This window comes from Triturus cristatus, chromosome 6, assembly GCF_964204655.1.
Source record: "Triturus cristatus chromosome 6, aTriCri1.1, whole genome shotgun sequence".
In the NCBI taxonomy this organism is placed as follows: Eukaryota; Metazoa; Chordata; class Amphibia; order Caudata; family Salamandridae; genus Triturus; species Triturus cristatus.
The window spans coordinates 1,011,740,912-1,011,885,090 of NC_140589.1; positions in this window are offsets into that span (position 1 = coordinate 1,011,740,912).

Below are 144,179 nucleotides of genomic sequence, written 5' to 3' on the forward strand. Positions count from 1 at the left end.
TCCAAGAACTCCGCCCAGGCCTACTCCGAGCTTCCACTCTCATTCAAAGTGCCATTGACAACCTTCAGCCATTTGTCTAATTCCTGAACGCTAAAATTTGATGGCATTCCAGAGGCTTTAGGGGTTCTACTGGGGAACAACCTTTACAACGCAACTTTTACAACGCACTACCATTACAACGCATTTTTTACAACGCATAATCCATTACAACGCATGATATTACAACGCATGACACTACAACGCATTTTTAAAAACTACCTTTACAACACATTCCATTACAACGCATACTACCATTACAACGCATACCATTACAACGCATAATATTACACTATACTATCCAACACTTACCCTACTGATGCACCCCCTGGAGTTAGAATAGTAATTTTTACCCCTATACTATCCAACACTTACCCTACTGATGCACCCCCTGGAGTTAGAATAGTAATTTTTACCCCTATACTATCCAACACTTACCCTACTGATGCACCCCCTGGAGTTAGAATAGTAATTTTTACCCCTATACTATCCAACACTTACCCTACTGATGCACCCCCTGGAGTTAGAATAGTAATTTTTACCCCTATACTATCCAACACTTACCCTACTGATGCACCCCCTGGAGTTAGAATAGTAATTTTTACCCCTATACTATCCAACACTTACCCTACTGATGCACCCCCTGGAGTTAGAATAGTAATTTTTACCCCTATACTATCCAACACTTACCCTACTGATGCACCCCCTGGAGTTAGAATAGTAATTTTTACCCCTATACTATCCAACACTTTCCCTACTGATGCACCCCCTGGAGTTAGAATAGTAATGTTTACCCCTATACTATCCAACACTTACCCTACTGATGCACCCCCTGGAGTTAGAATAGTAATTTTTACCCCTATACTATCCAACACTTTCCCTACTGTTGCACCCCCTGGAGTTAGAATAGTAATTTTTACCCCTACACTATCCAACACTTACCCTACTGTTGCACCCCCTGGAGTTAGAATAGTAATTTTTACCCCTACACTATCCAACACTTACCCTACTGTTGCACCCCCTGGAGTTAGAATAGTAATTTTTACCCCTACACTATCCAACACTTACCCTACTGTTGCACCCCCTGGAGTTAGAATAGTAATTTTTACCCCTATACTATCTAATACTTACCTTAAATGTAATTTAATATTATGCGTTGTAATGGTATGCGTTGTAAAGGTAGTATGCGTTGTAATGGTAGTGCGTTGTAAAGGTATTTTTTAAAAATGCGTTGTAGTGTCATGCGTTGTAATGTCATGCGTTGTAATGGATTATGCGTTGTAAAAAATGCGTTGTAAGTGCATGCGTTGTAATAGTGTGCGTTGTAACGTCATACATCCGTTCTACTGTGTGCTTTTTGAAGGTGGTTTCCAGGTAAGGGTACCTGGATCTGGCAATCCCATGAATGACCTCAAAGGTCAAAATTCCGTCTAGTTAATCACCGAAACTGCACTCACACCACAAGCAGTACTCACAGTTTTTGGGACTAAAGGGATAAACTTCCCCACATTTGAAATTTGTCGAGCCCTCTGTGGGGCTTTTGACTTGGCAAGAACAGCCAAATTATGTCCTATATTCCCTGTGGAACTGGGAGTATATATAGGAACAACAGGACAAATGGTAACTGGGACTATGAGAGCATCTGGGACGTTAGGAGCAGTGAAAGTACCACAGACAGAAATCCCTGGATTTCCTCCTGGGTGGGTTTGATCCATATTTATAGGGATACTAGAGTTCACAGTTATGGGTGGGGTAGCCACTCCTGAGTTTCCATTTACATTAGAGCTTCCACCTCCCATTCTATCGGTCTCATTATACAGAGGTAGGCATTCTGACGACAGCACGTTTAGAAGACTGTCACTAGAATCAGAGACACTATTTTCGTCTCTCTCATCTTCTTCCTTTAACTTTTCCTCTCTTTTTTTGTTCTTTCTTTCCCTTCTCAAATTCATCACCCGTCAGTGCAGGGTACAAACTTAGCTCCTTCTATCATATCCGTTCTCCACCTCCTCTGTTCTGCATCCCACCTCACATCAGCATAAGTACATACTGCCTTTTTAGCTCTCACCTGATACATCTCATTCTCTTGGGCATACGCTGCATGCTCCCAAGCATTGAGTGCTTCAAACTACGTAGGTCTAGTCTGTGGTTTCATCTCATATAATATTTTCCTTAACTTTTCAATAATCCTCACACTGAATGTTCTCTAGCATGTAAATGCCAGTGCACCTTCTTTTTCAGTGATCTTATACCATTGTTTAAGCCAAATGCAGGTGAGGCGCCCAACGCTTATCACCATAAATTGACCTGCAGTGCACTCGGGTGGTACCTATTTCCCTTCCCTAATAGACATCGTAACATCTCTCCTACTAAAATCTAGAATGACTTTAAAACGTTTCATTTTCAGGTAAGAATGTCAACAATCACAATTAGATTTTCATGTTAGAGCTGGAACTAATAGTTTACTTACAGTTCTCGTTCTAAATCAACAACCAATACCAGCATAGGACTCCGTGACATATGCAACCAATAACAGCAAGGCGTTACACCAACCAACCAATCTCAGCACAGCACACAATGACTTCCATCTCACTTACTGCAGCAGCTCACCCTCCTTTACAATTTTTCACGAACACACTCGCTTCAGCAATACACATACAAACAAATACAAAGCAATTGTAACAAATAACTTTGTCTTCTCCACTAAAGAAATCAACAGTATTCAATCATACAAGAAATTATTTGAAATAACACTTCCAAACACACTCAAATGAGACCTCGACCTGCAGGGACTCACGCCAATTAGTATAGCTTCCCCCTGTGCAAAGGGTCCACCACACTAATTATTCCTCACTTTCGCACACACAGATAAATGTCCATATCACAAATGTCCTGTCAATGATGTCTGACGACAGTCACCACAAACCTTTAGCAGGCAATTACAGTCCACATCTTTCTACTTTTTTTAATATCATCCCAGGATCTTAGGCCATGTTGAACCAGATACCAATGTCAGCTTCTCCACGTTAAACACCACCTCGCACATGCATGAATATTGGCTGTTGCGATTCCTTAATTGCGATTTTTAAGGAATCGCAATTAAGGAATCGCAAAAGCCTATGCATGTAGAAATCGCTTGAAAAATAGCGATTTCTAAACATTCCTTAATTTCGACTCACAAATTGCGAGTCGCAATTAAGGAATACCTCCCCATTCATTCCTATGGGGCAAGAGGCCCATAGGAATCAATGGGAAGACATTCTCAATTTGCGATTCTCAATTAGAGAATCGCAAATCGAGAATACAATTTCAAGGGTGAAAGGGTGTCAAGACGACACCCCGTTGCACCCCTGAAATCGATCTGTGCACAAATATTGCGTACACACATGTCCAAAGGACATGTGTGTGTGTAACCTATGACTTTGAGTTTCCTCAATTTACCATGTGGTATGATTCCACGGTAAATAGCGGGCCCAAATAGCGAAATCGCTATTTTTAAAGGCATCTTGCATTGCAGTTAAGGAATCGCAATTTACGATTCCTTAAATGCAATCACAATTTAAGAAATCACAAGAATTTGCGATTTCTTAAATTGCGAGTGGCAATTTGTTTCGTGCATCACAAAAGCTATTTTTGCGATCGCAAACGGACGATTTTTGCGAATCGCTCCGTTTGCGATCGCAAAAATCTTTGATGCATGTGCCTGCACATTCACATGACATTCAAAACATCTCTTCCAAACATCACACAAGCTACATATTCACTGCAAGCTAAACAAATTCCCTATTAATAATCACATCTCCGCTGTTACAACTCATTCTCAAACTGCTGAAACTCCCCTGTTCCAGGAACTAACCGTCCTTGTTTTGCTACCATCTGCTAGAGCACCGAGCCCTCGGTCCAAATTTCCCTGCAACAGACCTTTTTAGGTGCCTAAAGAATAAAAGGGAGTTAACATCATCCACAAGTTCAATTTACAGTGTAACCAATTCAGTCACACAGGGCCTCTGGTCATTAAATGAGAGTAAGTATGGCTTTATTACAAATTCAAAGCCAGACTGATATAAACAAGTCTGAAGAGTATATTGTAAAAGTACAGAATCTCTAGTGGCAGGCTAAATCATCTAACAGATTGTAGCCTCAATAACATGAAACATACAAGGAATATGGTGATAGAAAAGCAAACAATAAGGAATAAAATGTAATGATCAGTATAAGATTTACAGTCCTCTTCCTTTACTACACATGAGGATATCTAAGTTTCCCAAAGTGAGCCTGAATTCAAATCACTGATTGGGTAAACCCTAATCAGATCCAATAAAGTAGGAAGGTGTCAGCACAGCGACACATCTGCAGAAGTTCTCCAGAATAAAGAGTATTGTATAGCATAAAGCTAGACAACAGAGATATCGTCAAGAGGTGTATATCTCTCTGAGGCTAAAAGGAATCTAACTGAAGCTGAAGTGTAATCACCAATTAAAACTCCACAAAACAACATTCAAGAATCCCATATCATGTGTCTCATTACTTTCCACCTTCACACAGTAAAACTTGGCAACTAGATTTGGAACTTCTTTTCTTTGGTCTGCACATCAGAACTTCCTTGGATTCTTCCCGTCTCCCAGTGCCGCATGGACAATAGAACTCCCTTTGTTCATTAAGGCTTCTTGTCCTTGCCAAAAGTACTCCTCCTGAACCGCACAATCTCTCACACATGATGTGCCTTTCTCTATTAGAGAGATCGTACGACTGCACATGAAAATTTTAATCCACACCAGCTTTCTAGTTGAAGGTTAAACATTAAGAAATCCAGATGCTTAGGACATTTGGTCAATTTAACGTGGCAAACAATTCAGTACACGTTTAAATACCCAGTTATAGATATAGTACTAGTCGAATTAATACATGATTATATGAGTTAACAACATTATTCAAACCACACAAATGCAGATATATATGGGAACTGCAATTTGATGCTACTGTAAGGAAAACATTAGAGTACACAATGCACTTTCTGTAGCTGTTCAGTGCACCACATCACATTAATGATATTAATTCACACAAATACATGAGGCCATGTGTAAATATGTATGTGGCCTGGTCAAACATAAAAGTGTAGAGCCAAAATTACGCTGCTCCTACGTGAACCACAGACCCAATATTTAGTGCTATATTTAGTGTGCGGGGGGGTCCTGGAGACCATTGTGCACTGAAAGGTAACACTAAATCACATATAACATGAATAACAGCTGCTCATGTTCAATTTGTTCATGTTGTTCCAATGTTCCTACAATAGCATTTTTCCCTGTATGGATAGAAAATTACCCGATGGGGCATAAAGCATTTAGCATAACAAGCAAAACATGAAATAGCAGTAATTATGTGAGATTATGCCAGCGTAATGAAGGTTTTGCTCAAGCCTTTTAGTTGTCCCAATCAGTCACATTGCTTACTGCCTCAGCACCCCTAGCATTGCCTAGCTATTTTCCTGTAGGATATCTTCAGGGATCCAGTGAATTTGGTAAATACATTTTGATAAATATGTTTGTAGCAAATATAGTTTGATGAAAATGGTTGAATTATATTTTTGGAAGAATTCTATAAATCTTTTTTTTTCCTTCGAGGAACTTCATTTAAAACAAGAGAAATGCAAACATGACACACGATCAGGTCAAATAAACGTGAATGGTATTTTTTGGTCTGTTGATGATCTGCCTACTTTATGGTTTAAATCCTTTTATTGAGTTTAGGCGGAAGGTACAACAATCTTCCCACTAGAACCTCTGGTCAGTGAGGAATAATGAACAAACTATAACAAGAAAAACAATCAAATGGAAACTTGGAGAGAAAGAGTCTGATGGGGGATGGTCCATACGGGTAGTATAGGGAATTACATCCATCGTAGAGTGATGGACACCATCACAAAAGGAGGAGGGGGAAGAAGAGAACAAGGGGTATCCAGTTGCACGGTGGGTCAGCCAGGCATATGGTTGGGTGTGTCAGGCAAAGGACACGCAGATACGTTGGACAGGTCAATTCTTTTAATTTGTCTGATAGATATCCCATGCATGATCTTCTAACTGAGGTAGTCACGACCGCCGTCAGTTTCTCCATACCCATTAGTTCCCACAGTTTATGCAGCCAATCAAGTCTTGTTGTGATTTTGTCTGAGCCCCATCAAGAGAGCTGATGTTGCTTGGTGGCTCCAAGCATCAATGTGATGGTGCATTCCATTGCAGATTTTAGGGGGTATGTCAGGGGGTTTGGATGGTCCAGTAGGATATACCTCAAGAATCTAGGGATATTGTATCATATATTTTGGCACCTGCCGCGAGGACCTCTGTCCAGAAATATCTTATTTTGGGGCAATGCAAAAGGAGGTGCGTAAGAGTACCAATTTCACCGCAGCATCCATTGTCACTACCCCTCTACCATTTGACGACCCTGGCTGGTTTACAGTAGCAATAGTGTGTAGTTTTAAGAAACATTTATTTGCTAGAGGTGCTGTGGGCAGAGGAATCACTCTACCCTCGTCGTAAATGCAGGTGATATAAAGGGTGCTTGGGACATGTTAAGAAATGCGTAAATGTCAGAGAGTAAGCGTTTGTCAGAAGAGCACGTGAGAAGCCATTTTTCAAAGTGCATAAGATGCCTACTGTATGGGGGTGGGCCTGAGAGTCGGAGACCCAGTGTCAGATAGCAGTAGAACTGTCAGTCAGAGGTGGGCGGGAGACTATATGCATATTGGATTTGAGAAAAGTCTATGAGGCCTTCATGTGGACGCCCAGCCATGCAACACACGTGGGAAATCTGGGTTCCCTATAATAGGAGTCTGTGGTGAAATGGAGGTAGACAGTTTCCGTTGGACTTGCACCTTGTCCAAAACTCCCATCGTAGCTCAGAGTACTCGTGACACATAAACCTTTACTGGTCGGTGGTGTTTTGGAAGCCAGGACACCTCCAAATATGGATGCCGGACAGTACACCGCCCGGTCAATGAAATGCCAGTTCTTTTGGGTGCTATGTCTAGAATATTCCACCACGCATGACTAGGTCAAATAAGCCTGCTTCTTTGTATTAGACTGTCACTGGCTGATTCCTCAGGAGCAGTACCCTCAATATGCCCACCTTCCGACAGCACCGATTCTTCACTTGCAAACAGAATGTCGGAGTGGCCAGATGAGAGGAAGGGTTTTGGGGAGGGTACTGCGGGGGGGGGGGGGAGACCTGAAACATGACAGTGTGCAATTAAATCCTAATGCCAAAATTATTGCTGCACAAGTTAAGTATCCATTAATAAGAACCTGTCCTTTACCTGTCCGAAAAAAATAAAATAAACTTCATTAGCTAGTAACATTGGGGAGTCTCCTCTTATGTGTAAACAATGATGAAATTACTCTTCTTTCATTTATTGATACAGTTGTACTTCGATTTTTAAGTCTTGGCAATCACAGGTTATAGTTTTTGTTTTGCAGGCCATTGCAATAGTGTTCTAAACATTCCAAACACAAACGTGCCAAATAGTATCACTAATTACTCTTGTTTCTTTTAGTACTACACTTATACTTCGGTTTTAAATCTTGGAAATCACTGTCTATTCATAGTTTCAGTTATCAATGTACTTAGTCTCTACAATAATTATAAATGGCCTTATATGATTTAATAGTGCTCTCATGTGTCCATTTCGATAATTACACAAATATATTCTTCGCTCTGTTTTTAGGTCTCACCTACCGACGCAGCGCATGCGCTACCCGCTTTGGCGAGATCTATTGTTGTCGATTTAGCTTCCCAAGGGGGACAGGAGATGTGCACGCACCCGGAAAGGCAATGTGCACTTGTACAGCTCGTGGCGTGCAGGAGATGTGCATGCGTATGGTGTGCGGGCATGGCGCGCTTCCACTTGTTTTTTGTTGCATTGCATTGCCGAGTCCCACAGCCGTCTCTTTTAATTAACAGCATCAGTAACTAACTTCCATCATGTAAAAGACCTGTGATAAGAGGAAAGAACACAATTTGCCCAGGATCACTCTGTCTCGGGTCAGAAGCTGTGCTTTAGTTATTTTATTTCACTCTTTATGATGCCACCAAACCTCATTCTTTTGGGTCAATTTAAGCTTGCCTTTCTCTAGAAACGTGGCTGTATAATTAAAGCACATTAGTCTAAATGTATTTTACACAATGTAGATTTCGTACATGCCTTTAGTATTTGGCGAGAAATCGGGTGGAGGAGAGTGTGTAATTCGCTCCCGCTTTGTTTTTGATGGCAGCAATGGAACAAGTGCGTGCTTGTGTGATTTTACTATCATCAAGATGAAAACATGATGTGAGTTTGCGCTATCACCTCGTGATGCTTGAGCAATAAACACCTCACGGTGTGCGTCCATCCCAGCACCGGTATGTCAGGTTTTTACTGAGCAAGAAAGGGAAGTGTAAAGAGTGCTCTCTGCTCGCCCTGCCTTGTTCTCTACTTTCGGTTGCAACTAGGCTCTCTTGTGAGGTAACCTTTTGAGGGGCGGGAAGAGCCTACGTGCGTACAGGGCCAGCCTGTCAGGCTATTCATATGCAAATTCGGCGGGGATAACCGGGTAAAGACAGGGGTCCCTGAGCCTCACGTAAAACGGTTCATTATTTTTCAAACAAAATGCTTCCAGCCAGACTGCGGCCATTGCTTGTCTGATTCTGGCGGGAACGGTGCTGCCTGCGCAGGTGTTCATTGTCATTCGACACCATCAGTGTCAGGCTGCGAGGAGGATGCCAACATGCGCGCTTGTTGCGACATTACCACATTCAGAAATATAACTGATAATGGGTTCAGCGGCGTTAGTTACCTAGTCAAAAAGAAAAACAAGCTTTTGCAATGCACTAGGTCTCGCATTTGCGAGAGTTTAAGCTATTGGCCTTGTAAATAACAATGCCTTTTATTTATGTTTTTAAAATCAACACATAAATAAAAGGCAAGGCCATTTACAATGGCAATAGCTCAAACTCGCGTAAATGCGAGACCTATTGCATTGCAAATGCTTGTTTTTTTACTTATGTCTGATCTAAACTCCAGACTCAAAGTAACAGTTGAATACTGTTTAACCCTCGAAAGGTCGAGAGGCATTTGCAACATCCAAATTGAAGAGAAGACGTCCCCTACCTGACACTCTGAGTTCCGTATCTCTAAGAAGAACTCGGAGAGTAGAAATCCTGACTGTTCCACATCTAGGATACACAGGAGGGGATCATAGCTGCACCGTCACTAAACTGACATCTCCAATAATGAGCAAGATGTCTGCTGTGATTCCATTGTGTTCTTTGACCTTCAATGGAGCGTCTTGCTTGCCTGATTATGCAAAATAAACCTAGCTAACACCTTATAATAAAACAAAGCAAATATAACCATGTTCAAACAAGATGGACTTTTAACTGCTTGTGAATACTCCAAATGTCTGGATGATTTACAGGATACAAGATATACATAAACACCCATGAAGTGCATAACAGCAACAAGACGTGCATGACAACGGCCATGACATAGACACCTTCTTTCCATCCCAGATAAAGTCTTCAAGGAGGCATTGTAACTTATCGAGTACATGTGGTGTGAGTTGGAGTGACAACATTTTCATAATGTAAAGGATCTTTTGTTAGAGTGTCACTTTAACGGTGGCTAGGCACCCCAGCCAGAAAAGGGACTGTCCCTTCTACTTGGAGCAGTTAGAGCAGGAAGTTGGAATCAAGGCCATGTCATTGAGTTCAGAGGTATGCCCAGGTGTTTGGTAGAGTTGTACGCTCAGGTACCCTATCCCTTGCGAGGCTCAGACAAATGGGAAGCAACTTTCAAGCAGCTCTTCATCGGCCTTCAGTATGGTGAGGTTTAGTGCAGAGAATTTCTGTAGATTTCTTTTAAATCCAGAGGCCAACCCGAAAGCAGCTAATTCTCGCATCACCGTGGGCAAAGAGACGTGCGTGTTTGATGGAGCACGATTTTTGCAAATAAATCTTCACAGGAAATTCACCCATGAGTTTGTTTAAATAAATTACTAACATGAGTGAAAAACCAAAATTACTAAACGTGTGAATTTTAGAAGTACGACAGAGAAATGTGCAAAATGTGCACGTATTTGAAAGTCAGAATAAATACAAGTAGTGGAGTTAACATAAAGGGAAAATTAAATTTAATTAAAGAATGAGATAGAAATTACTATCCTGTCTGTCTAATTGAAATGTTTTTATATTTCCTGAACTGCAGGAATAAGTAACTGCAAACACGAGAAAAAACTAGGCCTGGGCGAAGCACTACGCTACGCTCGCGTAGTTTGCGAAGTTCGCGCTACTTCGCACTACGCGAACTGCACGTAGCACAGTGCGAACACGCGTAGCGTAGTGTTGCGTAGTGCTGCGGTCATTTTTTGCTTGCTCGCGGTCCTCAACGTCAAGTTGGCGACCGCGAGCAAGCAAAATGACATCCCGGCGAGACTTTTTCCTTGTTCGTGATCAGCAACTGCAAGTTGGCGATCGCGAGCATGGGAAATAAACCTCCCGGCGAGATTCCCAACGCGAGGAGGTCAGGTTTCTCATTGCGAGTGGTCGCGTGTGCTCGCGACCGCTCGCGATGATAAACTACCAGTTCGCGTTGAGAAAGCTGAAGCTCGAGTAAAAATCTACTCGAGCAGCAGAAAACTACAGCTCGCACTGTGCAAGATGCCATTTTCAATGATTGCACAGTGCCAGTTGCTTGTCCGCACTGTGCAATCATTGAAAACAACATCTTGCACAGTGAGAACATGTTACTACGCAGTTCGCGAAGTGCTACGCGTAGCTCGCGTAGTGCGAACTTCACTTTGCGTAGCTTCGTGAAGTGCTACTTCGCGAACTACGCCCACCCTTAGAAAAAACGTATTCTTCGTGAAAGCTTTGTAGGCCATACAAAATGATTTTTCTCTCTCCTCTTTCTTTTGCTAGAAAAGGTAGGCCTCGCAAATGTATTTGTTAGGGGATGTGCCAATGTGCTCCTTTCTGATGTCCTTGTAAAAATTACAAATGCTTCCTTAGAATGTAGAAAACAGTATTATTTGTTCCTGTCTAGGCCAGGTTTGGAGGAAGTTAGAAATGAAACAGTTGCAAGAAGTTTGTCAAATTTAAACTGTCGTTTTTCCTCTTCCTCTCTAGGAAGGTGTATAACTTTAGACAAAGACTGTTTAGAGAAAATTGTAGAAAGTCATCATCAGGAGGTTTTTACCTCCCTGTAGTACTGACCAATAGAAAGGCTTGAAGAGGGTTACAACAGAAACATTTTAGAAGGAACAAAGTAGCAAGACTACTATAAAGATGTTGCATGCCATGCTGATTCCTGAAATACTCTGGCTGGTGTAATTGATTGAAACCTGAGAAAAACATTCCTAGAGACTTTCCACATCATCAGCTGATGGTGCTGCCCATGCTACATCCTTACAGTCGTGGGGTTAGCTTTCAAACTAATGCAAGCTGTATGTTCGTTTTTTCCTCATCTTGGTGAGAAAACTGTATTTACTGAATGTTTTCTTACTCTCCCTCTCCCTCTTCCATACCTAATTTGTTCGATGAATTAGAATCATTTATCTTGTAATGTTTGTGGTGATTTAATCTTTAACAGAGAACTAAATGATGATTTACAGTTTGTACTTGTGATTGACCATTCATATTACTAAAATAACAAAGAGAAATAATAGAAACAATAGTGTGTGTCATCATTTCAGGTATTATGGTTTATTTCTGATAAATATATGATGTATATTTTTATATAACTGTTTGTTCATTACAGGTCCTCATGAGGGAATGGCTCTCCAAATTTTTATTACTTAGTCCCTTTTACCTCTACCAAAGATCCGTCAAAGAACCTTCGATATTGCTATAAGAAATAAAAATGACTTATGGGCCCATCATTAGAGTTACATTTCCATTAGTATTGTAAGGTTGGTGTGGGTCATAAAGTAATAATAAACACCCCACCGCTTCCGCTGCTACAGGTTCAACAAGATCAGTGAGACGTCATCAGTGCTCAAAGCTGCGTTATGTTCCCTGCCGCCCATAGGCATGCCCGTGATGTCCTGATTGCCATGTATTATATCAGGAAAGGGTTCCATATACAAGGTAAGGAGTAATGGGGATTAGGGCAGCCTTGGTGAGTGCCTCTGGAGATGTTAAAGGGCTGTGACAGGATCCCATTGACTCTCACCATTACTCTAGGAGATGTATAACTACATTGGATCCCATGTCGGAACCGTGGGCCAAGGCAAAATCTGCCAAACACCAGGCGCAGATACAGCCAATGGTCCCTATCAAAGGCCTTCTCTGCATCAATGGAGAGGAGAGGAGAAGAGCCTGAATATGGGAGCACTAAGCCTTATCCAAACGACGAGAAAACATTTTTTTGCTGTCCCTACAGCATATTTCAGGTATAAACCTGGTCTGGTCAGGTCCACTAGTCTTTGAATATAGGGGCTTAGACAATATACTAAAACCCCAGTGAAGATCTTGGTGTCTACGTTCAGTAATAAATTGGGCAGTAGGAGGAGCCCTGTGCTGGGTCCTTGCCAGGCTTGGTAATTGCCATTATGGTTGCTAGTTGCATTGACTCTATAAGGGTACCTATAGACCTAAAGGAGTTATAAAGGCACACCAGCATGGGAGCTAGTAAAGGCCTACAGGCTTTTACAGAAGTCCGCAGTGTAGCCATCATGCCAGGGTGCTTTGCCTGGCTGTATGGCCATGAGGAATTTGGTAGGGAATATATCTCCATCTAATTTGGATGCATGTCCCTGGGGGATATGGGCCAAGGGGACCGGTGCAAGGTAGGAAACTACATTCCCCGAGTCCAGCCCCTCCGCTGCATAAAGGGCAGCATAAAAGAGATAAAACCCCTTGATGATTGGCACGTCTTGATGGGTTGTGCTACAGTCAGACCCATCAGTGTCTCCACCCTTTGCTGCACAGCTTGGGAGTGAAGACAGTGGGCCAATCCCCTCCCTGTCTTGTTCCCACCAGCACAGTATGTCTGTTTCGTGCTCAGCAAGGCATATTCCACCTTATCCATATTTAGAGCCTTAAGTTGTTTGCGGGCCACCGTAAGTTGGCACCGCATTGCAAAGAAACCAGACTGTTTGTGTGATTCCTCTAGGCCCCTTATGCTGGCCTCCAACTTAGCACAGGTATCACATGAATCTTTATTGAGGCAAACAGCTATTGCAATAAACTGGTCCTGTATCACCACCTTAAGTGTGTTCCACAGTAAGGCTATAGGTTTGTCTGGAGTGTCATTGATAGCTAAAAAGGAATTGATAGTGGTTGTGATGTCAGTTACCGTCTTTCCGTAGGTAAGAGGTTTGTGATTGAGGCACCATGGACGAGGGGGAGGCATGAAGTTAGGAAAGGCACTCACCAGGGCAATGGGAGAATGGTCAGAGAGGGCAGCCACCCTGATATCCACTGCCAAAGTTGTGGTAGTGATGCATGGGGAAGTTAGGGAGAGATCAATTCTGGCATAGGTCTGATGGGCAGCAAAAAAAAAGATATAGTCCTTCACAGTCGGGAGCTGGTATTGCCACACTTCCACTAATCCTACATCCTCTAACAACTGTCTGCATTGAGGTAAGAGCTCCGGTTTGTCCCACTCTCTTAGTGGATCTGTCTGTTTGGGCATCAGGCACTATATTAATGTCTACTCCTACACTGATATCTGTGTCTGGGGTGGCAAGAACACGGCCTATGGCGTTCTTAATAAAGGCTTCTCAATGGTCATTTGGGGCATAGAGGTTAGCCAGTGTAAATGTGTGGCCATTTAGATCTACACAGCGAGAGGAACCTATCAGGTAGCTCTATTTATTCCCTGATAAATGTGTAGCTAAAAGAATCGCCACCCCACCCTCTTTCCCTGCCTCGAGAAAGGTATTGACTGTCAAACCATAGAAAACCGAGGTATCACCAGTCAGCCTTAAGGAGGTGGGCTTCTTGGATAAGGGAAACACCGCACTTAGTATCCCTAAGGAAGGATAGGAGTACCAGGAGTTTTTAGTGGGGCATTGAGGTTCCGAACGTTCAAGCTAAGTATTCTAATCACAGGTAGGCATGTATCAGGGAGCCATAAAAATCAGGGGTGACCTGGCAGCAAATATGTATACCCCAGAGGTTTATCTTAATGGTGGTGCCCAAGGAGTATGTACATTGGTGTAGGATGTCAGGTGGGGGGAGGAAGAGCAGTAAACAATGCAACAGATGAGTTACCAGCCTGGGAATATGACATACCAAAAACTGAGAGTCCATGTTGTTGCCAACAAACAGTGGCAGTCCTCCAATTTGTTGCAGCATGGGAGCTCTGCTGCCAAAAAGCTCCAACAACAGATGAGTCGGGCCGGTCCCTGAGCCGCTGCAGGCATCAAACTACCGGGGCCTTGAATTTCTGAACAATAGGAATTCAACGGTTTCTGACACTTTGGCACATGAGCGTATGAAAAAGTCCCAAAAAGTCAGTTTCGCTGTCAGGATTTAATTTACTATCGTGGTGCTACTCTTTCCTTTCAGCTTTCTTTTTCCGTAGGTTTATGAACCAGCTTCTTTGATGGGCAAGAAGATAGATGCATTACCGTGGGAGAGGGTGTGGGTCATTGCAATGGCAATTGAGTGGGGCCTTCCCTTAGGAGGGCAGCCATATCCATTAGGCAACTGGCCTCATCTAGGGTCCAGATACTCCTAGTCTCATTGTCCCAGACAAATTGGACCGGAAGGGGTGCCCCCACTTTTACTTGATCCCTTTGCCACAGAGAAAATCGGTCAGAGGGCGATGGGATCGACCACGCTGGGGCATTATTGGGGAACGATGCTGGTAGAGCCAGACCTTAGTGCCTTCAAAGTCGATGGCATTCCTGTCCCATACAGCAGACATAATGGCTTCCTTCCGTCTGTAGTAGCGAAGACAGCTGAGGCTATCTTGTTGTTGTCCTAAAGAATGGGCAGGGTGCCCTGCTCTATGGTTATGGGCAAGGATAATCGTCTGGTCTTGGGGGCCACATGACAAAACAGGCAAGTTAGATAGTCTTCCAGATTCAACCTGTAATGCAACTCCTCTAATGCAAAAGGTGGAATGTCTGGATCCGTTTTCAAGATCTTCTAGTTGGTAGTGGAACTCCAAGTTCTTTTCTCGCAGTTCCAGGGGCGTAACACAGGCCCCCACAGCCCCCGCGGTGCGGGGGGCCCCCACGCTCCAGGGGCCCACTCACTCTCAGCAGCAGGAGACGGCTGCGCCTGCAAGCAAGCCTCTTCAGTCTTGCAAATAAAGTGGAGCTCCTGCGCACGGCCTCCCCAAGTCCCCATAAATTAAACTGTGTGCGCTCGCCACGGTGACGGCCTCTAAGCCTCCGAGTCTTCCCTCTCTTTATGTTTCGCTCCTCAGTTAGTGAAAACTGAGACTTCAAGAAACGGGTATTACCCTCTTTCCTCCTTTCGTTTATTTGCTCCCCTGTGAAATGGATCCAAAAAAGAAAAACATTTTTGCTGGAAACGTTGTCTTTTTCTGACACAAGTGCAGCCTCAGGGTGGAGAGAAATAAAACATTCCAAATGTGACAAATAACTAATTAAAGCAAGACAGGGTGGTTGCAAGGTGGCCAGAGTGATTTATTTACACCTAAACACATTAGCGCCACTTTACAGTGTTTGCCAGTGAAGTGATACTTTTGTTTTCTCCTCTCTTTTTGAGCAACATTGTTTTCCCAGTGTGGGAAAGTGCACCTTGCCTGGAGATACTGAAATACCTGCTTGATGGGTGAATTGGAAAACAAAATATGTACAGCGACTGTGTGTTTACAAATGTGGTCTTTTTAAACCATACTGCCTATGTTTTGAAAGGATATAAGCAATGGGCACTGAAACGGGTCCCTTCTGGGCCCTGTAGTCATGGCCTTACCTTTTCATGCAAAAGCACTCACTAATTTCAGAATAATGAGTGTAAAAGGAAAAAGGTAACCATGTTGTTCCTGCTTACATTCCATGCTTTACTTAATCTTGCATTCCCTATGAGTGTTTGCTTTTTCTAGGATGTTGTTAATATTTTTTAGGCAGCATATTGCTCTTGTCTAGTGCGTAATTTGAATTGAGTCACATCTAGGTGTTTATAGCGGGTCAGTGCAGTGCAAGTTTCTCTAAGTGGGGCAGTATGATGTTCAGTGGGGGAGAGGATGTGGCGCTATGGTCAAAGCTGCTGAAGTGGAATTGGTGAACCAGGTTCAGCCTTAATGACGAGGCTCCCAGGCCACTCTCCTGAGGGAGCACATTCCTGTGCTACACCTTGGAAGGTGCTGCAAGATCTTAAAAGCCCTGGTGTCTTAGCACCAGCAGGTGAACCCTAGCGGTGGCAAGTGTGGATTAACCTTGAAGGCCTGACCACCACTATCCATGAAGTTCACCTCCAGTCTTGGGGACAGACCTATGAAGCAGCACACCATAGAGTGGCAGTAACCCTGTCACTGAGGTCACAGGACCCTTGAGCATTGTGGCTCTAGGGCAGTGCGACCGCACCGGGCACTAACTTCAGGTGGGGGTGTCGTGTTTATAAGTATAATATGGTTTGGTTTTAAAAGCACTTGCTGCCTCCTTCCTGGCCTCCAACATTTTTGGGCAACAATAAAAATGTCTTGATAACTCCAGCGATTAATGTTCTTAGTAGAGAGAGATGGTGTTTTGTCTAGTGGAAGGTTTGACTCATGAAAAGGAATGGCAGAGGTGTAATGTGTATGCTGCTAAGAATATGTGCCATGCAGATCACAAAGTGCACATAATGTGAATAGGTCAGTGGGTTACTGCTTTTGTCAGAGAGACCCTATTGTTACTTGCAGTTAATAAGTTAAAATCCTAACATAGAACAGTGAGCTATTAACGGACATGTAAGAGCTGCATGCAAACTCCAAGGTATAAATAAGAGCGTTATGTTTTTTTCCCAGTCTTCGATTATCCTAATGTTGCAAAAAAGGGTTCATTTGGGTAGAAATCAATTCGGGTTATTAAAGAGAACCCCCAACCATGGTATTATGTTTTTAATTCTGAGTTTGTGTTTCTGCAGACCAATCACTATTAAACTATGCTGCCTACTAGTATGGTTGTCTGACTCCTACATGTAGTCCTTTGTCTTATGTAACATTTCCTACACAGTGATTTACACACATATGAATGATTGTCTGTGTAATATGTGTGATGTAAAGTGCTCTGACACCCTACACTGGTTTTAGTGGTGCTGTAAATTTTCTGCTACTTTATTATTTTGACATTTTTACACATGCTAACAGTCTCTGCAAATATTTTTCCTTATTAGTACTAGTGGAACATACAACTGCAGCAATGAGAAAGGTGACCAGTCAACCTTTGCAAAGGGCTCTCCACTTCACAGCAGCACAAGTCACATTTTTTAGTAACTTTTGATGTGTTTGAGCTATAAACAATTTATTAGTTAAAATCATCAGATTATGCAGCAGATGATGTATTATGTGGCAAATATGGCAAAGCCATAGTTATGTGGAAAACATTTGCAAACTAGGATATTTTGCCATTCATGTTTGAACTGCTCTTGTGGAAAAAGGGAGAAGTGCTGATGACAGGAACTCCATGGCTGGGAGACAAATGGCTTGCGATTCCACTTTTAAGGATATTTGGGACATTCTGTGATTGGAAACGTATCCCACTTTGTGAATGTATTTTAATGTCAATAACACATATTTAACCTTAACCCCTTCAGTGCCCATGACGAGCTGGACTCGTCATGGGCTGCGGTGGCGCTGTGCCCATGACGAGTCCAGCTCGTCATGAACTCCGCCCGCTAATGCAAGGCGCGGCACTGGGCGGGGAAAGGGGCGGGCATGCAAGGGGTTAAATAAACATGTGTATCTATTGGTTAAATTAAATAATGTAATAAGCTGCAACCGGTTAGTGAAATGGGAAACAAATACTTAAAAATTGGGATATTTTGCTCTTTCTGCCACACCTCTCACTCCTCCCACTGACCCAATCCATTGGTTATTCCCGAACTCTGATTCTCCTCCCACAATTCCCCACATTTTTTCCCACACTCCGACCACAGCCTGGCACTAACATGCATTAGAGACAACTGTGGGTTTTTACCACTGGGTCTCTTAGAGAATGACACCTCAGGTCCATACACGAGGGCTAAACACAGCACGTTTCTGGGTTCTCCGCACAACGTGTTTGCTATTTGACCCCAGACTTCTGCAGCTTGTGTTGAGGAAATTAAACATCCCCTTGTGTTTGTATAAAACATAGCTGCCAAGTGTCATTGGCACCATGTTGTGTCCATTCATAGCTTTTATCCAACAACACTTTGCATGCTGTAATCTTTAACCCCTTACTTAGATGGTCACAGCACAACTCCCAGAATGCAAGGCGCTGTTGGCTTAAAATCCAGGCCTGGCTGGTGGTGTCACACATGACGATAGAGCCATCTGAAGGCAATCGTGAATCTGTAATTTAGCAGGCGTGTCTATACTCTTAGTAAATTGTAAATACCGCCAGTGTTGATACACTGAGGTCTGAGGCCTCTGTTTGTTATGAAGTAAGGCCCAGTCTGGTGGTTCAGGTCAGTCCTTGTGAGGGAAGCTGCTGGACTTGTTTTTACCATGCACGTTGAAAGTATTTTTACCTTGATGCAAGAAGGAAGTTGGATTGTTTTACAAAACATGCTTGATTTTTGTATATTGCTGGACTGGTGATTGCTTTATTTTGCACGTTGAAAGTATTTGCACTTTTTTTTTTGCTTTACCAACTACAGTTTGTATAGATTGTCATTAGGTACTTGCTGATATGGTTTGTTTTTATTCTACATGCAGTGTTATTTATGGTGTTGCTTGCACTTGTAAGCAATATGTGTACCTTAAATCTTGTATTTAGCATTGTTTACCCTACAGAAATGATGCATTAAAACAGACAAACATCTGCCTCAATGTTCTGAAGCATCCAAACAGTTTTCTTCCTCAGCCTTGTTTGCCTGCCTGTTTTGCAGTGCTTACTAATAAAGACATTATGATTGAAATTGCTTCCTCAGTTCACGTTATTATCATGCACAACCCTTGACAGTCGCTAGTGTGTGGCATGCAGATAATTCACCAGTCTATTTCTTTTGACTTGTGCAGGATACTGAGTTATAGCTTGTGTACTTCTCATGTATATTGTCAGTCGTGTTTTTATGGAATTGCAGGTTTGGGTTGGTCTTTCAAAGTTTCAAGGTATTGTCAATTCTATTTCAGACCCTTCATAGTTCTTTGTTCTTCAGCCATAGGCAGTTCCTGAGACAATAGGATCGCTCCTTGGCATTGTTCTGATTGCTGCCTCAGTTAAATAATCTGCTTTTGACAGTATTGTTACAAATGGCATAGCTTGTATGTTAAGAGTGTTTCCCACTTTCTCATCAGAACTTAGAGAAAGACAATATAGAGGCATTTCATTTAAATGTTGGAAGTTTCAAATCAAAATATGCTAGATTTTTGGGTGGTAGGGCAAAGTGGTAGATGGTGGGCCGCGCCGCCGGGGGAGGGGGGCCCACTCCATGTGCTTTGCAGGGGGGCCCCCTCAAGTTTCGTTACGCCACTGCACACTTCAATCAGTTCTCGTATGTGGCCATCCAGTTCTTCCTCATGGGAGTTGGTTGTTTGTTCCAAGGAGCCTATTTCTTGGCCCAGTTCACCTATGTCCCATCTCATATCCTTCACGTCTACCAATATGTCTTTCTAGAGTGCCGCAATGTCGTCCCTGAAAATCCAGAAGAGGTTCTCCAGGAGTGCCTATGTGACCAGTGCGTCTTCACTTTGGGAGCTTGTTACAGCCATATCTATGGTTGGGGGCACGGTTCATTGATAGGGTTTGATGAACAAACCTTTAGGAATGGTGTCCTTTTTCATGTCGCGCTGAAACAACATGTCTGCATCGTGAGGCAACTCCGGCTGCAGCAGAGAAAGGGTGTAGCAAAATCTGTAGGTTGACTGCTAGGTCAGCATGGATGGTTAGATACTATAATAGGTTGCGTCCTCCACAAAAGTCTCGAGTGACAGGGCCCTGTGTCAGAGGTGGAGGGTCAGAGGTGACCACTCCAGGACAAGGGACCACTGTTAGAACCACCCATACAGTGTTGTCTGCTTTGGAATGCTACGGCAGAAATGTAGCAGTGTGAAGGGTCTGGTGATATCATCGGGGTGCATTACTGTGGAGGGCCAGTCACCCCGCAGGTACACTGGGTGAATACTTCCGTCAGCAGGGTGAAGTATGCACAAGGAGGCCAAAGAAACCAGAGTCAAAGTGGCCCCAAGTAGTGCAGGACAGGCAGCAAGGATAGCGTGCTGTCAGAAAATGAGAGGCCCCTATGTGCAGTAGGGCACCCTTGATTGTGCCCGCAAAGCTTACAAGTGTCCTTGAAATGGCCAGGTCTCTGGGTCCGCTCTTGGTGCTCACAGAGTATCTGGTGGAGAAAATGAGACTTTTCCATTGGGAGGAGTGCTGTCCATATCAGTAGCACCCCTAATAGGTAGGACTGCTGAGGCGTAGTGGCCGTCAGGGAGTTGCACTGGGTTGCGCTGCATCTTCCACCTATCTACTGCCTCATAGGCAGTGCTTTAAAAGGGGGCGGTACTCACCTGTACAGAGTACCTGCACTTTTTCATTTTTCCCTCTTGAGTACCAGCACCTTTTCTAGAATGAAGAGAGTACCGGTACTCCTGGGACCTGACTTTAACCCAGGCAGCACTCCCTTCAACACTCAACTGATACCTCGGCAGCACCTTTAGCAAGTACAGCACGGAATTAATCCCAGGAGCTCTTGTCACCAGGACACAGTGTGAGCTACTTTGGAAGTCATCAAAGCAGGGGTGTGTCTGCAAAGTGATTTGCTTATCTATTGATCTTTCGCAGTGGGGCTGAGTGGGGGCTGTAAAATCGAATGGGTGGTGGTAGAACGCACTGTTTAGGATAGAGCAAAAGAACGTTTGCTAATGCTTTCACGATTGCCACACATCAGAATTGCCTACTTGCATGTGTAAATAAGAAGGGATCTTGTTGCCAAACTCGCTGATCCCTATTTTGTCGACCTTGGACAGACTGTAAATCTGTCTGAAAATGTGAAATGCCCTTTAAACAGAGATGTTTGCAGCCAGGGTTAAACCACCTCGGCCTACATGCCACATGGATGTACCCGGCTTTGTTTGTATCAAAAGCCAGTAAATGTGTTGCAGGCTAGGGGTGTGCGTGTTATTCACACTCATGGTTGCAATTTATTACACACTGTCACCGAATGCCAAAAGCAGGAAAACATACATTTGTCCTTTATTTAGCGCTCCCTGGTGGTCTTCTGAACAAGTTGCATGGTACAAGCACAGAAAACATATTTATTTTTGTAATAAGCCCCATCTCCTAATCAGCACTTCATGTCATTGGTCATTTTTCGATTCAGAAAGACCATCTTGCCATTCATAATGTGACTTGAAAGCCTATTCATTTTCTTTTTAATATTTATTTCATCGACAATTGCAAATGCAAGAATGCATTTGACATTTTGTATAGTAAGTAATAAGGCATATCATATCAATTATTAGCTGAATTAACATGTGGGATCATGGTGTGTAATTTTATTATACATAGTGCAGCCAGATCAGCCCAGTACATACTTTATTCTTTCTGATATCACATCTGCAGCGTGTTTACTCCTTCCATCACTCCTTTTCTACCACGTAAAACAGAATGTTGAAAGGCTGAGCCACCAACAGCAATATCGCTATTGTCAGTGTGTCAGCATTTCTCATCCAGTGGCTGAGAGAGCAAGAGAGAATATGCTGCTCACTAAAGTTATACAAAGTATGTCTCTACGAAAGCAACTCTAGTTTCCAGGTTTGACAGAATACGTGGTTTGAATGAAAAGAGTGCCTGATGAATTCCTCGCTTTTTGCAGTTACACATTCACCTTCCCATAAATAAGTTAGCTTGGAGCATCATAAGTAGGGCTCCCAGTTTTGTGGTGTTTCTTTTTTTTAACATTTCTGTCTGTATTTATTCATATTTATTTTTGGGCCATTTTATTTCTATTTATCCATATTTATTTTGTCCTTTGCCTATAAATGAAATGATTAAACTGTACATTCCCATATTTATTTAACTGGTGGACGCACACTCATACTTTGATGATTGTTGTGTATTAGCTATTTAAACTGCCAAATATTACATAACAATGTATCCACTGCTAAATACTAGCATTATACCACAAATGTATATTGACACCTGCCTTTATTTAAAGAAACTTCATACTGTTTTTTTTTTTAATTTCTCATGCTGCCCATCTGTTGGGCTATAATTCATGAAAGACAGCATGGAGAGTCACTTAAAAGCAGCACAATTGTCTATATTCACCCACTTTTAAAAATAAATGCAGACATAAAACACATTGTTTTCTGTCTGTAATTATCTGTAAAACTCCATAAAAACGAAAAACAGGGAACCTTAATCATAAGTAACAATAAAGTGGATATCTCTGGAGGTTAATGCACTTGCTGGAAAGATCTGTGTACATTCTAATGAAAGGTTCAACTCACTATAAAATTGCATAGAGGATCAATGTGTCTGCTGGAAAGCACAGCATGCATCATGTAAATCACAGATTAGTTTTTTGTATGTAGATAGCTTAGTTGGTTACTGTTTTTGTTGCATAGAGCATTGTGTTACCTGCAGGTCAAAAGTTAACATACCTGTATTATAGCTAAGTGAATTATGAACCTTCCCCAAGGTCCTGCCTGCAAACAAAAAGGCATATATTTAGAACCTCGCTGTTTTTCCTCACTCTTTTCCTATTTTAAAGTTGCTAAAACAAAAGGTTACTTTGGGTAGTAATAAACACTTAATAGTAAGTGCCATAAATATAGTTATTAGTGAGTTAACTAATGGACAGATACATCCAACATTCTAACAATGCATGCAGAATTTGTGCATACAATCTTGGCAAGGTTAAAAAGCTAACTCCGCCCCTTGCTCCGCCTTAGCACTGCCTTGCGCCTGTCCTAAACTCTGCCCACTGCTCCTTTTTGGTGAGTACCTGGACGTATTATTGTCCATTTAAAGCACTGCTCGTGGGCCCACCTTCAAAAGCATGTTCAGTCCCGGGGTACAGTGTGTTGTGAACTGCAGTGGTCTGGCAGTCAGTCAGCAGAGAGAGCGGTGAAAGGTAGCAAGGGTCCACTTAGCAGCCCGTCCTGGGCCAGGCAGAGCAGTAGTAGGTGTTGGACCCAGGCAGGAGCACGAACATCTCTTAACATTCTGGGCGCAGCCCAGGCTCTGGCCCCAATCCAGCGTCGGCGTGGGGCTGTTCAGGGTCGGATTGGGAAGGCAGGCAGTCGGGCATTGGCTGATGGGCTGGCACTCAAGTGTCACCCTTGGGCCATTTTTTAAAGCCCTCTGTCACTCGGCACACAGAACCTTGCTATCTTCGCCAACTCCCAGCCAGGCCACTGTATTGTAAGGCAGGCTGTAGCCCTGGGAGGCTGTACAGACAAAGCAGTGTTCCTTCTCCCCTGCTGGGCTGTCAAACAGAGATGGCACAGGAAGAGTAAAGCAGCCTCACTAGGGGTTGTGTCAGGTGACAGCGGATGGCCCATCTTCATGATCCAGTGCAAGGCTAATACCTGATCAGGGATCAATACTCAATAATTTCACAGAAAAATGGCCCATACACATTCACCCAAATCTCTGATGCGCTGGGGTCAATTTATATACATTTAATTATTTTCCTTCTGGTATTCATGTGTGATATCCCAAAATACTCATCTAGCTTATACATCAGCTTTCCTTCTACTTGGTCGATGAACCAAGTAGTTGAATAGTTGATGGTAATAGTTGATGGTAATGATAATACTATCTAACTAACTTTTCAGTCAGCTAAATAATCACAGACACTCAGTGTAGTTAATAAAGCTTTATCTCAAATTAAATGATAAAAATGCTCAATGCATACAGTCACAAGTGCAAACAATGAATTCACAAAGGGAGAGAAAACATCAGCAATTTCAGAATAGAGACAAGCTCATCAATCAAATAATGACATTATGCATGAATGAGTGGATAGATTAAGAGACATCAGTTTCCGCAAAATCAAAGGCGAAACAAAATACATCTAACAGAGGGAATAGATGAAGAGACAATAGGTTCATCTAAATAATACCTTTCAATGCACCTATGACGGAGTGGACAGGTGAAGGGACAAAAGTTTCAGAGACAAAAATATACATTTGCAGGTAATCATACAAGAACGAGTCAGAATAATACAAACCCAAAGGATCTGTAGGAAAAACCACCTCTCTGGCCAAAGTGAAAGTGGGGGTCCCCTGAAATAGAGTCAGGGGACAAAGATTACAGGGACAGGAACAGGACAGGAAAGGAACAGTTAGGCCTCTCTGCAAACCGACGAACAGCGACGTATCATCCTTCTCAAACAGCTATCTGGAAAACACACTCTAACCACACCCCTAAAGGCACCCCAGTTATACCCTAAAACCTACTTGTCATTCCCACATCAGCTGAAACATTTGACTAAACTCGACAGCTGATTGGTGGATTTAGGAGGTGGTGTGTCACACCACTGTGATATCATTAAAAGTTTGGGCTTATTTATTGTTCTACATCCATTCCCATGATTTCATTATTGTTCCATTCACACGTTTTTATTCATGTTACAATTGCACTTAATTTCAAGCAATGTCCGTGGAAAGAGTCTTTTTGTCCCGCGGTCAGTCACATCCCTTGGCAAGCGATCATCACATTGGCCTTCAACCACTGAGCCTCTTCTGCTGTGCTCAGCGCTTCAATGTGTCTTTGACAGACCATTTTACTCATTTGTCCTGCCCCTCCTTTATTTGGCTAAGTTAAGGGAAAATTATTTCTCATCCAGCTCACTATAGCAAATGGAAAATGAACATTCCTTAATTATGTGATAATGTAGTTTTTACTGTTTACCACCCACCCTTGCATTATTCCCTGTTAGCATTTTGCATAGCATAGCTTTCAGCAAAAACAGCGTTATTTGTTATTTCAAAGCAAAATGCACCATGCAAACTACGAAATGCTCATGCGGCCTAGTCATGCATTATTTCTCGCTTCTTTCAAAGCACAATGTAAATATGTTTTAGTTCTTTCATATATTATTTCACGTTAGTGCACACATGCGCAAAGCAAATTCCTTCATGTTTATGTAAGGTGCACGTTAGTTTTCTATTACTACTCACTGTTAGTATGTATTATGGGGGTATTCATTTGAGCAGGTTTCTTTTTGCGAAATCCTGCTCCATCATTCACCTCCGGCCTCATTGGCCCCCCGTTCCGAGGCCTGCCCAGAAGCTTTATTCCTTGCTTCCTTCCACATCTATCAGGCCATAACCCTGAGTCTATAGTGGGCTGGGGAGAGGGTGAGTGGGAACCGGCCTGCCTGGGGGCCAGTTGTTGCTCTGGCTGTAGGGTCATTCACACCTCACCCGCTTGGGTTCGACCCAGCCCAAAAGCACTGTTTTTCCCTGGCCCCTCCAATGGGCCATCACATCATACCCAGGCGTTGGTGGACGGGGAGAGAGAAAGTATTCAAGGACTTTGATAGGGGCCAGGTGTTGTCATCTTAGCCCCCAGTGTCTTTCTGAACTGAGGGTAAAGTGTGGTGGGCACCAGTGTGTTTGCATAGACCTAGCTGTGAGGCTACCTTGACCAGAGAGGCCAACTTTAGAACCCGAGACCTATGTTGGAGTCCTGGCGTTAGCTCAATATCCTGTCATTCTGGGGAAGTCACTTAATGTCCTGAGGCTAAAAAATAAAAACAAATGTGATCTCCTCTAACGCAACTGGTCCTCATGCACGTAGATCCAATGCCTGTGGGACCAGTTCACACTATATAGAACTACAATTTCTTTTTTTTTTTAAACGGCCATTGTTCATGTTATAAAATGCTGCAAAAGCCAGAGAATGATAATTAAAGATAAATATTTATATATAATAAAAACCTTCTTACGTTTTAACGTGGCTTTTCTGCTTTTGTTAATTTGACGGTCATTCACAGGTCATTAAGGCAAGTTTAGAAATCAATATAAAGTGCATTTACCTTACATTTACTGTTTAAAATACATACTGATTAGGTGAAAAAATACCGGATTCGAATGATTGGCATTTTCGTACAGGCCAAGATATTAAAATACCCATCAGATGAGGTGTTGTCGCCCTTGGACCATTGTATTTACCTTGCCCACCAGGCCAAAATCATAGCTTCTAGGTTTTTACCCATGTTACTGGCTCTATATGCTATAAAATCCTAAGATTACCAAACATTTCTATAAACATGTGCCCAATGAGACTAATCAATTCGTTTTTAATGAAAGGGCATGATCCGGGAATGTGGGCCACTTTTTTAAAGAGCGCCCTGGCCTAATTGTGATCCCAATCAGAACCTGGGGCTGATGAGCAGTGGAAGGGCTCCGCCACCTGGAGAGAGGCGATCAGGTCCCACTCGTTTCCCCTCATAAGGCATCCCACAGGACTGGGAGGACAAATACAGGCTGGGAGTCTGTAAAACATGGCTCACTGCAAAGGCCAGGTTCAGAACTCTGCCAGGGCTGCCAGCTGAGTCGCGCACCCATTCAGTCAGCTCACCTCTTATCAGGCTCTAGGGTGGACTCTCTGGGCAAAACAGTATTAAGCTTTGCCCTTGATGATGAGGAGCACCTCCAGGTATGATGTCACTCACCGTTGGGCCCAGGGGAGCCTGGCAACTGCCTCCATGCGGTGCTCATGCAGCACGGCTGTTAGGGAAGGATCTACACAGGCACCATCTTGGACACGCCACGATCTGGCTAATTTAAACTGATATTTCAAACCCGAAATTTTCCGGCACAGGGAGAAGATGTGGCCTTGCAACCAGAGCTGCTTCTTGGGAAATGGGTAACCAGACTTGACTCCCGGTGTCAGCTCGACATTCTGTGATTCTGGGCAAATCATCTAATCTCCCAGCCCCTTTAAAAATAGAATCTGACCATGTGTAATGTAATCTGGTGCTCATGTAAAATGCTCCAATGCCTTTAGACCTTGTTTTTACCTTGGGCCATGCAAGGTGGCACTTGGCATGGCATCCGGTGTTGAGGGTGAAGAGGATGCTAGCATAGTATCGGTGGAAGGTCAGAGGACCAGGGTACATGGTGCTGGTCATGGTCCAGGCGCTGACGGGCACAGAGGGGCTGCCATTAAGTAGTGTGCGGAGTGAGCTGGACAGCTGGGAGGTGGGAAAAGCGGGGAGTGAGAAGTGGCACTGGAGGGGGCAGAGGATCGCATCAGCAGGGGCAAAGGACAGCAAAAGGGCACAAGGAGAAAAGAGGAAAAAGTGCCAAAAGCATGAAAGGAACAGAAAGAAAAGCCAGAAAAGGGAGAGAAAATAGAGACGTAGGGCAGTCCAGCAGCAGCGCAGTGACGCTCTACCACAAGACCACTAGGGATGAGGGACAAAAGCAGAAAGGGAAAAAAGGAGAAAAAGCAGCGAGAAAGGCAGAAGGAAGAAGACAAAATAGAGAAAGAGGGCACATGACTGATTTAGTATGCATCATCAAAGGAAGTACCAGATCCAGCAACCTTTTAGGTCATGGAACCGTATTCTGGCGGCGACTGGAGCACCTAGTACCCCTAGAAGGGGCCCATGTGTAGGTAAGAGCAATATTTATGTGGATTACCTCAGCACCTCCTGGTTTGTCTTATTCTGTAGTTATGTTCAGGTAATTTGTTGCAATTAAAACTACTGTGTCAAGTTTTACATGCAACCCTTGAGAGTAATTTGCTGTCCTATTTTTGGTCTTGTTCCCCATTTCCTGGGCACCTGGTACTGTTGCCTGAAGAATTTGCCTAACGCCTTCCCTACACAATGTTTTAAACTTTAGGGAGCAGTTTTTGTTCAAGCGGTACCTTTCTTGCCAATTTCTTCATTGTCCTTCAAGTTCAGATGACAGTGCAACTGGAAAAGCATACTACATCACATCGCCCTCCAATAATTTGTCTAGGAACCCCTTCTCCAACTACAGTGACTTGGATGGTTTGGAGGTTAGACAGGTATGTTTGCAGCTGAGACATCTCTCCCATGAACCTTCAGTTGTGACAAGGGAGAAACAGATGCCTAATAATGTTAGTGGGACACTTCTCAAAACAGAAGCATCTTTAAATGGTTTTTACACACGTAAATAGAGCTAGGCAAACTTGAGGGTGCATGGTCAAGCGACATAGGACATCACTAAACTGATGTTATCATCCTCAACATTATAGTGGGCTAAAGGGTCAAGCCATCCTTAAAGATAAATGTGAGAGGATGTGGTCTCACGGCTAGACTGCCGACTTTGGAGCTGGGAAACCAAAGTTTGAGCCTGAGGTCGACTCCGCATTCTGTGATTCTGAGCAAATCTCGTAATCTCCCAGTGCCTACCAAAAACAAAATAAAAAATAATAATGTGTCCTTGTGTAACGTAACTGGTGCTCATGTAAAGCGCTCCAATACCTTCGGGTCGAGTTTGCGCTATATAAATCTGCAAAAAAATAAATAAATGCAAAACTAGGTTCAAAAGCTGTGGTGATTCCAGTTCCATGTAATAAGTTCATAACAATTTGCAAAACAGTAAACGCTCAAGGACACATTTCAAGTCACCTACATTGATTTTGAAGGGGCAATAATTTTTGCATTCCATCATATGTTGCGGCTTCTATCTACCGGAATTAAAATAGAGGAAGGGGACCACTTTGACCGACCCCGCTTAAGCCCAGCTCCAAAGTTTACTCGGTGGACAGCATAGTGGCAAATACCTGGAGACAAAGACTAGCAGGACGGCGTTGCCAGCTGAAAGAGAGTCGAGTAAGTAAAGCAAAAGCCTTAATCGTATCAAAAATGCCCTTTTTTTTCAATAGATTTTTATTGTTTGTTTTTTTACAGCATATGACATTTAACATATAATATGTACTCTGCATCGCTTTTTGTTACAGGGCAGCCCAAATTGGCTGGGTTAGTTGTAGTACAGTTCCGGTAGATTGACTGCCCCCCATCCACTGTCCTAGTATGGGCAAGAGAAAGAATGGGAGGGACAAGGATAGGGATTGGAATAGAGAAAGAAAAGAGATATAGCATGCCAGGAGTTTTGTTTGTTCGCTATTGTCTTATGAGGGTTGCTTTTCGGGTAGTTCTACTAGACCTATTCAGGGCGGCTCATATAGGTCTAGGTACTTGTCCAGGGATGCCCACATCTGCCTGCAGGGCTGTCTCCAAGGTGAGTCACGTAGGGCCACTGTGTCCGCTCCTATGAGATAAGTCACCCAATTAAGCCATCCCTTGAACGTTGCCTACCTTACACCCCCCTGCTACAAAGATCATCAAGTGCTTAATTTCTTTCTTATAAAAAAAATGAAAAACGCATTATTGCTGGTGCCCAATATTTTCCCTAGAAAGTTAATGCCCACCACCACTCGAGCTTCCCCATTCCGTCGCTGGCGTGGGTATGAAAAAGAGGATTCTTGATATCACTATGCAGTGTCGACGAAGTCCTAAAATGGCCGTTGTCCCAGCCAACACTACCAACAAAGGCCGCCATAGTCGTCCGATTCATAATGTGTGCTTCTTTCAAGTCGAACCTGATGACAGGATGCGCCATGCCTAAAATCTATTTCCGTCACCTCCGTGACTTTCTAGGAAGATACGTTTTTTTTCTTCTATATATTTTTTGCAAGTCTTTTTCTTTAGACAGTTTCATCAAGTATGTTTCTTTGACATGTGTCTACTGTGTGCTGGAGAAAACAACTCGCAGTTCCTGTTTCTCCCCGGCACACCTATGCAGAGCTTGGCCTCTCCTTCATCCCACTTCTGGCTGTGTATGGCTGCTTACATTTATTTCGGGGTCGCTCTCCATGTAACTGGTAATTGGTCTATACGAGTGATTGTCAAAGTACCCTGGTTAACACCTATACCCATCTGCTGTTTACTCAGCTATGAACTGTCATGCATTTATTTATAGGTTTACCAAAGTAAAAGAAAAGCAGGTGTCCTGCACCACATAACTTTAGGACCACCTTTGTTTTTGAAGAAATCTTTCAGCAAAAATTTAAAAAAATACGATAAAATGTCTTCAAACTGTCAAAAGTGTATTTCATTAACATCTGAGCCCTTCACCTTAGCATAGCAGTGCATTGGGAAGTATTTTTTTCAGAATGTTTTCAAATTGATTTTAGAAGCATGCATGCCCACCCACACACACAGAACAAGGTCAATAGTGAATTAAAAAGTAAATCAGGTGTTTTGTGCACCCTTTGAGTGGCCTCGATTTCTATTATACTTACATAACACTATAGTATATTAAATAAAAGATAGGAGTAGGTTTTGTACAGCGTGCATCCTGAAGTCATGCATTTTGAGGTTCTCTTATGTTATAATGATGAAAAAGGAGAAAAAGAGAAATAAAACAACTGCCTGGTATCACACAATTGGAGTAACTGGAGTTGCAGGGATTGATGCATGTTTTCTGGTTTCACATTATGCAATTCAGTCACTAGATGTACACGCTTTGGGTCACTTACATCCACCTTACCGCCCTCGAACGCCAACTTGCTGGCATTAATGTGGCCCTGGCCTCGTCACATCACAGACAAACCTTGTGGCCCAAAGGAAAATGTTTGCGAGTACCTATGGTCTATCAAAAAACAGGTGAGGTAATCTGCTAGGTTGTAGTTCAAAAACTAAACAGAGGACCCCATTTACACAGATTTTGTTGTGACATACTCATGGCTGACTCGTGAAATGCAGAAGTAAACCAGGAGTACAGCAAGCGTAAATCAAACAAATTCAGACAGCGATCTTTGTGAATTGAGCCCAGAGCTCCTTTGCAGAGCTTTAAGCAACGAGGCCTAAACCTGAGGAATAAAGTGTTATTATCAGCTTGAAAGCAGGCATGTCACTTCCTGCATGTTGCAGTGGTAACAAACAATCTGTCCCACGAGGCGCTTCCTGCTTCGTTTATTGCTATTTACTGAATGGTGGCAGTGGGACTCTATTTATAGTCAAAGAAAGGAAAAAAGCTTCACTGGAGGCAGGAAAACTATGTTGGGAAAGAATAGGAGGAAATGTGCCTGCTACTGAGTCCAGCAATCCGGAACAGCGTTAAGCTGGAAAACGACGCCGCGCGCCGCAGCTGGCATCACAGGGAGGCGCGAGGAGGACCACTCGTCTTGGGTGTCCATCTTGATAAACAAAATATACATTGGATGGGTGAAGGGGAAAGAAGCAGGCACATATCCATGGCCCTGTTGATGGTTGCCAAGGATATGACGTAAGGCTGGCGGCTTGTACGGAGAGCGGGAGGCTCAGTTCCAAGGCCAGGTAAGTGCAGCTACCTTCTCCAAGTTGTTACCACCCGCTCCTTCGAGAAACATCGCCTGATTCAAAAAGATTTTGCTGTCACTTAAAGTTTTAGTACAACTTCCTTGCTCCTGGAATTCAGAAGTAACCCAGAAATATTACAAGAGTAAGTCACTTCTATTCACAGCAAAATGTTTGTGACTCAAACCCACAATGTTCCAGCCCTGGGGCTTCATTTGTTTTACAAAACTGTAGAATTTATTTAAACTCTACATTTGCTTTAATTGTTTGTTCAGTATCAGATTACGAGGTTTTGGGACAAAAAGTGTCCATTAATGGAAATTTAGTATCACGTTGTTGCGGACTTGTGTTGTAAATCTACAGGAGAAATCAGTTTCTGTTTAAAATGGAACCTCTGTCGGTGCGAAACTGTGCTTTTCCACTTGGAGACAGCTACTGCACACTTAAAAGTAGAGTTTACCTACTTCATCAGTTAAACTACAGACATGCATACGGCCACTGCATGTGGCTCTGCTGCACAGCAGCGAGAGACTTTGACCCAGATTCATTAAGATTTTGCTTCGGGGTTGCGTTACTTATTTGATGCAAAATCCATTTTGGTATTTAAAAAGCCATTTAAATCCTAATTTGTGTGGCTCTGTAAATAAACAAAGTAATGCAACGCAGAGCATAGTGCTGCCTTGTGTTACTTTGCATCGGGTAGGCGTTACATGGGTGCTGCTTGTAAGCATAGGTGTCTGCCAAAATTCTACACTTACCCGAGAATGGCATAATGAGGAGAAATATCTATATTTCGTTATTTCCTCTTGCAGCACACATGCAAAGAGGAAATAGCCTCAAAGGTTTATATATCATGACCACAAGTCTGGCACCCTTGCACTGTGAGCAAGGATTGCTGCATTGGTGCTAGGCAACCACATGTGCGCCAGCACGAGAGCAGAACTGCGCCATATCTTTGAAAAAATGGCGCTGTTCTGCTCTCCAGCTCCTTCACACAATACAGAGAAGCGACTGCACTTGCTGCGCCGCATTGGGTGAAATGTTCATAAATATGTGGCTTTGTTTTGCGTGGTACATCGTCCTTCATTGTGTTCACATCATCAACACTCTTATAAGTGCAAGAAAGTCTGTGAGGTTTTGGAAGTTGCTGTAACTCTCCAGCCATGGAAAGTTCCATGTATTGAACTTGGGTGATTTTTGCTTTTCAGTTATTGGCACTTGGGAAATGCGTTGTTCCAATTGGTTCTTTGTGATCATTGGTCATGTAAGGAACTGTAACTCCAACATTTCAGATCAACTGAACGTTGCACTTGAAGTATTAGTCATTCTCGTCTATGTATCTATACATTTAGTATAGCGCATACTGCATGTCTTCTAGGCGCTAGCAGGAGATCAAGAGGTTAAGGCATTCTCTTGGAGGAGAATTTTGCTTTCTAAATACTAGGAGGTTGTTGGAGTTGTGTACATGTTATTCCGCAGGCGTGGTCCACACACAGAAAAGCTCCTGTCTCCACGGGACATGTAGTCCATTTTATGAAATGCAAGGAAGTTAAAGATGTTGAGCAGAGGGGCCTGATCCTTGCAGTTCATTCCATTCAGAGACTTGCAAGCTAGAAGATGCAGCACATTACACACGTCATACTGTATGTTGCACTGAGTGCAGTGGAGTAAAGCAAAATGAGTCCAGTCCATTGCAAAATGTGGTGCGAGTTTCCTTAGATACTTTTAACATGGGAAAAGTGACGCAAAAGTGGCGCAAGGGGCTTGTAAATCTGCCCCAGAATCTTTATCGCAGAGTGTGACTTAGTGGCTAGGGTGGCTGACTTTGAAGCTGGGGAACCAGGTTCGAGTCTGGTGGGAGGCGCAAACATCCTGTGATTCTGGGTAAATCACTTCATCTCCCCATGATTAAAAATGAATGTGTCCTTGTGCGATGCAACTGGTGCTCATGTAAAGCACTCTGATACCTTTGGGCCGAGTTCATGTTATATACAATGAAAAAAATATATATACACTGTTCCTACTCCGATCAAGCAGCCAGGGAACTGTAGAGGTCACTTGCACTGCAGGGACCAATGTTGCACCTCTGAGGGATTGTGTCATTTTGTAGACTTGTATTGCTGACGTTAATAAGATTTACAATGAACAAGCCCAGTATAAAGGTGGCTTGAGCCTCAAGGCTATGTTATGTCTTTTACATGGAATGTACATTTATCGTACCACAGTAACCACATATTACATTTCACATTAAAAAATTCAACAATGGCTTCCTCTAGGGTGCTTCTGCTGATGTCGCGCCTCTTGCAAGATAAAAAATGTTGGAGAAAAATGTTGTGAATTGTTTATGCTGGTTTAATAGAAAGTACCAGAGATGGATCGTTGTGAATATGAATAATGTCAGCCGGTGCAGGTAAGAGTGGTGGGGTGGGGGGAGAGGGAGTCGACAGATAACAGAATAGGGAAAATAAAAAAAATAAAAAAGAAACCCACCTCCCTTGCACTCGCCGCATTGCTGACTCGGCGATGCGGCGAACGCAAGCAAAGTGGTTTTATTTATTTATTTCTTTTATTTCCGCTCTTACCTGCATCGCCCGCGCCTGAATAGTGTGCTCCTGATTATGTGTCTTTGGGAAAGTTTTATGAGAAAATCTAGTATGACAACTGAATATCATTGAAAATTTAAATTCTTTTTGAATTGATGACCAGACACCCTCGTAAATTCTCTACTTTCCATCTCCGCTGCTCTTATCCCTGGTGTGCCTCTCTTTCTCTTCACCCCTTTTATGAAACACCTGATGCCCTGCTTGACAGTTTCCAACACCTGTGCTGTTTTATGACTGATCTGTGCAAAGAACCCGCTGGCTATTTCCTATTCCAATATTTGTCATGTTATGAAATCTTATAGAATGTTTCTTGGCGCTGTAACAACCAGAAGAGAGTGGAGAGAGGCCTCAGGCTAATCAAACCTTCGCTTAAAGGCCTTCAAAAGCTTCCTAACCTCAGGAAGTTAGGTTCCAGCCTGATGGAGGAAGGGAGAGAGTGCCAGGACATGGGGCCCAGGAGAGAGAAGCTCCTGCCCTTTGCCTTCTGCCGCTTGATGATTCAATGCAAGCCGTTGTTTATTGTACACAGGGCCGGACTGGCTACCGGGCGTTTTGGTATGCTGTCGAGCTGGGGGCTGATGTCACTGCGGTGGGGGCTATTTTCGTTGATGGAAACCTGCGTGTGCTTCGAAATAAACAAAGCAAAACAAATTTTGTTTAGCACACGCAGGTCCCCAACAACGAAATCAGCCCCCAGCTCGGCAGCATGCCAAAACGCCCGGTAGCCAGTCCGGCCCTGATTATACAGCATGAAAGACATTGGTGTTGGCGGGACCAGTTCTGTGCTTCTGGCGCCCGCAGCTTGTTCTGCTTTTTCTTACTTTCCCAGTGTGGTTTCACTATCCCTCGTCATCGGTCTTAGCATGACTGTCTTCGTTCAATATTGAGTTCCTTGCACATTATTTTGTCTAGTAAGGAAGTATTCTTTCACACAGGATTTTCTTCATGAATATGAGATGTTATTTCGCATGCCATTACTTCGCATGATACTACTACGCGGTTATTACTTAGCAATAACCGTTACTGCGCATGTTTTTACTTCGCATACCATTACATTGAAAGCGTTAATGTATGTGAAGTAAAAACTTGCCAATTAATTTAAAATGGTATGCGGAATAACATGTCATATTTAAAAAAGATGTTTATAACACAACACTATATAAAATACACTACCCTACACATCTAAAAGACTAAAACACTACTAAAACACTAAAACACTACACTACCCTACACTACTGAAACACCACTACACTACCCTGAACCCTAAATCACTACCCCCTGCACTAACATACACATTCCCCTACTCCGCTCCCTACACTCATTCACTACCCATCACAATCCCCGACACTACACTAAACACTTAAACAGTAAACTACACTACACTAACACTACAACACTACCCTAAACCCTAAAACACTACCCCCAGCACGACCCTGCCCCTAGCCCCAGTCCTTTCCCTACTCCCAAACACTACCCCGCACAACCCCCGACTTCCCTAAATCCTAAAACACTACACTACACTAACCCCACAACACTACCCCTAACCCTAAAACACTACCCCAGCACGACCCTGCTCCTAGCCCTACACTGACACAAGTACACAACCCACAACTCTACACTACACTAACACAAGTACGACCCTACACAGCCCCTGCGCGACCCTACACAGCCCCACTTACCTCTTACCATGCGTGGGTTCCTTCTTCTCTCCCTTCTGGCTTCCTCCGTCGTGGGCAGGCAGGATATAAAGCTGATAGGGGGCTGGAGGGCAGGCGCAGAGAGTGGCACCTGGAAAAGCAGCAGCATACCCCTCACTGGAGCAAATAGCCGCCGTGACGAGCTCCAAGAGTGGCGCCTGCCCCCTACGCATGCGGCGTTACTATGCATGCGATGTAACAGCACGTGTACTAAAGGCAGTGGTTGCTACATCGAATGCATAGTAACGCTTGCGAAGTAATGGCATGCGTACAAACAGCCGCGCACTAATGGCTGTTCACCTTTCTTCATGAGCGTTTTTGTCATAGGGGATTTCTTTGTTGTGGATTTATTAGGGTGCAGTAATCACCAACTTCCAACTGGTAGTACTCCTTTCAGGAAATAATACTACGACAGGCTTCCTACAGGACACAAGGGTCAGCTGTAGTAAAACTCTGTGCCTGTGCAAAACAGGCAGAGTGGAAAGCTGCTGACTATCAGTGCCGTCTTAATGCATGGGCATGCTGAGCTGCTGCCCGGTGAATCGGGGGTGGGGGCGGCCCCGAGCATAGGGGCCCCATGCAGACCAGAATTTAACACTAATTTTCCGTTAAACATTTTTATTCCTGTGAGTGGTTGTGTAGGCAGGCCCCAGTGCACTGCTTTGCCGGGGGGCCTCTAATGCACTAAGAGGGCCCTGCTGACTTTGCCCAGATGCGAAGCAGTAGGCAGGGGCCAGGCACATAGCTCCTTTCACAGACATCAAGTTCTTTTGGGATGTACAGCACCAGAGCTGACTCCAGGATGCTGGATCAGGGATGGCCATGAAGGAGCAAGGGTGGGCGATGAAGATGCTCTAGGAGATGAATGTCAAAAACGCACATGGGATTTGGGGAGACCTCCTTTTTTAGAAACAGTGAAAATCTGTTTAGTAAGTGAAAATGTGAACTTTGATAATGTTGGTTTTGTATTTTGTAAATTTATATTTATTAGAAAATACTCATAATACATTCAGGTTCATACCCTATGATTAGGCATTTGCATGCTACCAAATATAAAGTATCATCTCCTATGGCTATACAAGCCTAAGGAATAGGCTTTTGGTAGTTTTATTACCATACGAATTAAAAACAAACAAAAACAAAAAAAAAACAAGACCAAGAGGATTGCGAATACATGAAAATCGTGGCACACTAATGTCACGGACACAGTATTGAGGGGCAATATATATTGCAATGTAAGTTTGCAGTGGGAAATGTAGATTTATTATTCTTAACTCCACACCTGTCTAGCTTGAAGATTGAAATATCTTGAAGTTACATACATGTGGCGTTAGGTATAGAAATGTATGCATTGTTAACTTTTGGTGTTTTGATCCTTGGTGTTTTGTTCACCATATTAGTGTCCCACAATATCCTGGATCGATATTTAGGAGATACAACAGCAAGAGAGAATAAGGAATTGGGAGAAAAGGTGATGAGATATATTGTGTGTCTCAGTTTACAGTCACATTTAAAACAAGTTGACTCATGCTGAATTAAACGTATTCATACAGTTACAAAAATTAATTCAAAATTACATAACCCATGAGCCCCGCTGCCACAACAAGGATTTCTATAAAACGGCTAGCTTAAGTCTTGGATCTAGTCTTTGATATACATTATTATAGCTGATTACCTATTCTTAAAATCACTCTTTTGACCTCCAACTCTTGTAAATTGTTTATGAGCCCAGTTATGAGTTGCCCTTTAATTATGATGGGGTAGTAACAAGAGTTAATGACACTGTTGTAATTATATGGTTTATGAATTTATAGAAGGCCTGGCAAATGTTATCTGGGGATTCCGGCGATGGAGGAGAAATGAAGGGACATGGGGGGTAATGACAAGTTACAGGAGAAGTCGGACTGCGTCTTACAAATTCCCCCATAGTTCATTATTTCTGAGGGAAACCTCAGGGTACAGCCTGTGATATCACAACCTAATCTGGGGCACTTGTAATAGGGCCCTTGGTATTCCCCATGAAATTTAATTAAGTTGTCAACCTGTAGCAGGGTAACCAAGTTTTAATTTTCAAATTTTAGATCAATTATCAACTTAATTTTGTCAAAAACCTCAGACCAAACCGATGATGGACTGTTGAACAGATAAGAGGAATGGACATTCTTATGCTATTGACATTTAGAGATAAAGTTGGTGGTCCTCACTGGAATCATTGGTTTAATCTCATCTCCCCTTGACTCAATCCAGTCCCATCTGCTGCTGTAATCTTTGTTCCTCTAAGGAACAATGAGGGTTAATGTTGGACATAGGACTGCTGTCCCATACAAGTCACTGGTCCTGGAGTGATAAAGTCACAGAGTGAGGTTCGAGACTTGAAAGGATATGTTTGAAGGAATCGTATGCTAATACCCAAGACTCAGCTCCTACAGAGTGATGCGGTTCTTAGAAGTAGGAGATCAAAGCGAACACTTTGGATTGCATTAACCCAAGGACTGAGAAGCAGATGAAAACAAGGTAACATAGCAATTAAGCCAGAGGAATATTAAAGGAGGAAACACTGGAGGAACATGCCAACCAAATAGATTTGGAGCCTAACTGATATGGTTAGATAGCTGTTCAAGGAGCAAGGAAGCATAGGCGCTGGAAGTTTGGGGTGCTTGGTGCTGCAGCACCCCCCCAAAACAACCATGCTAGAGTTCGGAAGGTGAATTAGCAATGAAGATGCCTTGAAATTTTGTCTTTCAATTGTTAAATTTGCTGTGTGTTCAAAGCCAGATTTCAAATTTCAGGCTATGTCCTCTTAGAAATTGCTGCTTTTTTGTTTAATATGGAGATTGGCGCTTAACTTTCGTTATCGGACTGCAGATGAAAGGATTTTGTAAAGTGAACTATGCAGCAATCTTGCTTGAGTACAAGGAGTGTGAAAAGGAAGGCTGTAGGATGTCACTTTTTTTCTAACACAATAAAATGTACATCATGTACATTTATTGTACAAATATTTCGAAATATACCAGCAGTTAAGAAACCACCAATGGAGTACTATTTTTGAAATAGTATCAAAACAAATCAAGACAATTTACTGAAAGTCAATTTCCACATGCTGTTGGTGCACTATATATTTTTATCAGAAAAATGCTGCATGTCTGTGACAATGATGCAATGGCCATTTCATTGGAAAATGTGCCGTCTCTAAATGACAATGCAGTACCAAACTATGCTATGTGATTATAATACATGGGATTCTGTAATCCCTCTACACACGGCAGTCACTAATTTCTTTATAATCGGTGACTTGTTACGCACCAAGTCGCCGATTATAAAGAAAAAAGCCATCAGAACTCGACTATTATAAGGCTATTACAGTCGAGTTCTGACATCACAATACCTGTTGCTAGAGCCAGCAGCTGAGGTGAAAGTGTTGCAGGGATTCAGCAAAATCACAGAACTATGCTTGGGACCATAGGACCTTAGTAGGCATGGACTGAGTTATCCTACCTCCACAGTACCCATGAGCCCAGGACCGACTTGCTGTAGTGTCTCACTGGCCCTCCTACTCACTCCCAGAGGAACAAGTGATTAGACACCCCAGAACACAACACCCCTGACCCTCTGAGGAATCTCAGTGACAGAACACACCCTTTTGCTCTCACACTCGTACTTGTCCAAAATAAGATCTGACAGAGACACAAGAAAAATGTAAAATATTTATTTTTACTATCTTGCTCTAGTATACAGCATAGGTGCCACAGTAAGTAAGAAAATTCCTAAAACAAATACGGTCAGCATTATAAGAAATGCATAAATTAGAAAAGGTGCTGTCATATAATGTGTGTGATACTACTAAGTGAAAGTCTGCCTCATGATGTAACAGCAAACTTGTTAATAAAAAGAATTACAACAAAAAAAGGAGCTGTCATGACATTAGACAGGGTAAGCTAACCCACTCCCCTTCTAAAGAAGCAAGGTGATTATGTATCGGAAGATCTCTGGGTGTTTACAGCAGACCCCATACCTAAGCATGCACAGATGAAAGTTCTACATCTGAGGTGTAGTCGCTATCTCTTCCATGTAAAATCTCTCAAAAGTTTGTGTTTGCATGTCTGTGCATACCTATATGACAAAGAGTACGTGTTCACAAACAACAGCTGCATTTGTGTGTTTTGTCTAGGTGCTAGAGCCTGGCCAAAACAGAATAACAGGGGACATTGTTATTTGACCTTGTCTACGGTGTTCAGACTAAATCCCAGGAAAGAACAGAATCAAAAACAACAGGAGTGTCAGTGTGAAAGTTCAGAGCGGCACAAAGCAAAACATGTTTATTTAGTAACGTGTGCAAAGCAGAGAGCAACCTGCATCGTGTTCATGCTCACATAGGGGAAACGACAAATGGGCCTGCACTGGACATATGACAAAAGTCAGGACAGGTCACACGGCATAATTAAAGCAGCTGTTTAAAGCAACAAACAGAACATTACTTTGCTTTCTTCAGCTCTATTTTAATGGTTTACACTGACAAGCAGAGAGAATATATTTATTTTTTGCACTCCTTAAATAGACAAAATCTAGAATCTTTCTGCATGTTTCTACATGTTCTGTTCTCTTGCAGCTTTTTGTTTTTAAACTGGCTTGTTCTTAGCTGTTTCTAATATCTGTTTTCAACAAAAGACTAACACGTTTTTGATGTGTTTAATTTGCACTAGAAATTTTAGTTTCATTCCTCATGGTTGGAAACAGGCTCTCTCTTTAATATGAAAGAGCTACGCACCAAGGTTTAAAATGGTTTGTGCGGAAAGTGATTGTGCAACCATGCATTATATAGGATAAAGTACCCCCCTGATGTACATGATTAGTATATTGCAAGTCACCTTCGGCCTTATTCCTCTATATGGTTATGGAACTCCACAGTTACTCGCAATATCCTTATAATGTACAGCAGGGAGTACTTTACCCCTAATGTATTTGAAACAATGTGTTCCAAAATACTCCACCAGCGACATACCACACCGTTACCACTCTCCTGCTGAATGCATGTGGCTCATTTGGCGTATTTGTTCTTTGTGAGATGGTTAGATTTTTCACAGTCCCGATGACTTCAGTGCTGTAATCCTGACAGCAGCACCCCCACTCTGATAATTGTTCCAGCACCATTGTGAGGAAGCCAAGTAAAGTAGACACTGCAGAGTGTGGAAACAAGGAAGGCAAATAGGAAAACAACAATGCAAACAAGCAGCAAATGGTGGGCAATAAATATAAGTTGGAGAACCATACAGCCAGGCATTTATGAGGCAATTTACCACTGTTTTCAATATTTCTTGACCTCGAAGGCTTGCCTGTTACCGTTGTTCCACAGCCACCAATGATCAACCCTTACAATCCTTCAATCTCGCTTCTCGCTATTGTTTCCGATGCATGCCTGTCTCCTGCTCTTGTTGATCTTTAGCCGCCTAGTACCCCTATCATGGCACATAGCCCACCTCATTATTATTGAGATGGGGGTTGTGACGCTCACTCTACGAAGTCGAAGTTCATCAAAATGCCAGGTCAGAGTATCTACAAAAATCATACTGGTCACAGCTCAAGAAAATCCCGTGTTTAGCTGCACCCGAAACCACTAGCACGTATTTATAGATTATATTAAAGTTGCACCACTTTCCAATTATATACAATCATTAAGTCCATATTAAGTCCATCTGGTGATTACATTTCCTTCTTTTTAAGTTTGAAAGAAAAATTTATTGATAAAAGCGAAGGTATCATTACAAAAGTCATAACAATGAATTCATGTCAAAACATTACAAAAAAATTCACGTCAAAACACTGTGATAAAATCATGTCAAAACAATGTAATAAACTGCACTGCACATTGAAAACGGACTTATGAGCAAAAAAAAAAGAGAAATGAATAAATAAACCATTAATGCATAACGATTCAATCATATAAATGCTGGAGTTATGAAGAGATCTGGGAACGCACACGGGATTCAAGGGGGCTTCAGAACCTCTTGCTGGGATGGTTTTGGCTGAGAACCTTTTTTGGCACATCTGTCAAGGTAAAGTGTAACAGGGGACCACAAGTCCAAACGCTTCGCCGCCATCTGAATAGGATAGACAAAGGAGGTGTCCAGCCTATGGTTGTGGCAAACAACGTACCACCATGCCTTATAAGAAATCTTTGTGGAGTCCTTCCAGTTAACAGTGATCTGCTGATATGCAGCTGCTAACAGCAAATCAATAATTTTAGTATTGGCTGTAACATTCTCCCAGCACGGTGAAAGACTTCCTAAGAAAACGTGGGAGATAGAAAAGGAAAATGTAGTGTTGAATATGAGATTAATTTGATACCAGACTAGTTTCCAAAAACTGTCTACCAATGGGCATGAAAATAACATATGAAAGATGTCAGCTTTGGGAGAGGAACATGACCAGCAGCTATCCGAAGTATTTGCAAATCTACTACTCATAACACTTGGAGTAAATAAAAGTCGGTTGTACACAAAGAACAACGTTTGTGTTAGGTTAGCTGCCCTGGAAGACTTGCGCAATTTAAGCCATATCTTATTCCAGAGAGATACTGGCCACGAGAGTTGAAGTTCTCGTTCCCAAGCTTCCTCTATTTTAGATTTCTGCCTGGCGACATCCCTTCCTTGTAAAAATCTGTATACACTAGAGGCTGAGGATTTAGTGTGAAGTAGAGTAGACAACTGTGAAGGAGGAACCTGGGAGTTAGAAGCACAGAGCGTAGCTGACAGTTGGTTAAACCTATCCATCACAGCCTCCTTGAGTAGATTATATTTATGTATGAACGAAGCAGGTAGGCCGAAACATTGCCTGAGTGAGTGAAAAGGTAAAAAACTGGAATCGGCGAATAACTGGTGTATCCAAATTAAGCCTTTCCGTCGCCAAGTCTTCCAATAAATTGGTTTATTACGAATAACTAGATCTTTATTATGCCATATTGTCGAATTTAGGAAAGCGTCAGTATTGGTAGGGGGTGGAGAGAGGGTAGGAGCCAGAAGTTTAGAAGTGAGTTTAATTATGGGAGTAGACACCGCCTGTGGTTTGCGCGAAAAAGAAAGAAACTCAGAGAAAGAAAAAGGAGACAAGAAAAAGCGCTCAATTGTAGTCCATAACGGACAATCCTCCAAAGAGGCAAGCAGCCAGTGTGATGCTTGACGCAAAAGAAAAGCCTTTTGATAAACCTGAAAGTCGGGAAAATTGACTCCCCCCTCTGTTTTAGGACGCGTTAATTTAACTAGGGACATTCGAGGCCTTTTCGAGTTCCATAGGAAAGAAGAGAGGGTGGAGTTAATTTTTTTAAAAAACTTGGCAGGGATGGGAACTGGAATATTGGAAATGGTGTACAGCACAATAGGTGACAGCATCATTTTTATAGTATCCAAGCGCCCCCAACATTCCTAGATATTTAATATGGGTGGGATTCCATGTGAAATTTGATGCACTAAAATCTACACTGAAAGTGTACTTGGTCAATGGGAGAATCTCGCATTTGTCATTGTTTAACTTGTAACCAGAAATATTAGAGTAAGCCTGTACCTCCGCCAAAAAGGCAGGAATGGAAACACTAGGATTAGACATAAAAAGCAAGATGTCATCGGCGTAAGCAGCCAACTTAAGGTGGACGTTTGCGGACTGGAAACCGAATAAATTTGGATTTTGACGTAGCCTAGACAAAAAGGGTTCTAAAGCTAAATTAAAAAGGAAAGGAGAAAGAGGACAACCCTGACGGACTCCCCTACCTAAATCAAAGAACGAGGAGATCAAGCCATTGGCACACACAGCCGCACGTGGATTGGAGTACAAAAGAGAGATCAAGGATATAAACTTAGGACCAAAACCCATCCAATTAAGAGTGTGAAACAGATAGGACCATTCAACCCTGTCGAAAGCTTTCTCAGCATCAAGTGCAATTGCCGCAAGGGAATGTTTTAAGTATGGAGATTTAGACAAGACATTAAAGAGGAGTCTTGTGTTATCCGTTATATACCTGCCCTTGACAAATCCAGATTGTTCTTTACCTAATAGATCAGGTAGGTAAGAATCGAGACGTATCGCTAAGGCTTTGGAAAAGATTTTGTAGTCAATGTTTACCAAGGAAATGGGTCTGTAATTCTTACAGTACCTATGGTCCTTTCCCTCCTTCGGTATAAGACAAATATGTGCCTCAGAGAAGGAGCCTGAGGAGCTACCCGATGTGATAAAGAAAGTTACTAAAGAATGTAGCTTGGGCAACATGAGCTTGGAAAAATGCTGATAAAATTCTACGGTAAAGCCATCAGGCCCAGGTGCTTTATCCTTCTTAAGTTGCTGGAGAGCCCCAAATAATTCCTGCTGCGACACGCCCAACTCCAAGGGAGTCAAGTCCAGCGAGGAGTGGGAAGGTTGGTGAAGGTTCGTGAAAAAACGAGACAAAGAGTGAGCAGTGGGCTGAGATTCCGAAGCGTAGAGGGACTTATAGAAAAGAGAAAATTCATTCAAGATCTCAGCATCTTTGAATTTTAAATCAGAATGGTCGTCGTAAATAGATTCAATGTTAAGCTTATTATGTTTAACTTTTAAGTAATTGGCCAATATTTTCCCCGCCTTGTTTTTGCCTCCATAAAATTTGGCGCTAGATTTTAGCAAGTATAATGAAGCATCCTCCGTTGATTTCGTATTAAATTCCAATTTAGCGTAAATGAGAGCCGTGAGGGTTTGTTTTGAGTGTGAGGTATAAAAAGAGTGTTCCATTTTTTTGATATCCTGTAAGAGGTCTCTGGTAAATTTACGTGAAATATTCCGTTTCTTAGAAACAAAGCCAATAATGAAGTCCCTCGCTGACGCTTTGAAAGCATCCCAAATAATTGATAGGGGAATGGATTGATTTTGATTGAACATAAAGAACTCATCAAAAAAAGTGGTAAAAGAGGTAGTAAATTTCGGGTCTAGGAGAAGGGCATTATTGAAGCGCCATCGTTTAGGACCGGTAGATTTAGGCAGAATCTCGAGACCGATTGAAACAGGGGCATGGTCTGACAGTAGAATAGGGCCGATTTCCGCATGTGTGAGTGTTTGTGAAATGGAATGGGAAACAAAAACATAATCAATTCTGGACTGGGTTTGATGCGAGGGGGAGTAAAAAGTGTACTCTCGTGTGGTCGGGTTACAGAGACACCATGCGTCCAAAAGCTTGTGCTGGGATACAGCTCTCACAAATGATTTCTGAGGTCTATTTGGAACATAAGTGACCCTGGAGTTTCTATCTATAAACGGATCAAAGACCTGGTTGCAGTCGCCAGCCAAGATGAAATTGTCCTCCACACAGAGAGCAACCTGTCCACTCAGAGCAGACCAGAAAGAAGGCTCTCCACATGTAGGGGCATAAACATTGAAAAGAGAGACAGGAACACCCTTCAGAGACAATTTAACATTCAGCCACCTACCATTATCATCCGAAGCCTGAGCCAGCAATGAAAGCGGAAGGGATTTACGACAAAGAATCGCCACCCCATTCCGCTTACCATCACCAGGAGAGGAATAAACTTCACCCACCCAACCCCTCTTCAGCTTTGATGATTCAACATCGGAAAGGTGGGTCTCCTGCAGAAAAACAATGTCTGCGTCTAACTTGGCCAGATGAGTCAGGACTCTTTGCCGCTTAATGGGAGAGTTTAAACCCTTAACGTTCCATGTAACTAGTTTCAGTGGCATGGATGTTTAAAGATAACAAAGAATACAATCCAAAAGCAAAAAACCAATGCAATACAGTCTACATTAGAACAAATAATAGTAATTCCACTAAACCATGAACGAATAATGCAGTGAGCAATTGTAAAACTGACATGAATAAATGAATGAAGATACAGAACCAAGCTATCGAGCAAAGGAAGGAGGAAAGAGGTGAGGGCAGAAAGAAGGAAAAGAAAAGAATACAGCCAAATACGTGAACTGGTAAGGAAGAACAAGAGCAAATGTTTGTTAAGAAAGCATACTTTACAGAACATAAAAAGTATTAAAAACAACCTTCCTTTAAATGGAACTGATGGAATCATGCGTAAAATGGAAAAGTGAAATGCAATAAATAAGAGACTAAGCAATACACAGAGTAGGGGGAGGGCATAGAGAAGAGAAAGGATTGGGAAGAAGAAAAGAATAGGGACAGAGGAGAAGACAAACAATGATAACATACCTACACAAAAAGGTACCATAGGATCACGGGGGGAGAGGGAGGGACCACACGGAATGGGTGGCATATCCAGGGATCTACCAACACACAGCCAGGAGGATATCAGGGAGCACTAAGGGAACACCTGCGGAAATAAGATAGAGACAACATTAGGATAAACATAGCCGGTAAGGTGTAAATGATGAAAAGAAGGATGAGGATAAAAGAGGAGAGCGGACAAATAAAGAAGAGAACAATAAAATGTTAGCAATATTAAATTCAGAAACTCTAACCCTTCAAGAGGGTTCAATTTGCAAAGTAACAAGAGATATCATAAGTAACATCGACCACAATAGCAAATACAATAAAGTATCGCATCAAGTTATAGAGGAGGATGTAGAAGGGCCAGAAGAATCCATAGCAATCGGTCTACATGAATTGATATAGCTCTGCAGCCGCACAGGATCTTCATATGTAACTGTGCTGTTGTTGTGTGTAACCTTGAAGAGACAGGGATGGAAAAGGCCAAATCTGGCTCCTATGGATCGAAGATCAGCCCGCATGTTTAGAAAGACCTTGCGGCGATTTGCAGTAGCTTTAGCGTAGTCCTGTGCGAAGAACAAAGATGAGCCAGACCATGTAATTCTTGGTGACGCTCGTGCAGCCGAAAGGACCTTTAACAAATCCGTATATTCCAGAAAATACAGAATAACACCTCTCGGTCTTGTCACGGGTGCAGCCTGTGAAGGAACTCTACCCAATCGATGAGCTTGCTGGATGTTCAGGATCGTTCCATCCGACAAGTGGAGCAGTTTAGGAAGGAAAGACTTGAAGAATGAAACAGAGTCCTGCCCCTCAAGGCCCTCACCAAGGCCATAAATGCGGAGGTTGTTTCTTCTATTACGATTCTCCAAATCCTCCACCTGCCTCTGAAGAGCAGATACTTGAGAGGTAAGATGAGATACCTTGACTGACGTGTCTTTGAATGAGGAAACATTTTGTTCAACAGACAGGACCCTCGTTTCCAGCTGAGACCAATTATCTGTTAAAGCTTGTAACTTGATGTTAGTTTCTTCCATAAAGGGCCGAAGAGCCCTTATCTCCTCCAAGAGTAGCTCCAACGACACAGGCGAGAGTGGTTTGGGTGGAGATGGAGGATCTTTTTTGAGCCGTTTGGTGTTTGATTTCCCATGAGCTGTGGGCGGGGGCTCCATTGTAGAATTTAGGTCTTGAGAAGGAGAGTCCGAAAGGTCTGAAAGGTCTGTTAGCTTGGCAAAAGCAGAAAATATTTTCGAGTTCTTGACAAAAATATGTTTGGGCTTGGAAGATGTAGAAAGTGGTATTTGCGTTCTGCCCATAAGCTCACTCAGCAAGAACCACAATACTGCAAGTTATGAGATAAATGAGTGTAGAAAGATTATGGAATGTCAAGCTGGAGAGCGTAGAGCTGCCCAAAAAATGAGGAGGGTCTCAGAGTGAGATAGACCAAAATACAGCAAGTCTGATATATTGAAAGAAGGAAAAGCAACCAGCAAAAGGCCCCGTCAGCCCAGGATTCACTAGTAGATTCCAATTGAATTCTCCCGTCAGCTCAAGGAAAGAAATGAAGAAAGGTGATATAACAGGGACGGAGCAGCTAACAAGGACCTCCAAGAACAGGTAAGCCACAACACTGCCAATGAGGAAATGCAGTAAAATGGTCATAAGTCGATGTTCATCACATCATATTAGCAGGCCAGTGAGGGTACCTACATCATAGTTGATTAACTGTGCTGTTCAAAAAAAAAAAAAAAAAAAAAAAAACTTGGCCAGAAATGGATAAGGCAGCAATAGTAGCCTATAAATTCATTAGCAGAGATGCAGAAGAACTCGCCGCTTCAAGCGTATAAAAGTTTCATATGTTCCTGAGGTAACGCGCATTGCGCGCGAAAGCACAAGATGGCGGCCGTGCTCCAGAGAGAGCCGCTGCGGGACACTCACTTTTGCGAAGGGCGCGCTCGAAGAGCGAAACGGTGTCTCCAAGCTCTTCCCAGCACGCAGCACTGCTTCGGAGCCCTCCACATGTCCTCAGACTGCCGGCTGAGTCCCTCAGTGAAACCAAATCCCCCGGGCTGAGCGGGAGCTTCACCTAGCCGCCGCCATTCCGATCGGGCGCCAAGCCACGCCCCCCATTACATTTCCTTCTTTATTGTTTATTTATATTCTTCTTTTTAAATGAACCACAGCCAACGCGTTTCGTTCTGTAAGCAGAACTAGCACGTATGATCTAGGCTCAAGTAATTTATGAATAGAAATAGTATTTGCAGCATGCAAAAAGAACCTGAAAACGTGACCAAAAAGGACCTTTTTGTGAGGGAAAGAACAAAAGAGCAGCTGAATGATAGAATATGGTGAAACCATAGGTGCTTCATTCACTGAAGCTTTTCACTTCACCCAAATTCCCCATGCTGCATATATGATGTATCTCTTGCACATCGTTGTAGGGCAGGCCATGGTGTGAAATAGCTGCTGGATGGATGCTCCTGATGTAACTGATTTTTCATTAACAAACAAATGTAGAATCGAGGTTGTACAGTAGTGCAATGGATATTTCACAAGACATTGACTGCATTGAGTGCCCCCTGGACACATAGATAGCAACTGTCAGTCGGGGGGGGGGGGGGGTTGCGCTCTAGCCTGCATCTTTGGAGACTCTGTCCTATTAACTTATACAGACTTTGTTTTATTAAAGCAATGACACCAAATAAGCTATTGCATTTTCTTTGAAACGAGTTTGGGTCTATAATATGTGTTTACTTGTGTTTTCATGTGTATACATGTGTTAAATATAAAGATCCTCTCAGATTGTTGTTCAGGTCTGGGTTGTATTGTGTTTAACTTTTATCAGAGGCAATAAAAAGTACCATTTTCACCAGCACTTAAATTAAGTCTGTGTGCTTGTTACAAACAGTAAGATATCCACTGATTTATGGCTGACACTGGGACATGTTCATGTATGTTTATTCGTGGTCTCATCCCCAGCCGTCCTGAATGGGCCAGACCCTTGGATTTGTCCTATTATTTTTTCAAACTTTGTGACGTTGCAAGCTTTTTATTTTTTATTTTTTTAAGTGTAATGTTATGCGGCATATGACTTCACACATTTGCACTCCCCTACTTGTTATGAGTTGCCATAGCAATAATCTAAGGATGGGCTTTTAACTAGCTTTGCATTTTCTTTAAATTCTTTATATACACCTGTACTCTACTTTTGTTGTAATCCTTTGGCATATGCAATGTTTCTATGTCATGGGGTACCCCTTACCACCGCCAGGGCGTTTATTCAACAAATCAGTGTATTCTGGGAGTTGTTATCATTTAGCTGAAGTGAACCAATTCAACTAATAATGGTTTGCAAAAAAGAAACATGAGGACTGAAAAAGCTGTTTCAAGGTGACATTTGATGATCCTATGTATGTGCCTTGCTATTACACTTTTTTGAGTATAAGACAGTTGTACCATTTTTCAAATTAACTACCAGAACTTTCAGATTGAGAGCAGTGCGAAAACGTGTGTGCCTACTGGTTAGGGAAAGTGGGCAATTGCCCAGGGCCCCCACCTTCCAAGTAGGCCCTGGGGAAATGATATCCTTTTTCTTCATCTCGCTTGTGTCTATCTCTTTGTCTCAACTACTCTCCTCTCTGCCTATTTCTGACTCTCACTAACTTTCTCTCTACCCAGTGTAATCCTAAAGATGTGCGAGACACTGGGCAAGACATATTTCAGCTGTTTTGTGTGATAATTTTCTGAACGTTTGAGTGTAATTCAATACTGCTTGCCACCATGCAGGATTGATGTGGCAGAAAATGTCTATTACAATGCGAAGTTGTTTTGAAGAGGGTGCCACATAATGTCTTGGCGGGGTCTCTAAAATCATTAAGATGACACCGCTCAAGCGTGGCAAAGAAGTTCACAATTTCTGGTCATTCCCTCATTCACTTCACTCCTTGACATCTTAACAAGAACTGCATGCCAATGCGGCAATTAATACATACCAGCTGTAAACTGCATCATCTTCTGCCACATAGTGAATATGTCTTACAAGGGCATTTTTTTAATGACAAACCTACATTGGTCACTTGGTGCCGGGGCATGTATGAAGTAATTTTAAGTGTCCACAGGTCTCACAGTCTATGCACTTCCAGGGCACTTTCAATAGAGACTTTTCAAGGCATGGGCAAAGTGGGTAATTGACAGAGACACTCCTTTATAAAGTGATTGCTCTCTCTCACTTCTGTTGCTCTATCTCAACCTCTCCTGCTCTTTTCTAACCACTACTTCTGACTCTGTCGCTCTATTACACTCTGTTCCTACCTGCACCCGCCCCCTTCTCTCTGTCTTTCTAGCTACTGCTCTTTCTCGCCTCCGCCATCTCTTGCTGTCTTATCTCTTTCATTTTACCTGAGCTCACTCCTTTTTATGTACTTCGTTACTCCTTTATTTATCTCCCTCTCCCTACTCTTCACCTCATCTTCGTCATAAATCCTGCATCTCTCTCTCGTTCTCTTTTCCTTTCTCTTTACCTTCTCTTTCTACATCGCCTTTCTCTGCTTCAACTCTCTCTATTTTTCTACTCAGTTGCAACTCATCTCTCTTTCTGTCACAAATCCCTAAATCCCACCCGTCTTTCTACGTCACTTCTCAATCTATTTATCTCTTTCTCTCGCTAAACAAATAAATGTCACCTCTCTCTCTGCTAGCCTTTCCCTCTTTCTCTACCTCAGCTATCTTTCTTCCTTATGTCTCTCTCTGTCTTTCTTCTCATCTCTCTATGTTTCCCTTTGTAGCTATCTCTTCATCTATTTGCCTACATTCTCTCTTGGCCTCAACTCTCTCTACCTCACCCTTCCTAACTCACTGTTCTCTCTAGCTATCTTGTATGACCTCATCTTTCGTCTACCACTCTCTGTACCTACCTTGCCATCTATACCTCTTTATACCATCTCTCTCTCTCTCTCTCTCTCTCTCTCTCTCTCTCCATGTTGTTAGCCCGATATTTCTATCTCATCTTCCAGTCTCATTCCTTCGTCTATTTCACCTCTCGTTCAACCTCATCTTTGTATTTGCTCATCTATCTATATATTGATCCCCTTCTCTACAACTCACTTCTCTCTATGTTTATCTCAGCACTATCTGTGCCTCATCACTCTCTTCCATGTCGTTCTCTCTCCACCTTAATTCTCTCTACCCAGATCCCCCACCTCATCTTTTTCTACCCCACTTCTCGATCTCACATCCTAATTTTTTGATTTACCTCACCATTAATTTGTTACAATTCCTCTCCACTTCCCCTCACTTCCTATCGCTGTTTAGTCTACTTCACCTCTTCCACTACTCAACCTTATTCCTTTCTTGGTACCTCTTTTTTTCTAGCTTTTTCCTCTTTTATAAACTGTCATTTTCTCCTTTCCCTCTCCCTCTCGCTCTCTGTCTGTCTCTGTACATTTCCCTACCTCACTCTGCCTTATTTCTATGTCTCTAGCTCAGCCCTGTCTCTCTACCTCACACTCTCTACCATTATAATAGCCACCCATATCTTTCTCCACATCTCTATATTATACCACTTTTTCTCTCTGTTCTACTCTCCACCCCTCTCAGTAGAACCTTCTCTCTATCTCACTATTCTCTTTCCCTGACCTGTCTTTCTAAACCTCGTTTCTCATTACGCTCCTTTCCTCTCCTTAAGTCTCTTCTCTCTTTCTACATTTCTCTATACTTGTCTGACCACCTCTCTTCTCTGCCTCTTGCTCCCTCTAACTGACCTCTTTTTCTACATTACCTCTTTCTACATTTCTTTATTCCTTTTATTCCTTTCTCTAGTTCTTTCTGCTTCTCTACTTCACTCTAAAACCTTCCCTATCCCTCTACCTTACATTTTTCATGTACCGTTATCTCTTTCTATCACTTAGCTTTCTGTCAGGCTATGGTACCTTTATGGTATGTCACTCCCTACCTTAGATACCTTATACCTCATCCATTCCCTACCTCTGCCTCCCTTTTCCCTCTGCTCAGGGTGGACAGGTTTTTTACTCCACCAGGCAGTTCTCCGGTGTGCTGTAGCTCACGGAGGCTGCTTTTTCGGGAAGGGAGCTGCTCCTGGTGCCTCTGTCACTTCCCCCAGCTCTCTGAGGTTAATTACAGCAGGCGGGGTGCTTCAAGAGAGAGAGAGAGAGAGAAGGAGGGAGTAGAAAGGTATAGAGAAGGGGATCTGAGAGGGAGAAGAGAAGGCCAGACAGTGGCGTAGCTAGCCCCCTAGCTGCCCCTGGTGGTCCCTTTGTTTGCTGCCATGCGGCGGCCGCAGTGAAGAGCGGTGGGGGGGTACTGGAGAGAGATTTCTCAGTAAACGCATTAAGGAACGGGGGTGCTATTGCCGCCAGAGACGTTAGGTATGAGTGGGGGAGGCCACCGCCCCAAAACTCGTACCGCCCGGGGCAGACCGCCCCCCCCCCCTTAGCTACGCCACTAGGGTGAGAGAATGGATGGAAAGAGAGAGTCTGCACAGGAAAAAAAGGGAGCATGGCGGGTTTGAACATGTTAGCTAGGGCTGCTTCGGTTCCCCAGCCTCACATCTCTCGCATGGCCATCCTCTTTACCTGTCAGAGGTCACTGTCCAGAAAGAGAAGTTTACAGTTAGACAGAGGAGAGAGAGAAAAGACAAGATATGGAAAGAGAATTGACAAGTTAATTACCAGATTTCACACAGTGGAGTGGTGAAATAGTTCAGAGCACTGTTTTAATTTTCTCTGAAAAAGAACTCAAAAGAGTTGATGAGTGGACGGCTTGTATTCACCTCAACCAGTGGAAATCACTCTAGGCTGCACTCCACTCCATTGTTTCCACCACTGAAGCAAGAATGTCAGTTGTGGAAGAGAATTTATTAATCTTTACGAATATCCAGTGATTGAAGCTGCAAGTTCAAGAGCTGTGTGCACATGTTTCATTTTAATAGCATCCCAGTTCACTGGACAGCCGTCCAGCGACCCTCCCTCTGCCTTTCTGACTATGGGAGGAAGAGGTTGATTTGACACTGAGTTCCAAGACAAAAGAAATTGGATCAGCACGTTAAACTCTGTTTAAGTACTGTTTGGTTGATGGGTGCTGATCCACTTGAAAATTGAACATATATTTCAAAAGTGTTTAGCATCATGAGGGCTTGTGTGAGCTGAATATGGGTAAAACTTTTTTCTGTACAAGGGGACCCAAAATATGGTCTTGCCTGGGTCACAAAAGATCTTTAAGATGGCTCTGCCTCCATAACGTATCCTCTGGTAACGGCTTACTTGTGTTGGATAAAACATTATTGGTGATGAATAGATACATCTACAGGTGACCAATTTGAGTATTCGCTGTGTTAAAATGTATGTGAGGCAATCTGTCTCCACAGTATACTATTTTTCTGTTTTGCTTATCTTTATCCAGGTATGGCGGGGTCATTTGGGTATACCCCTGCAGTATGATACTTGTGTTGGACTAGCCGTGGTAACCTGTAGGTGAAAGACTCTCTTCTTAGCTGCTAAGACTTCCATTTCCTTCACCATACTTACACTAATGCAGAACAAGGGAGCAAACAACTTGGATTATAGGGAATATGTAAAAAAAAAAAACTGTGTTCTGGAGCAGCATGACTTATTTAAGCTTGCTTAGACCCTCATCAGTGAATTACTGATGTATTGAATTACTGATGTTTTGGCTCTTTCCTTGGCAATACAATCATATCCTTTTTCATAAAGAGTCGACTGGAAATGATTCATGCTATTATTTTTGTATAATAACCATCAGAACAATTACACGTCCTCTTACTGTAATAATACCGCTGGTGAGATAATTGCTGGAAATGCAATTGGGGGAAGTAAGCATGTTGTTGTGTTGCAATGAATAGAGCCAGGGACATAAAGAGTCTGTGTTTGGTACGAGATTACAAATTGAAAAACTTGTCCAAGACAATTCTGAATCAACATTGGCAATGAGAGGCCACTGCAAAAAAATAACATTTGAACCCACTAACCTGTGCAAAAATGACATATGGAATATAGTACATCACAACGCGATGCAATACATCGCGTGCTTTTACAACGCAGCCGTTACAACAACCATGTTGTTAGCACGTGATGCATTTACATCGCAAGTCATTACAAGGTCTTGCAGTAGGGAGTGCGCTGGACTTCGGAATAGTATCATTTACTATTCCTACTCCAGTTTGCGCAACAGTAGGGAAGGTGTTGGAATTAATTTCCAATACCTCAGCGCCCCCTACAGCAAGTCATTGTAATGACTTGCGATGTAAATGCATCACGTTGTAACGACTGTGTTGTAATAGTACTACGTTGTAATTATAGCGTTGTAAACGATTTTTCCTTCATAGGACTTAATAAATATGTGCCTTGCTTAACCATCTCTTGTCACAAAATGTTAGAGACAACCTGCTAAAGACAAGAAAAAGGACACGCTACTGATTGGAACAATGTGCTGCATGCATCACCTGTTAAAATGGCATGTAATTGAGAAGCTGTCATTCTAGCAATTTCAAATAATTTTCATGAACCCTTGACCTATAATCACCAAACTGATCCTTCGCTTCTTGCTGTTAGTAGTGGTTTTTCATAATTAAAAATGCTGCTTCAATATCGACAATAACATGTCCACATGTAAACAGTGGTGCAGCAAGGGTGCCATGGGCAGGGTGCAAGCAAGGTAAGTGGCCTATTTGACTAGTTAATGCAATAAACATGGTTCAGAGGGCCTCTAAGGCCACTGGGCCCTAGTGTTACTGCACCTGCTGCACTAGTGATAGCTACGCCCCTGCATGCAGATGTATGTACTGTGTGTCTTTCACGTTTGAATTAACCATATCCAATGTAGGCCTCATTTTAAAATGGCCACAGTATAGTTGCCATTTCTTCCATGCCCTGTATCTATCTCTATTTCAGGAAAAGCTGAACCAACAACTTGGAATGTTGAATCTTTCAGTTGTATCTTTTCTCATGTGAAAATGTTTTCTTTATACAATCCTTGTAGAGTGTATGAACGAGCTGTTGTGATGCGCCTGCACAGTGCAAACTAAGAAAGAGTTTCTCATTGTGTTACAGAAAACTGAAAGTTTGAAAGACGCTCGGAGAGACTTCATTCTGCCTTGGCTTAGAACAATAATTAATTTGCTTTATCTGGCCTATTTTAACCTGCCTGGTTTCCTTCATGGTCATAATGGGAAGGATGTAGCCTTAAAGGCTAGAGTGGTTGACCTCAAAGCTGAAAACCCGGGTTCGAGTCTCGGCAACAACGCTCAACATTCTGTGATTCTGGGCAAATCACGTAATCTCCCCGTGCCCAACCAAATGGATGTGTCCATCTGTAACGCAATTGGTGCTCATGGAAAGCGCTCTGATACCTGATATCTTCGGGTCTAGTTTGCGCTATATAAAACTCTACAAACAAAATAATATTGTGTAGGTGTAGCGAAATGTTAGAAAATGTGTGATTTAAGCTATTGCAATTTAGACAAGAGTCCAGCTGTCTCCTCTGATGCTACTAGAAGCTTTTGGCCCGTCTCTGAGGGAGAGCTCCCATTGATTGTGAGCAGATGCCTATGACTGCCACTCAGAAGGTCTCTGCCAGAATTCTTTGTCCTGACTTCTAACCAACTTCTCTGTCTTTCCCATACAGTGTACGGTGATCTCTTTATGAGAGAACTGGTTTGCTATATTCTGTTTGAGACACCTTTATAACAGTTAGTCTTTGCTCTTGTGATTTTTAATTTCTTTGAGCATATTGATTAGTGTATTCATGTATTAGCTGCAGAATTACACGTAATGGTGATGATTTGAGTTTGTAACTTTGTAAACCCTTTAATAAGCTTTCATGGTTTTAGAACTTAACCCTTCTCTGTCTTCCTTGTGGAACCAAATGTGCTTCACGTTATTCAAATGTACTGACGTTTATGTCTAGTCTCAGTCTGAACTAAAGATTTATTGGAGGGCGCAGTTTGAATCTGAATTTGCACCAGTATAATGCACAGAGCAAAGTGCCTTATCATTCAAAAAACATGGCCTTTAAACTACTCTGTCCTGACCATACCGTCTCCATCTTTGATTCATGCAACGTTAACAACATTGGTTTTGTAGCTGGTCTGTCTTGCCCTCCTCAAGAGTTTGGAAGAGGTGGTGGCCCTCAGCTTCAGAATGATGTGAAGGAATAGGGTATCCTACACTACTGGTTCCAGGACCTATGCCAACCAAGAGGGTCTTCATGGCTAACACCTATTATGTCCTGGCACAGGCAGCTGATTGTGGTATGTCACTACTGACTGCAGATTATGTCGTCCATTTGGATCACCTCATCTTAGTCACACAGGCAACTGAATTTTCCTTAAAATGGCCCCACTTTTTTTGGTAGGGTGAGCACAGTAGACATAAATGAAGGGTGCCTTTTTTCTCCTCATTGCACAAGTTCATCAAGGTTCCCTGTTTTCTTTTTATTCATCAATATCTCTGTCAGACCACATCAGAGGGTGCTCAGGGCCCAAGCATTGCAGGCACTGCAGTTCCAAACTTGTGCTGAGCACATACCAAATCATCTGTGTGATGATGAGATTCAGCAGTGGCTTTTACATAATGTCCTAGGCTTTTGAATAGGTAACTAGATGAATAGGCAAAAGACATGCTCATTCTCTGAAAATACACCTAAGATCTGGAACTCACTCCCTAGAGATATCTGCTGAAACCCCTCCTTTTCCTGCTTCAAACAGGACCTTAAATACCTACTGCTCAACGGGAAACAGCCTTTACCACGAAGGATTTTCTACGCGATACGTTTACAACGGTACACTTACCTCGTAAACGTCTTCACAACGCGTATTGCTTCAACGACGTCTTTAGCACGCAAGCAACGTCATCACGGAAAAACGTCTTCCCGGTCGGAAAAAAAAGCGTCAGTCCTTCATTAGTGTCGGCGAAGACCTAAGAAAAAGGAATAAAAAAGAAGAAAGGGGGCTTGGGGGGGTCTCCCCCCCCCAAAAACGAAAAAGCGGGGTAAAGGCAAGATCGAAGTAAGGGCAATGCGAAGAAAAAAAATTTCGTTGTAACGCATGCGTGGTAAAGGCATGCGTTGCAACGGAATGCGTAGTAACGACATATATTCCTGCTCAACAAATACTTTAACAAGCCCAAAAAGTGAGCTATGTTCCCAAAGCTCACACCCAATCCGACTAGACCCGTTGTGGTGGTCGATTGATTTTTTTCAGCTGTCTACTATGTCACTTACTCCCTTAATTTATGCTGTCTTGATGTCTGTATATTGTTACTACCTTGACTGCCTAATGATTTTCTCTGTCTGTATATATGTATGTACTTCAATCAAACGATCTGATACCTTCGGGTCTAGCTAGCGCAATATTAAACCTATAAATAAATAAGTGGGCTTTATTCAAAGAGCCAAAACTGAAATGCGAGATGTTATTACGGTGAGCTCCCTAGCCCAGATGCCATTTACCTCAGTTCTGATTTTTCAAGTATCTTCTTTGATCAGTGATCGAAAGGCTTGGAGCCATAAGAAGCAGTGAGAGGAGCATGTTCTCATGGTACCAGCCATGGAAAAGAAAGCTTTTTTTTAGATGCCACAATTGCGGCATGTGCTTTAACCTCTTCGATGCCGATGACAGAACGGTTCCGTCATGCACGCCGGTTGGGCTGTGCTTATGACGGAACCGTTCCGTCATGGCCCCGCCCGCGCTCAGATCTTTCAGCACTGCGCGGGAATCCGCGCAGCGCTGAAGAGGTTAATATAGCTCTGCAGAGCACCAAAAAGTAGACAAAGGTACATGAGGTGGCTTAATGCTGGAGTACGAACATGCTGCCTGCCTTGGTCTCCTGCCCTATGGAAAGTAAAGACATGTATCATAAGTGCCTTCAGTGTGGCTGTGTTTATGTCTGGTTTTTGCTCCCCACTTAGCAGCTACAAAAGGAGCCACAGCCCCCTTCTGTAATATGGGCCATGCACGTATGCACCTGCACGATCCTGAGGGGCATCATTTAATTTGCATCGGGGCATGGCCCCACACACTTGAAGGAACATGCTACTCCTAAGACCATACCGCATTAGAGACGAAAGTGCTGTGGCAATCAAGCCATCTGGAGGCACAGAAATATTTTGCATTGTATGAAGTCACACACAGTCAGTGCATCCCATAAAGGCAGCCCTTGGCAGGACATGATGGGGGCTTGGGTTCACCAGGCACCCTGCCCTCCCAGAGACTGATACCTGCATGGGGTTACCTGCTCTCTTCTCCATGGCCTCAACTTCCTCTGTACACTGGTGGTTTCACACCACTGGTCTACCTTTCAGTGCAGCCCTGTCCCTAGTGCAGGTACGAATGTGCACCTGCATTGGGGACAGTGTAATGTTTTTGTTGCAAAATTGAACACTCTATCTGAGACCGGAACACTCAAATTAGGGAGCATCTAGAACAATAATATTATATGAATGTGTACATCTGACTATTCAGTAAGTATTGAGGTGTTAGCGTTCACTGTTTGTTCATCTAAACAATATCTTGTCTTTTTCATTGCTTGCCATTGCTTGGATGAGCTGTCCAATAAACATTTCTAGGATGATTACATTTTACCAATTTGTGTCCCTAAAAAGTGTTGATGATAGTGATCAACGAGCCCTTTTGTAAGGCTGCAGGCTCCATTTTACATAATTCATCTCTGGGGTGCTCAAAATGTTGCTGCACGACTCATTGGGGAAAAGAAAGTAAAACCCTGCCTCCTGCTTGTTGAAAGGCCAGCGTTAGTTGGCAGTAAGGAACAGAGAAGCATATTTACACGGGAATTGCGCCACTGGAACGTCACTTTTGCTGATGTTCCTGTGGCGCAACGCCTTGCTCCATATTTACGAAGTGACGTTAAGCTGCTTTGGTTGTCTAAACACTGCATTGTAAACGTGGTACCCTTTCACGCCGGTATCTGTGTGAAAGGGGCATGCAATGGGTGTTGCTGTGGGCATTCGACCGCAACACCCATTGTGTTTTGACGCTGGCCCAGACTTACAAAGATCTGTAAATGTGAGGCAGCGCCAAAAACTAACACCATGAAAAAGAAGGCGTTAGATTGGCACAACGAGGAGAAATATTTTCATTTCTCCTTGTTTTCACTCTTTCTATGTGTGTTGCAGCACACATAGAAAAAGCAAATCACCTTTAAATATTGTTTATGTGAGGGAAGGTGTTCCTTCCTGCAGATAAACAATCATTCCCTGCAGCGCAGGCACCCTTGCACTATGATGCAAGGGTGTCTGTGTTGGGTCTAGACAGTTATTTGTAGCGCTAGCGCAAGAGAAAGCACGGGGGTGCATAATATTCTTGTGAAAACGGCGCATCCCTGTGTTTTTTAAATGGTGCAGCGCTTCAAACGTTGCTGCAGCTTTGCCATTTCCTTGTGAAAATACCCCAGGGTATTTTAAATACCTCTAGTCTGTCATACTCGAAGCTTCAAGGAGCAGCCCCCCACTCATACTTCTCCTCCACTTGTCTCTCAGAAGGTTAAGGCTTGATGCTTTTGTAATATTATCCCATTGAAATACATTGAGAGAAAATATGATGATAAGGCTGAGGGTGGTTTTAAGGGCAGGTGATCCCACTGAAGTCGAAGGAACCCATTTTATTGTTTGGATGGTGAAGATGAGCCTAACCAGGGTGACACCCTCCAAACAAAGGTGACTTGCAAGGTATGCACTTGATTTGATTTAATTATTAATTAGCGCACTGATACCCCAGAGGGTTCCTGGAACTATGAATTAACCAAACGCATGAGGAAACGTGAGTTTTGGATTATTTCCTGAAGAGAATGGAACTCAATATTGACTTAAGATGTAAGGTAAGTTGATTTTCTTGCAGTCGGTTGCAGATTTATACTCCAAGAAATCTAAAGGAGCACCCCTCGACACCAAACTCACTTTTTGTTGGCACTGAGATTTGTAGCAACATATGCCCTTCCAAACGCAATCCTCTGGCAGGGACATAATGCCTCAGTACAACAGAAATGTATACCAGGGGCCGTATTACACAAGTGTTCGCGCCCACAGGGCATTTTTGTATTACAGAAGGGGCAGCAGACTGTTGTGCGGTTCCTTCTGATATACCGATAGGTCTGGCGCATATAAAGCACCAGCGCTATCTTCAGAGGGCGTTCCCTCATTTGCAAGGGGGCCTGCCCCATTAAATGAGGGAACCCCTTTGCCTCTGCACCCACACCGTATTACAGGTGCGGGCTCAGAGGCAAAGAAGCTCTTAGGAGGTGCACTGACAGTGCGCCCCCTGAGAGCTGCTCTCTGGATAGGGGAAAGGTGGTCCCATGGACCCCCCAGACACGCCCTTGCTGGCGGGTGCCATCACTGACTGCACCCTCATGCAAGGGGATCTCAAATTCACCTTAAAAGTGAAGGCGGGTTGTGAACGGTAGAGTGTTGGCTCCGTTTGAGCTGGGCAGGGGCACGCGGCAGGGCTGCCCATTATCACCGCTCCTCTTCGCGCTTGCCTTGGAGCCCCTGGCGGAGTGGCTGCGGTGGCATCCTTCTATTCGTGGTCTCCGATGGACCCCCGAGTATGAGGACCGCGTATCTCTTTACGCTGATGATATTCTTCTGTACCTGGCTTCCCCACGTAAATCACTGATAGTACTGGTTGATGTATTGCACTCATTTGGCCTCAACTCCGGCCTGGTCATCAACTGGGCTAAATCGTGTGTGTATGTCCTCTCTGGGGAGGATCCTATCCTTCCGCGGGGTTGTCCTATCCAGATCGCCCCGCGGGGATTTAGGGACCTGGGTGTCTTCATTACCCTGGATGCGGAGGCCCGATATAAACAGAACTTGCTTCCCCCCCTCCAGCGCCTGAAGGAGGACGTCGCGCGTTGGAGGCGCTTGCCGCTCTCGCCGCTCGGCTGGGCGGCATTGTTTAAGATGATGTCACTGCCACGTTTTCTGTACGCTTTGCAGAATACAATGGACGTTGTCCCGGCACGCTACTTTCGCGAGGTGGAGAGTTTGCAGCGCCGACTGTTCTGGGAGGGTAGGCCGCGTATCGCCCTGGCGAAGCTGACGCTCCCGTGGTACGACGGGGGGGTTGCCCTCCCAGATATCAAGCGATATTACTGGGCCTCCCAGCTGGCTGCGATCAATCACGGCCTTTACGGGCCCGCCCTAAACCCGGCCTTTGAGATGGATAAAATGTTACTGCCGGGTGGTGACTATAATCGGGCGCTTTATTCTAGCTCGCATGACGCGCGGCTGACGGGCCCCACGAGGGTCATGGTGCGGGTGTGGCACACGGCTAATGTGGCGATGGGGTGGAAGGATCGCTTGACCCGGGCGACGCCACTATACGCATCTGAGCGGCTGGGCTCCCTGTGGACCTCGAAGGGCTTTGAGAAGTGGGACATGATAGGCATCAGCAGGGTGGGAGATCTCTGGACGAGGGGGGGATTCAAAACGTTCGATGTGCTGCAGACAGAATTCCAGCTGCAGGACAGGGAGTACTTTCGATATATGCAGATCCGTCATGCGTTGTGCTCCGTATTTCCGGACGTTGCCTCCATCCCGGAGTACTCCCCTCTGGAGGATAGAGTGCTAGATGGGCATGTCCCGGACGGCACGATTTCATTAATTTACAAAAAGCTCATCAATGACCGTTCGGGACTGCTGACCGGCCTTCGTGAGGCGTGGGGGGCTGATGGATTGGAGCTGGATGACGAGGACTGGGTGTCTACGGTGGCCTCCCCGAAAGAGGTGGCCATACCGGCCCGCCTTCGCTTCGTCCAGCTCAAGATACTCCATAGGGTCTATGTTACGGGGCCGAGGCTGATGCGTATGGGCTATGCTGTGGACGGGTTGTGTAAGCGTGGGTGTGGTTCTTTGGGGACCTTTCTCCATATTTTGTGGGAATGCCCGGAGGTGGTGCGATTCTGGCGTGGTGTGCATGAGGTTTTGCAGGTAGTTACGCATGTGCCGCTGTTGCCTGAGGCGAGGAGATGTCTTTTGAATGTATGGGAGCCAACCGACTACTCAGTGCCGCAGACGTGGTGGGCGACTCTGGGATATATGGTGGCCAAACGTGACATTGCGCAACTGTGGGGTTCCCAGAGGTCGCCGACTGTCTCGGCGTGGAAGGACAACATGGATTGGTGTATGTTTCGGGAAAAGGTGGTGTATGTTGCGAGAGGTAAGCCTGGGACATGGGTGAAAGTATGGGGCCCCTGGAACGCCTACCGTGGGGGAATCTGTACCCCGCCGCTACTGCCTGATCCGTCACCGGCCCCGTCTCCTTAGCCTGTTTGTCTTCCCGGTTCTGGGCAATGAGTCTACTTAGTCCCCGTCCTGACCTATTCCCCCCCTCGATATTCCTATGGATCGGTGGGGTCCCCCCCCTAGGGGAGCACATGCTGTTGTTTCCGACTGTGGGTTGCCTTGTGGACTTGTTTTTTGTTGTTATTTATATAAAAATGAAACCGCCGTGTGGGGTCCGGATGGTGTGGCTGCCAACGCCTCTTTCAACTCCTGTGAATTCCCTTCTGCCGCAGCGTGCGTTCTACTGTCTGTATTATATGCTCCTTCTGTTTGCTAGCGGCCGTCCTGAAGGTTGTAGGCCCATCTTTGTATATTTTTGGGATTCTGTAATAAACGGTTTCAAAAAAAAAAAAAAAAAAGTGAAGGCGGGTTGCTGCCTGCACTTTGAAAACAAAGAGCGGCTTCATAGCGGCCTCTCTGTTTTTCACATGAATACGCTGCCCTGGGGGCAGCGCATTCATCATAATACGATGCATTTTCCTTCATTGCGTTGGGCGCACCTTTTAAAAGGTGTGCCCAGCACAATGAAGGAAAATGTGCCGCATGAATAATGCGGCCCCAAGTGTTTCTGATTACGTTTCATATATAAGGCATAAAAACTTGTATTAAATCCTCTGCTCTAGCGGCAGCCAGTGATGTCTCCTCTGTGCTCTTCTACTTGGATGACAAATCCAACTGCTCCATTCTGCTTCCTTTGCATCTTTACCTTTAGCCCTGAGGAGAAATACCTAATAATAAGCCAAGGCAATAGTCCGCTTTCAATGATACACGGGGAGACAACCGTAGGATGAGATTTTTTCTTGCATGAAAGTGAAAGCCTGTCTTAACAGACGCACGGTGTTGTAGCCGTCACTACCACTTGCATTCAAGTGAGGCTCCAAGGAGAGTTCATTATGCAGGCCCACACCCAGAGCCTTAGCCCTTGTTGCTGGAGAAGGTGGGGGCATATTATCAAGCGGCAGCGATAATTATTGCTGTCCGCGCTTAGCGTGAATTTTTTTTCCGCCGGCTATCGCTGGAAATTATCGCCATGCTAGCGCTGTATTAACAGTGCATAGCGCAAGGGCGATAATTCCAGCGAGAGCGGTGTTTTCCATGGAACATCACTGATTTTCCAGCGTTGTTCCATGGAAAACGGCGATAACCTTGCTGATATGACCCTGTGGTCGTATCTGCATAATCCACCCCCAATGTTAAGTATACGTAAGTCAGCATTTTAGCAGACGTTAGTTTTTGGCGAAAACCGCGGTTTTCTCCAAAAACTAACGTCTCCTAAAATGCGTGGGCCTCCTTGTAAATATTGCGATGTGCACATCAGCGATAATTTACATGCAGTACTGCCCAGTGACGCCCACTTAGCATCTCATTAGAGATGCAAAGCGAGGCGTTGGGAAAACGGGTGCTAACATGCGCTAATGCATGTTAGCACCCACTTGTAAATAGGGCTATAGTTTTATCTCCGCTTTTTTGGCTTTTAAAGATAAGGCCCTTGATAATATGCCCCGTGGGTGGTACATACTAATTGGCCACTTCATGTGGTACAACTTTCCTTACTATTGCTTAGCAACAGTAGCTGTTTCGCAGGCAATACATTTTAGGAAATTGTGAGCCACCCAGCTATGTATCACCTCACGACAGCCAAAGAGAGGCTTCTGAGAGAATGGCTGCTTCTGATGATGATTATGGGTATCATTAGCAAAACTGTAGCTAGCCAACTGCAGAATATGGTTTATCAGAGACGGCACACACGCATAGTACTTGAAAGTTAAATACTTCTCATATAACAATTGCACACTGGTATCATGAGCAGCAAAAGGTATCAAGGCCTACTGTTCATCCTTAAAAGCTAAATTCAAAGAGGGAGGCTGCTGCTCATATTACTTACCTGTATTTGCGTTACACCAGGTCCTGCTCCATCACTTGAATTCATACACCCTCCTGGAACGAAGGAGCTGTGTTGTTTTACATGTCCGAGCTTGATAATCTCAGGGTTGGGGGAGAAGATTTCATATGGGAAGTTTGGTATTGGGCCTCATGATGCAGGACTGCCTCACCTGTAATGAATGAAAGATTATGAGGATTACCGCCACCTCCCACCCTCACTTTACTTCATTACAGGTGAGATGTAACAAGCAAAGACACAATGGACAACTGTAAGCGTATGCAACTCTCAATGCTCTTTAATGACATCAAATACTTCTCCATCTTGCTTTATAGCGGATAGTACTTTATAACTAAATACATAATCTTATTCAGTTTCCTCCGAGATTCTGTGATGTTTCATAAAAGTGAAAGGGGTCACCACAGTAGCAGCCCACCATTTCTCAGCAATCAGTGTCCCATGCAATACAGTCATCACGGAGGACATGCTCTGAGTAGACCTGCCCTGAATTTCTACTTGGTCTATCTGTCCCCTGCATTAGAAGATATGGAAATAAGGGCTCTGACCAATATGCTTGTGGTTGATGCCTTATCCCCTTTTCTTGTTGGCCAATAGTTCACAAACAATGATTCTGTCTTCGTAAATGGCTAAACTCTCTTTCTCTCTAAATAAACTAGAAGAGCCCTTCTAACATCCAAAGAGTTTAACCTTCATTTCTCAGGAGAAGAAGGAGATGGACACAACTCAGGCAAAATAATTTTGTTCTGTCTATGAAATGTGGAGGTTTTTTTTGGTCACATAGGATGGCATTACTGAAAGTGCCATTCTATCGGGAAACATTTTACAAAATGGAAACCTGTAAGAAAGCACCCTAAACTCCCCTAAATGCCTGGCAGAAGTGGTTACTACCAGAAAAAAACGTTTTGAGAGTGATAGGTTTTAAATTTAGGTCTTTCAAAAAGGCTCAAAGGGCGGTTTAGACAAAGCATCCAAAACCAGAATGAATCCCAGGCTTAGAGGGAATTTGGACGAGATGGATAAATATTCTTCAGCCCTTTAAAAATGTATAGCCACCAATCCATTTTCATCCCTTAAATTCCTCCATGAGCTTCTGGATACTCTAAATGCTGCCCACTGGATCCTAAACGTAGAAACCTTCAAACCCAATTTAGATCTGTCTTGTAAGAAGTCACATAGATCAAATCAACTGCTTGGGATCACGATCTCTAATGAAACACCAATTAGAAACAGTGCACCACTGTCTACTATAGGATTTGAGAGAAGAACATCTCCTAGAGGCTTGCAGAGTCATTGTCAAATATTCTGGAACACCTTGAAGAGTTAAGCCCCTCCTATTAACCTCCAGGCCATTCATTTTGGCTTATCTAGAGAGTCCCTCTTGAAGACAGGAAATAGAAGGGGGGATGGAAGAATTGAAAGTCTTCACTCCGGAGCCACACACATTTCTGTTAAAAGTGGGAACCAATTGGATTGTGGCCATGCCAGAGAAATCAATATCACCCTGGCACATTCTGCCCTCAACCACACCAGGAAGGACCTGATTAACAGGAATGGAGGGAGGCAAACAGAAGACCCGTAGGCCATACTCATGACAGAGCATTGATCGTCCATACTCTTTTGTCTCTCCTACTGGAGAAAAACCTCAACACTTTGGCATTCATTGGCGAGGCATAACGGTCCGGGACCTGCTAGCTACACTTTTCAGTCAGAAGACTGAAAATGTCTGGATGGAGAGAGAAATTCTGCTGGGTTGAGGGAATCTGCTTACCAAGAGTGTCTGCCCACTAATTGGATGTTCCCTGAATGTGAACTGCTGTCAGTGAAATCGAAAACCTCTGAGCCCAAAGACAAATTCTTCGAGCAATCTTCATTAAGGCTAGGGAATTTGTCTCCCATTATTTTTATATAGGGATTTGTTGTCATATTGTCCGTGCAAATCCATACTGCCTTGCCCCTGATCCGATGCGAGAAGAACCAGACGGCTAGTCCACAGCTTCCAATTTCCTCCCGTTCAATGATTTCTGAGCCTCACTGATTTTTCAAAGACCCTGAATCTTAGGGTCTGCAAACCAAGACCCCCAAAGTGACAGGCTGGCGTCTATTGTGATAACATTTGGAGCTGGAGGAGCCAGCAATACTCCTTTCAAGATGTGGCAACCCCACACCACCAAACCAGACTCTTACACACCCAAGAGGACAATGGAATCTATGTTGTCACGTCTAGAGATTATGGGGACCTGTTTTAGAGGATCCATGTTACCAGACCATTCGCTTAAAACCCAGCCTATGGGCCCAACAATATTGTGGCGTCAAAATCTCCCTGTACCTTCAACCTTAGAGGAGTGGAGGTGCCTCCTGAGAAAGAAGATTGTTGATGTGAGCTTGAATAATTTAGACTCTTCTTTGCATTGAGGGAACTAACCCTATGTCTGTACAGAGCCTGGCCCCTATAAAGTCCATGTCCTGAGAGGGTACCAAATTTGACTTGTTCCAATATATTTGGAAAGCATAGTCTTGAATAATTGGGTCAAGCTCCATCAAAAGAACTTTTGCTCTCCAGGGTGACCAGAGTGTTATCAGAAAGTCATCGAGGTAAGGATGTAAGAAAATTACTTACCAGTGTAGCAAAGCCACAAAAGAAGCCAGAACCTTTGTAAAAATCCTAAGAACAATTTTAAACCAAAGGAAAGGATCCTGAACTGGTAGGGATCGAAGCCTACCGCAAAGCTTGGAAACCACTAGTAAGATTCTTGAATTGGCATCTGAATGTACACGTCCTGCAGGCATATGGATGCTAAATAATCTCCTGGCTCTACCAGGAAAACTATTGTCTGAATGATCACCATGTGAAAATGAATTGGTTTTACCCATAAATTCAACCATTCCAGGTCTAGCACAAGACAAAATGAACCACACTCCTTTTTTTATCAAGGACAGAATGGAGTACACATCTTCTACTCTCTCCTTCTTCAGAACTTTTATTATAACCTTTATGCAAAGAAGAGTGTCCATGTCCTTCAAGAGAGCTCAGCCCTTTACCTCATGTTTTGGTATCTGAGTCATAATGACACCTATTTCTGAAGGAAAACTTGACAATTCTATGGCATACCCATCTCTGACTATGCTCAGTACCCACCTGTATGCAACAGTTTTCTCCCAGACCTGAATAAACTGTGAATCCTTCCTCCAAATGATTCAGCGACCTCCCCTCTTTGATTGTCAGGAGTTCTTCTTTCGTCTTCTGTTGGTTGATGAGCTGGATTTTATTTTGAGAAAAGACTTAGAGGAAAAGATAAAAATTTTATGAGAGCCATATTTCTTGTTGTTGGGCATAGCATGTTTTCGATCCTTAAATGCTTCGAAAGTCATTGCATCCAATTGTTCTCTAAATAGTATGCACCCCTCAAATGGTATTTCAGCAGTGCCAATATTTCCCGTGCCTCAATCTTCAAATCGCTCATCCACAGACTCCACCTTACCCCTAGGAGAGAACCAGAAGATATTGCAGTACTTTGTAGCATGTCCAATGAAACGGTCTCTAAAAGCAGAGACTGTTGCTCCATTACAACCAAAAGCTCTGAACATTATTGACCCTCCTGAATTGCTATGGCCAGTTAGACAAAATCGTTCACTAAAGACTGAGCTATAAGCCCAGTAGGTTCCAACTTTAACAGTAAAATACATTGCAGCAAAAGATCTTTTTATAGCTGAATCTATCATTTTCCAGAAGCATCAGAAAGACTGGAATCCTCCGGATTAATAGAGGTTCTGACATTTAATGCTGACAAGATTGCATCAACCTTTAAATTATGAGGCAAGAGTCCTCCCTTCCAACATAAACACCTTCCATAAATATCTTGGGTTATAAGATTTATCAACCTTCTTCCACTCTGTCATCACCATATCCTTAGTTCAGCCATGAAATGGCATTGCCATTAAATTTTAGAAGGTTTTACATTTTGCTGGAATAATGAATTATCCCAATAATCCAACTGAAACGGAGGAAAGCCCGAATTGTCCCACAAATGTGACAAAACCTCTCCCATCTCCTCTCTTGTCACATATTTCCCTGAGGATGTGGACAGCTTATCCATGTTAGAGGAGTCTGGATTATCATGATGGTGGAACGATAACAACCAAACACTGTGTGTCATTTAGGTGTGCGTGCTATAGTTTTTGTGACTGCCTCCTCAATCATATTCTGGATCTCACTTTGGGTCGTGAGAGGAGGAACCATATTAGCATGAGGCGAGCCAACTGTTTATGACTGTCTTGCAGAAACAGGGACCTCATCATCAGTAGAAAATGACAGGACAAGTCGCCTTTTAGCTGCTCTCTTTGCGTCTAATGTCAAAGAAGAACAAAGGAGAAAAGAGAGGAAATGGTATTCATGGAAAAAACAAGTACAAAGCCACCAATCCCTTGTCTTGCTTGAGTCAATTAACCAATGAAATTCATGAACTTGAAGCTGCAAGATTTATACCAATATAGAGTATCTTGGCTGCACCCTAAGGGCCATTTACCCTATCCACTGCAGAGGGCTGGCAAATCTCCTCACCGCTCAAAGCAGCACGACCTCTGTTACTTCCTAAACCCAGAAATACAGCCCCAGTCACTTGGTAGCCGAGCCTACATTTCGCTCACATCCTGACTGTATTGGTGCTCTTAGACCCACCAGGGAGTCAAGCGAACAGCTATGCCACTAACTGCTCGGCCAGATCGCTCAACATCTTGCCATGCTGCTATAATGAGCAGGAGCCACCATCAGCTGCCTGCCAAGCGTCTCAGAGACAAAAAAGCACAGTAGGAGCAGTGGGAGAAGGAGTTTTTATATGTGAAGCTTGGTATTGGGTTTCATGAGGCGGGACCGCCACACCTGTAATTAATTAAAGTGAGGGAGGGACGCGACGGAAATTCAGATTTTTGGTCCAAATCCTACCCTCGTCCTCTAGACATCACTATCAGTAACCATTACCATTCAAACTGTGCAAGTCCAATTCTATTTCTAAAGGCTATGAACATTTACCTGTTCAAATGATCTTACAGCCCTTTTCTTTAAGGGAAGTCACCTAACTGTCGTTTATATTTTGAATATTTTGTCTCCTAAGATCCTGGGGCGACTACATGTTCACAGTGCACACCATATACAGAAATAAGTTAAATAGAAATAAATGAAGGACAGAAGGCTACTGTCAAGCTTTGGCCAGTTAAAGCTGTAAACCTGAGGTCGAGATAGCCAGAAAGAAAGTATGAATCTGGATCTCTGAGGCCATTTTTACTCTGACCCAGTTAGGGAAGGCAGCATCAGTGTCAGATTAAACATGTCATCAGCAGCACAGAAGACACAAAGATATGTCCTCATGAATCTTAAAAGTATTAATTTAGACCAGTCCCTACTGTCCCTCTTCCCTTAGCAGACATGCACACACCATGGCAGGCAAAACCAAAAGAAGCATATAAAACACATTGACACCTGATGTCCAGGAAATGTACCAACATTATGCTGTCCCCTCTCCTCATCATATTGGACTCAATACCAGAAAAAATAAGTAGCTCTGTACTCAGAGATTTATGGCAACCGATTAAAGAGAAGTTACAGGCATATTGCTGAGCAATTGTACTGTATTGTAGTATTTCCTACCTCTTCTTAAGGCCACAAAGCCTTCTCCTACAGGTCGAGTACGCAGTTACCCTATCTTCCAGTTCATAGGTTTGGAAACGTGTTGGTTACAGTGATGTATTAGTGTTGGTTATGCATGAGGCAAGACAGTGTGCACCAGTTTTTGTGCAGTAGTGTATAGCAGTGTCTTAGACATGAAGGGTAAGGGTAATATCATGGATAGCTTCACAAGCAGCATCTACAAACCAGTAAGACTTGAGGTCTGTTCTGTCATATTTTGGGGGCATCCAAGTCTTTTCTTCGCTATTTCGAATTTAGTTAAAAATAACCTTAAAAATAGTATTCAAGGTGCTCTAGATAATTCTTATTCTCTAAGGCCCCATAACAATTATACAGTTTTTCCTTTCGCCCAGAACTTTTGGCTGCTGTAAATAGCTGAAATCTCCATGTGGAAGTTCAGGGAAGAATGAGGTATAGTCAGGGAAATCTGTAAATCCTGTTTTCATTCACCATGTAATTCCTTATTTCTTAGTGGGCCATCAGGGTGCAATTCATAATGGATAGGCTTTTCCTTATCCCTATATTTAACATTATTCCTGCATTAGTAACTCTAGTGATAGACAAAATTCAGCTCATTTCTCTGGGACACTAGTAATGAAGGCTTCAGTGCAAACAAGTAATATCAAAATTGTAACAACAATGGAGCACCTATGTTTACAAGAGTGACCAGTCATAAACAACAATGCTTTCGCGAAAAGAGGGAAAAGCCACAGAATATTCCCTCTAAACTGATATATTACCACAGACGTAATCCTTTCCAAAGTAAGCTGAACCTGTGTGTGTGTGTTTGACCAGGTCACTGAAAGTGGTAACCCTTCTTTTTTAGGACAAAAGTATAAGAAATTGCCCTCTTTTTACAAGGTTGCCCCACTTTTTGCTATACTGTTGATGTACTTTGACCGAGCGTGCCCTAGGTTCCTGCCAACCATGCACCCAGGGCTTATGTTCTTTCCCTAAAACTGCATCATGACAAAACCCAATTGGCAGTCTTTTGTCACATGTCAGTCCCTTGTAAATGGTACCACAGGTACCAAGGGCACTGTGGCCAGGGATGGCCTCTAAGAGCTGCTGCACGTATTGGCCCACCCTTAGAGGCCCTGTACCTTTACACACACACACACACTGTAATTGCAGGCTGCATGTTTTGGTGCAGAACAAAGTGAAGATTCAGCACGGCACACATCCCTGTGTGCCATGCCTACAACCCACTGCCCTGGCATAGGTCAGCCACCCCTCTAGTTGAGTGTACTATAACAGTGGTGAGGGTACAGGCGCATGAGCCCTGTACCCCTACAGTGTCTAAGCCCATTCTTAGACATTGTAAGTGCAGTAATGTCATTAAGAGTATATGGTACTGGGAGTCTGTCATTATGAACTTCACAGCACCATAATGGCTTTACTGAAAACTGGGGATTTTGGTATCAAACTTCTCAGCACTGATACCAGTGTGGGATTTAATGAAAAATGCACTCAGATGGCATTTTAGAGATGCCGCCTGAAAAACGACCTAACACTAGTGTCCTGGCTGAGTGGCTACTTGCCAGCTGCCACCACCAGACATGTTTCCGGACCCCTGGATTGAGAGCCTGCTGCTCTCGGGGGTCTGAAACAATGCACATCCTGGGACGAGGTGCCAAGCCTCCTTCCCCAGGATGGGCAGGGTCCACAAAGGGGAAGCTTCAAAGGCAAGCCGCCTTTGTGAGCTACCCCAGGCATTTGCTGTTTCCAGCAACTGGCCCCCACTGTTCTGATCCCCACTTTGGGTGGGAGAATCTGCGGGAAAACCAAGCGGGGAAGAGAGGTGTGCCCACCTTTGCACACCCCACCCCTCAGGTGGGGGAGACGAGGTGAAGCACAACTCTCAGTCCTGCCATCTTGCAGCTGGGGGGACCCATCCAACCAGAGAGAGGCATATGCCCCCCTCCCACTGGAGGATGACATTATAGGGGGTGTACCCACCCCAAGGGAGGGACCTATTGGTCCATACCTTTACTTACCTGTAACACCCCTAAATCTAGTATTTAGCGGCAACCCTGAACTGTGCCTTCTCAGACAAAAACCGACCAGAAGAAGAGAAGAAGAAGGACCGAAGAACCGGTGCTGAACTAAGAAGAGTACGCCCACTGACTTGGCACCAGCCCTACCGGCATGTCCGCACCTCGAACCTGCTCCAGCGAAATCCCGGTGTGTCCTGCAGACAGCAATCCTCAAGAACCCGAAGGACCTGCCCTGCCTTCCAAAGCCAAAACTTTGTCTCTAGTGAGCACCGGATTTGCTCACCCACAGACTCTGGCTCTGGCCAAATCCGTGAATCTGCACCCAACACCCACGGCCCGAGTTCAAGTGGCCCAACACCCAGAGCAGGTCTCCCTGGTGATCGTGTCCTGAGTTCTGGTGATCTCTGACCTGCCTTCACTCTCCAATCGATGCCTGCAGCCCCTTTCTGGAGGATCCCCCGACTGCAAACGGAGCTGGTAAGAAAACCCAATGGCTAAAGACACTGCTGCACCCGATGTCCCAAGGCATTGGGAGGCCCAACCGACGGTTTACCAGCATCCCCAGGAATCCCAACTTACCTCTCCAACTGGTGGTCACCTCTAGAAGATCTTTGTCCCCAAGCCTGCATTCTTTGTTGCATTTGGAAAATCCCCATTGAAAACAACAGGGCACCCAACTCCAAAACAGCACCCGGCACCCAGCTGCCCCTGTGCTGCTGCAGGTGCACTTTGGGTGCTAACTCAGATCCCCCTTTGCCCTGAGCCTAACACCAGGAGCTTTGCTCCCACAACCTCGTGGCCTGCTTGTGAGCAGCCACCAACCGGAGGCCCCCTATCCCCCTTTGGATAACATTGGGCATCAGCACTCTGTACCCAGCTGCCCTAGTGCCGCTAAGGGTGCTATGAGAGTGCATCCTTGAACCTGGGGGGATACTGGTTCTAACCCCAGAACACCAACTCCCAACTCCAAGTACTTACCTTGGAACCGATAACCTAATTTCCTCCAATAGGACTGCATGGACTGCTTTCTTGTGAAAATTGATGTGGAGTTGGTTTTGTATGAGAACTTGAAAAACTGCAAATATCTAAAAACTGCTTTACTTAAATTTTCTCTAGGAAATGTCCCAGTTTGATATCAAAAAGAATTAACAACAAATTTGCTAGTACTGCAACTATTATAAACCTCAGAACAACTTATGAGGACACATTTTGGGAGACAACAAAATGCGTATGAGACCTTTCTTTTCGTCGATTTAATCCATCAAATTTATTTATATCAAAAATTGTTAGTACACCTTCCGTATTGCAAAATTCAAAAGAAAGTTACACTTCACATCAATGACATAGATTTTAGACAATATATTACACACCATTCCAAAACTCATTCCAAGCATTCGAGACACCAAACCATTCTAAATCCAAACACACTGGTACCACTAGTCATTCATACAACTCAATCAAACTCTCAAAAAGACATAGACAACTAAATATAGTTTTCAAAGACCACAGAAAGAAATTTGTTTTGATAATTCAAATCTCTCAAAATTATTCCTTTTCCCAAATTCAGATTCTTGTGAGCACACCAAAAGGTCTACGCGTTTCGAAACCCCTTAGTTTCAGGGTCTCTCATCAGGACCTGTGAATAACAAAAAACTTTTTTAAGTGACAAGGGGACAACCAGCCTATACTTTGCACACCAGCACCCTTTAAAAATGGAACTAACTTCCTTACCTCTGTCGAGTGAAGAGAAGATCAGCCGAACTTATTCAAAAAGACTCTGAAAAGAGAAAACAAGGGGCTAAACCAGATGGGGAAGTAAATTACAGCAGGCCTAGAAGTGTTTGAACAGTGATGCTCAAAGTACCATGCTCACAGTCATTCATCATGAACTTACATAGATTGTTCTATTAGTAGCGCGTCTGTGCTCTCTGGTTGTGGTGTTCACAATGTAAACAATCGTCAACTGTAAAAGAGTATAAACAATGTTTTCAATATAGATGCCTGCTCTCCTAGGGAGGAATCTTAGTTAGTTAGAGATTTGGAATTAAGTACCTCGTTGATGTATAGAGAACATATGGGGATGTCCTACGGTAGCTCCATTTTGCACTAGTCCGTTAAATACCAGGATTCGCAATTTCCAGGGAGTAATGAATTCAACTGTTTAATAGTCACGTTTCAGTCCGTGGAATGGAGAAATCTTTTTTTAAACCTGTAAATATATTAGAACCCGGTTTAACTGGCGAATAATTTCAAATTGGATTGCGCGGTATTGTCAACACAAGGCAATGTCAAGAAACGCCGTGCGTATAAAAATAGTTGTAAGCTAGGTAATTTAGTGGAAAACAAAGCGTGACTCCTATCAGTATCAACAGTAAACGTCGTTGAACTTTTGGGTTAATCCTCTGTGACTAAACTGCGCTGCGCGTGTCAAACGTGTTGTAAGCTGGACAATTTAATGAAAAGTAAGGGTGTTTCCTATTAACTGCACAACTTCGTTGGGTCTTTGGGTTAGTCCTCTGTTTCTAGTCAGATGAAACAAAACTGTAGGGTAAGAACAAGGCTTACCTGGTCGAGTTGTGTGGAAGTCTGTAGCCGCTTACGGACACTGTTTCTTGTCACGTGTAGAGACACGTGATGGCGAGGTTTATATCTCATATTAAGTGAAACAAAGAGCGGACTTCTCGTTTTCGAGTCAAGCCGCGGAACCTGGTCCAAAATGGAGGAAACTAATGAAACTTAATTGGTGTATTTGACATGGAGCAGAAGGTCGGTGCTTTAGAAAAAACACAAACTTGATCCTCAAAATCAATCCCGAAGAGGGGAAGTGACATGTTGTGAAAAAATTCCAGATGATTCAATGCCTAGAGTTAGATATGTGCTGTTGAACTCAATCAAGAATGGAGGTTGGAAACGTTTAATGAGAGTGGCGAGATCGCTGGTACTGTCATCCGGCTGGAAAATCTATTCTTATGATAATTATGACACACAACCCCCAACAAGTGGGGAGGGATTAGTTCAGTTTGTATAGCTCAGAGAGCTCGTTCAGTCCATCAATGGCTGTGTTAAACTTCAATATCAGTAGAGCCTCTCTTATAGATAGTTTAAGTTCCAAGTCACCACCTCTTATATCTTGTTCCACCTTAGATATTACTGTCCATTTTAGATCATTGATTTGATGATTTTTAGCTTTCCAATGATTAAGCAAGGGAGCTGTTTCCACATTTTTGTTGATTCGCGATTTGTGTTGCGATACTCTTATACGAATCTCTTGACTTGTTTTACCTATATATAGTAAGTTGCATGGGCAACGTATACCATAGATAACAAACTTGCTTTTGCAATTGGTAAAAGAATCGTGTTTCCAGAAGACAGAGTTGTGTTCAAATCAATCGCCTTCCTCTGTGGATTCACAACAGATACAGGTTCCACATTTGTGATGTCCTCGTACTGGGGGAAGTCCTACATAATCACGTAAAGTGATTTGTTTGTTTTTTGGCATAGATGCTCGCACGATTTGGTGTGCTATGTTATGATCTTTTTTAAATGCAAAGAGTGGATTTTGTCTTAATGAACAGTCTAGGTTTTTTATCAGATGCCAATTTTGAATGATGACCTTTTTCAGATTGTTCGAATTGGGACAAAATGTGGACACACAAACAATCCTGTCAAGTGGTGTTTTTCTGAGCAGTTCTTCCCTTGGAGTCCACCATGCTCTCTTCATTGCCTTTTTCAGGTGTTTTTTTGGATAACCTCTATTTTTCAGATTATTTAATAGTCTGGTTGCGTGGAGCACATATTCATCTTTGAAATTACAATTACGCCTCACACGTAAAAACTGGCCGAATGGCAAGTTTTCTCTCAGGTTTCTCGGGTGACTGCTTGTAAAATGTAACATCTTATTGCGGTCAGTTGGCTTTTTGAATAAAGTAGTCACAAGACCATTGTCAGATGGATAAACCTCCACATCAAGGAATGGGACCTTTGTTTTAGAAAAATGCAAAGTGAATTTTATATCTTCAGTACGATTATTGAGCCAATTTGGGAAAAGGAATAATTTTGAGAGATTTGAATTATCAAAACAAATTTCTTTCTGTGGTCTTTGAAAACTATATTTAGTTGTCTATGTCTTTTTGAGAGTTTGATTGAGTTGTATGAATGACTAGTGGTACCAGTGTGTTTGGATTTAGAATGGTTTGGTGTCTCGAATGCTTGGAATGAGTTTTGGAATGGTGTGTAATATATTGTCTAAAATCTATGTCATTGATGTGAAGTGTAACTTTCTTTTGAATTTTGCAATACGGAAGGTGTACTAACTATTTTTGATATAAATACATTTGATGGATTAAATCGACGAAAAGAAAGGTCTCATACGCATTTTGTTGTCTCCCAAAATGTGTCCTCATAAGTTGTTCTGAGGTTTATAATAGTTGCAGTACTAGCAAATTTGTTGTTAATTCTTATAACGGGTCCAGCTTTACTGCTTCCGGCCTACCTACAGTCTTGGTTCCAGTTTGATATCAAGGCATATCGCACTGAGAAGAAAAAGTAATCCATAAAGTAAGCTCAGAAGTAATCAAAAGTAATCTAACAATAATTTCACTGCATTCAAAGTATTTACAAACCTGTAACAAAGTCATTTTCTTTCAGCTTACTTGTATTGTTCAACTTGCCTTGAAAAGTACCATTTACACTTACTTGTGCCAAGCTTGCTTGGTTCTAGAAAATAAATATAACTAAATAATATTTTTATACAATCAAATTGGTCTGAGTTTAGTCTTTGAGTGTGTGACATCATTTCTTGCCTGAGTGTGTACAACAAATGCTTAACACTACCCTCTGATAAAGCCTTACTGCTTGCCCACACAACCACAAATAGAGCGTAAGGTGCTATCTCCTTTTTCCTCAGCCTACCTTCGGGGTTCCATTGGACTCTGTGCACACTATACCTCATGTTTGTATAGTATATACAGAGCCAGCTTCTTACAAGAAGCCCTAATCCACCATAGGTGTCCTGGTTCATCATCGGACCCTCATCAAGCTGACATCAAGGAAAGATGCCATTGCGGGCTACAACCCTCCTCAGAGGGAAACCCCTAAAAGAATAGAAAAGAAGAGGATGCTTCTTGCACTCCCACCATGAACAGTCTTGTAATCAATGATGTCTTTTCAGATTTGCAGTCGTTATCAATGATGTCATAGATATTTCCAAGAGTGATGTAATATGTGGGTAGTCAGCAGTGCATGGCGAGCGCACAAGTTATATTTCATTTAGGGCATGAGTTATAGTTACTAGAGATAACTATGACAGGTGAATTTCAGTTTTTTTAAAAATGTTAAAACAAATCGTTATCATTGAAATTTTCACCTTACCATAACCAGGGCCATTGGAATTATGCGACTGTGCGGCAGCGGTGATTTTCGCATAATTATAGATTTGCCGCATTTGCCACACAGTCCATCATCCACCGCACAATGTGCAGATTTTAACAAAAAAAAGCTGAAACGCTTCAAATGTTACTAGCAGACAGTTAAACAATCCTAAAGGGTCACTGTTCCTATATTGCGTCTTGACGGGTTTCTGTGACTATTGGGACAGTCTGTTTGATATATCATTAATAGGACTTGATGCCCTCACACACCTGTAAGGGTGTCATGCTTCATCATCGGGTTTGCTCCTTGTGTGGTGAGCGCTGCAATACTCCACGGGCCATGTGAGGGGGCACTTTGGAGGAGATCTTTAGATAGTAAGCTGTGATGGTAAGTGCAGGTGTGTGACATTGATAGGTGGTGAGTTAAAACTACCTCAAGGGTACCTCAATGTATTCATTTTATTCTGCGGTCCCCGTAGTAGGGTTAAAAAGTGAAGTGCGTAGATTGGAAACTCCTCGTAATGAAGAAGGGCAATCTTCTCAAATGTGTAAGATCTGGGTCTTATCTGTACGAGCACAGTGAAGCATGTTGCCGTGCAGTAAAAGACCCTTTGCAAAGCTGGACTAGTCAACTTTCTATATTCGGGTCTTAAACTGGTACAAATGAAGTTCAACCAATACCCAGACTGTGTTACCAAGTTTAAACATGTCGGAAAAATAATAAGTAATACTAATACAAAACGTTATGCATTATACTGCTTAACTCTCCTTTTCTTGCTGCATCGTTTAATCAATCCTGCCGCATAATTAATTTGTCCCTCTCCTGCTGCATAATTCCAGTGGCCCTGATTATAACGTTACCTTAACCTTTGTTTATTTTCACGAAATTCCTACTTTTTAAAAATAATCTAAGTAACATAAAATTAAAAAAAGTTCACTATAATGTCACTTTAACCTTGTCTTTTTTCTGGTGATTTTTTAGCTTTTGTATTGTAAAGTAATATTTAGTTATCAAACGTAACATCAACCACACTCCATGCATGAGCTTTGGCTATATGCGGCGCGGGGTTAGGCACAGGGCCTGATAGCATCCAATGCCTCGCAGGCAAGCAACCCCACATTGCGCACAGCCTTATGGCATCCAACCCCTCGCAGTCAAGCAGTTCAATGCCACACATGGCCTTTGGGCATGTGGGGTGTGGAGTTGCCTGCAAGGCCTGGCCGTCCAACACCTCACCGGCAAGCAACCCCACACTGCGAATGGCCTTCTGTCATATGAAGCATACAATTGGTCTTGCAGGTCCTGGCCATACTCATGGAAACTTAATGACTTTGTGCAAGAGTCACAATACCAAAATATTACAAGTGGGCCAATTGGCTTTATTAAGGGGTGAGCATATCTGTATATATAAAGCAGATTGATCATCTTTCAATAAAAATCACCAATTTTATTTTGCAGCATTTCACCCAACAAGAAAAAAGTCTGAATCTTTCTTTTAACATTTTTTGGCACAGAAAATACAATTATAAAAACAACCACAAGAGGGCCTTGAACACAGCGGAAGAGCATAGAGCTCCACCTAGGAGTGCTTTAAAAAAATATGGTAAGATCTCCTTGTGTCATGTATGTAATGACTCAAAAGCCTTACTGTTTTTTTTAATGGTGCTGGGAGACTGCTGGATTTCCTTCAGCCCCCAACATTATTATAAAAAAGGCTTGGTAGTGCTCCTCTCTATTCTAGGGGCACCACCAAACTAAAGAAATGATAACAATAAAAGCCCTTGCACGGTTTTATGGGGCGCTCGTTTAAATAAGACCTGGACACTTAGCTGACATCTGAGGGTACTCCTGTCTGCCAACCAGAAGGACGTACTCGAACTGATGCGTCCCGCAACCCAAAGCCGGATTTTGGAATGCAGTATTTTACAGCTCCTATTGGTTAATTCAGGAGATGGGTCTGCAGGGCAAGGCCGTGTCGTGGCTAGGTTCTTTCCTACAGGACCATATATTCTAGGTACATACTCAACAGCATCGTTCAAAGCCTCACCCTTTATCATCCTGCGTACCTCAGGACCCCACCCTCAGCCCGACCCTTTTCAATCTTTCAATAAGGGCATCTGCAAATATTGTGGAAAGCTGCAGTCTCATACTTTTTTCATATGCTGACAAAGCCTAGATTGTGGTCTCCCTGTCATCTCCGGAGAATTGGAGTACTAATGCTTTGAACATCTGCCTTACAAATGTTTCATCTTGGAGGAACGCTAACCTCCTTAAGTTGAATGGGGATAAAACTATGGTTCCTATTTATTTATTTATTTGAAAAGTTTTATATAGCGCTGGCTAGACCCGGAGGTATCAGAGCGCTTTACATGAGATAGGACATTGCATCAGAACATTGTTACATAGTTACATCAGTTACAGTTACAGTTGCAGTTACCAGTAAATGCTTGGGAAAAAAACGTGAGCTTACACAATAATACAAGAAATTAGCACGTAGCATATCCAAGACACACATCATATGGGGAATGGAAGGTAGTGGGGGAAAGGTAAACAGGGGAGAGGCAAGCAGACAGAGTCAGATAGATCTGAAGGGGGAAAGTGCTCCATGGGGAATAAAGCAGTCAAAGTAGTCAAAGAGAGAGACAGATAAAACCATGGAGAACCGTGAAAAACAATGTCCGATGTCCGGCTGGGTAGGTGACGGCCGATGGGGTGACTCAGAGCCAGACTCCGCTATAGCTGCATAGGACAGCTCCACCGGGCAGCGGCCAAGGGTACTCGGGCTCCGCGGTAAGTACAAACAGTTTTAGTTTCAGCCCGTGGGGCATCATCATAGTTCCATAGAAGGCATCAGTCCCAGTGTTACTGGGCGGCGAGTCCGCCTCGTCCTACACCTCGTGTTGTGTTGTTTGCTGGAAAAAACGGAGATCGGCGGAATCGCGGTGCACTTCTTTTGGCAACAGGCATGTTCTCAGATCCCCAGGTGACATCTTAGCATATTCATTGGCTGGGATGTCACGGTTCATTTCTAAAAAAGGGTCTGTTGGTGGCAAACACCCCCACCTTTGGGGACCCCATCTGTGACCCAAGGCTCTGGGTCCATCTCCTACTCCAGTACCTGTTGTCAAAAATCTTGTTGTTTGGTTTGACAACAAGCTTTCTATGAGATATCAGATCACCAAGATTGCATCCATCTGTTTTGGAATTCTAAGATAGCACAGGAACATTCTTGGATGTCTTCCTGTCTCAGCCCAAATAACAGCGATTCAGACCCTAATTATCTACAGGCAGGACTATGGTAACATTCTTTACCATGGCATCCCAAAGGTCTTGCCAAAGCGGCTTCAGATAGTACACTATGCCGCCTCAAGACTTCTACATGCCCCCACACCCAATTTATGCCACGGCCAACCTTCTCCATGATCTTCACTGGTTACCAATTGAATGACGAGTGCAATTTAAAGCACTATGCTGTGTGCATAAATGTATATCAAATTTTAGCTCCATCTATTTCATATCTTATCACCATTCAAACCTAATAGTTTTTGCGTTATGATCTTGCCGTAATTCCCAGAGTGAGGAAATCCCATCAAGGAGGTCAAGCCGTTTTCTTTCTAGGTCCTATGCTTTGGAATTCCTTACCTTCTTTTATGAGAGCATGTTGTTCTCTTTCAGTTTTCCCTAAATAGTTAAAAACCTGGATCTTCTAATTTCTGTGTGTAGTGAATGCGTGACTTGTAGTACCGGGAGAAGCATAGCGCTGAGAAACCCTTTCTGGGTTGCCATGTGCTCTATATTGCATACTAATAAATAATAATAATCCTTTTGGATTCTTAAAACCAAGGGTATTTGGGTGTTGAGCTCAGGTTAAAGTGTACAGGTGGTCAGTTCTTATTAATGTAATTGGTAGCCAGTGCCCTTTAGTGGTGATGATTGGATTCAAAAGTATTGGCTAGCTCCCAAGAATTACACTCCAGGTAGCAAAATGTATTGCTGGTGTTTATATTTTTGGGGATTTGTGAAACTTACTTGAGTTGTGGCAAGGCAAACATCTGATTACTTTTTTCTAATATGCTAATGCCAGAACTATCTGACATCTATTGCCAGGAATAAGAATTTTCAACATTTTCTAGTTGAGAGCATCTATCAACATACCTCCCTGTGAGACACCAATATGGAGAGATTCAGGTGTTAGGATGTGCCTAATGAAAGCCTGCTGTAGAATTAGTTTGCCAGTAGCCACAAGATACACTCCTACCCCCTAAATCCAGCTAGGGGTTTACCTCTTCTTAATCAGGGCTGGGCCACACTCACAGTGTGCTTTAGTACCTCCCAACTTTTTCCTTTGCTTGCAAATCTTTATACTTAAGCTCTAACCCCCTTACCTTTCTGAAAAACACCAATGGGAATAAGTGAGTGCGTAGGCTTTAACTTCGGAATGCCAGTCTCAAAATTAGAGTCCTAGGATCCCCGGATGTGCTCAAGCTAGCGGCGGCTCCTCCGATATGGCGGAGGATCATTAACCCCCCCTGCAACAGTCTCAAATGTTGAAAAATCTAGCAATAATAAAAACAGGTTTATCATTGCTTGATTTTTCAAGTTCTGAGTCTTAGGGACGGGGCTATGGGGATGAAAGTCATGGAGGGGGAGTGGTTGAACTGCTGCTGTCAGTGCGCATGTGGGTTTGGCCGGTCGTCTAAGGATGGCCAAATCAACATGTGTACTGAGCTGTCTCCAACCCGAGTTGCGTTGCCGGGCTGAAGACAGCAGGCACAGGTTCCAAGTCCCTGGGAGCGTACATTCAGGCAGCCCAGCCCAATCCTGATGCTCCTCTCATGCAGCATGAGAGCAGTGTCAGGATTGACTGCAGGGCTGTCTGGGAGCCTGTGTGGAGCCAGAGAGGAGCAAAAGACCAGAAATGTGACAGGCGGCAGGTACGTTATTTTTTTATGTATTTCCGCCGTCCTTGATTCCCCCTGCCCTGCCACTCTGCTGTGTCACAAGCTGCTACTGGCTCAAGCCCTTGAATCTACTTAGGCGCTAGAATCATCTCTACATAATTAGGGCTTGGCCAAGTTTAGCACACCATGGGCTTGGCCACGACAAAGCCTCTGCTAAGCCTGGGCGTTGAGAGGCTGGATGGGGCTGGCAATGCCCTCCTCTACTGTCTGTCTATCATTATTGTGTAACATCTCATGAGGGTCACAGTGACTAAGTGCAAGGGCAAAGTTCACTACTTCTCCACTTAATGGTCCTAAGAAGTGAAATAGCAAATCGTGTTTAAGAAAAAAACTCACTTTTGACCGAGGTGTAAAAGTTGTTCAGTGCTAAATTAGAATGGCACATTAGTTAATTCTAAATGTTTGCATAATGTAAGTCTTCCCAGAGAATATCTGCTACAGAATATCTCCCTCCTCTCTGGACAATTATGTAATCAAGTTATAAAGTAGAGGCTCCTCCCGACCTGGGGAATTAGTTAACATGGAATTTCATAGAAGTTTGACATTTCAACATGCAGGTTATTCCACCCGGTGGAAATTCCATAAGCACAAATATTACAGATTGGATTACTACAGGAAATCTACCACTTGTGTAGATTTAGTGCAGTGCTTCTCTTGGTCACATTTTGAATACTTAAATAGTCATATATATATGCCCAGTAGGGGTAATCCTGTGTGAGGACATTCTTGGCTTTTGACTTTGTGAAACAATCTACAAACGGTTCTGTTGGGTAAGACACTTGCTTTGAACCTTTTCAGTATTGATCATGCAAAAAAAGATGAGTCTAATACATTTCTTTGTAGACTTCCGAATAAAACAAGCATAGATGAAATTCAATTTTTGATATAAAAAAACGTTTTTACTATTTAAGGCTGTCAAATTCAATAATCATGAAATGACATCAGTGACATAGAAATAAAGTGAATAAAGTGCACCAAAGTGACTAAGTTAAATTATGCACATGTGATAAGAGACATACAAATATGTACACAATATAAAAAAACAACTGAGAGGAGGGTCTGTCCTATTCAATTTAACACATGGTATCTGATGTCCCCTATAGAACTCTTTTAATTATGGGGCCAAGAGACCCGGTGGACATAGACTAAAGTGAACGTCGACGTTTCGACCCTAAAGTATGCGCAAATGGGTAAGCGTCAAGGTGGGTCTTCCTCAGGACAAGCAGACAAAAAAGGACAGCCAATTCCAAATGAAGTTAAATACCCCCACATAGGGGTGAGTGTTTGTGTAGATATGAATTAAAGGCACAAAAGGTTTTGCAAAGAGAAACCACTTTGAGGGTTGGAGTCTCATCAGTGTAAAACATAGAGGAGGGATGACTACCAACTCAGTTAGGATCTTGGTGGCTTGTACAGGTTTCTACTCAGCTTGTAGCTATTTGGATCTTCTTCGTAAGATTCTTCGGAGTAGCCGCTCCTGGCATTCAATAATCTTCCAACTTTGAGTTGCTAAATATACATCTCAGAAGATTTACCCTTTACAAGTTGTCTGGGAACACAAGGGATTAAATAGTGCAGTTTAGAACATAATTTACCAAATACATAATCTAAAATGGCATTTGATTTAGAGGTTGTTGTGATGTGGAAATATTGAAATATTGGCATATTTCAGGGGGCTGACCAATGATACACAAGCAGTATTTCTAATATACAAAATGTTATGTTTCTGTCTATAAAATGAATGTGACTAAAACAAAATACTATATGTAGCCCTCATTACCATTAGGGCAGAATGGGTGAGGTATTTAGCATGTGTGACTTTTTAACTTGCAAATGAGGCATAACATGTGGAATCAGTATTTAGCATGCTATATTCCGCATGTTTTTTCTTGTTAACGAGCTTTTTCCACCAATATCTTTGTGCTTGTCTCACCTGCTGGAATTTATCAGGAAAAAATTACGATTGTGTGATGATTACCATACAACTCGTAATTCTGATTCCTGGGCAAACGTGTTTGCACAGAGATTCGAATTTAGTCCTGGATGTGTAATCGCGGCTTATATGTTATTCAGGTAAACCTATGTGCACTCGGAGCTGTGGTGCCTGAGTGAAAGTGTGCATTCATGTAAAATCATGTGTCAAGATAAATAACATCAGTTGTAAAGACTGCATAAGGATATAACGTACATCGCTGCATGTGGATTTCATTTGGCAAACATTTGGAAACATGAGTATTAATCTCAGTACTGTAGTCAGAAACAGTGAAGCAGGAGTTTCTGATGCTGTTGCATGGATGTCAAGTATGGCATCCAAGTGCAGCTTTTGTAAGACCTGAGTACTTCTCAGCTACTTTTGCATTCTTATCAGGGTGGACCAGATTATTCTTTATTTAAGTGGACCTACATTTGAGGCCTCAATAATTTTTATTGGCCTCATACATCTAGCAATTGTTTGTCCCATACATCTTGGTAGACTTGACAGATGCATCTCAGCACTCAAAAAGTAAATACCAAATGACAAGCATATTATTGACTATTACACAAACAAGCAATGCTTCAATACTAATAAACACAACATCCAAGCTATCTTCCAAACCAGACGTTTTCTGGTTGAGGAACCTAACCCATCTTTTAGTGGCACACTTAATCATAGGCAACCGCACCGCACCCTAAGGTATGACTATCAGGGTGGACTCAACCTCTGCTTGAAGGAGTTCCATATAAGACAGGCATGCTGACGTAATTACATTTAAAGGGAAAGTAAAATCACTTTCACTGACTCTAGTTTGATCTGTTCCTGTTGTGGGGACTAGGTCCAGCCACACAAGTGGGGTAGCATTTTTATCAGGACAAGTGGGGAAACACTGGGTGGAAGGAATTTTGTGGATCTCTGCTGATTACGTCACAGAAATGCAAGGAAAATGCACAATTTGAGGCAAAGTATGAGGTTTGTAGGGCATTGTGGTTAAGAAAACCTCCACATGAGGCACAACATCCTGGACTTCCCTGACTTTTCAGAAATGTCTGGGTTTGGTAGGTTTCCCTGGCTGGCCACTGAGCCTGAATACAAATACATCAGCTACCTACATCAACAAATCAAGTATATTTTGTATTCTAAATGTTGATGTCTCCACATTGTGTTTCAGGTCCTTTACTGTCACTAAGCCCACCCACACGAGTGAAAGACATGAGGGAAAACTGGTATGGAGGAAATTTGTGGATCCCCACAGATTCAAGAACTTTCCCTTGCAGAAATGTGATGCAAGCATTGGCAAAGCCAATAGGTCAGGTGTTAACCACCAGCTTATTGGCCATTCTTGTTTTGTTTTGTCATGGTTTTTGCAAAGATTTATTTTTCAGGAAGATTCCTGGCCCTCATCAATCTAAACAAAAGCATTGGCTACAGGCACAAAATGCTGTTTGGTCTCAATAAAACACACATTGCAATACTACTCCCTGGCACTGAAGGCAATTAGTTTGTGTGTTGATTTGCTCTCGGTGAAAGGTCAGCAAGCCGTAACTCATAGTGAAGTCAGCCAATGGCTCATGTAGGCTGACGCATTGCCCCATGATGCATGCTGGAGTGGGTGGAAGAAAATGTGAATGACAGAACTATAGATTAATGGATAAAGGTTTGCTGAAAGAAAGAAAGAAAGAAAGAAAGAAAGAAAGAAAGAAAGAAAGAAAGAAAGAAAGAAAGAAAGAAAGAAAGAAAGAAAGAAAATACAGATGGCAGCAAGAAAAAAAGAAAGATCAATGGAAGAAACAAAGAAAGAAACAAAGATGGAAAAAAGAGGGAAAGACAAAAAGAAAAGAAAGAAAGAAAAATAGAAAGAAAGAAAAAAGAAAGAAATTAAGAGAGAAATAAAATAGGGAAGGAAAGAAACAAAGAATAAAAAAAGAAAAAAGAAAAAAGAAGAGGAAAGACATAAGGAAGTGAAAAAAGTAAGAAGCAAATTGGGAAGTAAAGAAAGGAGAAAAGAAAGAAGGAAAGAGGAAGGCAAAACAGATATAAAAGAAAAGGGAAGACAAAAAGGAGAAAATAGAGGAAAGACAGAAAAAGAAGGAAAGAAAAGAAGAATGAAAAAAGAAGGAAATAAGGAAGGACAAAAGAAGGATAGAAAAAAGGGATGACAAACAGACACACAGGTTTGAAAAGCTAAAGCAAATCGTGAGATTATATGCAGAGTTCATGTGAGCTGCTGGTGTAGGAAAAAGCAGCAGTCAAATAAACAAAGGCCACTTCAAAAGAAATTTAGAACAGCATTGGCAGGAGACAGAAACTGATTAAGCTGGAATGTGCTCTGTAGTTCTGTCTGGTCGAAAGCGTCCTATCACATCAAACGCTACAAACAAAGACAACACTAAAGTAATAATAAAGTGAAAACAAAAACAATGGCACTGAAGGGATCTACCTTGTGTGTGGATGTGCCCCTTATGAAAGGGCTAAATGCAGTCATTCAAAAGTGAAGTAAACCGGTGGTTGAAGTAGTCGTTTAGTCTCTTCACCGTTGTTTGGTCCTGATGAAAGACATAAAAAAACACTACCTTTTGGCTGAAACATGTAGACCACTGATAGGATATAAGACACCAGTAAAACCTCTGAGATATCTGCATTCTGTTCTTTTTTAAGCCTACCACAGGGCCCCAATATTAGAACATTCCTGCTGAGGAAGGGGATCCTGTAGATAGTTTTAACCCTTCGCTATCACATTGCACAGAAAAATACCAGCTCCGCTGTAATCAGGCATTGAACCACACCTGAGGTGCATATTGGGTGGGAACCCTATGATGAAGCATGCCACCAACTAGGTTGGTGGGTGAGGGTTATTTTTACAAACCTATTGGTTCCATGCACACCCCATTTTTGGATGCAGAATTAATAACTTTGTGAGCCAGTTCTTTATAATGGTTGATGAAGTAGTCGGCCCCATTGCCCCATGCTGTATGGTGTAGTGGGTGGAAGCTAAGAGAGAATGTCACAAGCAGACCAATGAATAGAGAGAGAGGTGCTAAAAGATATTTTTATGTAAATATATTATACATATAATCTTAGTAATATCAAAAGGTCTTTGCTAAGGCCAGACCTAAAAAAGCATGGATTTTGCTCGGGGTAATATGATGTCTTTAGGTCGCGTTTTGGGGTATTTTGTGATTCAGGCGCTAGGCCCAGCCACATAAGCATGGCCACTTTATTATTGGGAGACATGTGGAAACACAGAATAGGAGAATATTTGTAATTATCAATTGGATTTCTTTGCATTTGTGCCTTCTAAATGTAAGCAAGTGTGCAAGAAAGAAGACATCTTTGCAAAATGCTCTCCAAACCACGTAATTGTATAGGTAATCACAAATTCAGAGATGCATAAATAACCACTGTTTTAAAGTAAGTATCTTTTGCACATTTTAGGAATACATATGTTTACTTCAAACCCATTTTTATTCCATACATTTTACCATATAAATTGATGTAACTGTGGTGCACAAAGAAAAATAATTTGTAAGGTTCAGCTTAGTTGTTGCCTCTGGGTGTCATGTTTCACCACAACCAGAAAGTTCTGTCAGATGTAACTGTGTATTGCTTTGGTATTGTGACAGGAAGTAGCACATGGAAATGTCACAAATGGCTGGTTTTCCTACTCATTTTTGTTATTTTTTAATTTCAACTGTTAGTTTCTTTGGGGAAACCTTGAGGGATCAACAAACATTTCCCATTACTGAATTCAAAATGTTGCCTATGCATAGCTTTCTGGGATCAACCATGTGTTGGCACCTGTTTCCACCACAAACTGCATGTGGGTTTAAACCACAAAAATTAGGTAAACTGGATCACCTCTTAAAAAATACAAAAACTGTGGTAAAACGTGTTCATTTATACAACTGTGCATGTTACTGAAAGCTGTGAAGAAAGTGATCCTAGCACAGCACCGTTTTTTGAGTCTATGTTTTGGAAAAAACAGAAGCTTTCTTTTGCAGTGTTTTTTCCCATGTCTCCACCCAAAAAACACAATGGAGTTATAATTTGGCTATTTTCTTTGTTCCCTGCAAGAGAATCCACAAACCCAGGATACCTTTAGAACCCCTAGGATGGTGGGGAGAAAATCGCAAATTTGGTGATGGATACCTTTCATAGATAAAAAGTTATGAAGATTTAAACATGAGCTACCTTTACATCCAAAAAATTCCCTCAGCAGTCAGGAGGCTGAAACTTTGTGACTGTAATACAATAGTTATACAGTAGAGGGTACTGCTGTCTGCAAACTCCACGGCAAATTCTCCAGCAAAAAGAAATTCAGTTTGATACAATGAAGGAGCTGTTTCCAGACACAGCCCAATTAAAACAAAGTTCAATTCATCCACGTCAATTGTTATTCCTTTCTGATGCGCTTTGCGCATTCACAAAGGAATTTGTGTTCATTGCTCCAGCGACAATAAAATCATCTTACTCTAAAATAGAAAAATGTGGTTTAATGCTAGCCAACGATGTCTTCCAGGCAGTTGTTTTCTTCCTCAAAAGATCATTTAAAATGTATAAATATTTTGTTTGTGAAAGCAGGATTGGACAAGTAACAAAAGGCAGGCATGGAATATTTTTAATAATTTTACCCAGTGATAAAAACTCTGTTGGCCATCGAGGCGATTGTCGCTTAACTCAGGTAAGTAAATGTATGCTTGGGGAAGCCGAACTTGTCTGACACAAATGACCGCGGGGGGTGGGGAGGGTTGTTATCGAATATTCTATATCAAAGAATGAACACCCATTTCAAATAGAGTGCCGAAAATATGAAATTTCATATGAGCGTAAACTATTGAATGTTACAGTAATGCCATCGCATGGAGTTCCGGATTAAACCCTGTGGAGGCCCCCTAGGCAGTCAAAATGTTGCTCCCCCTAGCAAATTATCTCCTAATACTCAATCACCGGACTTTGTTTTACAAACTGCTAGCTGCCAGATGATGAGCTTTTAAGAGACAAACTGTTATAGCAGAGGCTGCCCCAAAGGGGGCCTCAGGGGCCGGTGCCATAACCAACGTCGAGCCCCGGAAAGAACCAGTTTTTGGCATGCAGAGGCGCCCAGGAGCGGGTGAAGCACCCGTGCCGGCTGCCAGAAAGGCACCGGCCCCCGGTCAATGGGGGCCCAGGCGGTATACGAACCCCCCAATAGGAGAACTCGCCAGTAAGGCAAAAAGTCTCGGGCGGGATATAAGCGCCGCTCCCCCAAGTGAGCTCCTAACTTCGTGGAGCGGGGGAGCAGCAACGGCACTACACCAGAGTTTGTAAGAACCGGTACCTGTTTGTTGAGGCGAAGCTCTGTCCGAAAGGAAGAAGAGGCCCGGTCCGCGGGTTCCGCAGGGATCAACCTCCGTTCCTGCACCAGGAGAAGGGACAACCTGGTGCCCGACCCGGTGCCCAGCAGTGATCGGAAGCAGTGCACTGTTGCTGCACCAGGACGAAGATGACCGGGTGCACACCCCGGTCCCCCCACTTGATCTGTGGCGGATCTTTGCCGGCATCTGGGGAAACAGGTCTCCGGCTCAGGGATTGTCGCTGCAGAAGGAAGGGACAACCAGAAGCCAACCTCGACCTCGTGGTAACCGGGGCCAAATTGTGGCGTGAGCAAAGCGCCCCCCCTTTTGTGCTGCTCATCGCGGCAGCCTGGAAGAGGACGACCGGGTGCCCACACCGGCTCCCCTTAGTGAGCAGAGGCTGCCGGTCAATCGCAACCGAGTGCAGCTTTACCTGGGGAGAACACGAGCAAGCCCAGGAGACTTCAGCATACAGCCCCACCTCCACGGCGGCAGGCCGGGCGCGTAACCGAGCGGCGGCACGCAGGAGGGAGAACCTGCCAGGAAAGTATGTCCGGTCCCGGCCTCCGCACACGCCCCGCCTCCTCAGCTACTCTGGTGCCCGCGGTGCATGTACGGGCGCTGAAGCAAGAGTTTTTGGGAAAAAAGGGGCGGTGCTGAAAGCACGCCAGCGGATCAACCAATCCGCACAGACACAAGATGCAGGCAACCCAACAGGAGGGGGAAAAGCAGAAGTGCACCGAGGTGGCAAAAGCCCGCTCCACAGCGACGGCCAGGGGCCCTCCGCTATAGCAGCAAGAACGGGTACTGGGCACAAGAAGGCTAGCGGTTTGGATTCCTGGTTTTAAGGCTTAGGTGCATAACCGGAGGGCGGCAGCACCCCACCTTAGCAGAAGCACCAGTCCAAGGCTTTCACCGGGTGCATTGGCCAGCATATAATCACCTGGGGAATGGCACAATGAGGGGGCCAAAAGCAGCCCGAGGATCTGAACAAACTACTTCGGCAGATCCGGGCGGAATCAGAAGTCCATGGGAGCGACTGGCTCCAGCCGCACCTGTTGCACAACGATTAGGAGGGGCCGGGCGGTCAGCAACAGGAAATCAGCAACCCACCAGCAGCCAAGAGAAGGAGGAGGGCGCCAACCAAGCTTGCAGAGGTGGCAGCACCCAGAAAAACCCCCAGCGAAAGACCCTGCCACCTGTAGCCAGCCCGGCGGCGGCAAGACCAAGCTCCATGACCAGGGACACAGCGACAAGCGGTGAGCATATCAGTGCAATAGTGAAGGAATGTTTTATGACAATGGCACCACTGTTACTGAAGGGGTTGGGCAGGCAGGAATCAGGGGGGACAGAAGCCCAAACAGAAGGGGAGGTTTCAGGGTTGCCTTGGCACCTGATGGACCCAGGCCAATCATGCCAGGAGTGCTTGGGGGTCCGGGGCACAGCGGTGGGGGAGGTGGGCAGAATGGGGGGCACAGCCACGGCAAGCCACGCTCCTACCGCACCACCTGCACCAGCACCATATGCACACCCCTCACCCAGGCCAGTGGCATTGACCACCAGGGCCACAGGTCTAGCTAGCCTCATACCACTAGCAGTCAAAGAAAGAATATGGAAGAAGGAGTTTATTGACATTTTTTCATTACTGGAGATTCAGAAGGGTTAGACCTGACTACTTGCGATATGAAGGGTCCATCCCTTGAGCTTCCACCTGCTAGGGCTCCGGTTGGAGGGGGACCTTTACTTCGACAAGGACATGCCGATGGGGTGCTCAGTATCCTGCGCCTACTTTGACATTTTTAACACCTTCATAGAATGGGCACTGCATGTCAAACATCCCCGGGGTGGAAAACTCCATTGCTTGGATGACTTCCTTTTTTCGGGCCCAGCCGCATCGCCCGAGTGCGGAGACACCCTGGCAGCGTTCATAGAATTGTCAGAGGAGCTAGGGATCCCCCACACAGCAGAAAAGACAGTGGGCCCAACAACCAAAATAACATTCCTGGGGATAGAGCTAGATTCGGTGGCAGAGACATCTCGGCTCCCCAAAGACAAAGTAGAGGATTTCAGGGAGGAAATCAAGGGACTGCGTGGGCGTGAAAAGGCCACGCTGAGGGACCTTCAAAGGCTAATAGGCAAACTTAATTTTGCAGCCAGAGTTATCCCGGCGGGTAGGGTGTTCACCAGGCGCTTAACCCAAATAACGAGTGGACTTACCCATAAACACCACCATGTTAGGCTCGGGGCAGAAGTCAAACAGGACCTTGTAATGTAGGACACATTCCTGGCAGATTTCAACGGGATATTGATCTGGCCGGAATATTGGGTCACTAGCAGACAGATTGAACTGTTCACTGACTCAGCTGGGAGCACAGGGTTTGGTGCAATCCTGGGAAGAAAATGGTGCACGGGCCAATGGCCCAGCAGCTGGTGCAGGCAGGGCATAACCAACAATATCACATTTTTAGAACTGTTCCCCATCATAGTAGTGCTAACAGTTTGGAAGCGGGAATTACAGAACATGAAGCTGACACTATGGTCAGATAAAAAGGGCGTAGTGCAGGCAATTAATAGATGATCAGCCAGGTGCCCAGACACACTGAGATTAGTGCGCCGCCTGGTTAAATTGCAGTTGGAGGGGAACATAGACCTGAGAGCACGCCACATATCGGGAGTGGACAACGAGGTGGCAGACGCCCTGTCCAGGGCACGGATGGACAAATTCAGGGAACTGGCACCCGGAGCGAAGCGGGACACGACCCCGTTCCTGGCACAACTGTGGGGCCTGGCGGGGTAGACCTGTCAGAGCTGGTCAACCAAGCTCTCGCCCCGGAGGCAGCCATGAGATATAAGAAGTACGTTGGGACTGTATTGCAAGTAGGGGGCATACTGTCCCTGGGCGATGTGGGGGCCACACGCAGGGCGGTTGAACAATTCGTCCAATGGGCATACAAATGCAAGAATCCAGGTCATTGGCGCAGGCCCACCTGTCAGCCATAGCGCATCACACAAAAATAGAGTCGGGCTGGACCCTGTGGCCTCTCCCTATATCAAAGCCACGATGAAAGAATAGAAACGGGCAGAGGGCACAAGGAGGGATAACAGGTGCCCAATAGACTACACAAAGCTGAGCTTACTATTAGGAGCACTGAGGGATATATAAAAAAGGACCCCTTCGAGCCCCTCCTGTTTAGTGCCGCATTCTCCACCACATTCTTCGGGGCATTCCTCCTCAGCGAGTTAGTGGAGCCCTCAAGGGCGGGACCTGCCAAATACTGCTTACAGGATAGCGATGTGACACCCAGAGCAAAGGAGATAGAGATAACGCTGAGGAGGTCAAAAACAGACCAGGCAGGCAAAGGAGTGATGATTGAGCTACATTGCATCAAGGATCAGCACTTCTGCGCAGTATGCTGCATGCTGGCATTCATGGCTGTGCAACCAGCTGGCGATAGCCCCTTGTTCAAACACAGAGACTTCATGCAACTGAGCAAATACCAGTTCATAACAGTCATGTGCCTCACCCTCAACAGCGCAGGGCTGCCACCAGCAGGTTTTGGGTCGCATTCATTCAGAATAGGGGCAGCCACGACAGCCGCACAACACGGGAGGACAGAAGCCAGGATACAGGCAGTAGGTAGATGGAGGTCAAGGCCATACCGGACATATGTGAGGCCACAGCTAATATAGAACTGCCGGGCCCACTGGGGGAGGACAGGGACGCACCCCTCCAGAGACATAGGGCAGATTGACATTTTGATCTTTGCCTCAGCAGGACGGAGACCACGCCTGGCGTGGGTGGTGGACCATTCATTCATAACGAGGATGCAGGCATGGTAGCGGCAGGGGGGCCACAGACAGGAAGAACGACTAGTGGACACATGCATACGGTGGTTTGGCCAACCAGGAATGAAATGGGAGCAGCTGCCAGCAACCCTCACAGACCTACAGGCAGACGCCACATGGCACCCGGACATTTTGATCATCCATTTGGGAGGGAACGATTTGGCCAGAAGGAAGGCTCTCCTCAACGACATACAGAGAGACTTCACGGACGCGGCCAAGGCCTTCAGGAGCACCACCATCATATTGTAAGAAATGATCAGCAGAGACGAGTGGCATGGGGCAGAATCACAAAAAGCAGTTGAGAACTCACGGAAGAAGCTGAACCTTACTGTGAGCAAATTCTGCAGAACCAACGGTTTTTAGTCCATCAGGCACAGCCTCATCCACACGGGTCGCCCCGAATTCTACGCAAAGGACGGGGTTCACCTCTCTGGGGATGGCATGCTAGTGTTCTGGAACAACCTGTGGGGTGCCATGGCCTTGGCAGGTTGCAGATAGAAGGAGCGAGTAGAGTGTGGGGGAGCCGCAGGAGAGACGTAAGCCTCCCTGGCGGCGTGGCAAAGAGCTACGAGGACAATGGTTGGTACAGAGGCACACTGGAGGGCGGTGTGCCGGCTTAGGACCACTCACTTTGGAATGCCTCACAGATGGGTGAGTTGGCCTAAGGGCGGTGCATAGGACCACTCACTTTGGGATGCCTCACGGCTGTGTGAGTTGGCCTACCGGAAGGGGGTAGCACGCAGAGCAATGTGTGGGTGGGTGAGGTGTCGTGAGCCAGCTGTGCTTGCGGGTGCTTCCTGCTGTGTGGTCTGTTGCAGGCTCTGTATTCTCCTCTAAGTAGCTTGGCTGCCCCGGTCCTGGTGGTGGGTTGTGTGGGATGTCCATGGGATGTTGTAGGGCGTCGGTGTCGAAGGTGTGGTGGTCCTCTCTGGCATCACAGATGTGTTGTCTTCTGTGCTCTGCTGGAGCTGTTGTGTGCCCCTCTGCAATGTGATGGGGAGATGCATGTTGACATTGTGTTGACATGTATGTTGGCGCATTGTTCTGGTTTACATGCAGACTGTATGACAATGTACATTGTGACTGTTTGGGAGGTGCTGAATACTGCTGCGGGACAGTGTACATTTGGACTACATGACAGATGTGAGGTTGTACGCGTACATTTCCATTTCACAGTTTCCTGCTCTCAGAGATCCCATAACCCATTTCCTGTTCCTCACACCTCATTATCAGCTTCAAAACCCCTCTTTCAGCCCTCTTGTTTCTTTTAGTGGCCCTTATAGTCCCATTATTTGATTTGTGCCAAGAGCCTTTGTACTTGCCTTATGCAGGTCATTAGGAGACTTTCTCCTAACCATGGTAGTCCCTCTAACCCCTAGCTCAGCCTTGAAATCCCCCTATCAGTATTCTAATGTATTTGCCAGACGAATCAGCCAACACTAAGAACACTACTGCCAGCCTTGACATTCAGAACTTATATCATGGTCTACCAAGCAGTTATGCACCCCATTATTGTCAACCATTCAATTTGGCTTCTGAGGTTCAGAGACCATTCTAGAGGTGCTCAGACTACAGGACTTGGCTCTATTTGTTATCACAGTTGGTCATGAATGTTCTCTGTTGTTTTACTCTAGTCCCTTTGCAGGCCATCTGAGCACATCCAGTTTCTGCTTCCCTAAGCCTCTGATCTGGTCATCATAGTTTTTTCTGGTCCTTAGCTGCCTGTTGCTGTTCGCACAGACGCTTGAACCCATTTATTAGCCCATGACCACATTTTCTAACTTCAACCTCAGAGCACCACTAACTCTTCCTACCATTTCTCAGACCATCATAACCACATTCACCGTACCTCTGTACTTCTTTTGCCCCTCTGCCAATTTCAGGCCCCTATAACTGGCTTTGTCCATCCTTTATACTCTTATAGCCCCTGTGTCATCTTCCAGATCACCACAACCACATTTGCTATACTCCTCTAACTCCTTCTGCAAGTTTCTCAGACCCTGATTAACCATAGATACCAAGTGGCCTCTTGTCATATGTGATACTATCAGCCAGCCTTGTCTTTTTATTTAACAGCCCTATGCATATTGTGATTGCTTGCATTTGAATTTGTGTGCATATTCATGTGCGTAAGTCTGCGGTCTGCTCATGTGTGACAACCATTATGTGCCACCTGGGTATTGTGCACAGGAAGCCTGGCACAGAAGAGACTCTTGAAGGATTACTGTTGACATGGACTAGACCTTATAGTATTGGTGGGTATTCATATATTAGTCGGTAGGATTTAGAAAAAAGATCTGTAGTGCTTTTACTCCATTATACATATAGGTGAAATCTGTTTTAAAGTGCAGTTTCACACGGCTTACACAATTTAGCAGGGTGTCAAACTAGGGTAAAATCAGCACAACAAGTTTGACTATTCAGGTTCTAATGACATACATGTACACCTTATGGAACATCAAGAATTGTCAATTTGTTTCTGGCTCAGCTCATAATAAGATTCCAGGCCTTTGTCCCACCTGCTGGGCCTTGCTAACTACTCTGCTCTCACGCAGAAAGAACAAAGTCCTCCCCACAAAAAAGAGCAATTATCAGTGATTGACCCAGTTCCTGAGAGAGGGAACGGGCAAACCCACGTCTAATAATTAGCTGTTGCACTGCACTTGGTCTGGGGCTGTCCAGGCCCACTGAACAGAGGAGGAAACCCAAGTATCTGGAGCCAACACAATGGGGGTTTCCCTTTGAAGTTTTGGTTAGAAAGACTCTCGTAATCATCTCAGCTAGGGTTGGAGCTGAGGCCCTTAGAGGATCTCTTCACAGAGAAAACTTGACGCGATATTGAATTGTCTCAAAGTTCTGTGCAGGAGGGTTGGGACAGGGCTGGAGTGTTGATGTGGCACCATAGGTTTGGCTGGGTTCACCAAGCATCTAGGACTTTACACCCCCACTTATAAACCCTTGCACAAGGGAGAGACAGAGAAGATCTTGGACCTGGGAGGCAACAACAGTGAAGGAAATGGCCAGCTGGAAAAAGGAGATATGTGATGCCCTGCAAGACAGACTAAGTACTTTGAGCCTGATTTAATGTTTGGTGTTAAGCATACTCCATTGCAATGGTGACTGAGTATGCTAACCGCCAATGTAATGGCCCACCCATCCGATTTAAATGTGGACAGGCCTTTTGTTTAATCACAGCGGAAACTGCTCCATCTCTGCTAAACCCCTCAGATGGCCTGACAGAGTAAGGGCTGTCAGAGATTGTCATCAAATTTAATTCACCTAATTTAATGGACAGAGTTAGAGGTCAGTTTTCACTGCCTGTCACTACCAGGAAAACCCTGGTGATAACGGGCAGTGAAAATGCTAAATGCTCTCCTCAACATGGGAGAAAACTTCCATGGCAAAGGGAGAATTTTTATTTTTTCTTTCCGAAAAAATACATTTGATGGATGGCTCCATCATGTTGACTGAGCCGTGTACCAAACTTTAAACAACATTGATAGGAACCGCTGTGACGTCGGATCCTGCCAGTACTTTAGAAATAACCTCCAGCCTGGCTGGTTATTTATAAATATGGCGGGTGGAGTAATCTCTGCCAGATCCAAAAGAACTCCATTCACCAACAATTATATCAGACCATTGGTCTGGTGCCTTTTTGCTTTGCTCTCCTAGTCCTGGTCTCCCTGGTCCAAATTCTCCTTGTTATGTTCCCTGGGTTCCAGACCACCCTTGTCCTTGTCCGTCTTCTGCTTCTTTTCCAGTCACTACTGAAACCCTTGCCCATGGTCCTCCTGGCCCTGGCTGCCCTGGCCTACATGTACCTGTTTACCTTGGTTTACCTGGGCCTGGTCTTCTTGGTCTCCATCTTTCTAGTGTCCCTATTTCAGGTCCTCACAGCTCTGTCGCCCACGTTCCTGCTTCTTCTGGTTGATGCCCTGTCTATAGCCCCTTGGTCCTCATTGTGCAGGTCCTGATACCCTTGGTCCTTCTGGTTCTGTTTCAGAGGATCCTAGACCCCAAGCCCTCAGCCGTTTACTCCTGGCCATGGTACACCTGATCTTCCAACGCAGGTCCTTTTGACCCTTTCTCTCTGGACCTCTTGGTTTGCCTGTTTCTGGCCCTCCTTGTCCTAATCCTAGTTGTTCTGGTCCTCATCTTTCTGGCCCTGATCACCACTGAGCTGGTCCTCCAGGTACTAGACCTCCTCGGTTTGGTCCTCCTGGTCCCCCTAGCCCCCTGGTCATGGTCCTCATGGTCCTGGGCTTTCTAGTCCTCCAAAGTTCTTCTTACATTCTTGAGACTACTTATCCATGACTTCTCGGTCCCTGTAGTCCCTTTCTCTTCTGGTCATCTGGTATTCTAATCATCCTGGCCCTCCCTTGTGCATGCCTCAGGTTTACATCCTCTGGGTCCCCATTGGTTCTGTTGATTCTTTTCACCACATTCCTGGTCATTCTCACCTTTGGCCACATTGTCCTGGTCTCCTAGGTAGTCCTACACCGTTCCTTCTTGTAACATTTGTCCTGGTCATCCCTCCTTCATTCAGACTATTTCAATGTTCCTCCTTCTCCTCCTTCTCGCTCCGTTTCCCTATCCCTTTGTGGTCAATATAGATATTGCCTGCATGTCTTTGACTCAAACATTTTTTATTTGCCTTCTGGATTTTTATATTGAGGGAAGAACATCAAGGGCTGATGTAGAAGTCACGGCGGAGACCTGTTTCAACACAGTGTGTTTTTTTGGTTTTACGGTAGGAGCCGGCCCATCTAAACAATCCTTATTCTGTTAAAAGCAAATCTCCCATCATTCATTATACAGGGTTGCGTGTTGAGATATTGCCTACAGAAACTACAGAAACATCGTGATTCCAAGTTGTGGTGGCCAAAACATCAAGAACCAAAATATCAAGAAGGTAGGTATGAGTAAGTAAGTGTAGTTTTTCCATTCTTAACTCCACAGGTGTTAAAAATGGTCCTCTATGCACAATACTGATGCCAGAGCTCAGCCCCAGGAAACAGATTAACATAGGGGAGGGCAGAAATGAGAGGACGAGGGTCAATGGAATAGACAAGTCCGTGAACTGATATTGCAGTTGATGTATGAGACAGTGACCAGTTGTATTCATTGTTGTTTTGTTTTCAATAAAAAGATTTCAAAAAAAAAAAATGAAAGGAATGGTACTCTATATTTTAGCCAAAATATTTTGGTAGCTTGACGTTCCTGTAGTCAAGATGAAGGTGGAATACCTTTGCATAGGTTATTAATAGCCACCAGGTCTGGTGGCTTAGTGGACTAATGCGTCCACTAAAAGGGCCTGTGTTTCACCTCATGGTCACAGGTTCAAATCCCTTCAGGTCCACTCAGTCTTTCATCCCTATGAGGTCAATAAAATGAGTACCGTTGGGTGACAATCAACATTTGTTATTCAGTGCCAAGATACCCGTAGTGGTTAACGTATGCTTTACAAATACAGGCTATGTTAATATGCAAGCACTGTGCCTGAGACCCACTCTCTCAGCCATCAGAGCACCTAAGACACTGATGACACTCAGAGATCCTCAGTCAACCTAAACAGATGATCACCTCTCATTATGTGCTCTGAAATTCCATCCATCTGCACTTTAGGTCACCTCTGCCAACCATCGATTGACAATGACTTCTGCTGGTCGTATCATAGTCCAGACAAGCCTCTGCAAGTCTAGCAGCTTTCAGCTGGCCATCAGATCTTTGTCAACCTTCAAGCACTTAGGGGCTCATTAGGATAGCGGGGAGACCGCCATCCTAAGCAGCTTTTCTGCCTACCAGATTTTGATGGTGGGCGGTGTGCAGGCGGGCAGAAAGCCTGATTGCCACGCATCCGACAGGCTCCTTGAGCCCACCGGTGCTGCGGAGGGCCTCCCAATCCCTACAATGGTGCGCCGTAGGCATTAGGTTGGTCGATCCCTGCTGCCCTTTACATGGCGGTTCACCTGCCATGGAAAGGCTGATGGGGATGGACATTGGGGGCCCATAGAGGCCCCCCTTCACCCCGGGACCTTTTCTTTGGGTGTGGAGGGGCACCTATGGTACCCCCAACAGATCCCTCTACCAAATGACAGGCACCACATGGTGCCTGTCATGTAGTACAGGGATGTGTTACACATCTCTTTTTCAATTTTGGTGGGTGCTGTAGACAGCAGCACCAGCTGCAATGGAGAACCTGTACAATGCGACTACCACAGTGGCGGTCACATTGTAATTTGGCCCCTGGGACCCCTAACACTATGTTGGGCGGTCCCCATCTACGTTAGCTCACCATCTAATCAGGCCCTTAGTTCCACATAGACCCTAAGGTGCTACCAGTCAGATTGACTGAAATCTCTTCTCACTGAGCAGCCCTTTGCTGATAATCACATTACTGATCAGTTGGACATCATTCCATCACTTCAAAGAGTCTTCAGCCTCTTACACCCACTCTGCTGTCATGCATTTTATTCTGCAACTCCTTGCATGCACATTATCATACACCTCCTCTCTGCCTCTCTGCAATAGGAATAAAGGCCTGCTTATTCGGAGCTGAATGACTGACCACACCGAAAAGTGGACGCAACTTGAGCTGTGTGATTTCTGATGGATGAAATTCTGCAATTGGCCAATGCAAGTAACTTTTGACACAGCTGTCACATGATGTAAGCTCATTGAAGTGAATCAATGGAGCGCAAATGTGCTTATATTTAGCTAGCAAGTGGATGAAAAGATATTTCTTCAAATACTCACCCGTTTGCACTCTGGATCCAAAAGGATCACATGCATGAGAAGCTTGTGAAGTGAAGTTCAATAAGCAAAGGTTCTCTCTGCAGGTGACAGCTATCCCTCCTCTACAGACTACACACTCCCTTTCACTCTCCTCCCTGGTTTCTGCATCCCTTTTAACTCCATTCATTCTCTTCAATAATTTCCATCTACAGTGAAATTAGTGACCTACAGCTCACTCCAGTTCTAACCTGTAGTAGTCAGAGCACGTTTCTTTTTCAGTTGTTTTGCTTCTTTTGTGAAGCTCTCGTTCCCTTTTGTCTGCAAACTTCTGTTTCAGCTCTTTATCCTTGTTTTTTATCTTTGTTGATTTCTCTCTTTTCGTTCTACTCTCTTATTTTCTTTTCCACTTGGCAAGCAACATTTTCTATCAGCCCGCTTCAGCCACAGGGATGAAAACGCAAAGGGTCTTTTCACAAAGGTACATTTACATGTAAGTAAATCAGCACGGGTAAATTTACTCTTACGCAGCGTAGTGAATTCACGGCCAATGGTTGTCTGACATTTCCGAGTGTAAATTTACTACAATGTCTCCACTCCCTGAAATAAGGGGTGGAACAAAATCTACAAGTGTAAAGTTACTACTATTAACTTTTCACATGTAGGCAGTGTTCTCCACCACCGATCTCCCTATGGTAAAGTTTAGGAAAAATGTAAACAGTGTATTACATTTTAAAAGAAAATAGTCAAAATATTTTAATGTTAAATATTAATGCAAATTGATTTTATATATTTATTTTAAATGTAGAACACAATAAAAAAAATGCTGAAGCACTAGTAACTTAGTTTTGAATTAAATATTTAATTTATTAAAATATGATAAATTAAAATATAATTTTTCAAATTTAATAAAAAAAAAATCCCACTTAGAGTAAAATAACTTTATGACTAGACATTATTTTTGTTTTGAATGATTTGTGGTTGGAGTTTTTTATTCCATTGAATGTTTCACATTTAATCACTAAATGAATTTGAAAATAATGGAAACATTCCTTTGTGTTGCCTCACCCGGGGTTTTAGGTATGTACGGAACTTATGGTACTTTAATGGGATAGTACACAACATTGATAGTTGTTCAGAAGCCAAACCTTAATCATAGTGGGCTGAAAGCTCTGATAAATTTGGGGTAGAGATGTTATTGGAGACTACTTGTTTACTTGGTGTTTGTGGTAAAATGTTCAGACCCTAACACTATCTTCTTAACTGGTGTGCCAAATAATATAATGTCCTCGTGCTGTAGTTTAGTACTAAACTTCATAAACTATATTCATACCTTTCCACTTGTAGAATATTTCTGAAGAGTTGCATCTGAAGAATGAACTGGTGCTGTGTATTTACTGCATCAGATTGTAATTCTTCCATCCCATACAACATCCAGTTTAGCCTACATGTGGCCCATATATGTTGTCAGACAGCATGAGTGCCTGTATGTGCCTTCTCTGCCTCTATATCTGTTTCTGACATCATTGTCCATGACTCTGGTACATAACAGTGTATTATCTGTAGACATATTACACAACATACTGCTGTTACAACAAAGAATGCATTCAACTAAAAGAACCCAAATGGAGGGGGTGAATGGGGCGCCGAGCTCTTTGCCAGGTCCGGTTTTCGGCTGATTTTGTTACAGGGCCGAATTATGCTGCAAAAACGGCCCTTTAACAAAAAACGGCCCCCAGGGGCCCAAGACCAGCCCCAACCCGTGCGGCCCACCGGGGGATTGCCCGGTGCCCGCTACAGCCAGTCCGGCCCTGAATGAGACACAGACCTGTCTGTCGGGCCTGCTTGGTATTTGAGGGCCTTCCCAAGCAGTAAATCCACCTATATGTGAATGTATTCTAAGTTTGATGATGGCATAAATTAAACCCGGTATCTCTAGTCACCCTTTTTTACCTCCGATCTGCCCCGTCTCAGCAGATCTATGTTAGGAATTTGATTGGGATTACCTTGAGCTCCAGAAAAATTGAGTCAACAATTACAAGTGCATTTACATCTACATTTAGGATTTTCATAGGAGCCAATGTTTTGTGAGTCCTGAATTGCAAGAGGTTTTATGTTGAGCTAGATACCAGGAACTCCCAGAACTGTCTCCTTATCTCCTTTCCCACCTCATATTTTCTTTTGGGTGACACTTCCACCAACCATAGCTTTTCAGGCTGCTTTCTGGGACTTGCAGGTTGTTTTTTTACCATTGTAAGTACAGGTTGGAAATGCCTACATGCAAAGCATGTTTGCTGGCTAAAAAGTCAGATGTGCCTGAAAGTGTCACACAAGACATAATATTACTAGGCCAATATGTTTTTTTTGCATTTCTACAAAGCGGACTCGTACTTATCCAATGCTGTTACTGTTTGATCCTTATTTAAAAGCAAATACAAACCCTCTTCACCTTTGACAATACCATGTGTTTTGAGATTGCAATCGAGTATAAAGATTTTTTTTTATCAAGCTACATTAACAGGCAAGGCAGTTATAGCAAGGGCAGCAGCAGTGCAAGCGTCTCTAACACAGCTCAAGCAGATTGAAAAAAGGGATTCCACAACGTGTGTGCGGGAACATGTGTGTGAGAGTCTAGGAACATGTGCATATGTGTCTGTCTGTCAAAGTGTGTAAGAGAAGAGGATGCGAAAGTGCTGTGAGTGTGAGTTTGAGTTCATGTGAAAGTGTTTTGAGGGTTTTATGCTTCAGAGTGTGCTGCAGACCCTGATATACTAAAGGAAATTCTTAAATGTTGAGGGAGGGTAATGATGACATATGGGGGTGTGGGTATTACCTGTGTACAAAATGGAGGCTCTAGCATATTGTAGGCAATTCTTGGCACATAGGGTGCACCCATGGAAAAATTATGGTTATTACATATTGGAGATAATTCTCTGTATAGGAGTGGTCACGCATAGTATGGGGGTAGCATGACATCATGCTGGCCCTTCCATACAGGATTTTATTATTGCACTATTAGGCACCCACCGAATATGTGGGCATCCATGGAAAAATTCTGCTACTGTTATATTGTATGTAATTCTTGGCATGTAGGTTTCACCCATGAAAAAATTCTGGACCTCGCATGCTGAAAGTAATTCCTGACATACAATGTGAAACCATGACAAATGTAGAAGATAATGGGGTCACCTCCTGAGGAGGGACAAGATTCCTTGACACATCAAGACCGTACTAGAATATTTTATGAGTTGCCGTTCACAATCTATGGCTTCTTAGCAAGCAAATGTGAAAACTGCACTCTAAAAGGGACAATTAGATTTTTTTCCTTTTTTGCCCTGGGGAAGGGGGGGCAGAATACCTCAAACCTTTCCAGAAGAAGTCTGGTTCACTCATATCATTCACTCGCTGGAATTCAGGGCCAGTGGTATACATCACTTCCTTTAAAGATACTTAGGCACCCAGCAGTGGCCGATCCTTAAAGGCAGAGGGACCATGCCCCCCACCTTTTAGGCTGAGCAAAGGTCAGCCTGACAGACACTTTTTATTTTCAGGTTAGGCAGCCAGGAGCTAGATATACACTAAATGCACGGGCTTCTGACAAGGGGCATAGATTCAGGAGGGGTGTTTGGGGTGTTACACCCCGCATTACATGTATTTTCTGATAAATAGTTGAGTACAGGTGCTTTCAGTTGGGTATTGTGACATGTCAGTCAGATTTCATCAGGGCTTTTTACATACAGACAGACAAAAACACACACACACTCTCTCCCTCTCTGTCTTGAAAGTCCTTAGAATATTAGTTATCTTACAAAATATTGTGTTGTCTCTCTTAGTGCTCCTACCAATCTGTTTTCATCTCCCTTTCCACCTCTGATTAGGCCTCTCTCATGCACCCTGCTTGTCACATAATGTATTTAAACATTATGGGCCTAATTAACATGTTGGTTGGAGCTGCCTCTGACCGACACCGTTTCGGGGAAGGAACGGCCTGACCATAGATCGGCGGTTCTAATAACCCATTAGATGCAGTCACAAACTTCCCTTTTGCAATAGGAGCTTGTGCGACAGGCCAAAACCACCTGCAGCACAAGCTCCCATTGAAAAATGGAAGTTTGGAAACATACCTGCACAGTGTGGCAGGCACTGTGCAGGGATGTTTCGGGGGAAACCATAGGTGCCCCCCAGGCCCAAATGCGGAGGGCCAGAGAGGAAGGGGGCCCTGCTAGGGGCCCCCAAATTCAGCTTCTGACAGCCAATCCATGTTGCAAATGCTGACATGGATTGGCTGTCAGAAACTGACATCTTAATCCCGAGGATGAAACTCCGTCCTTAAGGGATTATGGTGCAGTTCTGACTCGGAACCGAGTCGGAGTCCCCCGCTGGTTTAAACTCTGACCACTGTCATCCTAATGCGGCGCTCAGAGTTTAAATCTACAATGTCAGTGGGAACAACTCTGATCAGCGGTCAGAGGCTTTTCTGAGCAACATTGTAATTAGGCCCTTTATGTCCGCCCGATTGTCAGAAAATCTGAAGCTCACACACGTCCCCCACCCCTATCTTACTGACCAAGCTACACCCCTGCTTCTAGATGCCAGAGCTGAACTTTGCTAGGCTGAAGATGTAACAGGCGGGACATCTTCAGCCTGGCAAAGCACCTTTAGGCCATACCCCTTGTGACAAAGGATTGTGCCACAGATAGCCTCGGACCTGGGTGCTTCAGTTTTAAGACCTGAGGTGCCCAGGGCTGAGTGTCTACCATTGGTGCCTCAACACAGAGTGGGTAGGGTCAGCAGTCTCAGTGAGCACATCTCACTCTGTGACGAGGTAGGAACTGCCTCCTCCTCTCATTGTCTGACCTAGCTAGCGTGAGCCAAAGAGAAGAGGCGGCAGTCCCAATCTTTCTGGAACTAGGGAGGATTCCCTCTCCAAGGTGCTGCAGAAGTGTTATGTTTCTTAATGTTTGGTGCATGCTTGCATGCATGAATATATGTGTTTGTGAGTGTTTGCAGTGAAGGGGTATGTGTTTGTGTGTGTGCTTGTAAATGATGGGTATATGTGTGCACGCTTGTGAATGCATTGGGTGTGAGTGTGGGTGAGTGTAATGTGTGTGCATGTGGCCTGCACCCTCCTGTTTGAACTATCGGCCCCCACTGCAGACAAGACTTGTGAGTAGCAGAGGCGGGGAGCGGAGTGGGTATTTTGTGTGTGCAGAGCGTTGCAGTAGCAGATATTTACCAATTCAATAAAGATCATCTTCAAAGGTTAAAATCAATACTTTTGCTTGCATTTTACAAGTGAATAATCCTGCTGCTATTCTACATGAAATTGTTCACAATTATATATTCAAAAGTGGGTGACGTCACCTGGGCCTCACCATCATTTTTGTGAACCTTGTGCCCGTACACATTTCAGTGATACAAATACGTTAGTACATCGGTGGAGGGAATACTTGGAAAAGAGAGAAGTCAAAAAGGTAACAGGTTGGTTCAGTAAAATAGGGGCAATGTAGGGGCAATGTCACCTGGTCACTTTCAAGGTGCAAAACACGTATGTAGTGTTTAGATCTGGATTCCAAGCGTTCCTGAGGATATTCTTTGTGTATAAAAATAGAATAGGTTACATGCAGCTTACAAGTCACAGGGTTCAATGCTGTCCTGATCCCCTCAGAGTCTCAAGCTCTTGAGGTCAATATAATTCATAACTTATTGGTCCTCATTAAAATATAGGAGAGGACGTGGCCTAACGGCCAGAGCTGCCGATTTAGGAGTCAGAGAACCAGGTTCGAGTCTCAACGTCGGCTCAACATCCTGTTATTCTGGGTAAATCTCTCAATCCCCCCAGGTCTACCAAAAATGAATGTTTCCTTGTAAAATGTAACTGGTGCTCCTATAAAGCGCTCCAGAACCTTGGGGTCGAACTCGCGCTATATGAAACTGCAAACAAATAAATAAATGTGTCGCCCCATTAAATCCTTTGTCAGAAGTCCTTCCGGTTTTCGGGTCTGCGTAGCCTAATTGAGTTCCTGTCAACTCGTTTCTCTCTCTTCACTCCTCAATTTCCATTCAGTCTTTTCTCCTTACATAATTTGCCAATGAGTCGGGCCTCTACCATGGAAAAAGAACGCTCTCTTCCTATAAAAAGGTGTTCCACATCACCCAAAGAGCAGAGCGAGGACGCTTCCACTTTCCCACGGGGGCATTTATTTACACGTTCTTTTATTAAACGAGGGTTGATAAGTGTGACGTTCCCTGTCAATGATTAAACCTCACGTTTCCATTGCAGCTTTGGTATTTGTGCACGAGCAGCTAGCGGTTAAAAATAAACCACACGTTTGTCATTTTGCTAATTTCGGAGAAAGGCGTCCAGCACCACTCGCTGCTTGATAAAACTTCGAATTCCATAGGACCAGAGTTAAAATGTACAGCAGCTTCCTGGGAAACATTCCACTAAGGAAAATGAACAATCAGTGGAGCAATTGGCCTTGTTTTTATCAGGTGCCCCCTGTTCCTTAAATATTGACCTTTCCGCTAAACACGTGTGATTCTTAAAGGTGCAGCACCAAATATGGCCTCCAACATAAACCCTCACTTCCTTCCAGAATTCCAGCTAACTGTTGGCATCTGAGGCCTTCCTGCAAAAACACAGGCAAACTATTTCACAGTTTGTGCAGCTTATGTAATACAGAATGGAGTAAACAGAGTTCCTCCAGGCTACACCACGGAACTAAGCAGGTAATTGATTGAAAAAACAAATATAATGCACATAAATCAATTACAATGAGTATTCCATATTTTCACAGCAAAATTCCTTTAGAGAAAATAGAGTTTGTGCTTAAGATGTGATACAAAATTAAACTGTGTGCTTCAACACAATCGCCTTTCACATTTGAAAATTGGAGAAAATATACTACTCTAATTTGTATAGTGACTGCATAACAAAATTGTGTAAAATTAATTTGAAGCATATTAGCCCTCATGCCAGAAAGAAGATCACGATCCCTAATATATAAGCAGCAAATGAGGTGGAAATGGAATTGCCAGTTTTTCTCATTAGATGTTAACCTACAGGAAGCTTTAATTACGTTGTCTCAGAATAAAATAAACATACTCTGGGCTTTGGTCAGCCTCTTGCTCGTGACTAGAAGGATTTCTTTTATATCTCAGCTCCCTGCTCTTTATTCAATTACTTTCTTCTGGTGTTTTTTTATATTTTTATCCCGTCCAAAGTGATTGGCTTCTTTAGGATGTCGAAGGACTACAGACTTGGAGATGTTGCACGTTAGATCCGCGTCCATTTTTTATGACGAACACCACAGCCACTTATATGTCTGAGTAATTTTTTTTTACTAATGGAGCCAAAAGATAACAATTGTAACAGAAGGGGCATCTAAACTATGAGCTGAATACTAGGGTATAAAGCCAGCTTGCCACGAGTGAGCCACTAGAGCTTAACTTTGACAGAGAAATTAATCTATCCCAAATTATTTCTCTTTTCGTAATGATGAAAGATTTAGGCCTATATTTACAAAGATTTTGCATGGGGTTTGAGTTACTTTAACAAAACCCAATAGAAAGTATTATGTCGGTGTTTACAATTCAATCCAAATTGTAATTTACGTTGCATTGTAATCACAAATAATGCAATTTTGCACAACGTGCTGCCATGTATTACTTTGCGTCAAGAGGGTGTGCCAATGGTAGTGCGTGGACATTACTCACAAAAGTTTATCCGAACCCCAATGTGGCTCCTACAGCCTTCTCAATTCCTTATGGTGGAGTGTACCGCAAAAGCGGAAAGGAAAAACTTCCTTTTGTTATTTAACCCTCACACACCCTATTGGTGTCATGCTTTATCATCGTGTTCACCCAGACTCCTAAAGGTCAGGGTGGGCTCAACCGTATTTCAGGGAGCTCTTAGGAGATGAAGGCCAGGGGGACTTAAACATAAAAATCCTACTGCACCCACCAGTTATCCCTTTATTAATGGGGATGTAGTGGATGTTAAAAAGATAATAAAATGGGTCTTTTTGGAAGTTATGTTCCTAAGACCCTAAAAAACTGCCAACATGTTTCAGCCCAAAAATTCAGTAGCCAAAAATGGTCCTGGGTTTTCATCAGGGCACAATGATATTCCGTCCCTGGTGTCCGTTGTGGTCAGTAGGCTTCTTATATAGTGAGCTTTCTAGTCTCCCATCCCTGGCTAGGATATTAATGTCCAGGAAGGATACACTCCTGTTATTATAGGAGCTTGTGAATTTGAGAAAGGGATTGATGTTATTAATCCAAGTCATGAAGTGCTTGATACTTTCGTCATCTCCTTGCCAGATGACAGAAAATGTCATCTATGTACCTTAGCCATTTCCGTACTTTATCCGAGAAGGGATTTATTGTTCCAGATGTATCCTTCTTCAATGTGTCCCAAAAGAGACAGGCAATATTGGGGTCCCATGAGACAATGGGGTTTCTAGTCTCTGACTTCCTGGGTAGCGCACCTGAGGTGACGCATACCAGAAGTGCCCTGCCCTCACACTCCGCCCCCAGGCCGGCAGCAATGCCGAGTGAATTACTCACATAAAGAGGGGCTCGTCTGTCAATGCAGTGCGAGAGCCGTGGATCACAGACACTGAATTAGTTAACCGCTGGGCAGTTCCTTTGGAGTAGTAAGTCGAACATGCTTAAATAACGATAAAGGTACTCTGGAGTTTGGTTATAATTTGAGCCCTAACGTAGGAGTGTTCTAATTCTATTTTTTACTCCTTTTAAATAGTGTTTGACTGCAAGGCTATCCCATCGTGACCCCGTCGATACTTGCAATCTCCTCTAATTGGGTAAGGATGAGTGAATGTGTATTTGCAAGCAATGAGGCACAAATGACATACACATATATTCTGTAGAGTGATAGTGTATTAGCAAAGAAATGAGGCACAAATGGCATGTAAGAGAATACCGATGTCGTGTATGACAACTCTTGCACACGTGAGACCACTGCTGTGAGACATATGAATTATGACACAAGTTGTTTTTTAAGCTCATGTGGTGCAACTGGAATTTGCGTTTTTCACTTCAAAGCACAAATTGTACGCTTTTTAATACGCACACTGCCAAATGGGCAGGGTTGGAATGATGGATTCATTAAGGCTCTGCCGGTTTTGGTCACACAAACATAGACCATGAATGAAAAGGATATGTGCATCTATGCATGATGGGTATAATTGCACTTCAGGACTGTTGTTGTAATGCAATGTTTTTTGTCCTGCTCTCTTTTCTCCTTACATGCAGAATTTTTCGTTAACGGAAGAAGGTAAATACGTATTCTCCCCACTGTGATTGTTTTTTACTGTCACTATTGTCACAAAGGTTGCAGCTTTCTGCACCTTCAACACTAATATATAGGTCAGAAAAATGTGTTTTTGGTCTACACCACGGAGGGAATATCATTGTGCCCTGACGAAAGCCCAGGACCATTTTTGGCTACTGAATTTTTGGGCTGAAACATGTTGGCAGTTTTTTAGGGTCTTAGGACCATAACTTTCAAAAAGATCAGTTTTATTATCTTTTTACATCCACTACATCCCCATTAGTAAAGGGATACTTGGGGAGTATAGTAGGATTTTTATCTTTAAGTCCCCCTGGCCTACATCTCCTAAGAGCTCTCTGAAATACGGTTGAGCTCACCCTGACCTTTAGGAGTCAGGGTGAACCAGATGATGAAGCATGACACCAATAGGGTGTGAGGGTGAAATAACAAAAGGAGGTTTCTCCTTTCTGCTTTTTGCGGTACACGCCACCATAAGGAGTTGAGAAAGCTAAAGGAGCCACATTGGGGTCTGGATACACAATTGCGAGTAAAGTTTAAGTCGGGAGGAGGTATCCTCACCCTCACCTCTCTTACCCCTTCTCGTGGACAGTGGGGGGCTCTCCACTGCCACTTGTGGGTTACAGTGTGTGGACATTCCCATGCAACCGCCCATGGGTTTTTGCACAAATCCTTAGCTACAAAGAATTGTAGACACCGGTTTGCACCAAAATCGTGTGCCACCTCGAAGCAGGCATTCCTCCTTGTTTTTCCCTCTTTGAATGTGTGGTGCATTCCACAGCCCAAATACAAAGAGGATACGCTGCATAATGTACACAGGGAAAAATTAGACAACCACCACATTTTAGTACATATAGCACTGTTCTGCTCTGTTTCATTCATGCAACACAGGGCAGCAACTTTACTTTCTGCACTTCGTTACATGATTTCTTAGAAAAATCTGGGCCTCCACCCATATTACATAACAGTTTCCTAACAGGAGCGGAAGAAATTAGCAAACTATTAATTCTCTCTTTCTTTTACAGTTTACTCTACATTCCTCTTGTCAAAGCACCATACATTATACGTAATAAGTTAGCTTTTTTCTAAATTAAATGTATCTTTACTCTCTTGTTTCTTTCCATATTCTCCACATCAGTTCAGTATAGGAATTCCACAACACCGCAATCAACGATCATCAGCCGCAAGAGCACTTGAGCACTTACATTGGCCCAGATTTGTGAAGAATTCTTGCAATGAAGCACAGCAACTAAAGCTGCTGCTCTGTATTTTGTGTAAGAGAGAGGGCAGAACTGTGCTATATCTAATTAGATATGGTGCTGTTTTTCTCTCTTCTTGTGCTGGAGCTCATTAGGCTGCCATGCGCCAACTCACACACCGGTGCGCAATAGTACAAGGGTGTGTGGGTTCTGTAAGAAATAGTTTTTGTATTGGAAGTAGCCCCTTCCAGTACAAAAACAATCCTTTAACCATTTTCCTACTTTGTACATGTGCTGTACAATGCAGTACGCATGCAAAGTCGGAAAAATGTGAAAACGAGAAGAAATGAAAACATTTCTCGACATTACACATGTCTCAAGGAGGTGTAAGATTTTGGTGCAAATTTCAGTCTACTAATATTTGTAGATGGGGATTTATGTCAAAACTCGGGAAGATATCTAATTCAAATTTTGATCTGCTCCATACATGAGGTAGATGTAAAGCAAATTTTCAAAAGGGCAAATTCATCAGTAAAGGTGGCAAATCTGAATTTTACAGGTTAAGCCAAGGATGCAGCTATCAACAACACAACAGGTGCAGTGGCACCAGGGTCAGGATAGCGAGAGGTCCACTGCTCCCAACTTATGCCTGTTTTCCAGGCTGCAGAACAAAGGGATGGTGCCCACTGTCCTTGTTTGGATTACAGCTCATCGAATCTCTACTGCGACACTGGGTTTAGCAGTGCATACATATACTCAAGGAGTGAAATGCACAGAACATATGCCTGAATTTTGAATATGCATGACTCAGTTAAATCACCTGTAAGCATCAAGGAGGCACGTGCATTTGTCAGTACCCCGCGCACTAGACAAGGTAGCATAGACAGTACCTTCAGCCATATTCAAAAGCCAGGTGCAGGCTTGGAGCATACGTGACCACATTTACAAAAAAATTGTTGATGTATCCAGAAGAAGGGCACGTAATGTTTCCAGGGCCCTTTTTAAGACCCTGTTTTATTAATATTCTGGAAGAGTCTCTCTGTTCTTTTTAAGGAGTGCAGCATGTTTTGTGATCTTTAACTCTCAGCTTGCTTACATACACATATAGGGAAGTTGGAGTTTTTGTTTATTTTCCATTGAATAAAGCACCCTCTAGTTACAAGGTAGATCAAATGAAAATCCTGAAACGGCCCTGTGGCAAAAAGACTATAAAATACACGTCACCTATCCTAAGACAGTGGGGTTCCTGATGAAGTATCATCCAAAAATATATATGGTATGTTGCCACCTGGTAGGAGTAGTTAGGTATGCTTTTCTATAGAAGGAGTGTTTTTCGGTTTGCGAATAACTTTGACCACTTTTAACGAATCTTCACAAAACCTTCTCAACAACAAAGTTCATCCACCTCAGTTTCTTCCTGGAACACTTTGGGTTGATCCATCAAGCAAGGGCTGGGACAAAAGGCAATAGGCAAAACGCAAAATCCTCATGCATTTTCCATAGACGTCTTTAGGCAAGGCTACAGCAAAAACTTCTGAATGGAATTACACCAAATTCGTAAGAAAGATAGATCGTGGTCCACAGATAATGCTTTTTGTGATTGGGTATAAATTCGTTACGTTGTTTTTGAGAAATTTAGGGTAAAAAATAATTTTATAGCTTGCAGTTGGGTCCTAGAGAATCTCGAGAGACTATTGTGTTGGATCCCCAATTTAAAAATAGAACATCCTGATTGGTCCAGGGAGCATTATTTCCCTTGGGCCACCTACCTCCTGCAGGAGTTAGACTTCCACGAGCGCTCAAATTGGCGGCCAGAAACATGAGAAAATGTTACTGGAAGTCATTACAGGACTCAGAGACTTAGCCCTCTGTCCTGAAAATATAAAAAAAAGAAAGATATTTGGGGGCAGTGTAGGGATAACCTGAGCCTTCGGCCCCTTGCGGGGGACCCAGAGGGACTTTTCCCAGGGGCCATAAACGAAAACAATGCTGTGATCCCATGAGACTCTCGCAGGATCGAAAAAACCCGGAAACAAAGTCAAAATGGCGACTGGGCCGCATTATGCCCCAGGGAGCCTACCCCTGGGACTGATTTCATAGAGGGAAGTGGGACTGCGTGGCTCCCCTCCTCAATACTCAAGAGGCCATGAGAAGACCAACCCTAGGGCCAAAATGTAAGCCTGAAAAGGCCCCAGCCTTAGAAGGTCCTGGGAAGCCCTCCCCAGGGCTGGTTTGCAATCTATGTCCTGGGGAGCCCACCCTCACCGTCAGGGAAAGAGAAACCTGTTTTTGCTCTCTCTTGCCCAGAGCATTTACAAATCTCCCGCCAAGAGGGAGCAAACACCAAGTCCGTTCTCAGCTGTCGGAAACTTTAAAAATGCTCCTGCCCGCTGGAAGCAGAATGTTCATCAGTTTCGGGCAGTGAAACAGACCAAAATATTGCTCCTGCCCACAGGGTGGAGCATTATTAGTTGCTCCCTGTGGGCGGAAGAAATGCCGGTTCCTGCTGTATGCAGGGAGCCAGCTGGGGCCATGGGGGTGCCTTGGTGCTTACCCCACTGCCCCTAATAGCATTATGGTAGGTGCAATGGGTGTACATCAGAGCACCCACCTCTTATTACACTGGGCACTGGAGGATGGGGTACCCAGGGCCCATGCCCCCTTCCCCTTAAAAAATGATCCCGGGCCATTGGGGATGTAGAGCCCGGAGGCAAAATCGGCCCAGGAAGGGGGCTGCATGACCCCTCCCCCTAAGGGGGCTGCATGACCCCTCCCCCTAATAAATGATGCTGGGCCTTGGGGTATAGGTTCCCCGGGGCCAAAAGTGGCCTGAGGAGAGGGGCTGCATGCCCCCTGCCCCTAAACTTGTCACTGGGCCTGCAGGGATGGTGTCCTTAGGGAAAAATCGTCACGGTGGTAGGCCATGTGCTTCACCCTTCCTTTTGATTTAAAAGTTTAAAAGTGTGGCCCTGGAGAACAGGGTCCCCAGAGTCTTACAAGGCTATGGCAAGGGGGCCTGATGAGGACAGATTGTCTTAATTTATCTTCAATGCCTCACAATCTTAAATTTTTTTGATGAGATTTACTTTAACAGCATGTTGTACATTCTCTTTTGTAATGCTGCTATACATTTATAGAGTGTAGGTTAGGTTGTGCCTACTGTGGATTGGAAGGCATTGCGTCATCCTTCCACTGCACTGTTTGTTTTGGCTTCCTGTGCCAAGTTGCTGTCATAGACATTCCACCATCATATTTGGAATTTAGAATGGTGTCTGTGTCGGAGCTTAGTTTGTCTTTATTTTGATGGTTGAAAGTGTGTTTTATTATCATATTTGACATGGATGTTTTGTTTTGGAGCTCACCTTCTGTTTATGACAAACCGTTACTGCAACACGAACATTGGCTGGGTGCAAAAAGGACAGGATGTGGGCATTGTTACACCCACTCATTCTTCAACAGGCCTTTCCCTATATATATTAAACATATTAAAACTTTGCAGAAACACAGACTCACTGGATGACGTCATCAGTTATGTCATCAGTGATGTCATTTGAGATGTCATCAGTGATGTCATCAGTGATGTCACTGACCATGTCATGAGTGATGTAATATGTGACTTCATCAGCAGTGCATTGCGGGGGCTCGAGTTATAGTTAGCTGAACTAACTATAACGGGGGAGTTTCTAGGGTTTTGTACGAGGGAAATGTCCAGCTAACTATAACGCTCCTGAAACCTATGGTTTTTTCAGTGAATTTCTAAGGTTTTTTAACTGCCAATTCCTAACTATAACGCCCCTGAAACCTATGGGTTTTTCAGTGAGATATATATATATATATATATATATATATATATCGTGACATGTTAATGCAATAAACTCTTCATTGCATCTTCGTTTGGAGTCTGTGCCTGTGTTTGACCCGGCGTGGTCTTTCAGTGGGATCCTGGATATATATATATTCACTTAAAAAACCATAGGTTTCACACATGTTATAGTTAGGTGGACATTTCACTCGTAAAAAAACAATGAAATTCCCCCGTTTATAGTTAGTTCAGATAACTATAACTCGCGCGCCCGCAATCCACTGCTCATGACGTCACATATTACATCACTCATGACATGGTCAGTGGCATCACTCATGATCTCATCCTTGTGATAGAGTGGCGGTCGCTCGAGTTATAGTTATCTGAACTAACTATAATGGAGGAATTTCATTGGTTTTTTACGAGTGAAATGTCCACCTAACTATAACATGTGTGAAACCTATGGTTTTTTAAGTGAATTTGCAAGGTTTTTTAAATGCTAATTCCTAACTATAACGTGTGTGAAACCTATGGTTTTTTAAGTGAATTTGTACGTTTTTTTAAATGCTAAGTTATGTATGTATTATTATTATTTTTTTAACGTTTTTCACCGTGCGCGCACCGTGCGCGCACCCCGCGATTTAAAAAAAAGGCTAGGGGGTTAGGAACTCTCTACCCTGCCCCCTTTTCACGTTTGCCACCTCTCTTTTTCACTCTCGCACCCAAAACAAACAAAATGGTGGCCGACACTTCCTGATTTCGACCGATTCGAACGTTGACTGACATGTAACCACCAATCAGAATTACGCTCGCGCACGTTAGGGTGCGTGCACCGTGCGCGCCTATAGATATTTATGTACTTTTAACTGCAATTTTCTCAGGAAATACTGAACAGATTGACTCCATACATGCAAAAGGCACATGCCTGACCTGAAGACTACCTCTCTGCCAAATTTCAAGTAATTCTGTTCAGCCGTTCGGGCTGTACCTTCGACTAAAGGTCCTATGGGAAAATGCATGGGGAAAATGCATTTTGGGATCCCCCCGTTTTTTCTCGGCCCCCGCTTGACGAATCACCCCAAGACTTTCAGGGTAGGAGTTGAGCGGAGCGCCCCATTAGTTTTGAAAATTTCGCGAGGATTCGTCAACCGGCGCCAAAGTTATTCAAAATAGAATTTTCTGATTTCCTATGGAAACACGGTCCTAACTATAACTATATACTGGCGACCGCCAGTAGATAATATATATATATATATATTCACTGAAAAAAACATAGGTTTCAGGCACGTTATAGTTAGGAATTAGCATTTAAAAAACCTTAGAAATTCACTGAAAAAACCATAGGTTTCAGGGGCGTTATAGTTAGCTGGACTTTTCACTCGTACAAAACCATTGAAATTCCCCCGTTATAGTTAGTTCAGCTAACTATAACTCGCGCGCCCACAATGCACTGCTGATGACGTCACATATTACATCACTCATGACATGGTCAGTGACATCACTCATGACATCACTCATGACATCTCAAATGACATCACTGATGACATCACTGATGACATCATCCAGTGAATGTGTGTTTTTTTTTAAAATTACATATGTTTTATATATGTATATCTCAAGGTCGATGGAAGAATAAATGGGTATATAAGTGTCTAAATGGATGATTTGTTTTTGAAAAATTGATTGTATAACTGACTGATTAAGTGTATCTTAGTGAATACATTGCTTAGTGAGTAATGTTTGAATATGTAAATATCTGTATCAGTCTCTCACTTTCTGTATTAGTGGCTGCATGGGTTGGTGAGTAGCTACATGAGTGTCTATATAGGTTATTAGTTGGTTTTTTGAGTATCAGTATGAGTGTCTGAGAGTCTGTATGGTTCGGTGGGGGGTATTACGTAGTGCATAGGTGCATGAATGAGTGACTCACTGTTTGTTTTGAAGACAGCATGTGTGCAGGACTGTATGGGTGGATGAGTATGTGAATGGGTGTGTTAGTGAGTGAATGACTGTCTCAATAGTGTCTTTATGAGTAACTACATATGTTTTAAACTAGTATATGTGACTATTGGTGTATATAAGTGAGCATATGTGAGAGTGAGAGATTGAAAGAGTTCCTCTATGAATAAGTTTGTGTTTCTATAAGTGATTGTTTAAAAGACTAAGTATGTGTAAGTTTCTGTAGAAGTAAGTGTGGTGGTGTGTGTATAACTGTATATGCAAGTAAATGGATGTTTGATTCTTTATTAGCATGAGTGACTATGTGTGTGAGTAACTCTATGGAAGAGTGGCGTTGTGTAACAGGATGTATAGGTGTATGAGTACATATGATGAGTGAGTACATGTATGAGTGACTGTATAGAACTGTTGGTGAAAGAGTGGATGTGTATGTGGATCTTAGAATTACTGAATAGGTTGTTGTAACTGATATTGGTATGTCCATTGTTTTGAAAATTTAAGTTTCTATTTTTGGATGTGTGTATCAAAGGTTATATTAGGGGGAGAGGAGGTCTGCCACTCTATCACAAGGATGATGTCATCAGTGATGTCATTTGAGATGTCATCAGTGATGTCATGAGTGATGTCACTGACCATGTCATGAGTGATGTAATATGTGACGTCATCAGCAGCGCATTGCGGGCGCACGAGTTATAGTTAGCTGAACTAACTATAACGGGGGAATTTCAATGGTTTTGTACGAGTGAAAAGTCCAGCTAACTATAACGCCCCTGAAACCTATGGTTTTTTCAGTGAATTTCTAAGGTTTTTCAAATGCTAATTCCTAACTATAACGTGCCTGAAACCTATGGTTTTTTCAGTGAATTTCAAAGGTTTTTTAAATGCTAATTTCTAACTATGCCTATAGAGATAGGACTAGTGAAGAAAGAAGAAAAAACGCACAGAAAGAAAAAAAAGAAATGCAGAAAGAAGCAACAGAAGTCCTCAAAGACAAAGAAAAGTGCAGGAAGAAGGATAACGTGCAGAAAGAACAAACAGAAGAGCAGAAAGAAGCCTTGTTGCAAAATCATCCTGTACCCTCAACTTTTTCAGACGGATACTGGTGGTAACTGAGTCTGACTAACCAGTCCTAGAGCCAGTGCTATGTTAAAAGACACTCAGAATACAGTGAAAACAACTACATACACTAGGGAACACTATGCGTTGGGGTCCCCCTGTGATCAGCATGACCTCCTCTGTAAGCCCCTAGTATATAATAGGGCAGGGGATTAAAACTACCTCTTAAAATGCGCAACAGGGCGTGTTTGCACACGTCACCTCAGGCCCCATCCCCTCACTTCCCCACTGTGTAAACACGCCCTGTGGCCGTTTTAAGTTGGGAGATTAAGTCCCCTTGAATCCTGAGGGTCGCTAGGGTCCAACTAGACCACTAGGTACCTCCAGTAATCACCACAGAGCTGCGTTGCAGAGAGATGTAAAAAGGGGCATGGCCTAGACCACATCTCTGCAACGTTTGGGTAGTGTAGGGGGTTGTGCTGGGTGTAGATTTAGGGTAGTGCAGTGGTGTTTGGGTAGTGTAGGGAGTCGTGCTGGGGGTAGTGTTTTAGGGTTTAGGGTAGTGCAGTGGTGTTTGTGTAGTGTAAGGGGATCTGCTGGGGGTAGTGTTTTAGGGTTTATGGTAGTGCAGTGGTGTTTGGGTAGTGTAGGGGGTAGTGCTAGGGTAGTGTATTAGGGTTTAGGGTAGTGCAGTGGTGTTTGGGTAGTATAGGGGGTAGTGCTGGGGTTGGTGTTTTAGGGTTTAGGGAAGTGCAGTGGTGTTTGTGTAGTGTAGGGGGTAGTGTTTTAGGGTTTAGGGTTTAGGGTAGTGCAGTGGTGTTTGGGTAGTGGAGGGGGTCGTGCTGGGGTAGTGTTTTAGGGTTTAGGGTAGTGCAGTTGTATTTAGTTAGTGAAGGGGGTCGTGCTGGGGGTAGTGTTTTAGGGTTTAGCGTTGTGCAGTGGTGTTTGTGTAGTGTAGGGGACATGCTGGGGGTAGATTTAGTGTTTAGGGTACGGCAGTGGTGTTTGTGTAGTGTAGGGAGTTGTGCTGGGGTAGTGTTTTAGGGTTTAAGGCTGTGCAGTGGTGTTTGTGTAGTGAAGGGGTTCGTGCTGGGTTAGTGTTTTAGGGTTTAGGGTAGTGCAGTGGTGTTTGGGTAGTGGAGGGGTAGTGTTTTTGGGTTTAGGGTAATGCGCCCAACCAGCCACAATATCCGTGGACAAAGGGGATCCTGACTCTTTTGAATGCTCCGCCAATTGAATAATTTGGATTAAGGGCCCTACCACGTCCAAGACCTATAAATTTTCTCTGGACTCCTCCTCCTCCCGGCAGGGTGCATGTTTTAGCGTTCGCGCACTCTTGAGGAAGGTCTCCGTAAGTTTATCAAATCCTTCCAAGTGCCCCGCATTATGCTTAACTGCCCTTTTATTTCCCATCTGGGAGCTACTGGGACCCACCACCACCAGATCTGGGTCACTGAACACCCCAGGGATGTTTTTCGCCAGCTTATCAACCTGATCCCTAAGAAGAGCCAGCGCCCTAGAAATAGCCAGAGAGAGGGCTTGGTCCACTGCTGGAGGGAGAAGTTGGGGGGCCATTCCTTCTCCACTTCCTGGTAGGAGGAGTAAATATGGTCTTCTGGAGAAGACATGATAGCAGAGAGTGTGAGCACAGAACAAATGCCCTTAAAATCCTTAAGGCAACCCCCTCGCCGGTGCTCCAACAGCTGGGCTTTCCCCGAAGCTGTTATAAGAATAGACTGAGATGCAATACCAACTAAGGTGGTCGTGTGGGGAAATCACCGTGTAGCGGTGTCAAAATTAGGTGAGGGTTGGTCAAGAATCAAGCAGACACTAAAGGAGTGACTGGAGTCCCAAACACGCGTAAAGACCAGTGGGAGCGCTCGACGGAGCTGCCTCCCTCGGACCAGACGCGCCTGACAGGATCTCACCGCGCGCAGAGCGCACAGTGGGAGAAACTGTGAGGGGGAGAATGCTCTCGGGCAGGAGCATGCTGCTCATGGAATATTAAACAATACCAAGGCAATAATGCTAATAACGTGCACAAGAAACCACTATACAAACAGCAATAACGTCAGACTAAGCCAAGAATGTAAGGAATGCACTTAACTGACGAGCAGTGAAGAAAGAGGAAGCAGAAGGGACATCATGATATTATATATGATGGACTGTGATATGATTGGACTATAGTTGGCTTGGAGACTACCCCCCTAATGGTTCATGGGTTGTGTAGTCTTTTGTTTAATGATTGTTGTGTTACGTTTTCTTTGAACTGCTATGCAAATAAAGTGAGGAAAGATATGCATAATCCTCGCCTCCATCCTGCCATAGAATTCATTAAATTTTATTCAATCTGATTTAGAAACATAGATCATAAAAGTGTACATAAAAACAGTAAATCCTCTTTCCTAATACAATACCATGAGAATTAATTAAAACCAGTAGGTAAGAACTGGTGTTACAAAGCCCGGTTCAGAGCACCTTCAGGTTATCAGAATCGTAAAGTCTAATGTTTTGCAAAATCAATCTCATGTACTTCGTGCAAAATACGCAATGAGGGGTCCAAGTAAGATGTAACGCTCTCCAAAACCTGACCAGTCTGCACTATATAAAACTGCAGAAAAACTTTAAAAAAAAGTGTGTTGCACACTTCTGTCATTGGGCTATATGTGGGCTACGTCTGGGTGATATTTGTGCTACATTTGGACTCTTTTTTCTCTGGTGCCCATCTTGGAAGACTTATTTGTTATGAAGTTTCCTAATTTCCTCATTTACTGCAGTCTCCTCAGTAGGAAATGCTTTCAGTTGTTTACTTTGATTCCATCAAGAAGGCATTCAGATGTGTCACACATTTGCCATAAATTCAGAATGTTAGCACTCTAGTTGTTCATTAGATCACTGTAGTAAAGCTACTGCTCACCAGGGAGTTAACTGGAAGTCTACTGCTGGTATTGAAAGTGATTGTTTCAGTCTGCATGTCAGACTTTTCTAATGAAATAGAAGAGGATTTGAGATCTCACTTAAAACATGCCCTAAATTTCATTTCTGCAGCACTAACCATAATTTCTATGGCAAAATGAACCCCCTCATTTTGTTCCTTTTTAAATTAAATGTTTTAAGTGTTACCAGTCTATTCCAATCAAGATGGCTTCAGGTGTGCCATAATTTTGTCATAAGTAAGACTGTTAGCTCTGTAGTTGTTCTTTAGGACACTCTGGGAAGCTGCAGTAGAACACAAAGACATCAACTGACAGGCTGCTCTTGTTGAAATATAACAGGAAGATATTTGAGATCTCACTTAAAACATGTCCTAATTTTTCTTTCTACAGCACTAACCATAATTACTATGACAAAATGAACCCCCTCATTTTGTTCCCTTTTAAATTAAATATTTTAAGAGTTACCAGTTTATTCCAATCAAGATGGCTTCAGGTGTGCCATAATTTTGTCATAAGTAAGACTGTTAGCGCTCTAGTTGTTCTTTAGAACACTCTGGGAAGCTGCAGTAGAACACAAAGGAATCAACTGACAATCTCTGCCCTTGTTGGATGTACATGATTTACTGAGAATAACAGACTTCCTTCTCACATGACTGAGAAAGATGATGTGAATTTACAGAAAATATGCTCTCATTTTAGCTTCAGTTTTCTCTCAAACATGATTCATGATATCCCAGCAGAAGGTTTTTCACAGGGTAAAATCACCTTAGAACACACCACAATTCCTGAAATTAGTATGGTACCATCAACACATGAATTCCAATGTAACTAAAGACTGTTATCACCCTTTATAGTTCTCCTTTTGGTAACCCTCAAAATCTTCGATTCACTACAATGCATTTCAATGGGGTACTATCATGTATATTGGTCCCAAGATGGCTGCCAGCAATTCCAGGATGAAGTGCTGACAGCCAATCAGATATCACGATGAGATGTGTCGTTAGGCTCCGCCCGGTATTGAAACCTTTTCTTTTTCTAATTTCTCATGAACTACTGAACGGACTTACACCATTTAACAAAAAGGGATCTTTCTGAACCAAGGGCTACCTTGTCGTCAAATTTGGTGTAATTCCGTTCAGCAGTTCGGGCTGTAGCCGTGTCTAAAGTTTCCAATGGGAATTAACATGGAGAAAACACGTTTTGGGACCCCCTTTTTCTTGGTCCCCGCTTGCCGAATCACCACAAAACTTTTAAGATAGGAGCTGACCGGAGCGCCCCACAAGTTTTGAAAATTTCACAAAGATTCGTCAACCGATGCCGGAGTTATTGGGAAAAGAATGTTACAATTTTCCTATGGATAATAGGTCCTAACTATAACTACCTACTGGCGACCGCCAGTAGGTAATATATTTTACCCACTGGCGTTCACCACTGGGTAGTTATAGTTAAGATTGTGTTTGCATAGGAAACACATTTTTTGTGTTGCTAAGAACTTTGGCACTGTTTCTAAAACATATGCTCTTTTTTGCTTAGTTTGCACATGGAAAGTTTCAGGGTGATCCTTCAAGCGGGGGGCAAGAAAAAAGGTGGGTCTCAAAACACGTTTTCCCCATTAATTTTCCCGTAGGAACTTTAGACACTGCTACAGCCTAAATTGCTGAATGGATTTTCCCCAAATTGGGCTGAACGCTATATCTATGTCCAGAAAGAGTCATTAATGTGTTTTGGTGTAAATCCAAACAGTAGATTTAAAGCAATTATTGATAAAATAACTTTGTATATCTAGGGGCGTCGAGGCTCTGCTGATCCAAACAGATCTCAAACTGAGATCTGATTGGCTGTACCACATCAACCAGGAAGTGGTGGCAGCCAGCGAAGGACTCAGGACTCAGTCCTGAGTCCTAAAAATAAGTTTTAAAAAAGACACAAGGCGGCAGGGAAGGAATACCCTGACCCAGTAGACCTGGTGGTGGGACCAAAAATATATTTTGTTTTTATTTTGTAGCAAATTCACGGAGGATCCACAAATCCATGGCAAATAAAACAAAAAACAAGTGTGGTCTCACACACTAGTTTTTAAGCCCCACCAGTTAGGTCACGTCTCGTGGTAAAACATTTCTTAGTTTGGGGAGGGCCCCCTCCCAAAGCAGTTTTTTGCCCCAGCCATCCCATCTCAAAGAGCCCAGCTGCATATGCAAAGGGCAGCCTACCCACAATTTTAAGCCCTCAAAACTACAGAAATTCACCTGTTATAGGTAGAGATATCAAGGAGATATAACTCATGCCCTAAGGTAACTATAACTCACACACTCACCATGCACTGTTAATTACCCTAGATTTTACATCATTAATGACATCTTCTTTGACATCATTGTGAATATCACTGTTCCTTGGTGGGAACACAAGTTATAGCTACCTTTCGGCACAGACACACTCACACACTCACACACTCACTCACAGACCCACTTGGATACTCTGACTCCCCCTCACAAACCCACTCAGCCGCTCATGCACACTCGCAGACCCACTCGGACACTCACACACCCACTGACAGATGCATATAGCCACTCACACACCCAGTCACTTACTCACAAACCTACTCATACAGCCACTCAGCTATTCACATGCCCATTCTCAGAACCATACACTATCACACCCAGTCACTGGCCCACAAACCACTCACTCACCCTCATAACTACACACACCCGCTCATACATCCATAGAGACACTCACACATCCCATCACAGACACATAGAACCACTCACTCACCCAGTCACTGACTCATAGAGCTACTCACTGACCCAAAGAGTCACTCACACACCCTCACTCAGACCCAAGAGGCCACTCACACAACCACTCACTGACCCATAAAGCCACTCACACACCCACTCACCACCCTGTACAGCCACTCACACACCCACTCTCAAAGGTTACAGGTTACAGTTAGGAACATTTTAAAAACCTTAGAAATTCACTAAAAAAATCTAAGGTTACAGAGACATTATAGGTAGGAAATAACAGTAAAAAAACACAGAATTTCACTGAAAAGCCCAAAGGTTCCAGAGATGTTATAGTGAGGAAATAGCATTAAAATGTCCTAGAAATTCACTGACAAAAACAAGGGTTATAGGGACATTACAGTTAGGAAATAACATTTTAAAAACCTTAGAAACCCATTGCAAAAATGAACGGGTATAGGGACTATATAGTTAGGCTCAGATTTTACACACACAAAACCAGTGAAATTTAGCAGTTATAGTTACCTGAGCTAACTATAACTTACGTCCCTGCAAATCACTGCTTATGACCTCACAGATTACATCACTCATGACACGGCCAGTGACAAGACTGATGACATCTCAAATAACTTCACTGATGACATCATCCAGTGAGTGTAAGTGTTTCATAAACATTTGTGAGACTTAAAGATAGACACTAAGCTACTGCATGAGTTAAATAACTATAATTTCCTTACTACAAATGAGTGGTACTATTTCTAAAATATGTCATCAGAGTGGCTGTGTGACTGTGTGAGTGGCTGTATGGGTGCATGAATTGGTGTGTGAGAAGCTGTATGAGTGAATAGGTGTGTGTGTGATTAGCTGTATGGGTGAATAAGTGGGTGTGTGAATAGCTGTATGCGTGAGTGAGTGTCTGTGTGAAGGGCTGTATTGGTGAGTGTGTGTGTGTGAGTGGCTGTAAGGGTGAGTGAGTGGCTATTTGAGTGGCTGTATGGGTGACTGACTGTGTGTGTAAGTGGCTATATGATAGAGAGTGATCTCCCTACCGTAGGTACGGCCTATTGACTACCATGAATGGACTCAAATCTAGCCCTACATACCACTCTACAATAATGATATCCTGCTTGACAATATCTGGTGTGACATGTATTCAGATGGTACTGTAGTCCATGACAAGATGTATAATTAATGGATGTTATACACTAGCAATAGTTACTACTGTACTGTTATTTTTTGAAAATGCCAATAAAAATGATTTTATAAAAAAAAACCAATTATAGAGTGGCTTCTTGAGTGCGTATTTGGCTAACTGAGTCAGTGTGCGAGTGGCAGTATTGGAAAGAGAATGTCTGTCTGAGTGGCTGGACCTAGGGACACTATCCCTAGTGGCTGAAAAGGTAATAAGATTAGGGGCATCAGGCCTCACTCTGTGAGTCATAGATCAGCACTTGGTACACCATCACCCTGGGCCCGATATGGCTACAGTGTCCCTAGGACCCCATACTCTAACCACTCTCTCCTGGGCAGAAGACAGAACTTTATTCCCACCTGGCAGGAGCAATGAAAAATGCTGTTCCCGCTGGGTGGGAGTAAAGTAGTGAGCCAGCTCCAGCCAGCACCCAGTATGTTGCTGACCATGGAGCCCACTGGGGCTGTGGGGGCATTGGGGCTCTCTGCAACCCCAAGTGAAAGTTGACTTGTGGGTGAGCTGGGTGGGCACCCATACAAATGAAAAAAATGGCCAGCTCTCTCCAGGGAAGCCAGAAGGGTGGCATGGACCCTAGATCTCCCTCCAGAGCCTTAAATGAAAGCTAGCATGTGAGTGCCCCGAGTGCGCACAGAGTACCCATATGTAAATAAAATAAATGGCTGGCTCTCTCCATAGTAGGGCTGGAGAGCCAGCTGGGGCCTGCGGGCACCCTGGAGCTTCCTCCAAGGCATCGAATATTACACAATTGTGTGTGTGCCTGAGTGGACACCAGGGCATCCGAAAAAAACTTTTAGAAATATCTAAAATGAATATTAAATGAGCGGCAGGAGCCGCCCATCCATTATTCACTGCTCCAGACAAGGAGCAGCCCATAATAACCTGAAAGGGCTATTTGTTTATATTCTTGGATGCTGCTGGTGCCCTATGAAAGGACAGGGGTACCACTAAATATTTTGTTTAATGTTGCTGGTAAATGGAGGGAGTGCAGTAGCCCCCACAGCAATTATTTTAAAAATACAGTGTCTCCCTATTCATGACCCCAGGAGAGCTTGCCACATTCTTTTAAGCATTCTGAGCTGGAACTTGATGCAGAACCCTCTTGTGGTTGGTTCTCTGGCTGCACTTGGTCGCTTGAATGTTTTTTTCAAAAACTCAAACATGAGTTAAGTATTTTTTATTAAAAATGCTTTATTGAAAGTAAAATGATGCAATCACCATATTTTAAACATTGCTATATAGCTAGTTATGAAATATACAGTTTATTATAGTTATAGGTGGGGTTTGATAAAGCCAATAGTTCTGCTTTATATATGTTGTCATGCTGACTCTGATAAACTCAAAAAGTCCACCACTTTTTGTATTTTGACCTTTTGACAAAACCAGTAGGTCTGCTTTACTTAAAATGAAACCCTTTATATTGTTACATGACATAGCCATGCACAGCAGTGGAGAGTTGGGGACATGGCCTTGCAACAAGTCATGATGGGTGTGGGGTGAATTTCTAGTTTTTTTCTTTTTTTCAAGGAAGCTAAAATCTTATTATGTTACCTAACTGTGCCATATCACTTTAACCTTTATTTATGTATGTATATATATATTCACTGAAAAAACCATAGGTTTCAGGCCTGATATAGTTAGGAATTAGCATTTAAAAAACCTTTGAAATTCACTGAAAAAACCATAGGTTTCAGGCCTGATATAGTTAGGAATTAGCATTTAAAAAACATTAGTAATTCACTGAAAAAACAATAGGTTTTAGGGGTGTTATAGTTAGCTGGACATTTCACTCGAACAAAACCATTGAAATTCCTCCAATATAGTTAGTTGTACTAACTACATCTCGCGCGCCCTCAATCCATCCCCCGGGGCCGTTTAAAAAAAATATATATATTATTTTTAGGAGGGGGGCCACGTGGCCCCCCTCCCGGGCCACTACTGGCCCGGGGACCCCATCCCCCGGAGCCTGGCCACCTCGTTGAGGACCATGGGGGGGGTCCCCAATCCTTGTGGGACCCCCTGAGCAGGCCTATGGGGTCAGGGTGTTTCTACCCTGCCCCTTTGTCGCGTTTTGCGCCTTTTTTACGGTTTTCTAGTGCCTCGGTATAACCTGCCAACACTTCCTGATTCAGAGTGTTGGCAGCCAATTAGCATTCAGCTCGTGCTCGAGAGGGTGCGGGGAGGGTGCGCGGAGGGTGCGGGGAGGGTGCGCGGATCCTCCGAGGCCATAGACATATCTATCTTTTTAACTCTAATTTTCTCAGGAACTACTGAACAGATTTACACCATTTAAGCAAAAGGCACGATTCTGAACTGAGGACTACCTCTTTGCCAAATTTGGTTTATTTCCGTTCAGCAGTTCGGGCTGTAGATGCGTCAACGGGTCCTATGGGAAAATGCATGGGGAAAACGTGTTTTGGGACCCCCCTTTTTTCTCAGCCCCCGCTTGACGAATCACAGTGAAATTTTCACGATAGGAGCGGACCAGAGCTGGCCAAAAGTTTGGAAAATTTCACGAAGATTTGTCAATCGGCGCCAACGTTATTCCAAATAGAATGTTGCGGATTTCCTATGGAAAATAGGTCCTAACTATATCTACCTACTGGCGACCGCCAGTAGGTAATATATATATATATTTCCCACACCTTGTGGAAGCTGGGACTTAACAGCAGCGATGCGCACAAGGGTACGAGGACACCCTGTATTTTTTTCAACGCACCCAGAAGCAAAAACGCTATGAAGCACACACTCCATCCGCTCAATCACAGGTTCAATCCATTCGGTGCACGGGGTGGTTTATTAGAAGTTTCAAGCCAAAAACCTGGGTATATGTATGTATACATGTATATATGTAAAAGAATGATGGGTTCAAATGCTATCCTGAGTGATTTCTAGTGGTTGGACAAATTACAAGCTTTCCTCCCACGACCTTTTGTGTATTTGATGTACCACCCTAAGGTGCAAGGGTATGTCCAAACATGAGTCCCGTGCTCACTGTGCCACTATATCTAAGTTACACCTGGCTGCTGAGTCCTTATTAGGAAAAAACCTGTCCTGTGTTCCGGTTCAGTGAGGGCTTGGCAGATTCGGTTGGACTGGTCCCATTAGGAGAAAAGTCAAGTCTTATTTGTAGATTTATCGGTTGAAGCTGAAGTGGCATCATGAACAAAAGAGCGATGGAAAGGGATGCTACCCCGAGCGATTACCAGTGATTAGACAAACTGCAAGCATTCCTCCCATTACCTTTTGTCTGTTTTCCACATACAATTTCCAATGGGAAATTTTAGACAGCACTTCAGCCAAAATGGCTAAACAGAATAGTTTCAAATTTGGCAGAACACTAGAGTATGCTTTTTGTTATTTGGTGTAAATACATAATGACGTTTTCCAGAAATTACGTTTCAAAGAAAAGACATATCTGAAAATCTTATTGACCAAAATGGCTTTTCCCCCCATCCGCAGACTCGGTACTGCAGCACCAGAGTTATCCTGTGGTGCTGAGCAGTCTGATTGGACGGCCACCACATTGAGAAAAATGTTGCAACCGCAATTACAGGACAGAGGAACTGAAAACAAAAATAATATAATGAATAAGGGGGAAGGGAAAGGGTACCCTGAGCCACCGGCCCTTGTAGGGCAGTCCCTGAGGGACCCCACCTTAGGTCAAAATGAAAACAAAATTCACGCCACCAGTGGTACACACAAGTCAGATGGTGCTGGAGTCCTGTGGGACTCAGCCTGGCCACTGTGCGGTAGCATGGAGTTCCATGAGGTCACTCTGGGCTCGTCCGAGTACCATGAGACTGGTGTCACATTAAAGAAAAAGCTACAGTACGAGCCCTCTCTTTCTCTAGGCACCAAAGCCTCATTCAGTGCCCAAGCCCCTACTACACACACCCTCATATATACAGAGGTCTTCATGGATAGCCCACACCCTGCAGACACCCGAGCTCCATTAGTGGCCAAGCCCCTACCACAGACACCCTTCGCCTTGTACAGCCCCTTTCCCTCCAGGCACCCAAGCACCATTAGGTGGCCAAACCATACTATACACACCCTCTGCCTTGTACAGAAGTCTTCATAGAGTGCCTTCTCCCTCCAGACAACCATGCCCCATTAGATGGCCAAACCCCACCTATGCACATCCTTCACCTCCAGACATCCTAGCCACATTAGGTGGCCTAGACCCTACTATGCACACCCTTTACCTTGTACAGATGTTTTCACTGAGAGCCCACTGTCTCTAGACGCCCAGTGGGAATTAGGTGGCCAAGTCTTTACTACACATACCTGTCACCTCCAGAATCCCAAGCCCCAATAAGTGGCAAAAACCCTACTATGCACACCGCTCACCTTATACAAAAGTCTTCATGGACAGCCCACACCCTCCGGACCCCCAACTCCATTTGGTGGCCAAGGCCCTAGTACACATACCCTGCACCTTGTACAGAAGTCTTCATTGAGAGCCCACTCCCTCCACACACTCCAGTCCCATTAGGTAGCCAAGCCACCACTATGCACGCCCTTAACTCTGTGCACAGCTTGTCATAAAGAGTCCACTCCACCTGAACACCTAATCCCCATTAGGTGGTGAAGCCCCTACTACAAGCCTACTCCCTCCAGACACTAAGGCCCACTAGAATTATGCAATTCTGCGGCTGGGGGAATTTTCACATAAATATGGATTTGCCGCATTTGCCATCCATCATTTGCTGGCTCAATTGAATCAAAAGTTACAAAAAATGTGGAAACTCGGGTTCCTGCTCACTGGAATATATTTCACAAAGGTTGACTAATTATCTTTCAGTTCCTTATTGCTGTACTTGGGTGTTCAATTGGGACTAATTAAGGTGAATTGTTTTCTCAGACACTGTTACCGGATGTTAAAATCTCAAAATAATGAAGTAAAACTATTTTTACAATGTGCCGCATTATGCCGCAACACTTTCCTTTTATCTTGCTGCATAATTAATTCAACCCTTCTGCATAATTTGGTTCTTATCTGCTACATAATTCCAGTGGCCCTGTCCCTACTATGCACACCTTTTACCTTGTAAGGAAGTCTTCTCTGAGAGCCCATTCCATCCAGACAGCCAAGACCCCCTATGTGGCCAAGATCCTACTACACACACCACACACATTGTCGCCACTGCACTAGCACACTTTCTACAGGCTTCCGCCACCACAGGCACCTCTGCGCTAAAGCACAAGGGTGTCTACATTTTACTCAATATAGTTTATGTGTAGGAAGGGGTCCCTCCCTTGACATAATCTACCATTTAAGACTATTTCCTCTATGTATACACACATGCAAAGAGGAAAAATCGAAGAAAAGTAAAACTAGTTCTCCTTGTTATACCAGCCTCCGAGAGATGCGGGGTTTTGGCACAAATCCATTCCTACAAGTGATTATAGACATGGATTCGCATCAAAACCCATTAGTGAATCCATATAAATCCGCATACAACACCCATAGAACACCAGTTGATGCAAATGAATGCAAGGCAGAGCATTGCACTGCAGTGAATTACTATTGGCTATAAACCAACAGAAAAAGAGATTTGTGTTAGTTCATAAATAGAAATAGCAACTTTGTGTCGAGTTTGTATAAAAAAGTAACAGAAATCTGATACAAAATCTTTATAAATATAAGATACATTTATTGTTATAGATGCTTAGGTTTTACTTAAACTTATAACAATAACCCTGCCTTTCATTATTAAGATTAGATTGCTGAAGCAGACTATTATGATACACCAACATAAAGATGCAAACATGACAAACAACATGATTTATTTTCTATTTTTAAACCAGAATATGCGGTTCTGAAAAACAAATCTTCTTTTTGTAAATTTTTTATGGTAATTTTTGTTAGGTGTTTTCAAACAATTTAACAAAAAACTGAGAAGGGCATGGAGGCATATTATCAAGGAACGGCGTTAAAATTATCGCTGCTTTAGCGGCAGAAAACTACCGCTAAAGCGGCGATAATGGGCTTGGTAATATGCCCTTGAGAATTCCCATAGAAGCCCATGTTCTGGTGTGAACCTGGGCTTCTATTGGAATTCTCTGCGGCATATTATCGAGCCGCCCATTATCGCCGCTTTAGCGGCAGTTTTCTGCCGCTAAAGCAGCGATAATTTTAGCGCGGTGCTTGATAGTATGCCCCATAATAACTTGAAGAGTGTGAGAAATTGACTTCTCGGCACACTGGTGCTCAATCACAAACTTACTTCGGGCAGATGTTGATTGCTCCCTGACCAACACTATCAAGTATGATGTCAGCTACCTGCTGCAGGGTTGGGTGGATCACTGTCCCCAGGGGCTACAGAGGGTCCAATGGAGGAGGTTGCTGCCTTCGCTTCCTACCGGTGCTGCTCTGCTCTTGCAGGGGTCTGGAATGAATGGTGTGCATGTGTTTTCACATGCCATTTGTGGCATTTAAATATTTTTCGCAGTACCCCAAGAGAGCTATTTCTTACAGATGCAGCACTTCACAGTTTTAGCTGCAACTTTTTTACCGTGAAGGGATGGTGAAAAAAAACTACCACACAAATGTTTATTTGGTGGGGAGGAGTCTCTTCCTGCTCCTCCTGGTTATCCTCCCTGTTCTGATGCCATAATGAGCTGCATTCCCCTAATAAATATAAAGCAAACCCTAAAAATGCAGGAGGGCCAACATAGGATGTTTTCTTAGACAATTGTCATTCCCAAATGAGGATAAAAGGGTGGGGACTTCATGTTAATGGAGGAAGACAGCGATTTTAACCATTCAGATGTCTTTAACGTGTGTTATTGGTGTTGCTGTACTCCTGCGATACTTCCACGGTATTCCCGCTGGAAAAAGCTCAAGGATCCTCATTATATGACCCAATAAAAAAAGCTCTAGGCTCAAATTTAAACAGAAATCACTCTTTTTTTTTTTTTTTTTGAAAAGATTTTATTGTGCATAAAAAGGGTTACAAACACGGGCCTACGACCACCAGGGCCGGCCGCTAGTAGTCGAAGTGTTCCAGCATATCAGAAAACAATGGCTGGCCCACAGGGGCTCCGCACTATCACAGTAAATCAGACTGCACTTAAAGGAAATCAAAATACACACTTTTAGTATAAATAACAACAAAAAAGAAAAATACAAAAACACAACAAACAAGGCGAAACGACTTATGAAGGGCGGCGAACACCAGCCGGGGGAGTCAACACCCAACCACCCGAGGGCGGTCAATAAAAGAAGACCTGAGAGGGAGGGGGGGGCCACGAGAGAACCAAATCTGTAAGAAATCACTCTTATATACTAAACACAACGATAAAAATTTGTTTGGCAGTCATATCCAGAAACATTAATTTATTATGCACACATAGGGCCATATTTATCAATCTATCATGCAGTGCAGCACAGCAAGTCACCTTACTGCATTGCGTGACAGGAAAAGGGCAGGTAGCCACCGCATTTGACACATTATTGCACATTCCTGTCTTTTTCCAGCGCTGGTGCGCAATGTGCTGCCTAGTGCCAACGCAGGTACCCCTGCACCATGTTGTAAGGGTGCATGAGTTGTAGCAGGATTGTTATTGCGCAGGAAGGAGCACGCATAGAAAGAGGAAAAAACAAAGTGAAATACATATATTTCTCGTTGTTCTGCCTCTCCTGGGGATGGGTAGCAGTTTTGGCTTATTCCCATGTGTACCACCTATGGCAAATCTGGGAATGCATCAAAGTCCATGAGTTTTGCGTTGGAACACCCATGCACCACCCAGGGAACGCATCCCTGGCTCACAGTAACACAACACAGTGATTTGCACTGCTTTGCATGACTCTGGATTAATCAAGCCACTCAGGGGCGTGCATGGTGGCCTTGAGTGACTTGATAAATTGCATCTTAAGGGTTGCGTCACTCTTGCACCCTGTTACGTCAATGTAGTTGGTTGCATTTTGCAAGAACATGAATAAATATCCAAGCGCCACAGCGTGGAGTGCCGTCTCTAGTTTATTCCATTGGAACCATTTAAATATATAAATATATAAATATATCTATCACTCAAAGACCACTTCATTACAAGTAATCAGAGGACACAACGGGGAGCTTCAGGAAGTGCACTTTAATGGCAGCTCTGGCATAATGCATTTAGGCGAAGTGTGCCTTCTTCAGATGCCGCTGACATCGGGAATACAACCCCACCCTCCTTTGTATATCCTGCGACACTCCCATTGGTGGGATATATATATATATCAGTTCAGTAGAGCTCTGACATATACATTTTTGTCAATAAAGTTTAAGTGGTGGAGGTGCGAAGACAAAGTGCTAAATACAGGAAACTATTAACATTATGTTATGTTATGTAACAATAATTTGTATAGCACACTAATAACCCAACAGGATATCCAGGTGCTTGGTCCCCAGGGTGCTTATATGAAGAGCCAGGTCTTCAGCTTCTTGTGGAACTCAGAAAGTGAGAAGGAGGTTCAGATGTGTTGAGAGAGGTTGTTACATGTCCTCGGTGCATGTAGGAGAATGAGTGCCCTTCAGGGGCCCTCTTCATATTCTGTAAGGAGGCCTCGTCTTAATCTGTTTTTCCACTGTACAGAGTGATCACAGGCACACAAAAACACACATATTTAAACCGAGGCTCAGGTACCACTTTCATACACACACACACAAGTACACTCATCGAACCACCCATGCACACAGTGAAACATACAGAGGTGAATGCATACAAACACACACGTACACACAGAGATTTAAACATGCACAAAGAAGAAGGTACACTAGGCTACAGAGATACACATACCTGCACAGGCGCATCTACACAGCATGCACACATCCACTCATACACAAACACTGATGAATAAGCGAATGTACAGAATCTTACACGCACACACATGAAAATATGCACATAGCTGCATCAGTCACATATAAGCACAAAGCCATATAAACACAAAGGGGGATATTTTCAAGAACCTGTGATAATCATCGCAAAATTAGCTTAACGCAACTTTGCACATCGCAGCCCATTGCGGAAAAATAACTGAATGAATGAAGAATGAATGAAGAAGGTATTTAGTAGAGCGCACTGTGGCCAAGCGGCTTCCTGGCGCTAAAACCTGATCAAGACTCACATAAATCCAACTGAAGAATTTAGGGAGAAAAAGCCTGAGAGAAAAGGAAGGTCTTTAAAGCTTTGCGAAAATGGGAATAAATGGGGATAGAGCGAATAGAGAGAGGAAGACTGTTCCAGAGCTGGGGGGCCAAAACCGAAAAGCGAGTGCCCCCGGTTCTGGATTTGCGGAAGCGAGGGATGTACAGGAGAGACAGAGAAGAAGAACGAAGGGTGCGACAAGGGGCATAGGAAGAGATGAGAGAGGTGATGAAAAGAGGAGCAGAACGGGAATGAGCCTGAAAGGCTAGACAGGCCAATTTAAAAAATGATCGGAAGTGGACGGGAAGCCAGTGAAGGGATTTGAGTACAGGAGTGATGTGAGAAGATTTGGGAAGGGAAAAGATGAGGCGGGCAGCTTGGTTTTGAATGGCCTGAAGTCGGCGAGATTGAGAGGCAGGGATGCCTACATACAGGCCATTACCGTAGTCAATGCGGGAGATGACAAGAGCCAAGACTATAGTTTTGAGGGCATCAATAGAAAAGAACCGTGAGATCTTCCGGATGAGACGGAGGGACAAAAAACAAGAAGATACAACGGAGCTGATCTGACTATGCATCGAAAGGTCATGACTGACTTTGATGCCAAGGGTGCGGACAGAGGAAACGGGTGAGGGAGGGGGACCGAAAGAGAGGGGCCAATGTGCAGGGGACCAGGGATTAGAGGGGCCACCCGTGAGGACAAGTTCCGTCTTGTCAGGGTTGAGTTTCAGATGATTGGCGCTCATCCACTCAGAAATGAAAACTAAAGTGGAACAAAATTTGGGAAGGGAGTCAGGAGAGGAGGACAAATCAAAGATGAGCTGAAGGTCATCGGCATAGTTATATACAGAGACCCCCTGCTCAAGAAGGGAAGTGATGAGGGGTTGGATGTAAAGATTGAAGAGTAGGGGGGAAAGAGAGGAGCCTTGGGAAACACCACAGGTAACCGGGCGGGAAGGGGCCGAAAAGCCAGAGAGATGGACCGCCTGGGACCTGTCCTGAAGAAAGGACGCAATCCAGGAGAAGGCCACACCCCGAATACCAGCTGATCTGACACGGTCGAGAAGGATGGAGTGGTCGACCGTGTCAAATGCAGCGGACAAATCGAGGAGGACCAAGGCTTGGGGGAGTTTGAGATCAGCTTTCCCCTTAAGCTCATCCAGGACTGCGAGGACCACCACCTCCGTGGAATGGCCCGGACGGAATCCGGCCTGGTGAGATGCCAGCAGGCCATTCTGCTCGACATAAGAAGAGAGACAGGAGGTGACATGTGCTTCAAGAATTTTACCAAGATATGGGAGAAGGGAAATGGGGCAAAAGTTGGAAAGAAGAGAGGGATCCAAACCAGTTTTTTTAAGGATAGGAAGGACAATAGCAGATTTGAAAGAGGAAGGGACAGAACCCAAAGCCAAAGAAGAATTGAGAAGAGTAAGAGGGGGAACAGGGCAGCTGGTGAATAGAATGTTGAGAATGCGGGCTGGCGCACAATCGGCAGGAGAACCTGACCTGACTTTGGCCAGGAGTTTAGAAAATAATTCAGGAGAAATAGGAGGAAAAGAGACAAAAGAAGAGAGAGGAGGGGGGGGAGAAGAGAGCAGGCAAGGTTGGGGGACAGAGGGGATGTTGGCTTTGATCTTCAAGATTTTGTCAATGAAAAAATCATTGAGTGAGGAACAAAGGGTTTGTGAGGGAACGGGGCCAGGGGTAGAGCGATCGGAAGTGGCTAGGGCGTGAACCAGGGAAAATATTTCCCGAGGTTTATTGGCAGCCAAAGCCACTCTCCCAGTAAAGTAAGAGGTTTTGGCAGCAGTGATCGCTCTTTTGTATTTCGTGAGAAGTGATTTGTATTTGACGCGTCGAGAAGGACTGTAGTTGCGTCTCCAAAGGCGTTCCGACCGCCTGAGATCGAGTTTGAGCGCTTTAAGCTCAGGAGAGAACCATTTATGAGCGTCGTGGGGGCGGACCGTTTTGACCTTTCTGAACGGAGCAACTAGGTCGCAAGCAGAAGCGAGCCAAGTGCGAACGGTCTCAGCTTGGAAATCAAGAGAGAGATCGTTAAGAGCCGGAACAGAAGAGGCCAAAGTGAGCGTGAGGGCGTCGAGATCAATCGAGTTCCAGTTACGGGCTAGAAGATTTTTAGGAAGGGGGGGCTTAGCAGCCATGCCCAGTAAAATGGAAAACGAGATATTAAAATGATCCGACCAAACACAGGGGGAAATAAGGAGAGAAGAAATATTAGAACAGGTAGACCAGATTTGGTCTAAGGTGTGGCCCCGAACATGGGTGGGAGCTGTGACATAGGGTGTAAAGTTGAGGCAATGAAGGGTGGCAGAAAAATCTTTAGAGACAGGGTCTTCCCTAATATCGCCTGGCCAGAAGTTAAAATCGCCTAGCAAAAGGACCGAGGAGTTATTGACCACCAAGGTGGCCAGAAGGTCCTGGAGGGAAGGAACAAAGGAAGGCATAGGTTGGGGGGGGCGGTACACGAGAACCACAGTGAGAGGCACCGAGAGATTAAGTGAGCGGGCCACCAGGTAGTCCACATTGGGTATAGGAGGATGAGTGAGGATTTGGAATTTAAGAGAGGAGCGAATGAGCATCGCCACTCCTCCGCCGGCTTTGCCTGCCGGGCGATCGGCTCGAAGGGCATAGTGAGAGTCGGGGAGGATGGCCAAGAGATCAGGGAGGGAGTCAGTAGAAAACCATGTTTCGGTCAGACAGAGAATGTCAAGGGAGTTTGAAGTCAAAAGATTAAAGAGGGCCGTCTGATGCTTGACCGCAGAACGGGTATTGAGAAGATGGACAGAAGCAGTGGTGGGAGTAGAATGAGAGGTGAACACGTTGGGGATGGGGCAGGGAGTGATGGGTACCGGATAGGAAGGGGGAGAGGAGAGAATACCATGTGAGTCGAGAAGCTGGAGGAGAGAGGGAGGCGGGGGAAGAGAAGACGATAGCGCTATGAGCTGGGCGGCCGAGTACGCCACTACAGGGGCAGAGTGTGAAGCCCCTGGTCCCGGCCCGTCGCGGACGGGCGCAGACGGGCTTAACTTAGGCGCAACTTCGGCGCGCCTTCGTCGCGCCCGCTGCGCTCGTCCGCTGCGCTGCCGAGGATAGGTGGCCATGTTATAGGGGCACATGAAGGAAAAAGGTCAGTGGGCGTGGCAGGGAGGGAGGAGCCAAACAACAGCGACGCGGCGCCCGGACCCGGCCAAGATGGAGGACCAGCCCGTCCCGCACCGAGAAGCAGGTGAGGAGGGGGCGGTCAGCAGCGGCGGTCTGGGGCGCGCGCGGGGGCAGGGCTGCAGGGAAGATCCAAGAGCGCTGGGCGCTGGAGCGAGAGCTCGGTAAAGTGCGAGTGCAGGCACAAAGAATTAAAAGCAGCAAAGTCTCGTGAGGCGATGTTGCTCCCGGAGACGCTTCGGGAGATTAGTGGCAGGAAGCAGGAGTGAAGGCACTCTCTAGCGTCCGCCAGAAGTACTTGCCAGGGAGGGAGGAGCCAAACAACAGCGACGCGGCGCCCGGACCCGGCCAAGATGGAGGACCAGCCCGTCTCGCACCGAGAAGCAGGTGAGGAGGGGGCGGTCAGCAGCGGCGGTCTGGGGCGCGCGCGGGGGCAGGGCTGCAGGGAAGATCCAAGAGCGCTGGGCGCTGGAGCGAGAGCTCGGTAAAGTGCGAGTGCAGGCACAAAGAATTAAAAGCAGCAAAGTCTCGTGAGGCGATGTTGCTCCCGGAGACGCTTCGGGAGATTAGTGGCAGGAAGCAGGAGTGAAGGCACTCTCTAGCGTCCGCCAGAAGTACTTGCCAGGGAGGGAGGAGCCAAACAACAGCGACGCGGCGCCCGGACCCGGCCAAGATGGAGGACCAGCCCGTCCCGCACCGAGAAGCAGGTGAGGAGGGGGCGGTCGGCAGCGGCGGTCTGGGGCGCGCGCGGGGGCAGGGCTGCAGGGAAGATCCAAGAGCGCTGGGCGCTGGAGCGAGAGCTCGGTAAAGTGCGAGTGCAGGCACAAAGAATTAAAAGCAGCAAAGTCTCGTGAGGCGATGTTGCTCCCGGAGACGCTTCGGGAGATTAGTGGCAGGAAGCAGGATACTCCGTGGTAACGTGGTATTCTCGAGGCAGCGGTACCATGCGATAGGCTCAAGATAACGAGTCCAATGTCTGCGATAAAGTCAACGTGATGCCCCAAAAATATGCAACATGAACGCAAAAGAAGCTGCAATGAGGCCAATCGCGATACAAAACTCTGCGAAAAACAGCGACAGGCCTGCAATTCCCACGCGTCATGCGCGAAAATGCACTATGAAAGCAACAAAAAAAAAAGGGAGAAAAAAAGAAACTGTGTAGCACCATGGATGCACCCAGACCGAGTGCAGAGGCCAACGCGAACCACACAAGCCCAACAGACCACCAGCAAGGAACCTCGTGATCGGGGAAAGCCAAGGAGAAGAGGAAGAGGCAGACGGGGTGCAGTCCGCAGGAAAACCAGATCAGTGTCATGGAGGTGACAGAACACTACCATCCACTGAATGTCAATATGACAAAAGTGAATGCAGTCGGAGTGTCGGGGAGGTATATGGAGGAGGACAAGAGGCGCTGGCATGATGTGAAAAGCCAAACCAAGCACAAACCTGCTGCCAACAGGAAGGCAGCAACGGCGACAGGAGGTGGAAGTCCTGCACCACAGGAGGAGCTGGAGGAAACGAAGGCCACAGTCATCAGGGTGGAGACGGCGCAAGGAGTTGGGAGTCCGGACACAGCTCGATAGGACTGGACACAACATCAACAGGGTGAGTAACGGCCAGGGACTGGGGGGACGGGGGAGATGGGCACAATGACACACATGCACAACGATGTGTAGCACACTGCACACCCACAATGATCCTGGATCATGTCTCTGATCCCCGTGGCACACTGCAGCACACACACATAGCAACAACAGCACATCTGACGACAATGTGGCACAAAGTGCAACACCAACACTGCAGAAGAGAGGACACAACTGGGTCCGCTCATGCACAGAAACAGGCCAATCACATCTAACAGAGCAGGAAACTGTGAGATGGAAATGCACATGTTCAACCACACATCCGTCATGTAGTCCAAATGTCCACTGTCCCGCATCAAATATACAGCACCTCCCAAACAGTCACAATGTACATTGTCATGCAGTCTGCATGTAAACTAGAACAATGCGCCAACATACATGTCAACACAATGTCAACATGCATCTCCCCTTCACATTGCAGAGTGACAAACAACACCTCCAGCAGAGCAGACCGGACTACTCATCAGTGATGCTGGAGAGGACCACCACACCTTAGACATCGACGCCCTACAACAGCCCATGGACAACTTAGGCAATCCACCCCCAGGAGCATGGCAGTCAAGCTCCCTAGAGGAGATGCCAGTCCCTACACAGACCACACTGCAGGAAGCACCCGTCACTACGGCTGGCTCCCAACGCTCAACCGAGGCACAAAGGAACAAAGAACAGGAGTTCACCCGTTTTCCCAGCAGAGACCGGGCAATAGTTATAACAAAACAACAACGTATCAGCTGGATATCATTTTTAGAAAGAACAAGTATTTTAGTGATATAAATCACAGAGGGAGGGGGGAAAAAGAGAAGGGAGACCACAAGAAATGAGAAAAGAATTATATATTGTAGGTAGTTTTTACAGCACTACAGTACAATAAAAGTACAAATGACCAAAAACACACATAAGTGAGCACTGAGCGAGCTAGTGATAGTGAACGGCGCAGTGACACAATGAGTGAAGAACAGCGTGAACGGCGCAAATTAAGATAATGACAATGTGGTCAAAAGGAATAATTATATACAATCTGTTATGAACACATTTTTTCTCAATGACCACAGATAAGCCAAAAAAGTTCTTTGCTGGGTTTTGTCGACGGCGTTTCAGCCTGGTTGGTTTCAGGCCATCATCAGGACAATGGTCATAGTTTTAACGTGTGCTGGGCGTAGTACAACTAAAGTACAGGGAATCCTTTGAGATTGGAGAAAAAAAAGGAAGTGGCCGAACAGGTGCGAGTGGGGTCAGAGCTCATGGAAGCCGAACTGGACCACCTACACCCCACAAAGGAGACCCACACTGTGACAGAGACACATGCATTTGCACATGTCCTGAAATGAACCACGGCCAGAGCCCCGGAATTACCATTCACACCCCCATGCCGGACCTCCGTACGCCGGCACAGTCCACTCCTCTTACGTATTGAGCGGGTGACGACAAAGCTACATGTCCAAGGTCTTACCCGCTGCCACCGGGGACATGGTTGCATCCGCTGTGCACAGCACAATGTAATGTCGTAGGGCCCGGGGCCCTCATGCATACATCATGACCACATAGACACACACAGATAGTTTGTGGGACTGGCTACGGGCACGTGTGCCCGGCACCTTTATTGGCAGGGTCATATGAACAGTGACACCTGTGCTGGATGTGTGTGGGGTGAGTGTAAGCCAGCCAACAAGGAATGGTTGGTCATGGCAACAACTACAACAGTGAACACCATTAAAACAGAAACAGAAAACACCAGCATTAAAGAGACCACTGCGGAGCATCATGGTGGTAGCCGGAGCACGTACAGAGGTCACCCAATGAGCAAACAGAAGTGTCCATGAGCTGTGGTGCACTGAGTTAGTGGCACATGTAGTACTGAGCAGGGTATCATGCAGATGATGGCATCCACGACAGGTGTGAGCAACTCTGGTACTCTGGCAGTAAGACACTTTTGACCCTGGCAGTTGGCGTTTGGAGGTGGTCCTGGTGGTGGTGGCGTGTGCCTCCTGTGGTGATGCGACGTCCGGGCCGGTCAGGACTCGATTTGATGTGTGAGCCCTGGTGGACCGCAGTTGAGGCCAGAGGGAGCGGACAGCTCTGGGCCACATACACATGACTTTGATGACCCAAGGCCATCGTCTCGGAGGCCATCCAATATCTCAGCAGACAGGGTCCCTGAATTGAGCTGCGCAGAGTTAGTGGCCCCGGAAGCACTGCGGCCGACACAGGAACACCGCCACGGGACGGTGACTTGCGGTGCATTGAGATAGGGCCACGCGAGCTGAGCGGGTCCTCATCGATGTACAGGGTGAATGTGGCGGAGGGTTGCGGGGGACAGTGGAAGGTGTCCTCCAGGGCATGATGCAGAGGGTAGAAGCCGTCCACAAGGGGAAAATGGAGGAGTGGAATGCTGCTGCCTCGTTTTTGCCACAAGTCAGTATCACCGACATGATGATGACGACAACCCCCAGTCCATAGACTCAGTTGCCACCAAAGTTTGACCAGGTAGTGTCCATGAATATCGGGGAACAAACTTAGTGGCACCGGAGCTGAAAGATGATGCAGTCTGCGATGATGCCTGTACACTGATATCAAATCTGCCATTAATGAATCAAGACTGAGTTCTGAAAGTGTGACCTACTCGACCACAGTGTAGGCCCGAGGCAGCTGTCAGCGCGGGCCAACCGCTGTCCAGCGAACTCCTCCTGGAACTCTTAACACATGACATTGAAATGGCATGTGGGGGTGACTTGTGGTTGACGGAGGTAGAAGCACCAGAGCTGAGCAGGTGTTCAGTCAGCGACAATGCCGTGTCCTGCCTGGTGTGGACTGGATTGGCTTGGTGTTAGGACTTCTGGACCACAGTGTAGGCTGAAGGCGTAGTCATTAAGAGCCCACAGACACATGTGGTTGGGATGTTATGCACAGACTTGGTGGCACCACATCGAAGGGAGTATAGGGGGAGTATAGGGATTTAAACTCTGCATTAATGTGTGTACTCGGACATTGTATGATCAAGACTCAGTCCCAAATGTGTGACCTACTCGACCGCAGTGTAGGCTGGAGGCAGTGGTCAGCAGGGGCCCACATGCACGTGTCATCGGCTTGCGATGCACAGAGTTAGTGGCACCAGGGTAGTTGTTGGTACAGCTCGGTCACCTCCGTTGAGATGATCCTATTTTCCTCCAGACTGAAACGCGTCTTCCTCTTACACCTCTCCTGGCGTGCAATGATATCAACTCTGCCTTGATGAAATCAAGACTCAGTTCCAAATGTGTGACCTACTCGAGCATAGTGTGGACCGAGGGCAGTAGTCTGCGAGGGCCCACAGACACCTGTGGTTGGAATGCAATACACAGACTTGGTGGCACCACATCGAAGGGAGTATAGTGACATAAAATCGGCCATAAATATGTACTCTGCCACTGTGTAATCAAGAATCAGTTCCACATGTGTGACCTACTTGTCCGCTGTGTATGCCAGTAGAGTACGTCAACGAGAAAGGAGGACTGCGGGCCTTGCTCAAGGAGGCCGTGATGGTCTGAGCAGGCTGCCAAGGTCTTGGGCCTCCGGCTTGCAGGTTGCTTCGGCATGTGGTGGGCCCTCCTTGACACACTCTGGTGTCAGCAGGTGAGCAAGGAGGCCTGGCTGCGCAGGGGCCGGCAAACGGGTCCGGGGACTAGCAGCCCGGGGTACAGCAGGCGCACAGGATCGCAGGCAACACCGCTCACGACGACAGCGTCGGCCTCATGGCTAGGTGAGAGGCGCTGCCCTGGCAGAGACGTTGGGCATTCCAGAAGAGAACCACGCCCAGGGCTACGTGCTTTTTATTAACATGCCTACGCTGGCCTGGCGTACGCCGGGCCAGCACACTCTGCTCACGCTTACAGCGGGGGACGTAACAAGCTACATTCCTGTGATATTTCCCCACTGGCTGGGGTGACATGGTCACGTCCACTGTCCACTACACTCCATACATCAGTGGTGTACGTCGACATGGATATGGTTGTGGTCTGCATACTGCAGTCTGTCCATCATATCCATGCCACACTTGGCATGGTGTACATTCTCATTCATTGGTCACTTGCCTCCTTCACACATGCCTGGTTCCCACCTCTCCCCACAATCTACTATTGTGTGGCTGATGTGCCATGCCGTTGAAGGGTCATGTACATGGCTAGCCCAGGTTGCCACAGTGAGTTGTGCTGTTGTGTCTGTTGGATGGGCATGTTGTTGGGCATGTTGTATGTGAGTTTGTAACATGTGCATTCCCAGTGTTGTGAGTTGCATGGTTGTGGAGTTGAGGTGTGTGGGGTGTTCATTTGGTACTTCCCAACGAGCAGTGCATTTCCATGGGTGCCATCCTGTGAGCGCTGCTTGATGATGGACTGTCGGTAGAAGTGGAATCATGCACACTGCCTGGGTAGTTGGCGAGGACGTTGGTGTCGATTCCCCGGTGGTCAACTGTTGGCTGCACATTTTGGAATGTGTGTGCTTTCCGTTTAGGTGATTATGTGCAGTGTCACCAGGGGGCACAAGTAGGACATGTGTGCTGTTGATTGCCCCCAAAACGTGTGTGAATTCAGCTACGGTGTATAGTCCTTGCTTGGTCTCCAGCTGTTCCTGCGCATTGTGGGGGACGCATAGGTACTGGGGTACCAGGCTGAAGATGGCATCCAGGACAGGTGTGAGGGACTTGGATGGCGCTGGCTGTGAGACTCCTCCGACTCTGGCGGTTGTTGGTTGGGAGGTACCAGGGGCCAACAGGTGCAGCACAGCCAGCAGCATTGTCTGAGGTGGGATGTTGGATGTCCGCTGTGTTGGTGCGGTCAGCCTGTTGGGTGATGATGGTCAGGATGCGTAGGCTGGTTGTCCTTTTGAGCCTGTAGTGGGCAATTACATTGTCTGGTGTTAGGTCTGTGAGACTGGTGCGTTTACTGAGGGTCTGCTGTCTTTGTCGGTGCTGCCTCTGTGGTGGTCCGGGGGGGGGGGTTCCCTGAGTGGGGGCAGTCCTGGGGGTGGTGAATGTGGGTGTTGTGGCCCTGTTGTGACTCCGAGCCGCATGATCAGTGGCTCCATGGCATCTGTTGGTCTTCAGGTGGGGCTGTGGTCTGGGCTCCCTTGTCTGGTGCCTGTTGTAGTCCGACTTTGCAACGGTCAGAGCAGGTGGTAATTTCCTGCTGCTAACGCGCCTTATCGCATGTTTTGTGATCTTATCACCAATCTGGCTGGTCGTTGAGAATGTTGCGGAGAGGTGTTGTCGTGGCTTTTTGCTTGGGAACGCCTACTCTGCATTTCATTAGCGGTAGTTGCTGGGGTCATCTGTGGCAATGTTTTTTGAGGATGCTATCGCCGGAAAACTGGTGTTATCGGCTGTTTGCACCAGCTTGTGAATGGGGCGATAAATTTATCGTGACTTTGGCTGCGCTAAAGTGCAGATAACTTGGCGGTAGATCCTTGAGAATATGCTCCAGAGTTGTCACATCAAGATGCCTACAAACAAAGATGCATACAGAAACACACAACAGATGCACAGACACTTGCAAATACGGAGACACATGCAGAAACATATATACACACAACAAAAATCTCTCTTAACTCAGGTCTTTTTAGGTTTCGCCTGCACAACATTTGCGCTGTGCTTGAGAAATCTATTATTTTTAATATAAACTTAAAAGGGACTTACATCGCACCTCCTCTATCGCCTGGCTCTCATTGGTTTCTGTGCGTGCCACTTAACTTTCCTCAATTTCTATTGGCTGTTACATATTTCCCTGCATTTACCAATACTTATTGCTCGTCTACTTCTCTTATCAGTTTCCCGCCGCCAAAATACTGTTAACATCCGCTTTGGGGGAATTATATTTTCATAAAGTTTTGCCTTTTACTAGTGCAGCACATTTATATAAAAATGTATAACCCAGAGAGATTAAGGGCC